The 144,179-nt window shown below is 39.2% G+C and overlaps 1 protein-coding gene and 1 long non-coding RNA gene across 4 annotated transcripts; one reads left to right on the top strand and one right to left on the bottom strand.

The window, feature by feature from the left end:
• Window positions 1-49,222: 49,222 nt before the first annotated feature.
• Window positions 49,223-62,231, bottom strand: LOC124252077 (uncharacterized). Its single transcript, XR_006891908.1, has 3 exons — window positions 62,137-62,231; window positions 58,568-58,615; window positions 49,223-49,266 (listed from the first exon to the last, which is right to left on the bottom strand). It is a non-coding gene; the product is annotated as an uncharacterized LOC124252077 (long non-coding RNA).
• Window positions 62,232-63,156: 925 nt separating this feature from the next.
• SESN3 (sestrin 3) lies at window positions 63,157-130,294 on the top strand. 3 transcript variants are annotated; one of them, XM_046685159.1, is made up of 10 exons: window positions 63,157-63,556; window positions 102,618-102,683; window positions 105,322-105,519; window positions 107,177-107,359; window positions 111,151-111,387; window positions 111,908-112,082; window positions 117,189-117,307; window positions 118,113-118,303; window positions 120,480-120,624; window positions 122,465-130,294. In XM_046685159.1, the coding sequence occupies exons 1-10, from the start codon at window positions 63,479-63,481 to the stop codon at window positions 122,549-122,551; spliced, it is 1,479 nt and encodes a 492-aa protein (XP_046541115.1). In that variant the 5' UTR covers window positions 63,157-63,478; the 3' UTR covers window positions 122,552-130,294. The 3 variants fall into 3 exon arrangements, with proteins under 3 accessions (XP_046541115.1, XP_046541116.1, XP_046541117.1); XM_046685160.1 differs by lacking the exon at window positions 63,157-63,556 and adding an exon at window positions 68,532-68,550; XM_046685161.1 differs by lacking the exons at window positions 63,157-63,556; window positions 102,618-102,683 and adding an exon at window positions 103,203-103,221.
• The last annotated feature ends 13,885 nt before the right edge of the window (window positions 130,295-144,179 follow it).

The following is a 144,179-nucleotide window of genomic DNA, read 5'->3' as shown; positions in this document are numbered from 1 at the left end:
ATGCTGAGTGCTGCCAACATGAAGCTGAATGAGACACAGCCCCTGGCCTCAGTGCTATAATCTAGCTCCTCCTCCTCTAGGAGGATAATGCCACCTCCCCTCCTCCGCAGGGCTATCCTTCATTCATTTACTCACTCAATAGATATATATTAAGCACCTTCCAGTCTGCCAGGCAACTTCTAGGAGCTAAAAATAGGGGCTTTGCTATCCAGAATGTTACAGAGGGAGAGCTTTAGCAGAAGATTATCCCGCAACATAACTGTGGGAGCCAGAGGGAGACTTAACAAGTGCCTCAATGAGTCAAGAAAAGGCTCCACAAGGGAACTTGGCGCTACTTTTTCAAAGACTAAATGGCTAGGTGAGGAATGGAGAAGGGGACGGCATGCAGAGAATGACAAGGCAAAGGTAGAAAGACATAAAAAGTAGACTGTGTTCAAAGAATATGTATTGACTTCTGTGGCTCTAGGTGGGGCATGTGAAGGGGACGACAGGAAATGAAAATAGAGGGCTGGCTGAGGCCAAAAATATGAAGGCCCTCCCTTTCTGCTGGGCCTGAGAGCGCTGCTTCTTGACCTTCCTTCACTAATCTGGGATGCTAATGCTGCCTCTCAAAGGCTTGGGGAGGGGGGCAGTCTGGGGCTTTCTCCCCACTCATCTCTTAACCCTATATATTACTTGCCCATTCCTTTGACTACATCCGTGGCTATCCCTCAAGGATTCTTCTGTTTAGACCGTGACTTTTGCACTACCTTGCCCCAGGACCTCTGTATGAGTCATCAGCCCACCACACAGACAGCGAACCATTACATTAAGGCAGAAAGAAAGCTCAGGGCCCAAATGCAATACAAGTATTTAATTATGGGTGCAGAGTTTAATTACTTAGTCTAGCTTTACATGACTTAATTTATAAATATAATTTACAGTTCCCTTGTTTCCTTTGCAAGCCATTTAGCTCATTAATGGTACTGACTATAAGAGCTCTTCGGTCCTTTCTTCCTGGGCTCCAGGCCAGTGGTATACCAAGATAAGGGGGAGGGGGCAGGGGTGGTGGGAGAAGTCCACCCCTGCAAGAAACATTTTATCACTGGTATTATTAAGAATTTCCAGCGCATGGTGATAATAAAAAGAAGATCGACTTGTAGTTGGTTTTATTATTGTTTTTAAATCCTGTGAAGCCAGTATCACCCTTCCCTTCTGCCCCATTGCCTGCGCCCAGGACAGAGCACATGCACCTCTGCCATCCTCATGCCTCTGCTCCAGGCACAACCTTCTGTTCCACATTGAAATCAGCTCTCTACAACAACCTGCTGGGAGTTTCCCTTAGGCCTCCCCCAGTAGCATTTATTCATTCAACCAGCATTTATTCAGTACCTACTATGTGCAAGACATTGTTGGCAAAGAAGTGAAAAGCCAGGGTAAAATGTAATACAATAATTAACAGTTACTGCACACTCACTCTGTGCCAGGCACTGGGTCAAGCTTTTGAAACATTGCATGTAATTTTCAGAACAACACTAGAAACAGGCTCAGCTGGTTCAAAACAGTGGCTCTGGACCCTGGCTACCTGTTGGAGTCACTCAGGGAGCTTTGATGCTGGATCCCACCCTCTGCAGTCTCTGGTTTCACTGATTTGGAGTATGGCCTGGGCATCAAGATATTAAACAAAACAAAACAAAACACCCTTTCAGGCAATTATAATGTGCAGCCATGTTTAAGAACCATGGATTTAAGTCATTTTCCTAAGATTCTACAAACAGAGCAGGAAAGGCAGGCAGGCTGGCCCGCCGGCCACCTAAGCTGTACTATATAATAGATGGCAAATGCCATAAAAAAAGATAAAATACTACTAAAGTTCAAAGGATAATGAACACAGGGAATTCTTCATGAAAGAGGTAACTTATGGGTTATTCTTTTAAAGAATTTGCAGACTGTGCAGAAGTGGTCAAAAGGGTAGGGCGAGACTTCCAGGCAGAAAGAACCACATTAGCAAAGTTGTGTAGGTTGGAAAACATGGCGAATGTGTAAGGAACAGGGAGCAGACACAGTGTGCATTGGAATGCTTGAGGGAAATTAGGCAGGAAAGGTACGTCAGGGACAGATTGTGAAGGATAATGCTTCCCAAACCATTCCCACACCAGGTTGAGGCACATGTAGAAAAATGATATTTGTAGCCTACACCAGAGAAAAAAGACAAGGCTGCTGTGGTGGGATCACCATCTGTCTTAGTCTGTTCAGGCTGCTATAACTAAATATCATAGACTGGGTAGCTTATAACAACAGAAATTTATTTCTCACAGTTCTGGAGGCTGGGAAGTTCAAGATCATGGCATCAGCAGATTCAGTGTCTGATGAGGACCCACTTCCTCATAAACGACTGTCTTCCCATGGTAACCTCATATGGCTGAAGGGGCCAGGGATCTGTCTAGTGTCTCTTTCATAAGGGCACTAATCCCATTCACAAGGGCTCCACCTTCATGACCTAATCACTTCTTACAGGCCCCACCTCCAAACACCATCACATTGGGGATTAGGTTGCAACATATGAATTTTGGGGCAACACAAACATTCAGTCCCTTGAACCATCTCAGGATATCTGGCACACCTACTGGAAGCTTTGGCATAAGACCTTGAACATGATCCAAGAAGTCTGAACTTTATTCTATGGGTAATAGGAAGACAATGAAGATTTTATATTGGAGTGGGGAGAATGCCATGGGATCAAAGCTGTGTTTTTAATACAAATCTAGGCACTGTCACAACGACTTCCTAAAGACAAAGTCTTTACTTAAGGAATTTTCCACCAAGCACTGCTAATAGAATACTTTCATAGTGTGTATCATCAACAGCTACATGGGTGGTGTCTTTCCTGCTAGACTTCGTTTTTCAACAAGAAGGATTGTGTCACACTCTTTTTTTTCTTTTTCTTTCTTTCTTTTTTTTTTGTAATTCCAGTGTCTAGTACAGGGCTTGGCAAACAGGAGTTACGCAATTAGGAACAGCCTTTGAACCACTCATTAGATTCCATTCAACAGGGTCAGGGAGCAAAGAACCTTATGAATATGTGTACGTTAGAAAGAGAATGGATGTAAGAGCAGAGGGCCATATGTACAGCCATAAAATTTACACAACATGGAGGTCCTGGGCAGACAGACCTGGTTTCCAGGGCTAGTTTTCTTCCCCGAGCCTCTGCTTCTCTTCTGTAACAAGAACAATAAAATCCACCTGCCTGGAGTGTTGTGACATAACACACAAGAAGTACATGGCAAAGGCCTGGTATACAGGGGAAACTCAGAAATGTCCATTGGCCCCAATTCCCTTGACCATCCTGTATTTAATTTTCAAATGCTTCAAATCAAATAATGAAGATCACATTAGTGGTTCTAATTTTTATGAGTTATATTGTCCTTGTAAATATCTGTTCCAGTGGATCTGTGTGTGGCAGGAGAGCTGGCATATATAAACCTGCTATTGCCTTTAGTTAGCCTTCTACACAATCACCAGGTGGGAATCATCATACCTACCATTTATTGAAAATGTACTATGTTTTATTTTCAATGCAATGCATTTTATGGATATTTTCTCATTTAATCTTCACAATAAACCTAAACAGGCATCACCAAATCTGGCCCTGGCCTGTTAATATATAGCCCTCAAGCAAAGAATAGTTTGTGCATTTTTAAAGGTTTGTAAAATACAAACAAAAAAGAACATGCGGCTAAGATGACATGTACTGCAAAGCCGGAAATTTGTGCTATCTGGTCCTTTACAGAAAAAGTTTGCCCATCCCTGGCCTATAATATAGGTACTATCACTGTGCCCACTTTACAGATGAGAACACTGAGTTCAAGCCCGCTCGGATGGCAAGTGGCAAGTCTCAGTTCCAGGTCTGATTCCACACCCGTGGTCTTAAAACCAGCTCTATTGCTTTAAATTCTATTAAAAATGTCCTTTCTCTTTCACTTAAACACAAACTTGACCTATTCATAGCTTGTTCTAAGGGGTTTCTGCCATGCCTCCTCTGTTGCCCACATCCTGTACATGCTCCATCTCCCCTCCCCTTATGTCTAAAAAAAAAAGGGGGCCCAAACTCTGTATCAGATTCCTCTCCCACACTCCCCACAGAGCTTTCAAAGCAGCCAGGGTCAAGGGCTGTGAGGAGAGTTACAATCCACAGGAGAGCCTGCTGCGAAGGAAACACAATTCTTTGTCTTCAGGGAGTCTGGATTCCAGCTGTGGGGGAAGGGAGAGAACTAGTATTTTCCTTCCAGAGGAAAGCAGGGCCAGAGGTTTCCACGTCAGCACAAATCTGAGCAGCCTCGTTTTCACTCCGTCTGGGCTTTGGGGGGAAAGACACCTGAAAACCACACAGCTTCAAGGTCCAGCAGCTTACCAGCTGAGAAGAGCAGCTGCTCCAGTTTCATCTGTTCCATATTCAGCAGGGGGATTAGTTTAAGGTTCTGACCCCAAGAGAATGATGCCTACAGTAAGCGCTCTGTTATCCTGTCCCGCTGGGGAGTGAGGTGCTCTGCTTTGTCAAATACACTGAGTCATGGAGAATTAGTTGCCACATACACCATCCGTGGGTGACCAGTGTTCAAAAACTCAGAATGTGTAAAATACACTTTGTACTAAAACTACCCAGAAATTAATTCCATCTTTCTTGGATGTTTCAGCAGGCGTGGTGCCTCAGGGACATTGTCATGGAAGGAAGAGGGTGCAGGAAGTGAAATTCACATTTATCGAGTTCTATGCTGCTAACCCTGAGCTGGATGCCTCTAATAAATTTGCCTTTTGATGCTGATGATCACCCAATGTCTGTTATCTCCACTTTTGAGGAGAAAAAACAGGCTTGAGAAGGGTTCATTCATTCACATCTATTTATTGAGTGCCTTCTACTGACCTTAGCACTGGGAAAACCTGTCCCCGCCCTCACAGTGCTTCGGTTCTTGTAGGGGAATATCCAGTAAGCAATCACAAGTAATTAATCAATTATGGTAGGGATAAGAGAGCTACCAAGGGCGAGTGAGGATGCTATAAGGACATATAAGAGAGGGAGCTGACCCAGTCTGAGGATCCAAGAACACCTCCCTGAGGAAGCAAAGATGAAGCTGAGATATGAGGAGTTCCTTAGGCGAGGGGCAAGCCAGCATTGAGCCCCATAGTGGAGAGAAGCATGGCCCTTGGAAGAAATGAAAACACACCAGAGTGGTTAGAGCAGAGAACAAGAGGTAGGGACCTGCACAAGGTGAAGCTGGCGAGATTAGTACAGCCTAGAGCCAGCGAGGCTGGCCTCACAGACCAAGCAAGGATGTTGGAATTTATTCCAGGAAGTCACAGAGGTCTGCAAGCCGAGGAGAGACATGGCAGTCCCGCAGCAGGTCAAACTCTTAGAAGTAAGCAGAAAGCAAGAGTTCAAGTGCAGGGTCAACTCTAAAGTCCATGTTTTTTCCACTGTCCCCAGCACATTTAAAAAAAAATTTTTTTTGAAAGCCTGCAGGTATGATCAGGTGATAGGATCTTCCAGCTGTCAGAAAAGGAGCCTGATGTAGAAGGAAAGCCCTGACTAGGAGTCAGAAGTCTTGGGTTCTAGTTCTGCCTCTGCCCGTTCCTAGTCACACAGCTTGGCTGAGTCTTTGAAACCCACGGCCTCAGTTCCCTCACCTCTAAGAGGGAGAGTGAGACTAGGTGCTTGCAGGTATCACGTGTAAAATAGAGCCCTGCAGAACCCATAGTAAATGCGCAAAGTCTTAGCTGTTGCCTTCATCAGCCTCTTTGAGCTTTAATGTTTTGTGACTCATAGTATAAATTTTGTGACTATGAATGCACTTTCTCAGAGCCCTCCCTGCCCAGGCACAATAATTGATCTTGGATATTTCTAGAGTAAGGTAGTAAAATTATTCTTTTGACATAATCCTAGAATTCTCCAATAACACTTAGGAACTCTTGTCTTCCTGAGTTTTATAGCTCACTCAAATGTTCACATAATTGATTCGCCCCTCTTACAGGATTTACCCACATAACCCACAGGCAGAAACTTAATTACAGTTCTGAAGGGACTTACTGTTATAATACTGGTAGAGCTTTCATAGGTTAAGTGATAATTAAGGTTTAAATTCCACTGGGGTCAAGCAACTTCTAAATGGGTCCTCTCCCTCTCCTACCCCGCATTACAACACAGGTAATTTGGTTTTTAAATACAGGATGATCCTAAACAAGAAATTATTTTGTGAACCATGTAAAGTTGCACCAGCTTTTATTTGATTGCTTGATTTAGTGATAATAAATTTTCACATGCATATGGTGTCCCTACAGCATATTTATGGAAATTGGGAGGAGCCAAGAAGGCTACTCTTTATTATTATAGTAAATATTCAGTTGTAGGCCACTTCCCTTACAACGACCCCTACCCCATTGTTCAGCAAGTGTTTGGGTCCTCTCCTTCCTCTGCCCAGCTGGTGTGTGCTTTCTCTGGGAATGCAAACTCATTTTATTATTAGCTTAAGCAAGGAATAATTAGGAACGCAAATCTGCTGCAAGAAAACAGTACAATTCATTCAAAAGCCAGGATTCAATGACTTTTGGATTATCTGTTGTTAGGTTTTTCTTACATCCTCGTTGCTCTCCATTCCAGTAATCGAAAGCTGTCCCATATATTTAAGGGTGCAGCTGTACCTGGCCTGCGAATATACTCTCCCAGGCAAGCTCTGTTGTTTTGCAAGGCAAGAAATAGGATAGCTCATCTCCCTTTTGCAAACTTAGTAGAGGGGGAGGATGAGGTTCTTTCTAGATTCCTCCTGTGACAGATGCAAGAATAGAACTCACTATACGCTGGAGGTGAGTCACACGCCAAGGGTATTTTTTATACTGATACTATTTCTTATTTTCCATAATCATCTTTTCTTGAGTTTTGTCTTCATGCTTAACCATCTGCCCTCTCCTTCAACAGATTTGTTCTGTCTTGAGACCGGTGGCCTTACCCTTTTGTCAACATTTGCAAAGCTAAAACAAAAATAACCACCCATCCCTGAATTGGCAACTTTTTGTCATTGGAAGATTTCATAATCTATGCAAAACTAATCATGTCAAGTGCTCTTTTATATAAGCATGTGTGTATTTGTGTGGGTGTGTGTAAATGGGTCTGTTAGCAAAACCTAAAATCAAAAAAGAATTTATAACATATCACAATCAGAGAGTCACACCAGGATGGGGCATTATTTCAGGCAGAGGACCATTGGCCCCCTCCTCATTATGTAACACCATAGTGGTAAGGTTAACAAAATTCTGCATGATTTAGCTCCTATCCTTTGAGCCTCATCTCACACCACTCCCAGACTGCATTCTCAATGCTCTGGCAATACAAGCAAAATCAATGCCTTAAAATTCATGTTCTTTAGCTCTTCCGGATCTTCACACATGTTTTCACTCAACCTGGAATCTTCTTATTCTGCCCTATCGTTGAACTATTTATTCCTTATCCTTCAGTCCTCAAGTAAATTGTCAATTCCTGTGAAACTTGACTGTGGACCTGGATCCACACACAGTTGCATAGATTTTCAACTACAGCAAACATTTTTAAACTCTTTCTTCAGGAAAACTTGTATACTAGGCACTGGGGGTAGAGGGAGAAAAGGAAGATGGCTTCAGGGGATCATCAAAAGACCTCCAATATCCCCATCTATAGCACTTCCAAGCAAACTGATCCCCAAGACTCTGAACTGCTAATATCCTTGTATTGTGAACAATCTAATTTGCTTACTCTCTATGCCATTTTATACAGGACTCTAATAATTTTAAATTCTAAATTCCTTATAGACAAGGTCTAACTTACTTTCATACTACCTAAACGCCTAGCACTTGAGTGAATACATAAGAAATACCTAACAAATAGCATTGATTAATTGCCTATTGACATGCCCTTGAAGTGACTTCCACATGAGTCATTTAGCAATGTAATGAAATGCCCAGGAGATTATAAACTGTGTAAGGACAGGGACCTTGTCTACCATGTTCAGCATTTTCCCACGTCCTAACACAATGCTCCCCTCACCAGAGGCACTTGATAAATATTTATGGAGTAAATGGATGAATGAATGATGATACAAAGGCAATAGCGAACACAAGTCCTGCCCTAAGGGAACTTCTAGATAATGGAGAGGCTCAGACTTACAGTCTCCTCTCTCCTCCCCAACTCTTGCCTTCATTGAGCATTATTTTCATTTTCTTCCTCATTTCTTCTTAGAGCTCTCTTGAAACGGGGTGTTTATTTTTTTTTTAGTTAGCCCTTGTAAGGAAAAAAGAATAACCTTAGCAGAAACACACACACAGGAAACTTCTTCCGAAGTTTCTTCTAAAGAAAACACCAAGAATGATGATTGCAGTGACTGGTCTATTCCAGAAAACTTCCCAGAAGTAAGATTTAAGACGACCCTTTTAGTTTATGGCCTTCTTTTCATCACATACAGTCAATGACAATCATTACAAATCATAAGAGCAAAATAACAATTCAATATAAGCCAAAAAGTATTCATTCTGTGTTGAGTATTTGAGATAAAACATAAAAAGATGACTAAGACTGGAGTGGAGAGAGAATGTAAACAACTATCATAAAACATGGTAATTACTATGCTAGAGGGATGGACAGAGTGTTCAGGGAATAACGAAGACGGAGCAATTCATTCTGCCTCAGCACATAGAGGAAAACTTCACAGAGAAATTGATCATTAAACTAGTCCCTCAAGATGGTAGGATTTTGCAGGTAGAAGAAGTGACATGAGCATTCCAAGCACAGAGAGCAGCACAAAGTCATTGAGCGTGCCTCATGTTCCAGGTGATTAAGCAGCTTGGCTAAGATAGGTTCCCAAGAATTTTAACATCAGAGAGTTTCACTCACCCCTAATGAAAAGACTTGTAGCTTTAGCATCCACTGATTGAGAAAGCACATCACAGCAAAATCTACTGTGCATTTAGTAAAGCTCTTGAACAAATGTGTGTTTTACCAATCACGACAGCATCTATATTTGGTCAAAAAATAGTGGCGTGTGATTTCAGACTAAAAGCTCACCTCTACCTTCCCTTCCTTTAAAAATCCCCTTGAAACGAAGATGGAGGGATGTGGTCTAAGGAAAATATATAGTCATCCTAAAAAATCCTCCTGATAAGGGTATCAGAGCTTAAGAAAGAAGAAGACTAGGGCCTTAGCTTGTTTTTTAACCCTACACAGACATGCAATAGTGTGTCTGGCAGGTGAGGTGGGGGGAAGGAGGGGAGAAGAGGAAGAAGTTGAGAAGAAATGGCAATTCTGCCCAAGAGTGAAATACTGTCTTCCCAAGCTGTCCATCACCAAAGTAAAGCCATCCTCCTTTGTAAGTGTAGGGGCCCCAAGCTGCCTTCTGGAGGAAATCTTGCTTACAAAGAGCCCACAGGCTCTTTAATCCATGGATCTCTACAGCTGCAGAAAAAACATACCCAACAGCCTAACCCTCACTCACAAAGACGTCTTGGGAACTATCAACAGACATTGGAAGCAAGCCCATTGACCCCAGAGAAAACAGAAATAATCCAGAGAACAGAAAAGAGCTTTAAAACAATTTTTTAATTAGAATTCTCAGAGATTCAAGATTTTGCATCAATTAAACAAGAACAGGGAGCTATATAAAAAGGAACAATCAGCCCAAAACAGAAAACAGTTTTTAGAAAATAAAAATGACAAGAAATTCCCCAAGTGGGCTGAATAATATACTAAATACAGCCAACGACCAAATTGGATACTCAGAAAATGAAGGAAAGCTCCCAAAATTTATATCAATACAGTAAAAAATATGCAAAACATGAGAGAAAAAATAGGAGACAAGGAGAAAATGGAGTATGGGCAGGCGGTGATGTAGTATCGTTTTTTGACCTTCCATAACAAAGAGTTAGTAGTTCTCTCCAGCCAATAATAACAAGAAATAGAGGTTTAATATATTACTTAAGGTCATTGGTTACCAGTAGAATGAAAAACACAGCCTGTTAACAGTGATTGCCTCTAGGACATGAAACTGGGTTGAGCAAACTGCCTCTGGGATAAAAGAGGTCCTCTTGTGGACTCCTGTTCTCTTTGGGGAAAAAAAAAAATTACTACATAAGGATACATTTCTTCTAGCATTGTTCATAAAGGTGTCCTTAAAAATTATAACCCATTGGCAGAATTGAGATATTGTTCCTCTCTACTCCAAATCTATTCTCTGTGAATGTGGGGATCCTTTGTAACAAAAAGAGGCCTCAGAAAGAAGAGCATATTGGAATTATTTATTCCTTCAATCATTCAACAAGCAGGAATTGAATGCCTGCTACGTGTGTCGGGGGCTGTTCTGGAGCTCCAGGTAAGGCAGTTAATAAACAACAAAAATCCTTCCCCTCACAGAGCTTAGATTCTTTCCTCAGCACAATAATACCAGCACTGTTATTTTGCAATTAATAGGTTCAATGTTATTTTAACAGACGAATATGTTTCTTGGATGAGAATAGACCATATTATGTTCAGAAGAGAAAAACTTAAATATTTCACAATGATGTGTGCTTACTGTTAGGTAATTCAGATGGAACCCGATGTCCCCCCAACTGTACCACAAGAAGAGATCTTCCCAAGGGAGAGTGACATGAGCCACCAAGTGTGAAGAATTGAAAGAGAGGAGCTTCAGCAAAAGGACAAGATAAGCAACATTAAGTCAGAGAATGAGGAAGCTGTCATGAGGGACTAGAAAGTGAGGCACCTTTGTATGGGACGTGGGAACAAGTTAGCATAAAAGCCCCAACTCCCTGTCATCAGGCTCTGCTATTGGGGATGTTGAATTGAGCCCTTGAGTAAAAGAAGTGCTTGCCCTTCCCTCAGAGTTTGCAAGGCTTGGTTCTGCAGAAGATCGACATGGGGATACTCAAGAGCAGGCATGCTCCCTGACCACAGGCCACTTTGTAGGTTAACAGAAAGAAAGACCAATACCCCCAGGCTTGAGAGCATGTCAGTGGCAGGACAATTCCCTCCTCTCTCCCTCAGTGGGTCTCCCAAGACCGATCTTCCCCCACAAAAAAACACGACCACAAAACGAAAGGCACCCCCTCCATGAACTAGTATTTATGCCTGCTACCAGCAGATGGGGAAGAGACTGGAGAAATGATCATAAAAGAAACTAGATTAGATCCATACAAAATTAAGAAATTCCATTTTCTCTGCAAATCCAAGGAGAAGTGTGAGTTAAGTTTGTGAACCTACAACATATGTTTAAGTCACATTACTTATTCCGGCTACAGATTTCTTGATGTACATATGGTTTTTCTGATCTTTTGAAATAATTCCATAGGACCCTGGAGTACACAAGTTGGAAACATCAGGACTACATGAAGGGTGTTTGTTTGGAGGAAGTGAGAAATGAGGCCAGAGAGGCAGATTTTTGAAAACTCCCTCTTGTGCCATACCAAAAATTCAGAGGAGAGCCAAGAAATATACAAAAGTATGAAATGTACAAAGAAGAAAGGAGCGAAGGAAGAGAGGTTTTTAAGGAAGGGAGTGATATAATCAGACCTGGGTTTTGGAAAGATGACTCTGGGAGTACCTGAATAGCAAATTTGAAGAGAAAGAGCTTCACAGACAAGGAGCTCAGTTAATTATTCAGGCAAGAAGTGCCCTTAACTAAGGCAGTGACAGTGGAAAAAACTTACCTCTTGGCACAACTTCGAATCTCTCCCAACCTGCTCTTTACTGTGGTCACCATTTCTGCACAGACTTCAACTAGCTCTGGGCAGGTACAAACTGAGAGTGTATTCCCCCAGCCAGAGGCCACACACTCTGTGCTTCTCAACCAGGCTTCTCTGATGGTGCTGGGTGGGATGCCCCAAGAACCTACTCTGCAGTCTCACATGCACAACCCGGAAGTATGAGGGTGTTAATGCACCCAGGGCCCTGCTTGAATGATGGTGGATGGGAGTCTCCTGCGTCGACAGTTCTGAGATACATTTCGTAAGGCTTCTCAGAAGATCCTGCAGGATCAAGGTGTCGCTGCAGTGGCCAACTCGGTATCACAACCTTGATTTGGCTCCTGCTCCTTCCCTATTCACTCTTCTGTCCCTCTCACTGCTCCCTTGGTCCACTGCCAAATAAACCACTGTACACAGGCCTTGTCTCAGGTTTTGTTTTTGGTGGAACCCAGTCTAAGGCCGGTAGCCACAGAACCTGATAACTCACAGGATGTTGGGCCCAAGGAAAGGAGAAGATGCTAAGATGGCTGGAGTTTCCATTGTGGGTGATGGAACTGGCGTGGGTTGGGGCCTTCTGATGTAACTGTGTCCATCCCCCACACACACGCACACGCACACACACTCCTACACACAATTCTCTTTTCATTTTTACCTGGCTAGAATCTGGCTCCTGGTCTGTGACTTCCTTAAGAGTGTTTGCTTTCTTCTTTCGTTTATACGTTGTTCCTACCTCTTTCTTCCTCCTCCTCGCTCTATTCCCTTTTTCCCCCCTCTAGTCTTTCTTTTTCACTCTCATCACACAATCCATTTTCATGTTCTGAGAGAAAATTCTGACTGAGCTAAATTGACATAGAGCGAGAAAGATAACAAATAAGTAAATTATTTTAAAGACAGGAAGGCAAGGGTAAAGGTGATCATCACTCTGCAGGGTGATTTTCTAGCACCTCTGGTTATATTGGGTCTACTAGGGACTGACTGCCCCAGGTTCTTGTGGAACACACTCATGACTCAGCCTGTTTCTCCACCCACTAGGTGTGGAGGAGGTCTCCGCACAGGTGCAGTGTGCAGGCAGCCTGGACCCTCCCTCATCAGAGGCCTTATCCACGTGCAGCGTTGTCCTGGGGTGGGGCAGGAACTGCAGCAGCGTGTGATTTTGTCTGTTAGTGAGTTATGTTACAATGAGACTCTGTTTCACCCTATAAAGTCAGAGTGACAAAAATATGAGTATGAAATCATGACCATTCAATATTCAAATATTTATCGAGCAATACTTTCTTCCTTTGCCTAATTAGACCCATTGGAGTAAAATGTCACGTATTTTTGATTATGGAGAGAACCCACTCTTTTCAACTTATACCCCAAAACTTGGAGTAAGACAAATGAGAGTAAAGGCCAGTGTCCTCCATGTATAAGTCCCCACGCCCTTCCAAATGGCAACAAGATCCTCCCCCACTGCTCCATCCCAGCCCCCTGCCACACACCACCCCTTACTATCTCTTGTCCAGGTTACAGAAATCTGGTTCCTTTCTTATAATCTACAGAGTACATACCAAAAGAAATTGCTATGTTAAGAACCATACTCAAAAAAAAAAAAATTTCCTGTCTTTGTAGCAAGCTCTCATTTTTCATTTCCTTCTAAGTCAGACACCACCCCTGAGGTCTGCCCCTTTGCATTGATGTCAGCAGGAACTGACCTCTTGGCAAGCAGTCCTGAATCCCTACTGTCGTTCGCCTTTGACCAGAAATATCTATATAAGCAGAGAAGGAATGAGAACATTTATCACTTTAAAAAATTGCATGCTCTGTGTTCAAGGTCAGTTTCCCAAAGATCCACTTGGGGAGTGGGGGTGGGGGATTTGGGGGCAACCTGCCAATGCTGGGTAGAAAGCAGCCGGATGAGATGCCATTTCTTCACATTCGAACAGTGGCAGAGAGATTTGTTTATGCCTTGTCATGACTAGACAACCCAAATACCATCAAGCCTGCATCAGCAATTGGGTCTGGGTTTTGTCATTGTCAGTCCTTCTGGTATTCAGAAGAGATGCTGGCTCAGGAGGGCCAGCAGAGTTTAATTTCCAAATGCATCTGAAATCCTTTAAGCCCTTTGTTGGAGCCATTGCAAAATCATAGTGGGTATAAGCCTTTTCTCCCTTCAGTCGTCGCATCAGAGTCACCAAGACAAGCCCTACTGACTCTTTCTCCAGAGAAACATTGGCATTCGTGGTCCAAAGGTTGAGCATGTTGGGGCCTGGCTGGCTGAATTGCATCTCATTTGAGAGCCCCAGCAAGCGTAGGCTGAGCTCAGTGGCCCGGGGACTGGGAAGCAATTGCTGGCTGTTCTTTCTCCAGGGAAGGCGAGCAGCATACAGTGTTCTGCCTGTGACACAAATGGTTAATTTCCACCAGCTTTTCTGTAGTTTCAGCAACTCTGGGATTAGCAAGGATAAGTTCTTTACAATTCCCCCAGTATCTCTCAAAGTTACTTTCCAAGTCTCTGCTTTTGTTCTGCTGATTCTCTTTCAGCGGCTTTGCTTTGCTGGGGAGGTAAACACTTGGCTCGGGATTGAGGGAGATTTAGCTGCTTTGACTGTTTGCTGCCTTTACCCAGGGTCTCTGGAACAGTTATTTCAAATCTTGAAATAGTCTTCAATGTTTCTACTCTACATGCATACACAAACCCTACACTACACACACACACACTCACCCCCTTCCGTGTAATGTTTATTAATGATTGTGGAACTATATTGGTCCATATGGAATAAGGATCAGCCCAAGCAAAGACAAAATATTTGATAGATTTGGTGGTGGTGGTGGTGGCAGTATGTGGGGGGTTGGAGAGAGAAAAAGAGAGGAACTAATAATAACGATGGCTATAATAACGGCTGCCATATTTTGAGAACTTTCTATGCACTGGGCACAGAACTAAGTACTTACAAGCCTTCTTTCATTTAATTCTCTCCAGACCTTACAGATGCAGGGGTTATTACCATCCTCATTTTACAGATGAGAAAATTGAGGTCTTACTTGCTCAAGGCATAATCCCAGATCCAAGCCACATTTTTCTTTTTCTTTTCTTTTTTTCTTGGTGAGGAAGATTGTCCCTGAGCTAACATCTGTGTCAATCTTCCTCTATTTTGTATGTGAGATGCCTCTACAGTATGGCTTGATGTGCAGTGTGTAGGTCTCTGCTCAGGATCCGAACCCACAAACCTTGTGCCACCAAAGAGTATGTGAACTCAGCCGCTAAACCACTGGGCGAGCCCCCAAGCCATATTTTTCTGACACAAAAGCTATGCCTAATCATGATGTTATAATGCCTAGCAATAGCACACTCACGCTTCATTTTCTCAGAATTCTGTTTTGTAAGAAGATAACTGTACCATTGCTTTTGCATGGGAACAAGTCCTGAGAGCAACAATGACAATGATAATAGCTACAATTATTGATACTTTTATGCATCAGACACAACTCTTGGAGCTTTACATACAGTATCTCAGCATTCACACAAACTTGCATGGATGTAAATAATAATACATAATTTTCCCACTTTACCAATGACAGAACAGAAGGTAAGACTTTATAAGTGAGTAACTTGCTCCAGGTCACATAACCAGGAAATGACAAACTGGAATTCAAACCCAAATTGGCTGATTCCAAAGTCCTAAAACTTCCCAGAGCCTGTTCCATTTTTTGCTGTTTTCTTAGGAAAAGAGCCCAAGAAGAACATAGTTGACATTTTTCCAGTTTATCATTTTGTAAATGCCAGTGCCACATTTCTAATATATAGAGATTCATGCATTCAACATATTGTATAAACAAGTTTGGAAAGATAAATGCTTCAGAAAATGAGAGGCATTTACTGAACTTCTACTGTATGCCAGGTATGATGTCGGGCTCAAGGAATACTAACATTCAAAGGAACCCAGAGTATCACAGAGAGAGAGTCTTAGACAAATACTTTCTACAGAATATAGTGAGTATAGTGAGGGGCTATAGCGTACACTCCCAGAAGAGGGGCATTTGTGCAACTGAGGCTCTGGGAAGCCCTGGTGCTATACACGCATTGTTTTCAGATGCTCGAGTTTGCACGGTTAACACAATTTGAGAAGGCCTCAGTGTTGTTAGCAGTTCATGGAACTGAGAAACAAAGAACTCCAGCAAAAAAAAAATACATGAGCTAGAACTTCTGACTCAGAAAGTTTCCCAGGCTCCCCACTGGTTCCTGAAGAAGGGAGCTACTCAGCCAGGCCATCTTAGTACAGGCCGCCAGGCCTGCTGCCCCACCATGGTTCCCTCCCAAGGACAGACAGCACAGAGTTCGCCCAGTAGGCAGAAACCTTGTGATGCCTCCCCTCCAGTCTCAGGTGACTTGACTAGGGTGGACGCATCTCCTAAAGACAGCCAGTAAGAGTCTCTCCCTCAAAACTTTGTGCCATGAGCCCTGGGCATGACTGTCTTTGCTCATCACCAGATTTGAGAGATGAGTGGCTACACTGGGCTGAGCTGTAAGAAAAATAACTAAACAGAGGAAACCAGGAAGAGAAAGAGAAGCGTGAAGCAGACAAATAACAAATAACGAGAAGTGGAGTCGCCACCTCACAGGCCCTGGGAGGTGGAAAGAGAGCCCTTGAAACCTCCTAATTTCCTACAACAAGTTTCGGAGGGGCCCAATTGTACTTTCCTTCTTGAATTCTGTGCAATTTCCCTATTTTATTTTAATAAATCCTTTTACTTGTTTTAGTTGGAATGAGCTGCTGTTTCTTCCTACAGAAAGATTCTTGACTAGAATACCTTCAAAGCCTTCTCTAACGAGTCATAAGCTTATCTTTTTAACCCAGTGTTTTGCCTCAGGAATCAGACCCAACCAGAGCTACTCATTATCCCACAAATGCATTTAGCCCTTTACTGTCTCTATATCTTGGTTGATAGGTTCTCTCTGCTCGGAATGCCCATCACCTACATGTCCAAGTGTCCACATGCCAGCCAGCCTTTGAGCCCCAGCTGGAAACATCTCCATATGGCTTGTTGGAACCCTCCTAGTTACAGCTGATCTCTCACGCCTCCATTGGGCCTTGTATGTAGGTTTCCTGGCTCTGGTGCTTTCTTCCTTATGACAGAGCTGTTAACACACCCAGCTTGTCTTTCCTACTCTAGATTGTAAGCTCCTGGAGGCAGAAATGTTTGCCTTATCCTTTCCAAACTTCATCAGTATTTAGTATGCAGGAGACACTCAAATGCTATTTATAGAATTAGTGAATAAGTGAATGAATTCAAATTACCAGAAAGTATGATTAACTGAAAAGTATCAACGTTCGCATTTTAGAGGGGGAAAAAAAGACAAATAGGGAACTTAGATTATATCAAACATATAGTCAAAATACAAATTATAGTATGTCGGAGATCAGTACAAATTCAAACAAATCTTGATCTTTATCTCTAAAAAAATCCACGCCTATGAGATTCTATACCACACACATATACAATACTCCACAGGGATGCCTGAGGTTAGGAATCGAGTCTTGAGATGCTGGACACTTTTGGTGACTAAAAGACAATCCTGTTAAGAAATATTGGATCCAAACAAAGAATTAAATTTTACTTGACTTAAAAAAAAGACAATCCTGTTTTCCATTCACTGTCATACTTATCACCATTTAACGTGGTATATAATTATTTCTTACATCTATTTGCTTATTATTTCTCTCCCATGCAATATGAGTGCCATGAATGAATGATCTTTATTGCCCTCACTGATGTATCCTGTGTGCCTATAATAGTGCTTGGCATGGAGGTGACACACAATAAATAATTGCTGAATGGATGATTGAATGACTAATGAATAGAAAATATAAAAACAGATAAGATGTGGCCTCTGCCCTGAATAAGCATCCAGTTATCTTTAGTGTAGAAGACACTTTTGGAGCCTTACCCAGATTCCCTTACCAACCAGTACCACCATCTTCCAGCTGTTGTAAGTGGCTGAAAACAGCTGGCAGCTGCCCCCTTCTCCTGAGAATTGCCCTTAGTGGACGGGAGCACCTCCCCCAGAGAGGCCTGGGAGGTTGCACACCAACTCCGAGGTGGCTGGTGCTTTGTGACCAATGACTGACTGATAAAGGGATCCAAAAGGTATCCCCCCTTGCCTCAGTGAGGGAAAGCTCTGTGGTCTCACTATCTAGAGTTCCCTGTGGAACTCTAAAGCTAAAGCTAGCCTTCAGCGGAATATATATCTTTATCTGCCTCTTCCTCATCCTGCTTGTCTCACTTATTCCCTCACAGGCTTTGCCTGAGAGCACTCCCTCAATAAGTCACCACCATAAAAATCCTTGTCTCAGGCTCTGCTTCTCCAGAACTGATGCAGAGCATGAGATGGGGACTATTTATTATCTATGATGTGCCATGCACTATTTTTGAAACCTTACATCCATTGGGAAATTTAATTTAATTTAATCTTACCTTCACAACTGATTTCCAAGACAGTTATTATCATCCCTAAATTACTCAAGCTGATACAGGCTAAAGAATGTGCTTCATAGAGTCTATGCAGTCAAAGGGGAATTTGAACCCTGACCGACCTAACTCCAGAATCTCTGTGTTTCATATTATACATACTACATTAGTGCAGGAGTTCTTTCATATATTTTGAAAACATTTTTAATGACAAAAAGAGAAATAAATGAGATTTTGTGCTGATCCACAGTTAACCAGAATATACGGTTAATCACAACTGCCTGATTCCTAAAATTCAGGGTACTCAAGCAGTCTCTCCTTTCCCAAACTAGGGCTCCCTTCACATTCTGATGAGAGTCTGACTTAGGAATTGTCATATTAAGGAGTCTTCCAGTTGTTTTCACTGCCTCAGACCTTTAAGTAAATTCTCGGCACCATGGGAAAGCAGGTATCTGTTGACCTATTCTATTGATTGATGAGGACAACCCAACATTGAGTGACATCCCCCAAGGCCACATAACACATCTTCATCAGAAGCAAGCATTTCAAATTCCTTACCCACGCCTCAGACTTTCAAACTGTTATCTTGCACAAATCCACGGCTTTCACCATTACTGAGAGAGATGAGTCCCTGATAGAAACCTGTTTTGACTCTTGTCTGATTCCACTGGTCAAGAATGAGGCAAAAATAGCTGTACGTGAAGAGTGATTCTCTCTCCAAGGCAGAGTTTGCAGCCTCATACACCAGATTAAATGGAAGTTGAGGTGGAGAGTACGTAGAATTAACATCTTTAAAGTATTTAAAATTAAGAGAAATGGACAATTCAGGCATTTCTTTTCCACTTGGGATGCATGGACTGCTTTGCTTCCAGGGCCCATCTCTTTTGGAGGTGTATTGTATTTTTAAAGGAGATTTTGAACTTCTAAACATTTTTAAAAATTTTTTTGCTGGTCTGAGAAAGAAGAGAAAAATAGTAGGTAGATGTGTCACAGTCCAAATGGGGGTTAAAACCATCAAACAAAAACATAGTACCTATAGAATAGGAAAGTACATTGAAATTGTGGCTCATAGATGCTTCTGGTCCTTTCAATGGAATTAACAGAAAGAAATCTATATTAGATTATGTATTTCTGTATTCTATCACTGGTATTTTTGTTTCTATCAAAGCAATGTTCTAGATTGTCAGACCCTATCTAGACTTGATTTGCTCTTGGCAACAATATACTTTGTACCAAAGAAGAAAATACAAAGACGAGATTTCAAATAGGTGTCTAGCTTAAAAAAGGAGAGTTGTAATGCGATCCCCAGTATATAAGACAAAATTTGTAACTACATCCCACAAATGGTATGCTTTTTTCTTATTTTGAACAACTCCATTCTCTAAAGCTGAATCTCCCAAAACAAAGATTCTCAAACACATATTTTCATTGTAATAATGAACACTTGGATATCAACATCTCAAATAATGATTATAATGTGAAACTCAAAGATAGTGTCATAGAGTGGAGAGACCGGGGCCCTGAGCCTGGAGGACCTGGATTCCAGCACCACACAAACTAGTTTTGTGATATCGGGCATTTTATTTTTTCTTTCCTGGTTTCAGTTTCCTCAGTTGCATATTGAAAGGATTGAACTAGACAATCCCTAGGGTTTCTTCCAGCTCTATCTTCATGTGAATTTGCATTTATGAAATTAATTTAAGTACTTTGGAGAAAGATCTCAGAACCTCTATAATAATTTTTCCAAATTAAGTAAATTATGTTTCTCAGAGCATTTCTTTTTAGGCTGTGGTGATATGATGAAACATAGCTTTCTCTCCCAGAAAGGTATGTCATGTTGAGACCTGCTCATGTTGAGAAATATATTGGTATTGTTATTGGAAGCATGTTGAGGCCAGATACATGAACAAGGAAAACATGATGGACATAGTGAAAGGAAATTGTACGAGAACACAGATGGAGGTAGTGGCTCTGGAGAAGTACTCAAGACTAAAAAGGCTGGACAGACGACATAAATCTAGATAAGTCAGAAGTCAGTGCCAAACAAATCAGCAAATGCAGGAAGGGTAGAGCAAGAGCTGTAGGTCAAAGCAGACAGATTCCAGAGTCTGGAACCAGAGAATGGATATTAATAGCACTGAAGAACAGAAAACATCAAGGAGAGATCAGATTTGGGGGCATAGGTTGTTTTCTCTCTGTGCTGTCTATATTTAGGCAGCTGTGCCCATAGGTGTTCATTATTATCAGAACATTGTGGGAAGCAATAGTGATGAAGTAAGCTACTGCCCCAAGTAAGATACTGACAAAGATTTTGGACGATCGCTTTTCATCAAAGAGCATCAGAAGAGTCAAATGATTTAGGGCTACTGGAGCCAGGAGAGGAGATGAGATAAGAAAGGAGAAAGCAATATGTCTTTCTTAGACACTCATTTGTTCTGGTCCTGTATGGAGGGAAAATAAGCCACTCCCTACTTCCCTTTCACTCTCCTACCAAGCTGAACCAGTATAGCTAGCACCTGGGAACATGACGTGGGTAATGAAGGCAGGGCCACAATCCCCACTCTTATAGAGGACTCCACATAATAGCTGGCATAACCTTCACCTCCTTCACAGCAACCCCTCTTTGGCTGTCCACAAGAGAACAATGTAGGAGGCCACTCTGTATGAGGACTATCCATCTCCATCTGGCTGTGTGAAAATACTCTGACTCATTCCTCATTCAAAAAGAAAGATTTAAGAGAAGTTGTGGAAATACATGGCAATGTAGAAGGTGCTGTGGACACAATACAAGTTCCTTTCCCAATAGAGAATTCTTCTTCTCCACCAATTGACTAATCGGAAGGGATATTCTGATTTATATTTTAAATAAATATTCTAATTGCCTTATTGAGAGTGTACGTCAGCAGGGCAAGAACGGAAGCAGAGAAACTAGTTAGGATACTTTTTAGGAATCCAAGTGAGAGATGGCAGTGACTTAGAATTTTAACGTTCATCTGTATATGTTTTCCTCACTTTCCTCGCACATGGAAGAATTATACTTCCTTGTCCCCTTTGCAGTGTGCGGTGACATGTAACTAGTTCTAGCCAATGGATTGGGAGCAGAAATGGTGTGTCTCACTTCCAGACTGGAACACTTGATTGCTTCCTGTGCTCTCTTATCCCCTGCAACTGTGGCTGGTAACATTCCAGATTGTGGACCCTTTTCAGTAAGGGGCCCGGAGTAAGGAAGAAGTAGATTGGGTCTCCCTGCTGATATGCAATGAACATGTAGCCTAAGTGAGAAGTAGACATTTGTTGTTTAAACCACCAGAGATTTGGGGTTATTTATTACCATGGTGTAACCTAGCATATCCTAACCAATTGAGATACTAACAGTAGAAATGGTGAAAAGAATCAGATTTGGGATCTGTTCATAGGTTTGACTGATAGGACTTTTTGGCAGATTGGCGATAAATGGAAAAGAAAGAAGGTCATCAAGGATGATCACAGCACTACAACAAGCCCATAGCTTGCATTGCTCATCAATTATAGCTTTTGTTCCCATGGAGCTCACAAGTCTCACAATCCTTGTTAACACAATTCTACAGAAACGTACTAGAGTAAAAGGAAAAGATGAATGATATGACGTGCCATACCTGGGATTGTATGGCCTCTTACATCGTCTACTTCTAACAGTCTTTAGCTCTATGAGGGGCTTAGAGACAGATGGTTAGAAGATTTTTTATCATTGGGTTGGGATGAAGTGAATACAACCAAATTCATTTCAATTTTCCCAAAAGACAAAACTGAGGACATTTCTATATCATCACTAACTATAGAGAAAGTGAGGAACTAACTAAAGCAATAGAAGAAAGCTATAAATATTTTATGATAAGTAGAATTCCGAAAGAACTAACTATTCTTGAATAACAACTGTTGGTAGATTTAGGTGTTCAAAATACTTTCCCCTAAAACTAGTATTTGATTAGACTAGATATAAAAGGGTATTTCAAAAGACATTTGTTGAAACATCTTGCTTTCAAACAGAACTATGGCTCTGATACTAATTGTGTGACTTTGGACAAGTCGCTGTACCTTCTCTGAGTTTTAACTTATTTACAAATCAAGAGTAATCGTGAAAGCTGCTTTGAGAATTAAATAATATTTCTAAAACTCTTTGTAAACTACACAGTGCTAGCCTAATATGCAAAATTATTAATATTTTTGAAGACCAAACTACAGGGGGGGTTCTCTTTCCCTTATTTTTTTTTTTAAGATTGGCACCTGAGCTAGCATCTGCTGTCAATCTTTCTTCTTCTTCTTCTTCTTCATCTTCTTCTCCCCAAAGCCCCCCAGTACGTAGTTGTATATTCTAGTTGCGGTCCCTCTGGTTGTGCTATGTGGGACACCACCTCAGTATGGCCTGATAAGCGGTGCCATGTCTGCGCCCAGGATCCAAACCGGCAAAGCCCTGGGCCACTGAAGCGGAGTACATGAACTTAACCACTTGGCCACAGAGCCAGCCCCTCTTTCCCTTATTTTTGAGCTCATGTATAATCCTGATGAGTCCACGCAAAAGACAGGAGAAGTTTAAATCACTATAAATTTGAATCACGGCACAATGGCATTTTCAACATATCACTGGCCCTCTGATCCTACATATCAACTCGTGTGGGAGAAATTAAATCACTATTCACTGAGCACACTATTAGAACTAATGAAATCAGCAGAGCATGCTCTCCTTAACTCATGTATTTGTTAAGTAGTTTATAGTAATAATCACATAGTTTAATCTTAGCTGCATTCTCCCCACAACCAACAAACCCTGCTTCTAAGAGGCTGGTAGAAGAAATATATCAGAACCTAGCTCCCAACTCACCCCAACATCAATTTCTCATTTCACTAGATTTTAACAATGGAATTAGAATGTGACAGCTGAACACCAAAAAAACAAAGGTATGGAAGGAAGAAGGGAAGCCCACTGAAAAGGATCTCTAAGTGAACTTTCAGTTTAATGCCAGTACACAATAGCAATTTAGTCCTAAGTTTAGACAGACATGCTAGAGCTCAGTTGCAGGGCTGCCATGAAAAGTAGAACAAGCTAGTCTTGGCAACAATTTAGAAATGTGATTAAATCCAACAAAGTGTGATACAATTCTAAAGAGTTTCTTTAGAAAGAACAAATTCCACCACGTCTTGACTTCCTTCCCTTTGGGATATTCCATAACTGAGATAAGATCTATGCTGTCTATTCTCTAAGTCATTAGTTTTAGTTAACAGCTAATTGAGTCCTCAATTTTTATATCATATTTCCTCTCTGCATCTATCACCAGGTCTACACAGCACAAAGCAATTAAAAAGCAGAACAATTATACAGTAAATCTGGGAGAGGTAACGAATAGCGTAGCTCAGACTCTGGATCTGCCTAGAATAGACTGTTTCATTCAAAATTACCTGAGGGCATGTTTGCAGTAGGAATTCACATGATAGTTTCTGGTTCTCCACTGTAACATTTCTAAGAAATATTTATTGAGCACTTATAATGGGCCAGACACGTGTTAGGCACTAGGAGTGCAAAAATGATTTGAACTTCCCTGCCCTTACGGTCTAATGGGAAAGACACGCACACAGGCCACATTGACACAATGTGATCAGTGAGAGCTACATGTGATGCAGAACTCTCAGCACACCATGGCTTCCTCAAAGAGATGCCACCTGAACCAAATTTTAAAGCCATATGAGAGTTAGCCAGGTGAATAAAGCAAGGAAGGGCATTTCAGACACAGGGAACAGCCTGATCAAAAGAAATGTAGGAGCCACAGATTTGGAGGCAATGATGAGTTCAGCTTGGGCTGTGTTGTGGGATAATGAAGTAAACCTAGCAGGCATCTTGATATTAAAAAATCAAAGCTCAGAGGAGAGTTACAGGCTGGGCATGTAAATTTGGGAGTCATCAACTGATAGGGAGGAGAGGAAGTCAGAGAAACTTATCAAGAAGAAAAATCAGAAGGTGAATGAGGACCCTGAGGAATACCCAGGCTTAAGGGGCAGGAGAAAGAGAAAGACTTCATGAAGGGACAACAAAGAAATGATCAAAATGGTAGAAGAAGAAGGAAAAAAATCCAGAATGTTTAAAGTTTCAAGCAGATGGCCAACAATAACAAATAAACGCAAAAATGCAACTAATATCAGCCTAAAATAATATGCATTCCATTAGCAATATGAACAGCATTTGCAATCTCTTCAAAAGCGGTTGCAACGATGTGCGGTTTGGAGGAGTAAGGAAAAGGAACTGGAGTTTAGATTGTGCTTCTTGACTAAGAAGAAAAGCGAATTGAAGGAAAACTAGGTCAAAGGAGGATAGTTTTAAGCTGGAGAAATTAGAGGGCATCAAAAGCGAAAGGGAAAGAATCAATATAAAGTAAGGGATTGAATATATAGAGAAGATAGAAGATAGTAGAAGGAACAGGAATGCTGGGGAAATGTGAAAGGGTGGGGAGAAGGGCCTTGAACAGACTGACGCTCTTAATATTTTTGACCATGACCCACTATAGGAAACACATCTCACTCAAGACTTACTACACACGCTAAGATATACACATAATCATAGATGTAAAACAAAGTTTATGAGACAATATTTGCCCTTTCTACATATCATGTAACCCCAAATTTTCTTTTCTTTTCTGTTTTATTGCATTAAAAAATGCTAAGCAGGGGCCAGCCCGGTGGTGCAGGGGTTAAATTTGTACCTTCCACTTTGGTGGTCCAGGGTCTGCCGGTTCAGATCCCAGGTGCAGACCTACGCAACTCTTGTCAAGCCATGCTGTGGCAGGCATCCCTTATATCAAAAAAAAGTGGAGGAAGGTGGACATGGATGTTAGCTCAGAGCCAGTCTTTCTCAATAAAAAAAATAATGCTAGTCATAACCTGGTAAGTTGATTTTGCGCCCTACTAACTAATCAAAGCCTAAAGTTTTAAAAAAAATACTGCAATTAGAAAGACTCTTCAATCTCTAAATCTTCCAAAATTACAAGAAAATCAAGTTGGGTAGAGATGAGGATAAATATATACTGATACAGAGGAAGTTGAGGCATTTCAGGCCTTAAGGCCACACGTTTCTTCAAGCAGGAGTTGAGGTCACCTGTTGAGTATGAGTAGAATGGAGTCAAAGTAGAGGGTATAATGAGAATGGTGAAGATTTGGAAGAGACACTAAGGAGCATGAAAGAGGATGCTCAGCAAAGAGAAGGAAAAGGCTGCCAGCAGCACTGGGGGCCTATTTCAGCCAGAAACCAGGTGTTTATTATAGCACCAGCTTCGATGGCTCTGAAGATCAGACTCTCAGTTCCACCAGACTTGTCAGTCTTATTTACTACTCTTTCACCAGAGAATCCAATACATTCTCAGCAAACAATTACTGAATGAATGTTGAGTCAAAGATACTCTATCTAGATGAGCTAGTTCACTGCCTGCATTGAAAATGTCACACTGATAGTTCCTCTCTTTTGTGCAGAAAAGACACAGGGCACTTTCCTTAGATTCTCCTCCCTACCACCACCTCCATTAAGGCTTTCTTTGGAAGCTTTGTGCTCAGAGAATTGTTCCACTGTCAAGTTGGAACTTGACACTTCAAACTTGCCACTAAGCATGGCACCTGGCACCCTGTAGGTGCAAGTTGTTTATTGATTGGTGTCTAGTTTGGGATATGTTGTGGAAGTATGCTATATAACCAGCCTTTGTGTTCATACTGTTTGCCCAACAGAACAAGACTATGTCACTGTTTGAAACAATCTTGCTCCATTCATTCTTTCAACAAATATTTACTGAGCATTGACTACACGCCAGGCACCATTCTAGGCATGGAGATAGAGTGTGAACAAGAAGGACATGGTCCCTCCACTCAAGGACCTAACATTCTCTTTCAGGGAGGAAAGGAGATGACTTTGTTTTATTTTGCTTTGTTTTTTGGTGGGGTGGGTGGAGGTGGGGTGGACAGTACCATGCAGGAAGAGAGAAGAGCATGTACAAGCTTAAGTCTGGGTATGACATGGAGCCTGGTGCTGGCATGTTCCAGGAACTAAGATAATGTCAATGTGACTACAGCCCAGTGATGGAGAGGACAGGGTCCAGATTGTGGGCCTTGCAGGCACGTTAAAGATATTCATCTCTCTCCTAAGAGCAAAGGGAAGCCATTTTAGACAGGGGAATGCTGAACAGATTGCTATTCCTGGATGTACCTTGAATTCAGTTGTTTATCCTAGTGAGGTATCTCTCAGCTGGCAGATTAATCGAAGATCTGATTTCCATTTTGCTTTGTTTTGCTCTTGCCCCCAACACAAGTATTGCTGAGCACGGTCTGCATTTTGAGTCACTTCCCTTCCACCCTCACATTTCACTTTAAGTGTCTGGGGCCCCTTCTGCTTCTATGCACTCCAACTTTCAGGCCAATTGGTGACAGGAGACTTTGGGAGAAATTTACATTACTAAGAGGCTGGGGGTTGCAGAGCAGTTACTGCTGAGCACTCAGGAGGAGTTTTAAACAACAGCTTAAATTTCAGTATCACAATATGAAACAGAGTGGATAAATTTCTCTTTGTCGGAGTGGAGGGTTTTGCCTCCACCCGGCAGCGCTGACTTAATTCCAAAGGGGAAATCTTGGAACTGCTAACTCCATTTTGCCTTCTCAGTTTTCTTCTGGATTTCCTGTTGCCTGAGAGCCTCAGAATCCACAGGAGCAGCTCCCTTCCCTTCCCTAAGCTCCAGAGGTTACTGTGGATCTGGGCTGGTGTGCAGAGCTGACTCTGGGAAGTGCACCAGGCCAGGTGTGGCAGAGAAACATAAGCTCCTAGGTCACTCACAGAGTTTATGCCTGGTACCTGCGAATCCCCAACTTAAAGATTAATTAGAATGACAACAGACCCCTGCTCAAGGTGGGTGCCCAGGATTCAAGCACAGCTGCCCCTCAAGGAGGCCTGGCAGCCTTGCCCTGTTGGCCTTGGATATGGGACTGATGCACTGTACGGATTTTATTTTAAATATCTGCCCCTTGCCAGTGGCCAGGGAGACCACAAAGCCAGTCTGAAGCCACGGCCTCCACCTGACTGTCGGAGAAGGAAGCTATTGTCACCTTAGGAGAAAAAGCAGGAGCTGTTAGTTTTGTAATTATCTCCACTCCATGTAATGACCTCAAGTTCTGCCCCTTACACATTCTGAGACTCTCCCTTCCTCTCTGCTAAATTCTAGGAAGTTTTGTATTTTCCCTCAGCTCTTTGTACCTATCAAATAAAATTTCTTTAATTTTTAGAAAATTTTAAAAACTTTTCTAGGATTTCAATAAAATGCAGTTAACTCAACAAACAGACCTGGCTTTGAGTCCAAGCTCTGTGTTTACTTCTTCAGTAATCTAACCTAACAGAATCTTATTTTCTCAATTACATAATAGTGGGGATAACGGAAGTCACCCTGTTGGGTTTTGTAAAGATGAAATTAAATGAGGTGGTGCAGAGCTTGGCCCATAGCATATGCTCAGTCAAGGTCAACTGTTATTATTGTCCTCCACTAATCCAGGCAGGAGGGAATCATCTGGGGGCTGATCTTATGTAGAAATCTTGGACACTTGCAGAAGATCCAGAGTTTGTCCACTGCAGCTCAGTTCTCTGTATTCTTTGGTGGTGCAGAATTTAGCCAGGATTTCTATCAGTTCTAACAGCCAAAGTTAGGATGTATGCATGGGGCTGAATAGATACAGCTCGTGCTAGGCAGATGTCCTTCAGGACTGTGTGTTCTTCCAAACAAATGGATTCAGGTAATGGAAGCACCAATTTTATTTATTTGGAATCAAAATGCAGAGACAGACTCCTTCCAAGCCAATAAACCCAGGGTTCCAAAGTCCTAATTTCCTAGAATTTGGTGAAATCCTCCCAGACACGCTTGTGGGTGGGTTTGGAAACAACACTCTAATCAATCCCATGCTTCATCCCGTCTGTAGCTAATTCCACCGCCGAGTCCTCTCCTTCCTGTGGCTAAGCAATCGTCTCGCTGGGCCTTCTGGATGCTCGTTTCACAGCCCTGGATGACAGTGACTCATAGCTTGTTTATTGAACCTTGAATGGGCTTCTGGGCTCCGAGCAAAGTGTTCCGGAAAGATAGCCCCTGTCCTTAAGTTCCCTTCAAGTCTTCTGTTTATTAGTAAAATTGTACTTCTACTTGTCCTCAAACATACCTGGCTGTTTCCTGCCTCCAGATATGTGCTTGTGACGTTTTCCTTCCAGGAATAACCATCTCCATTCCCTACTCTCCCCCTCATCCCCATTAGCTGTACATGTCACTATTCCTCCTATCGATTTAACCTCAATTCAAATACCACTGCTCCTTGCAGCTTTTCTCTGTCTCCAATATCCCTCTTTCTCCTCTGAATTCTCAGCTTAGAGTCTTTTTTTTTTCAAGGAATTACTTGGAGTATCATTTGCGATGTGTCCATTTCTCTCCCCTAATTCAGTATGGTATCCTAGGGAGAGAAACCTATGCTATCCATCTTTGTGTCTCTCACCACACTTACAGAACTTAACAGTAGATGCTAAAGGTTGAGTGATTGATGAGTGAATTCATTTATTCAGTAAATATTTATTGACTGCCCACTATGGGCCGGGCACTGTTCTAGGTATAGGGGACACTGAGGTGATTAGATAGACAAAGCCCCCGTTCTTGCGGAGCTCTCATTCAATATGAACAAATTCCAGAATTGTTTAAAAGGAAAGACACAAGATATGTATTTTTAAATCTGATGTTATCACAAGAGAATAAAGTATTGCAAACATTTCACTTCTTTATTATTCCTATACTGACTTTCCCATCAATAATTAAATTAAATATTTAGTTAAAATTACTACCATTTAGGGGCTGGCCCGGTGACACAGCAGTTAAGTTCGCACATTCTGCTTCCGGGGCCCGGGGTCACCAGTTTGGATCCCAGGTACGGACATGGCACCACTTGGCAAGCCATGCTGTGGCAGGCATCCCACATATAAAGTGGAGGAAGATGGGCATGGATGTTAGCTCTGGGCCAGTCTTCCTCAGCTAAAAAGAGGAGGATTGGCAGCAGCTGTTAGCTCGGGGCTAATCTTCCTAAAAAAACAATTACTACTATTTATTGTTTACTATTTGCTGGGAACTCTGCTAAGGGCTTAACAGAAAACATCTCACTCTATCCTCACAACAACACTATGAGGTAGGAACTATTATTATATTTGAAGAAACCATGGCTCATGTAGGTTAAATGACCCACACAGGCACAAGAGCATAAGCGAATGAGAAGGCTGAGATTTGAACTCCATTCTGCCTGTCTCCAAAGACGTACTGTCTATCAACCACTGTGTTAGATCGCCGTAAACTTCGGGGCAGGAGTCTCAATGCCAACAGAGTGAGCCACGTGACCCATAGCTTGCATTCGTCTGTCTCCTACTAGGCAGTTTCCCCCAAACCAGACTTCATTGCCAAAAATTTGTACACACCTCTTGATATGCATTATCAACATTTTCTCCATAAATTTAACCAAATTCAATTGCTACATTTAGAAAAATGTGATTCCAGCAGTTCTTTTCTCCAAAGCGCAAGCAGTTGGAGAACAGCATCGCTAACTTGGGGTTCACCCTGTCACGTGCAGTGACAGCTACACTCTTGGCAGGATTGCCACACCCCACACACATAACACAGCAAACTACTCACTATGCTTCCATCTCCACACACTGTCAATGATTAACTTGTAAATTACCTTCTAAAACCTCAATTTCAACATAGAATCCACTACTGAGATTGTATATAATTTTATCCAATGTCATCCCTATGGTAACCACATCCAAAGAGAAGCAGATGACCTTAGAGGTAGATTCAGAGTCCTTAAATAAGGCACTACAGTGACCCCATGAAGAGAAAGACTGTCTTCAACTCTGTCTCCACTGACTACCTTATGTCTGGAACACACCCTTCATTCAATGAATGTTTGTTGAATAACATGAATACATCAATGACATTTTTTTAAATCACTCTGAAAATAACTGAAGATGAGATGTATAGTGTGGCCCAAAGAACACTGATCTTGCAGATTTAAAAAATAGGAAAAGAGTTTGATTCCTGGTTTTACTAGTTAAGATCTGTGCTGTGTGTGGCATCTTGCAAGTAAATAAACTGCCTTATAGTTGCTGTAAGATGGGAGTAATGCTTTTTGGCTTGACTGTTGTGAAGAAAAAATGGGATAACATGATGGAGTACCCAACATAGGGTTGGTACACGGTAGGTCCTCACTAACGTTTCTTTCTTCCGAAAAAGAAACTCAACTTGGGTGGGTTGCACTTTTTTGTAACACATTGATCAAAAAAGTTAGATTAGGTCTGGAGTGCATTCTTATTATCCTCGCTGGAAAATTCCTGTTATTTGGAGGCAGGAGTTGTCTATAATTTTAAAAAGCTATTGATGGGCCAATGGCGAGTGCTGAGTTACTTGACTAGAAGTTGGCTGTGATACACTATCTTGCACAGGCCAGGTTATTGTGCTGTTGAAACATCTCCTGCAGGATTCACAGGAAGACTGTGAGTAAGTCAGTTTAGCCCTGTAGCTCTGAGAGCTTCATAATGGAGGGAGTTTCAAGTAACCAGAAGTTCCAATTATCCCACATAGGTGAATGTTACTCTCATTTCCCAGAGGTTTTCAGTCTGGCAATCGGATCTGCTATCTCTGGATGCCTTGGAGTCCAAATAAAGGGGAACAAAGTGAGGAAGATCTTAAGAAAACACTTAAGAGTGCTTGAAACATGAGAGTGTAATAGCTCATTTCACTTTTTCACCCATTTCCATCGGCTTTATCATCCAGAGTAGCTTCAAAATCTACAGGTAAATCTCAGGGAACAGTTAGTTGCCAGGATATAGGGGGCTTTCAACAAGTGTTACTTCCTCTCCTCACTCTCCTCCTAAAGGAAATTCTCATATCACAGCCATGGTATTTGGGCAAAACCTAAAATGTGATCAGAGAAAGAGAAACGACAGCACAGTGCAATGGTTTTAGCAGCTGCCAAGCTATGCTGTCTTCACCAGTGTTGTTTTCACTTGTGTTAGTGAGTGGCAATCACTTGCAAGTTGTCTTCTCATCCGATCCTATCCTCTTACTAGTTCTGTGAGATAGGTATTGTTATCCTCACGAGTACAGATGAGGACAATGATTATCAGAAAGGTTAGGAATTTCCCCCAAATCACACAGCATGTGAGGGTTAAAGCCTGATTAAAACCTGACTTCTCTTTACTAAGATTATGACTCTTCTCTCCATACCTCCAGATCTCTGGCTCTAAAGTGTCATCCTTAAGATCTTTTCCCAGCTCTAAATATCTACGTGATTTATTATTTAATTCATTCAAAAAATTTGAGGTTCTACTATGCTAGATGTAGGTAGGTGATATCAGGAAACTTAAAACTTAAGATCTATGTTGACACACATACAATAATCACAATACAAGAGAGAAGTAGGAACCATCACCAAGGAGCTCTAGAAAAGAGGCTCTGGGACTTTTAGAAGAGAGAGAAATCCGTCTTGCTGAGCAGGCAAAGAGAGGCTTCCTGGCAGAGAAGGTGATCTAGACCTCAGATGGCCACTGAGTGTTCAGACTGAGAGACCCTTCTATTTCCCAGGGGCCTAAACTCCTGAGCTTTTTCTGCTTCTGCATTAAGAGAGGGGTTGAGAGAACCCCTCCATGAATTGAAACCGTGATGTTATTTTGGACAATTTAAAAGCAAGAGAACTCCAAGTGCCCATAAGAAAGTACATTTCAAAGTGCTTACTTTTAAAAGGTCGTAACGTTTAAGATTCTGTTCATCTAAATTCTTTCAATTTATCATCTTGGTCATTTCTTCTATAAATCATGCACACGTGGATATCCAAGTAACACAGAAGCCTTACTGCCAAGCTTCTCCTCTTGGTTTGTGGAGGGCAGGAGAAGAATTTGGATTTCACACCTTTGACACTAAAGAGAGCTCTTCTTGGTAGAAATCACTCGATGGCAACAGCAAGCACAAGTACCACTCGCCACGTGCCAGGCATGGTTCTAAGTGCTTTACATGTATTATTCTCATTTAACACATGCAATCATCCTATGAGATAGATACTATTAATGTTCCCATTTTACAGATGAAGAAACTAAGACTCCAAGAGGTTAGATAATTTACCAAACATCACCCAGCTAGTAAGTGTCAGAGCCCGGGTGTGAAATGACAAATCCTGGTTCTGGAGAATATGCTCATCACCACTACTCCATATGGGCCTCCCTCTGTGCTTACCCAGATTGACCTGGCTGATTCAAAAGCCACAAAAGGAGAAAAACTAGCATGATCCTAATATTTGGGGAAAACCAAAAGTGGTTTTTCTGCCTGTTTGTCTTACTGTAAACTTTTGGTTCAATACACAATCACAGTTTAGCAGTCTAAATTTTGTAGGCATAGATTTGAAAAATTATTGTTAAAATATTTGCATTGCTATTTTCCTAACTGTAAAGGTAAATCAAGGTAATTGCAGAAAAATTTTTAAATACAGAAAAAGAAGAAAATAACTCACAAGATAACCACTATTTACATTTCAGACAATTTCTTGTCAATTATTTTTTCCTATGTATAGCTTCCATATACTTCAAAATGCCTTCTAGATATGCATTTTGAGGATGACGGTATGTACTCAGCCTAGTATCTGGAGCTCCGTCCATGTTGTATCTTGTTACTAAAAATTCTTCTAAAACCTCTTTTACGGGCAGAAATATATTCCAGCAAATGGATATTCTATAATTTATTTAATCAAACCTCTATTTTAGGCATTCAGGTTGCTTTCATTTCCCTTATTAAAACAAATGCTTTGAGCCAGCCCTGATGGCCTAGTGGCTAAAGTTCGGCATGCTCTTCTTCCTCAGCCAAGATTCAGTTCCTAGGGGAAAACCACACTTGGTCTGTCAGTAGCCATGCTGTGGTGGCAGCTCACATAGAAGAACTAGAAGGACTTACAACTAGAATATACAACTATGTACTGGGGCTTTGGTGGTGGGGGACGGGGTGAAGAGAGGAAGGTTATATCTCAGGGTGAATCTTTCCCAGCAAAAAAAAAACAGGAAAAAACCCACAAATGCTTCAATAAACACCTTTGTACATTTTATAACTGATATCACTTTCTTAGACTTTGTTAGGATTGTATTAGATTTAATTAATTAATTCTCCAAATAATTACTAAATATCTATATAATGCACCAGCTACAGTTGAGGGGTTAAAGATACTGTGGTGTTACTGGGTTAAAGGGAGGAATATGGTTAAGAATCTTGATGTATGTGGCCAACTGCTTCACTTGAAAGATATTCCAGTAATTTATCCCACATGAGCTGTTTGAGACTGCATTTCACTGAATCCTATATGGATTAAGAATCATATTTTCTGATTTGAAAGGTGAAAAACTATATTTCATTGTTGCCTCTGTATTTCTTTGATTTCTAGCAAGGTTATACTTTTTTTTTATATTTACTATTGATAAATGTTTAATTTTTAAACTCTTGTTCAGGCCTGATCTAATTGAAGGAATCTCTCATTTCATATGTCTTTATAGCTTGAGAAAATGCACAAACACTCCCTAAAAGCATTAATGTTGACTTCTGGTAGTCATAAAAGTCAAGATCAGGCTCTCAGTACATCCAGCTCTCAGAAATCTGGGTTATTGGAGAACATCAAAATGGGCTCACTATATGAATTGAGGGCTTGGAATGATCTCGGCAGGGACATTAAACAAAATTGGGCAGAAAGTATAAAATCTGTTGGTGTCCTGGCTCAAGGAAGTTAAACACACGCTAAGGAAGTTAAACACACGCTGTATCAATAGTTAGAGCTCTTCTTTTTACCAAATCTTTTTAAAATCCCAGGTTTCTCTCTAGGGCTAATTGTTTGTTAATGTAAATTAATGGGTAATGTTGCTTAATGTAACATGCATCTCACTGAATTTTGCAAGCATAAAGTATCTCAAAGTACTTTAAAAAGTGTTTTTGTAACCTATTTTTGGAAATGACATCCTTCCACCTTTGCCATATGCTATCAGTTAGAAGATCCAGTACACATTCAGGTGATCACACAAGAGGGTGAACATCAGAAGGTGGAGATTGTTGGAGACCATCTCAGAGGCTGCCAATCACATTGTCTATCCTTTACCATATTTTATTTTCCCCATAGCACTTATCATTGGCTAAAATTATTTGCTTGTTTGTATTGTCTATCTCCCTTCTCCAGACCATAAGATCCAAGAGAACAGGGACTTTATCTGTCTTGTTTGCCACATAACCCCCAGAACCTCAACTGCAACTGGCGTATAGTAGGTTTTAAACAAATATTGTTAAGTTAATTAATTTATTTGTTAATCTGATAGACTACGATGGACTGGGAAAGTAGTATGTTTAGCAGTCAAGAGGAAAGTCTATTAAGTCAAACAAACCTGACTTAAATTCCTGTCCTTGCTACTCACTAACTGTGTAACCTTGGGCACATCACCTCAATGTCTACATCTGGAAAAAAAAGGATAAAAATATCTATCTTGCAGAGTTGTTAGAATTCACTTTAATCATATAGAGAGAGATAGATCTCTTATATCCTATATATTCACTTTATATCACACACACACACACAGAAGTTGGCATATACTAAATGTCCAATACGTGGTCATTAGCACTACAATTATTACAATTCAAAGATGATTCTCCTGACCTGTGGGTAACACTAAGCCCAGCAGCTGATGCCTCTCCACTGGACCCATTTGCCAAGAAGACCTGCCTGGAGAGGAGTGTGTGTATCACTTCCCAGGAGGCTTCAACTTCCTCCCCACCACCCAGGGCCTTGTTTGGCCAAACTTAGCCATGGAGAAGGAGAAGTGGGGGCATACCGCACAAGAGACGCACATTGCTTGGAGCCTGTTGCTAGTTACTCCCCAGCGCCTGTCCACTGCCCTCAGGCCGAGCTGCTGAGCCCACGGTGAGTTTGTGCTGACCCCTCTGCACTCGTTCACTTGGTGCGCCTGGTAACTGAGGGGGAGGTCCTGCCTGCTGAGTTTCCCAGTGCCCTCTGGGGTTTGGGAGCCAGCTGTGGCAGACCCCAAATAAGGGCAGGACTCTATAGGAAGCAAACACTTAGCGTATGTTCTGACCAACTGAACTAAACTGCTACAGTCACAATCTAATGAAACAAGAAAAGTCAATCAAATTGGGGTTAAACTTTTCCACTTACCGCAAATGATTCAGAGAGTTTCACACCAAATAAACAAAAAATGCACACAAATGCTTAGAGTAATAATATGGCCATTATTTATTTGTCCATCTACTCCACAAGCATTTATCAAGTACTTATGTGCTAAGCATCGTGCACGGAGCTAGAGGACTCATAGATGAGAATCAATATAACAAAATTGTGACAGTACAATGGGAGCTGCAAGGAAACACCTAATTCAGGTATTTGTGGAGGGAATAAAACCCCTTTGAAATGGGTCTGGAAGAATAAAAGATTCCTTCCTTCAATTCACATTTATCAACCTCTTACTCTATGCTTAGGAAAGTGCTAGGTAGTGGAGAAAAAACAGTGAACAAGACACAGTTCCTGCCTTCAAATTGCTCATGGTCTTGTCGGGGGGGAAGTCTCCGGGGAGTAGATGGGTACAGGATTTTAGAAAAGGAAGTTCACAACTTGTTTAGGAGACATTTTAGCATGGCTAGAATATACGAAGTGTGAGGTAAGGGGGAACTTGGCAGGGGTTGATGGGAGCCAAGCCTGAAGGGAGAGGTTTAGTTCAGACATGAAGAGCCTCATGCCAAGCTAAGGAGGTTTCCACAGTATTCTGCAGGCAAAGTCAGGCTGTAGAAGGGGTGTGTAGGAGAATAATGTTATCAGATCTGTGTCTGCACAGATCCCTCAGGCACTTGTGTTATATATAGGTTGGAGGGGGGAACAGTTTCGCAATTTTCCAGGCAAGAAATAACTGGGCCCTGAACCTTATGTGCAAGTGCAGATGGAGAAATGGGGAAAGATTCAAGAACTAGATCAGAGGAAGAAAGGCTGTAAAATATTGAAAGATACCTGCATAGTCTCAAAGGATGTTAGAGTCTTTTCGAGTCACCTACTCCACCTGTATTTCACAGATAAGAAAACTTTCTTCCAGAGAGATCAACTAAGCTGCCCAAGATCACACAGCTGCCAGCTTTACCCCATCTGGAGTGACATCAGTAATTTAGATTATTGCCATACACATTAGTTTGTTAGGGCTGCTAGAACAATGTACCACAAATTAGGTGGGTTAAAATAACAGAAAGTTATTGCCTCACAGTTCTGGAGGCTAAAGTCTGAAACCAAGGTGTCAGCAGGACCACGCTCCCTCTGAAATCTCTAGGAGAACTCTTCCTTGCCTCCTCCTAGCTTCTTTGGTAGTTTGCTGGCAATCTTTGGTGTTCCTTGGCTTGTGGATACATCACTCCAATCCTCCATCTTCACATGGCTTCTCCCTCTATGTGTCTGTCTTTATACTGTCATCGTATAAGGATACCCGTTATATTTGATAAGGGACCCATACTTCTCCAGTATGACCTCATCTTAACTAATTTTGTCTGCAATGAACCTATTCCCAAATGAGCTTGCATTCTGAGGTACTGGGGGTTAGGACTTCAACATGCCTTTTTCTTTTTTTTTTTTGATGGTAGGGGTGCCAGGCGAAGGGAGGTGACACAGTTCAACCCAAAACACCGTATCTAGTTGTTCTGACACAAAATGGCACTCTCTCTGGCTTCCCCTTGCCTAAATACAGGTAGAGATCTGTTAGGATCTATATACAGGGGTCCAGTCATTCAAAAATAGGCAGATCTTGACTCTTGGTTAAAGCTGCAGTTACAATTTTACCCATTTCTAACTTCACTTGGTCTTGGAGCGATTGGAATAATGGAAGTACTGTCAGGAAATCTCAAATGTCTGTTTCATTGTTTCCCCATTCAGCATCTCCATCCTGCTGTCCTAATGTGGAGAGATCTTTCTCAAACCCCTGAGCTTGCCCACAAGCTATCTGTTTACCTCTCTATAAAGTGGGAAGAAGGCTGCTTCTCATTCCCTTCTCAGTGGTGCAATAAGCCTTGAATGAACAGAGAATGGAGGACATTATATCTTAGACAGCAAATGCATTTTTCAGGAGAAAGGCCCAGTGGAAACAGCAGAATGTTACCATTTCTGTAGTCTTCTTGACTGCTGACTAAGGAGGAACCAAAGAATCCAAAATAGCTGATTCGGTCTCACCCAGGAAGTGCATCCCCCACTCGACTTCCTCCTGTCTTCTCCTCTGGGCATCACAGCTGCTCTGACCTCTAGCCTGCCCTGGGGTTTTCACATCCCCACACAGTCCTGGTCTGTCCCTGTCTACAGAAAGCTTTTCTAAACTCCTCTGGGCACCAGGAGCATGTCCCCTTGAGGGCTGTTCAGATGAAGAGGGGTTATGGTGATAACAGGATGAGTTCAGATACTTCACAGTTACATCTTTCTTGTAAAGTGTGCCAGGGCTTTATAGAAGTATTAGAAGGTCCCCTGCATTCGTCTCAAGGCTCCCAGAAAAGTGAAACTTAGATCACACTAAAGCCACCTTCCTTAGGAGTTTGGGGTCATTCAAACAGCTTGAACTGAAGTTTAATTTTGCCCTAGCAGTAAGGATTTGCTGAGCAAATTAATACTAGAGTGTAAACAAGTCTTCCCAAGTATGCCTAAGAGCCTGTAAAGGACAACCTGCTTTCAAGGCTTGGAAGCAATCCTTTTACATGCTAATTACAAACCCTTCTATTTGTGAAAGCAGGGCCCTCTGGGATTTCTATTTGCCAACAAGTTGTTTACTTCCAGTTTAATGCGGGTGGAGGGTCTATGAATTATTGAGTAGCTACAACGCATTTTGCTGTGTTCAATGAGAGATTGTTTATCTTTATCTTCACAGCCATCCTTGGAGCTAAGCTTTGCCCCAGTCTGCACCTGTGGAATGGAGGTTTGGCCCCAGTGCAGACCTGGTAAGTGGTGGAGCTGGGATTCAAACCCAGATGAGCCTAAACTCCAGAACCTGTGCCCTCCTCCAGCACTTTATCAACCTTTGAAGGTATTGTTTGCTTTTCTCCAAAGGCTATTCCCAAATTCAGTCTTCTCAATATTTCAGAATGACCTGTCCCTAATTAGCTCAAATGAGCTAGCTTTTGTAAACTCTGTTTTCATTTCTATAATGAGGAAAATGATGCATTCAGCCAAGAAGCAAGCTGTCGAAGGAGAGAGAGGTTGTGGCAGGTCTGGGCTTAATCTATCATAGTCCACGGCGCTTCCTGAGACCTACCACCGGCTCTGAAAGAAAACAAGATGGAAAATCACTCTCTCTTTGTTATTTTTTTTTTCTTTTGGAAAGATGTGTTTTCACCACTCGAAGGAGGGACTGCCTCTGGCCTTGGTGCAGACTGTCCTGTCGGGTTGCAGGCTGGGGAGGTGAGGAAACTGCCCCAGAAGTATAATCGACTGGGATGCTGGTAGGTTTAACCCTTTGCCCCTTTTTCCAGGACTGCTGTCACTGTCTACTAAGGTTAGAAAAACTGACAAGATGTCAGGACATAGCTGCGTGTTCTCAGAAGTACGACAAAGCTCTACCCTCCCCCACTGTGAGGCCATATCTACAAGTCACATCATAACCTTCCCACTTAGACTTATTTTTAAAGCCTGCACAAAACACATTTTAGTGGAATTAGAGAATTGGAGCTTTTAACCCAGAAATGAAACAGCTGTTGGCTTCCAGACTGCTCATCATTAGAGAGAAAACTGGAAACATCAAAAGCAAGTTCAAACTCTATGAGGTACAGTATTGAACTTTATATATAGCTCATGTGCCAAGAGCTGCCCAGCAGCACATAATGCATGAAACAAAACAGATCTCAAACAATTATAAGGCACAACAACATATAAATCAAGCCTTTAAACTAATGATTAATGCTGAAATTTTTATTGAAAAAAATACTTGCAGAAAAGCATAGATATGACTCTTATTACCCATAGGACTGGCTGTTTGGATGCAAATAATCTTAACTGCTTGCACACCCCTTGGTACTCTTTCAGCTAAGGAGCCATTCAGGCTCAGCTTCAAGTGCAGAGGAAGCGCAAATAGCCCCTGCACTTCAGAGCTGAGCTTGCTTTGCTAGGAGACCGTTGAGCAAAATCCCAGCACGCTCTGATTCATTCTGCCTGCTGATTGGTTGTTCTCCCGGCTGCTGACATCACCCTGTTGCTGGGCGGAAAACTTCTGCTGCACAGCCCTCGATACTGACTTCAGACTCTTGTGAAGGGGACATTGTACTCAGCAGCGAAATCAGATTACAGCTCAAACGGAATTAGAAGATCTCCTTTTTTGTGTGACAGTTTCAGTCATGTTATGCCTCTTAAATTATAGGATGCGTCCCTCCACCCCGTAATGTAGCAAATGCTTTTGTGTGACACTCTCTTCTCCAAGCCACCCAACCCCCAACACCCTCTAGAAGCCTGCTTTTCTTCGAGTGTAGAGGAAGATATTTTATACATCTCCCAGATGACGCTGGCTTTCTGATTAGTTTATGTTTGTTTTTATCAAGAGAAGTGAAGTATGTCCTTACTTGCTACTGTGAATTTTAATGCAGTTCTTTGAACTTTCTGTAATAAATACGTTTCTAGCTCTCATGTCTGCCTCCAGTATTCTGCAAAGCGTAGATAAACGGGAGAACTGATGGCAAAGGCCAACTTGCCTGTTGCCCTTTACTGTCTCCAAAGCACTTTTTATGTACCTTGTCTCATTTGTCCCTCACAACAATCCTGTGCACGAGGAATATTACTTGCCCCCTTTTATAGATAAGGAAACAAGTCTCCAAATATTAAATTCTTTGCCAGCCACACAGCTCATAAATGACAAGACTTAGACTCAAATCCAGGCTTTCTGAGCCTGTTTTCTGAAGTCTACCCAGTTCGACACAGCATTTTTCAGGACTGGGACGCTAAGTGGCTTGCAGGGGCCAGTCCAAAGTAAGTAGCTACACCAGTGCCAGGACCCAGTAATCCTACTTCTCCATGCAGGGTCTTTTTTTCTAAACCTCTTGCTGGCTCTCAAGACATCATTCTTCAGGTTTTCTTTAGAGATGTTCTTAGATACACATTTATTTTAGAAATCTCTGGGCTTTCACAAGCTTTCACTTATTAGGTGCAGCTTGGAGGAAAAAAATAGAAACCTAATAATTCAGATGCACATTTGCATGCATTACATAAGGCTTCTATAAGGGGTAAGATTCTCTAGTTGCAGGCTTATTTTAAGTTTTAATGGAATGACTTTCACAGAGCAGAAATAGCAGGCTATACCCAGCTCAGTAACTTAGATGTCAGAGACGTTTCTGTGGTGGAGAGCTGGGCTCCTCATCTCTGAGGAGACACTGGATTTCTCTTGCAGATCTCCAGCTCAGATGATTAACCGCCCTTTGCTTGGCTTTCATCTTGCCTGGCATGGTTTTCTCTTTCATCTCATTCATTACTCTAAATCCTTCCTCTCTTCAACTTTTAATACACATTGGAAATATTTCAGTTCCCCTAAGTTATATTTACATAAGCAGAGCAAAAAACCACGGAGTTACTCCATGAAGCCCACTACATCTGGTTTGCTCAGACAAAAACAACACACTCTCACCCATCCTTATTTTTAAATAAGACAGAGAATCCTTCACCAAAGGCTCAGGAGACTGAAATGCTGGAGGAGGGAATGAGGGAGTGAGGGGCATAGATGACTCAGACATGGAAGTATAAGTTTTTATTTTCTATCTTGATCTTTGTGACTGCAGCCCCAAAACACATAGCACTGTGATTTGTTTCACAATTTACATAGCTGATTTCATGTACTTTGCAAGCTTCTGTCATTTTCACACTAGTTGCCTTTTTTCTCTTTAGGGACATTGTGGGGCTGTGTGTCCCCCTCCATCCTCATGTCTCATGCTTCCTGTGTGTACACAGGTTACTCTCAATTTCAGCAAAATGCTCTCTCTGAAACTGGCTTCGTTTCACACCACTCAGATGTTCATGTTTTCACTCCCTGTGAAAGTAGAAACTTACTGATTTTTGTCTTTCTGTGTTATTTTAACATAACAAATAATTCATCATATTGAAAAATAGACTCTTGGTCTCATAGACTCTCCAGGGTGAACCTGGGCAGTTCCCACATCCAATTCTCCCCCATTCTGTTTGCTGTCTGCACCACATCTTTGCTCCTGCTGTCTCATTGCCTAGAATGCTTGTCTTTAAAAAGGCAGAGCTGGGCTGGCCCCATGGCTGGGTGGTTGAAGTTCCATGCACTCTGGTTCGGCGGCCAGGGTTCGAGGGTTCAGATCCCCGGTGTCAACCTGCTCCATTCGTCGGCCATGCTGTGGAGGCATCCCATGACCAAAGTAGAGGAAGATTGGCATGAATGTTGCTCAGAGCTAATCTTCCTCAAGCAAAAAAAACACAAAAAACAAAAAACAAAACAAGAGGAGGATTGGCAATGGATGTTAGCTCAGGGAGAATCTTCCTCACCAATAAAACAAAACAAACAAAAAGAGACAGAGTTAGCACTCAGTAAATGTTCGAGGAAAAAAAATTCTATGGCCACATAGCTAGTTGGTGGCAGTTAAAACTAAAATTAGATCCCAAGCTCACTTAATTATTAAACAAATATTTTATTGATAAGAAACACATTAATGTAGGTTAAGAAATTTGTGCAATATCCATCCAATTCTGAAGCTCCGGACTTGAAAGCTCTTTCTTGGGATGCTGGGAGTTAGGATCACCCCCTTCTCCCATTCCACCCATGTCCCCTCCCTGCCTTTTGCTCTCCATTGGGAGATTCATTTTGCCCAGAAAGTGAGTGAGCAAATCAGATCCACAAGCACGCGTCATGTTCTGAGCTAGGTGCTCTCGAAGGGCACTCCAGCATGGCATCCTAGGTCTTTGCGCCCTTTGCAAAATTGTGTGTGCTGGTTAAGAGTTGGGGCTCTGTAATCAGGCCTTATTCAAACCTCAGCTCTGCCACACAGAGGAACAGAAATGGTATTAATGCATGGATAATTTAACCTCCCCCGTCTATTTCAATTTTCTATAAATCAAGGATAGTCATATATGTACTTGTTATAGATAAGGATTTAATAAGATAATGCTTGTGAAGTCCCTATCACAGAACTGGGGTGTAGGATGTAGAAAAGTCCCAATAAATGTTACCAAGTATTTTTGCCAAACTGACAGAAATTCAGAAGCAATAAGGAAAAACATCAAGGTAGGAAGGCATTAACGAAAGCAAATTTCAAAAATGAGTATCTGTGGTACACATAGTTTACAGAAATAGCAAGTGAAATATGCAGGGGTGGTATGAAAAATTACAAATATATCTAGATGATTAACATGAAAAAGAGGGACCTTTCTGTTGTTGTTATTAATCAGCTTTGCCAAATTAAAGTGTGGCTTTTATTATATCTGGTGTATCTGTTAACTAGAGTTCTATTGGCAAAATCCAGCCCTTTTAATATACCGTTGATGAAATTGGGGATCAGGGATGTATAGAAGGAGTTATACATCTCTTTTCTCTCAATTTCACTGCATCACTTGCAGAATCTCTAGGATAACCGGAGAGACTAAAAACTTTCACAAAATATCAGGAAATGTTCCAGAGAGCAAAGCATATGTTACTGTGGAGCTAACTCTGGGGGATGAACTGAGCCCTCATTACTAAGTCACGTAGAGCTGAACTCGCCACAGACCTGGGAAACCTCTGAAGGGCTAAACTTTATATTGCAACCTTCGAAGTATATCAAATAGCCTAGCTGTTTTGTACAATTTCTGCAAATCTACAAAAAATTATGCAGGTTAAGTCACTGAACAAATGTGTATTGAGTATCCACCATATGCAGTACACTTGGTGCTGGGTGTTGGGAATACAGTGATGCGGAAAACAGCAGCCCCATACTGACAGTCAGATATGTAGCAAACTTAAAATACAGAGTCACAAGGACTGGGGCATGGGTATTCACAGGTTCTGTGGGCTCCCATCAATAGTGTGCTTATCTCTAGCTTCAAGATAAGGAGATGCTAGCACAACCAGAAGGACCTACAACTAGAATATACAACCATGCATGGGTGTGGGGGGTGGGGGCGCGGGGGGGTGCTTTGGGGAGAAGAAGAAGAAGAAAAATACAGATTGACAACAGATGTTAGCTCAGGTGCCAACCTTTTTAAAAAAATAAAAAGAAAGATAGGGAGATGCTTCCCAGGAAAAAATAATGTATGATTCCAACATGTGTTGATTAATCAATCAATAGTCACCCAGAAGGGAGTCTCTACTACTGCCATGCTAGGGGGCTTAAGGGCCCTGTGAGACTTGCCACCAATTTTTAAAGTAGAACCTTAAATTGATGAAAAGAAGACATGTTCATCAGGTCTGCATGTGGTGTAAAGTTGGGAAAGAGAGCTAGTAAATTGACGACTGAAGCAAGATTCAAAAAGATCCAGCAGGCTGGGAGGATGGCCTGAAACCAAGAAAACTGTAAAAATTTGTATAAAAAAATCAAATAGATAAAAACAGGAGGAGGGAAAACTGGCTCAGAAACAGTCTATGTGAGAAGACACAGGGAAAGATTAACTGGAAGTTCTTGGTTTAACTATAAGCTTCTTTTAATGAAGGAAAATGTCATTATTAAACTGTAATATCCTTAAGGGCAGGGATCACATCTTAAATACTTTAATATCCCTCCTTTGCATAGCGTAGGGCCTAATACAGAGTACAAGCTCAATAGAATTTTCTTAAATGGAACCAAAACTAAAAAAGCCTACAGCAACAGGCTCCACTAATGAACGGGCTGTAGTTAGAACCACCAGGGAAGGCTGTCAGCTCTCCTCTTGTGTACAACCTTCCTGATACTGCTCTGGGCTTTCTCCTCTAGTTTTCTTCTTAAGATCAAAATCCAAATCCCCTGTAGGATTTACAAAGCTGACCCAATGGCCCTCCTTACCTCCAGACCCGCTTGACATGACTCTTGCTCACCCACTGCTCCAGCTCTTTCAGTTCCTCCAAAGGCCCCAGTGTCCCTTCGAGCCTGCACAAGTGCTGGTCTCTCTGCATGGGAGCCTCCTCCCCACCCCCTCATGCACACACGGTTTCCACCTGCTTCTCCTGGTTCACTCGGGCATGTTGCATTAACTTACTCAGGAAACCCTCCCTGGATGCACAGCCCAGGTCAGGTCCCTCTATTGCACGCAATCCCAGTTCCCGATGTGTCCCCTATCTAGTACTTAACACAATAGTCATTTAATGTTAACCATGGAGTTATTGTTTCAAATCTGCCTCCCTTGCTAGAAGGAGAACTCCATGAAGGCAGGGCCCTCGATGTCTTATGTCTTCTCCACTGTATCCCGAGTAACTGGGCCAGTGTTTCTCAAACTTCAATGTGCTGATGAATGGCCTAGGATTCTGATTCAGTAGGTCTGGGGTGGGGCCTGAGATCCTGCAGTTCTTCCAGACTGCTGCTGATGCTACTGGTAGTCTGACCCACTTTGAGTAGCCAAGTCCTGCAGCACAGCCTGCCCATGAGTCTTCACTGCCTTAGACCATCCCCTTCTTTCCATCCTCACAGCTATTGCCCACGTGGAATCCCATTGCATCTCTCACCCAGATGATCTGGTCTCTCAGCTGGTCTCCCTGACTCAGTTTCCTAGAGGTCCAGCCCCCAGGCCACACACCTTCAAAGTGTCTTTCTACAATGTAAACCTAATCGTGTTATCTCCCTTCTCTAGAAACATTAGAGACTCCTTATCACCTTGTAGGAAAAAAATCCAAGCTTCTCAGTTTGGCATTCAAATCTCTACCCTGCCTAATTTTCTGGTCATACCTCTTTTGTACCCCCATCTCACAACCCACATTCCTGCCCTGTCAAAGCCGTTGCAGTTCCTTGAACTCACTAGGCTATTTCATTCCTCGCTGCATTTGCTCAGGCAGCTGACTCTTTCTGGAATACCCTCTCCCAGCTCCATCCACCTGTCAGAAGTCCACACTCTTATCCTGATTCACCTCCCCTGTGTGGGAAGCATTTCCAGATTCCCCTCTCCAAGGAGAATTGGCCATTCCATCATTCGGGTTCTGCTGTCACTTCCTGTGCTGTACTATCTTGTTTACTGGGCAACCTTCTCCTTCTGGGCAGTGAGTCCTCTGAGCACAAAACCGTATCTGATTCATCGCTGTTACCTTCATGCCTGGCACATGGCTGGCACTTAAAGAATGTATAACACTAATGAATGGATGTTATCATGCTCTGCTCCGGAAGCTGTATTTTAAGGGGGACGCCTCAACACAGTGGAGTCCTTCTAAGGAAGGAACACCAGCATTTGTCCAGAATTCCCATGACATGAGAAACAGTTCAAAAAATGGTCTAAACATAAAGCCTGGAAAGAAGATGTGCCTGTATATTGTAGGTGCTCAATAAATATTTATTGAATGAATGAACAGAGTCATAATCACTCCCTTCATATGGAGCTTTTTATTTATTTATTTGTGAGGAAGATTGGCCCTGAGCTAACGTCTGTGCTAATCTTCCTCTCTTTTGTATGTGGGTCACCACCACAGCTTGATAAGTGGTGTGTATGTCCTTACCTAGGATCTGAACCCACAAACCCTGGACTGAGGAGGCAGAGTGCACAAACTTAACTACTATGCCACTGGGCTGGCCCCCTGCATTGACTTTCTTTATTTATCTCTTAAAAAAAATGTTTATTGTATTGATGATACAATGGTGAGGAAAACTGTCCTCATCAAGCATATAATCTCATGGAGAAGGCAGCCAAGTAAAAAAATAATCACAAAGCAGGTGACAAATACCGTAAGAAGATAACCTATCTCCATACTGTTGTATCAAAATATAAAAAGACAAAGCGAAAGTTTAACCAAGCTCCTTTAGGACTAAGTATCAGTTTTCTTTGCTAACTTGACCAGCTGCCTCTCTGAGTTATGATGCAGATTGGCAGAAATGTTATTTTTGCTGAAATAATCTCAGTGTTTCCCTGGGATAGCAGAAGAAGAAAAGGTATCCACTTGCTTGGAGCACTCAGTTTCAAACCCAGTGAAGACTCTCAGATGTAACATCACAGACACTGAAATCAGCACCTTCAGAGCCCAGAAAACAACAGATTACTTCAGCTTCTATCAGTGGTGGGGTCTATCAAGAATAAAAAAGGAGAAAGTGAGGAGATTGGCAATGTCTTCATTCCCACACCATTTAATCCCTTCTGTCACCCATACTTCCAACTTTGGTCCTCAGTTTCACTTGTCTTTTTCAAGTTGATGTTTTGAACTTCTGTCATGATCCCACAAAGTGTATGACCTCGAAGGTGTCACCTTTGCTGTGGATATTCTTTTCTCCGTCTGCAAGGACATGGCATACTACTCATCTGTCAGAATCTTTAGTAAGTGAGAAGGTTTGGGTGATACCCTTCTCAGGCAGAGAATAACAAAGCCATGTTTTACTTGCCTCTCCAGCCTCGATCACATATTTCAGGTTATTTAGGTCCTGAGTGATGAGGGTGGTAGCTGAATTACAAAGCTTACTGGAATTCTGATCTCTGCTTTTCACCTGATTTTGAACATTTTCCTGTTGCGTATTAACATCTTGCTATTGTTAAGTAGCACACTGTATTTACGCAGAGTTAAGGAACATGTAAGACAGGGCTCTGGATTATTTTATTATCTTTGTTGCAGGAAACACAGATGTTCTGCACTAAGGTGATCTAAGAGGCAGTGGGTTCCACTGTAATTGCTGGCCCACAGTGTGGGGCCCAGCTGGGCTGACATTTTAATTTCTGTCTCTTTTGTGGCTTCCATTATCCTGGAGGCCAAGGTAAGAACGTGTCTGGAATCCCAATTTGTGGAAGGTTAGTAAAATTTTGGAACAGGGCCAGGACCATTCAGTGCTTCGGATGGATTTCTTGGAGTCTCTCCAAATGTATGGGTTGTCCATTTGTGCCATGTGGCCAGACTTGAGTCTAGAATAGACAGTTAAGACAAAATTATGCTTACTGCAGCCCAGTTGTATAATGGAAAAAAAACCAAGGTGAGCAGTCTGGCGAGGATTGTTTCTGTGCTTTAGAAGGCTGGTTCCAGGGAGGAACGCTGCTTGGGTGTGTTAAGGCTTGAGGATGCTTAGGAAGCAGTTACTATGTAAATATAAAAGATGACTGAAAGGGAAAATGATGGCTAAGACCGAAAAGGCTCTAGTTTTAGGCAAATATTCTGCCTACTGAAAACAAAGGAGTTCTACAGAATGAATAAAAGTGTGGCATCCTGGTTCAGCCTGGCTTGGTATCCGAGCTCCACCACCCATTCGCTGTAAGACTTTGAAGTTCAAAGTTAACTTACTTTTCAGAAAAGCAGTAGTATTGTGAAGTTAGGGTTAAATGAGGTAACACACATAAAATGTTTAGCATAATGCCTGACGCTGGAAAGTATTCTGTCAAGCCTTATAAGGAGACAGTCTAAAATGTTATAATCTAGTGGCTTATAAGGTTTCTGAGGTCTCAACCTACCTTGGGAATTTGATGTAAACTATGGGTCCTTGTTCCTCAGGAGAAAAGTGCACATGTACAAAATTTCTGCACACAGTTTTAAGAAATTCAAAGGTACAAGGCAGTATAACCATAGACTTTAAGTTAAGATTCTTTTTTTTAGGGTTAGACCCATTCCCAAAAGAGAAAATAAATTCCTCAGTTTTATTTATTTTTTACAATTTTTGATCATTCACAATCATAGTCTGATAACTTTTTAGATTTAGAAGGGATTTGACTCAGTCTAAATCCCCCTTTTTTAGGAATAATAATGTTAAGGTCCTAAGAAAACACTTGGTGTTTCAGACAAACAGGCAACTCTGTCAATTTCACATTTCTATAATTAAAAAAATAAATTTTCTCATTATCAACAACCCTTTGTGTTTGACATATTCCTTAAAATTTACCATATTTCTACTCTGCTCCTAATACTGCTCTCTGAGATACTTTTATAGCCTTCAGAAGCTCATGTTCATTCAAAGCCCCATGATAGACATAATAATCACTTTTTCTCTGAATTTTAATTAGCATATCAAATTCTAGTCTGCTGTACCCATTTGATATGTGCTATTTAACAGAGAAAAGCCTTGTTGAAGTGCAGTGCTAGAGTAACAACTTCATCAGGTAAGAATTCAAATTAACAGACTTGTTGAGCACCCACAATTGGGCATGCTCCATTCTCTGTACCCGGGACACATGAATGAATAGAGCCCAGACAGAGATGTGTACCCTCATGGAGCTTACGGTTGAATGATGAAAATCATCTTTTCTTTTGGAAGAATATGTCTGGGGTTGAGATTCTGTTCACGGACAGGACCAGAGGTAACCTGCAAGTTTTCAGCCATGTGAATGCCACCAACGCCTCCATTACCATTCCTCAAGGACACCTGCCTTCATTTGCTTAAACCATAGCTGACTCAGCATGGGCAGCACTAAACACAGACTAGCCACAGTGTGTCTGGGCAAACTCCCATCCATAACTTCCCCCTGGCAGGAGCAAGAACAACATCAAGCAGCAAATAGGCCAAGTCATCTCTAGGCCTTGCACTGCAAAAATCTTTTTAAGCACTTCTACTTTGCTTCCAGGATACTGTGGGTGACTTTTGAGGAGAATATGAGCAAGAGAGCAAAAGAACTGGGGTTTAGCAGTTTGCTATAGTTAGAAGGGAGTAGGGAGTAGGGCTGATGATGTAGAAAAGAAGCAGATTAATAAAAGAGATGGGAGACTGGAACATGAAAAATTGAAAATAGGTCAGATAAGTGACAGAGCCAAAGGCAAGAGACATTAAAAGGCTTTGAAATCATGTAGTCTTGTTGAATCTGCTTCTGGAGCCCCAGAAGGGTTGTGATACAAAGTCAGTGTAGCTAACATGTCACTGGGATCTGTGGGCTCTGAGGAACTCACCTGATCTCACTCTGGAATCCGGGTAGAATGATGTTGTTGAAGCACTGAAGAGAAAGGGCAAAGAGAACAGAGTTGAGGTGGTGCTGAACTGGCTCAGGAGCTGGCAGATTGGGGCTAGAGCCTCTACTCACTCCAGGCTGTTGTCCCATCTGGAGGATCAGACTGCTGGTCTTCATTCTGAAACTCCTTTGGGCACCACCAGGCCTGCAGAAACTATGGCACCAACACACCCAAGCATCTGCCTTCCCTTCTTTGCTTTTTCTACCTAGAAAAATGTTGCCCCTCCTTGTTCCCCTCCACATCTAGAACCTTATCCTTGTTTGGCAAAATGTACTCCTTAGTTCTTTGAAAGGGCTAAGAACTATAGTGAAAAAGCAAAAGTTATGTTCATGACATCTGAAGAAGGTGAAATCAACCTAAACGAGTTGCATCACTTGCTCAAGAGAACAAATTCATTTCTTATGACCTGGTAACGCAGTGACCTTTTTCATGTGCGCTCATAATTTGCAAGCCACAATAGTTTTGGCAGAAGAATTGCTTATCTCTTCTCCCAATGAATGCTTTGATAGACAACAGTATAAATATCCTGTAGCCTGCGTTTTTGGTTTTGTAAACAACTAGGAAATAAATAAGGCATTTTGCCTGATGACCAAGGCAGACTCATAAATAGGCTTCTATAAACAGAGGGCAATTGTAAAAGGCAAAGATGACAGAAGCTGTGGCTTGGTCCATGCTTTATATATGCTGCTCATTATACCGTCCAGAAGACCCTCTCAGCCCAGACCTATATTTTAAAAAACAGACCTATTTATAGTATAGTTAGGTGCTTGCTTGAGTCATACAGAATACATCAGGTATATTATCTTTCATGATTTTTTCCTATCATGAAAGGTAGTTGCCTCCTGCAGAGTTAAATTGGGAATCATCAGCCATTGACTAGCAGGCAAAGCTCTTGAAATATTCCAAGGGACTCTGTCTCAGAATTCCATCTCTTACATGGGAATAATATTTCCTTTTCATTAACTAGCAAACTGTACCTCTTCAGTTAAGAGCTTAAAGAATGATTACGACTCGCTAACTCTACCTTAGAAAAAAGAATTTGTTAAGAGCAGGACACACAAAGGTATATATACATATATGTGGGTGTGCACACACTCACCTAGAAAACTGTGCAAGTCCTAGTTCTAAAGAAAATCGTCTTTTTTCCTCTACAGAGAGGTTAGAATGAGGGATACATCATTATTTAATTTCTCCAAGCACTTTGGTTCTTCGTTTTTCAGCAGTATCTCTGACACAGGGTTCTCTATCTTAGAATGTGATTGGATAGACTAACTGTCAGAAGACAAAGATGTACTTTGCAGACACAAGTGCAATAAAGATGCGTAATGATAAATGCTGCATGTTGTCAAGTGCTGGAGGCCGTTTTAATTCAAACAAACAGCAGCAAATGGCATCAGGAAACCCAAAACACTAGAATTCAAGTAAACTTTGATTGCTATTGAAAAAACATATCATTGTTGTACGAAACCTTTTAAAAATAATAACAGCTAACATTTACTGAGGGCTCATCATAGGAAGGACACTGTTCTAAGCACTTCACATATATTTTTTCGCTTAGTCCTCAAAAAACCCTAAAAAGTAAGTACTAAACAATGGAATTTGAACAGTTTTTGAACAGTGACCAGAGGATACAATATAGAGATAGAGAAAGAAAAGTTTTCAGTTTCACCCTTAACAGAGCTCTTAGGCAATACATCTCAGGTCACTTGTATAGTCTGTGAATGTTTCCATTTGCTTCCATTCTTCAACATTCTAGTGCCCCGTAGACATGTGAATCTCTAGATGTTCATGTCTTCTCAGAGAAATGAAAATGCTAACTGACAGGTCCTACATGTACAGAAATAACAGTAGAGTTATCTCACCAGCAGCAAGTCCAACCCAACCACAACCCTTCTCGTATTGCCCAGAGTGAGACATCATTTTCTTTCCTTTCCCATCCATAAAGTTTTCAAAGATGTGGCAAGGCACACTTGCAGAGACGATCCTCCTTGGTAAAAGGATACTTCTTTATTTTCTAAAAGCTTAGCAAATCCTGAGAACTATTTTATCTATGAGGTAGAGGACAGGTTCAAGGGGTGCTGAGCTCAGAATGAGCCCAGTATAAACAAAAGAGAGAAAGACAGACTTAGAAAAGGAAAAAGGGACACTGGCTTCTGCAGAGACTAGTCATAGATGCACTGGAATGGAAACCAAGATAAGTCCAGATCTATTACAGTTAGGTGAGATGAGCTCCTCTAAGGCTGGTAATTGGCTCTATAGAAACAGATCAGTTATTTAGGTACATTCCACATTTAACAAGCTGATTCAAATTAGAACAGTTACATGTGTTTATATTTCCACAACAAAATGACCTCCTAGTATATGCCTGGTCCCCTTTATACCCCATAAAGACCACCACGGTGATCTTCACCCTGAAAACTGATAACAAAGGCGTCCTCATTCACTTTATTTTTTTCCCACTACTTAGTTCTTAGAAACTTATAAGGAAATTTAACTTTGATTTCTGTTTGTTTTTACTTTAAAAAAAATCTTTTTGGTTCAAAAACCCTAGAAAATCATTAAACTGAGCTAGCAGGTATTAAGTCTGAATGAAAGCTAAAGAGTGGAAAGGAGGAATGTCTTTTTTTTTTTTTTCCTGAGGAAGCCTGGCCCTGAGCTAACATCCATGCCCATCTTCCTCTACTTTCTATGTGGGACACCTACCACAGCATGGCTTTTGCCAAGCGGTGCCATGTCCACACCCAGGATCCGAACCGGCAAACCCCTCGCCACCGAGAAGCAGAACGTGTACACTTAACTGCTGCGCCACCGGGCTGGCCCCAGGAGGAACGCCTTTTGTCTCTCAAGGTTTTCTTCACGGGCAGTTGCTAGCGTAGACATGTTAGAACCACTTTGACATTAAACTTGGAGAGGAGAAGAGGTTAGAGTAATAGATTACTGATCTCTATTCTCCAACTAGGAACACAAAAAATTTCTAAAAAGTTTGAGGTTTTTGCAAAGCAGACTTTCTTAATAAAACGTAGGCTGTAAGAATTTTTTATGTGCAGAAACTAAAATGGGGTTTTCTGGCCCAGTGAGTTCTAGTTCTTTCTTTTGGAATGTCTGTTTCACATCCATTTACTAATGAGAACTAAGAGTAATATTTCATATTTGTAAGTGCCTGACATGGAAATGAAGGAAGATTGTTTCAGGCAGTCTCTCTTGGTTGAAAGAAACAGAGGCGTACTCAAGTTACTTCACAAAATTAGTGGTGGGAGGGAATTAGACAGGGGAAGGGAATTGTTACAAGGATGCACAGCAGGGACTAGAACTGGAAACACACCAGGATTGAAGGCAACTCGAAATTCCGGTGTCTTAGTGTTTTTCTTTCTGTTACTGCTCCCATCTTCCTTTCTAACCAGCTTTCTCGGCCTTTAATCTCTCTCTGTTCTGTTTCTTCATAGTTTTAGCTTGCATATGGTTTATGGTATCCTCTCACAATCGGACTTTGCTGCCAATTGGCTTAGTATCTTAGTTTCCCATTGCCAAATTTCCAAGAAAGGCATCTTATTGGCCCAGATTGTGATTTTAAACTAGTCCATATAGATGGCTAGCCAGGTCAGAGAATGGCTGTCTTTGAGTCAAGTATCTACCCCTTGGTCCACTCATCTAAGACAAGGAGCAAATATGTAGTATAGAGCATGACTATTTAGAATGAGGCCACAAGTAGAAAGATTTCCTTAGAGGAGGATATGGATGTGACAGGTTGAGATAAATATCTCTAGTTTGTTGGCAGATTATGTGGAAATCAATTTGTTCATCTTCTTTCTTAAAGGAGTTAATCTCAACTAATCACAGTAGACCTGGACTATCCTTGATACAGCATGGAGAATAGCAACAGCACTTTCTTTCCCCTTCTCTTTCCCTCACCTTTACCAACTTTAGTGCTATTACATCCATCACTTTAGCTTCATGACTAGCCAAGTGCCTAGGAATCTTCAGACTTATATATCAAAACATTTGGAATTTCAATTTAAGAGTGCCAACAAAAATGTTTTTTGAATCCCAGGATCCCTCAATTGTTTTATTTTAGAGTAACATCCTAGTGGGCAATAAAATATTAGAATAGGGAATAATTGATACTTCCTTGCTGGCTCCCATAGCATTTATTTCAATAGGAATCCAAAGTACAATAAGTACCCAAACTACAGTTGATGAATGCTTGGGAGATCTAAGTCAGTGAATCTCACAGTTTGGTAACCTAATACAGAGAATTAGTTCAAAGAATAGTTATAATAATGACTGATTGTATAAGGCCAACGCAGGATTGCATAACACTATAAATACTGGCATCAAGCAAATCTGGGTTCAAATCATAGCTCTGTCTTATAATAACTGTGACTTCAACCAAACCTTTAATCCCTATAACTAATTTGTAAAATGGAGATAATTGTAACTACTTCATGGGGGTTTTGTACATAGTAGGCAAGACAACATATGTAGATTATTGCAAAACGACTGGCACATAGAAGGCACTCAGTAAATGGTAGTGATTGCTTCTATTACTATATCTATTATGATTATAAGATCATTACCATGGGTGTTATGAGGATTAGAGAATATAGATTAGAGATATGAGGGTTATCTTCAAATACTTTACAGTATTAAGAGAAATAATATAGATGTACATATTAGAAATGGTACTACATACATATATATAACTTACACATACACAAGTGGAACGCAGCACAATGGTGCATTAAATGTGAGATGTTAAGTGTGAAATAAAGATGTTAAGTGATATTCTTTAATCAGGAAAAGGAGGTTAAATTCTGGTGAATTTTTAATAGGGATAGTGCCTCTTAGAAAAGAAAGGAGGAATTGCTCCCAGCATGAAAGTTTGTCTATTGTAATATAAAAAGCCAGGATTCATAGAAGTTTCATAACTAGAGCATGAGCTGTATTAAAAGGGGGAATTGAAACATTAAGATGAGAGTTGGAAATGGAAAGGACTTACTGGATGGAATACATGGGAGTCACTGTTGGAAACCAAGGGACAGCCCACTACTTGGCTTTACATTTTACTTCCTCACAGAGGCCTAGAGCAGATTCCCCTACTGTGTGTTCTCTTCCTGTGTTTTCCTCCCATAACACTCATTATATATTGGCAGTATTTGTTTAAAGTCCATCTTCTCTGCTAGGTTATAAGTTCTGTAAGACCCTGATACTCACGTTCATCACTTTATCTCCGTGATTAGCCAAGTGCCTGGCACACAGTAAGCACTCCACAAACATATGCTGAGTGAATGAATGCAAGAATGACTTAAGTAATGAATATGGAATTAGTAGGTGATTTCATCATGTGCTGTTCTGTTTTGTTCTCTAATATTTATGAGAGTTAACCCCATTTTCCTGTTGACAGTGTAAATTGCATTAAGACAGAGGAACAATACTGTTCCATGCCTCCATCACTACCACTAAGAGGCATCCGGTTGCAGACATAAATGCTCAAAAGATCTTTCTGAGCTCTTTGCTAATACTCTTTTTCACTCTCTATTCTCCATTTTCTATTTATCTTCTATTACGATGCAGAGATCATACCCCAGTCTCAGCATTAGATTATAAACTTGTCTTTGCTATTTTTGTCACCAGGACTTCCTGCTTGGTAAGGGACCAATAAATAAATGGGTGAATAAAGGAATATGTGGACAGCATATATTTCAAAGCATACTCTTCCAAACTTGCAGCCTTCCAGAATCTCCCAACTGGCTCTTGTGATTCCAAACTTGCAGTTCATGTAGGAATGCATTATCTCAAGCCAACATTTTATCTTTGAGATTGCTGTCTTTGTTGTTCTCATTCAAGTAAATTCTGAAAGTTTTGTCTTGCTAACAAGGCAAATTTTGCTTTTGCACGAAAATCTTTTTACAATTTTAAGACAATTTGGGAACTTTTGTTGGTAAAAGTAACATGTTCAGTTGCTTTCTAGTTAACAAACTCTAATACATCCAATCATTTTTCCCAACAAGCTTCTTGAGCACCTCTTAGGTTACAAATACTTGAAATACTCAGATGATGAAGACTCACCCCTGAATATGCTAAATTCTGTATATACCATAGTGACATTCAGGGGGTCTGAAAGTTGAAGTGTAGATTGTTCCTGCCTAAGGGCTCCTTCAATCTCACCTCAGTCCTACTGACAGATTTTGTGAGAGATTTCCTGTAAACCTCTCACAAAAGAATATAATTGCATCTAAGACTTCTGAATCTACATGTTATAACTCCTCTGTACTCCCATTAACTACATCCTACTCCCAAACCTCTGACTCTTGTGTGAATGTTCTATTTTATTCATCTGCTTTCCTTTTCAACATCCAGACAGCCAGTAGATTTCACAATGATCTTTCTTTGAAATATACAAAATATTTCTCCATCTCAGTTCCCTCATCTCTGAAAGTAGGATATTGAGAATTTGGGACAGTGAATTTGGATTATCAAAGAGACAAACAGACTAACAGGAGAAATAATCTCTGAGGAAACAAAGGAAAACCAACACAACTCTGGGGATTTTTGAGAATAGAGCTGCTTTTACTTTGTCTGCCCACTTGAAGAAATTCTACTTCTCCTATATCCTGCTTACACTAGATTCTCATGGAAATACTAAGACAAAACAAATTCACAGAATTTTAGAGCCTGAAAGTTCTTTGTAATTCTTTATTCAGACATGGATTAACCACAAACTTAACGAAGTTTTAATTTTAGTGTCCATCACTAGCATTGGCCCCTTCCAAGGCCCTGGGAGAGTTCTGAGCCATATGTTCACATGGTCATATTTTTAATTAAATTTCAAAAGTAAGCTATTTTAACCATTATTGTTAACAACCACAGTCTCTTTGCACTCCAGTTTACCTCTTTCAAATTCTCTCTCATGCTGGAGGAACTGGGGAAACTATAGGTATTTTTGTTGATCTGGCTAAGGGGAAGTTGAGAGGGAGATATCTTTAGCTTGGGTTTAGTGGGTTATATATATCTGTAGATCACAATCATTTCAGTGTGTGGTTGTTGTTTCGAGTTATCCCAAAGTAAGAAGGGGTTCTAGGAATATTTCCACACTTGCCAAGCCAATTCACCAGTATCATGTCACAAAGATGTATGCATATATGTCTTAGGGCACTTAGCACTGGAAATGTATGCTACGGGGAAGATCAAACTATCTTTTCACTCTCTCCATAGAAGATAATATCGCAAAAAGCATTGCCATATGAAGAGGAAATCAGAGGATACAGCCCAAAAAATGAGATGAATAAAAGTAAGATAGGGTTGTATCAGATAATTTTAAAAAATTTATTTATTTGGATTTTGTGATGTCTATGGTATTTTCAATCTTTTTAAAATTTATTGTGATTTTTTGCTGATTTTAAATAAGTATTTGCTTTCATAACTAATTTTGCATCCATAATTTTATATTTTTTTCTTAAAGGTCCCCACAATATATAAGCTTCACTCCCCCTAAAACCTGGATCTGGCCCTGAGCTTACTTAATCACCCTTCCACATTTAACAAATGAGGAAACTGAGGCCCAACATCTCATAGATCACAGCAGTACAGAACTAAACCCTAGGTCTCTTGACTTTCGGTCCGTTGCTATTTCGACTGTCCCACATTATCTGACTTTTGAGAAGTACCTCAAAAATCAAAGATCCTCACTGAAAAATAAAAAGAAGCAAATTTTAAAAAATCTCCTGACTGCAGTATATAATAATAGAAAACACTTATATGGCATTTTGAAGTGCTTTACATGTAATTCTTTTAATCCTCCAAACAGTTCTCTGACTAAGCTAATATTATTTTAATATTCTCATTTTTCAGATGACAACCATTGAGACATAGAAAGTTTAAGTAACTAGACTAAGGTCACACAGAATGTGAAGAATATAACATCCTTTGTATCGTGGGAGCTAGCAGCAAACATTTTTTGAAGGTTTACAGTGGTCTCGTCACTTTGTTGAGCACTATAGTGCACTATCTCATTCGATCTTACAATCATCCTTTCGGATGGGTAGCATTATTACTCCATCTTACAGACGAGGAGACTGAAGTGTAGAGATATTGGATAACTTGGTCATATATCTAGTGAGGGGCAAAGTCAGTACTCGAATCCATGTCTGACTCCAGAGCCAGAGCTCCTAGCCTCCAAAGTGATAATGCCCAACAAAGAAAACACCCTCGATGCTCTTTCACTGTTGCCACATTCTTTGTGGTCCTTTTCTCCTGAAGCCACAATAAGAATGGGGATGTGGGCAGAGTTAGAATAAGGAGTCGGTTAGCAGCATCAAGGACATAGTAGTCCCTTTTCAGACAACTGTCCTCTCTATTGTGGGATACACATATATGTTCCATTGTGTACACACATACACACACATATAGGTGTCAGGGTACTAGCTACACATCATGATATTTCTTGCACCTGACCTCTCTCTTCAACTTTTGTTGTAGCCAAGAGATGGCAAGTTTATTTTTAATTCATATTCTATGATAAAGAGTGATAGTCAGCAGATCACTAATTTAGATGCTGTAGAGAATTTACAGAGGTGGCAAATCCCTACAAATGTCAAGAAGATATATAAATAAAGTGGCAAAATGTAATGCTCAGGGAGTGACAGAGATTTTGGTAAATTTGGGTTGCCATGTCCAAAACCAAATAGCAAGTACTGGGCTCCCATAGATGGTTGCCAGGTGACAGCTTGAACCCAGTGTGACCAGATCTGATATGTTTCTCCATGAGAAACTAGAAATCTAGACTTTTGGTGAAAAATCTCCTAAATTGTAAATATTTTAAAATAATTCAATTTTTTTTAAAGCACTGTGCTGGTTAACATTGTGCAGGGCAAACAAACAAAAACAAACGCCACATTCGTAGGCCTCTCATTTGTAGTCTGCTTTATATGGGGTTAAACTGCAGGAAACTCTGAAATGGGAAGTTAGAAGAGAAGGCTGACAGAAATTTGGATCTTGTTGGAATACGTGTTCTTTGAAAAATGAGCTTTGGTAAGAATAACTTTCCCTGTGGAGGTGGGGGATTGAGGGGATGGGATGGAAATGGGCACTAAAGCCGTGGCCTTTTGGGATCAGATCCTCCTAATTTCTCCTTTGGAGTAGGTTGGTCTTGAGGCTTAGGAAAAAATAGCAGGAATCTAATTAACAGCTCAAAGGGAGCAATCAATTTACAATTGTGTGAAGTGCAAATTCCTTTGTGCCCGAAACAAATTACAGAATTTGCAAATTTGTAAATAATGTGGCACTTACCCTGCAATCCAAAGGCTTTGGGTGGCCCCCAGAGAAAGAAAAAGAAGTCTGTGGAGGCAAAATGTTAGAAAATGACCTATTGTCTCAAGAAATGGAATTTTAAAAATATCTTTAGTAATTGATTTTTTCAATTGAATCCTTATTTAGGAACCATAAAGAGGCCCAGTTCTTAGGCCAGTAGAATGAGAATATCTAGAGAAGTAAACAATTTCAAGTCCAAAAGTCACAGAATGTTATTAACAGGGCACCTTCTTTCAAAACGCTAAACATAAACATTTGTCCCCAACCCTCCCCACACCCTTGGTTTTCGGCAAGAAGCCTCATTTTAGAAAAGAGACAGCAAGCCCCAGCCATAATAATTCTTATGTCCAATGTCAGAGAAGGAATAGTGACAGATAGGGACATGAACCCTAGTTCCCTTTTCCACAGCAGCAGTTTTTTTGAACCATTCAATTCACAAATATTTATTGAGGCCCTTTTATAAGCTCTTGCAGCTATTATTAGAGATTCAAAAGAAATACCCTACATGCTGAGTGAAATAAGTCAGAGGGAGAAAGTCAAATACCATATGATCTCACTCATAAGTAGAAGATAAAAACGACAAAAAAAAAAAACACATAGCATTGGAGATTGGACTGGTGGTTACCATTGGGGAAGGGGGGAGGGGGGAGGGCAAAAGGGGTGATTAGGGTCACATGTGAGGGGATGCACTATAATTAGTGTTCGGGTGGTGAACATGATGTAATGTATCCAGAATTTGAAATATGATGTACATCCGAAAAAAATAAAAATTAAAACAAACAAAAAAACAAAAGAAATACCCTAGAAGAATATATGCTGTGTTTAAGAAAGTAAGAGTTATTTTCTCCAAGATTTTTTTAAGCACTTCTCTCTGGGTTGAGTTGAGACTACAAAGTAAATGTAACTCCATCCTTGCCCTCAAGGGGTTTACAGTGTAATGAGAAAATAAAATTTAACCCAATCATTTCAATACTGAGCCTGATGCTAAAGAAGAGGTATGAGAGAGGCACCACAGACACTTTGACAACTGCTTGACTCTACCAGGAGACCTTTCAACAAGAGAAGAAAATCACCAGGCAGACGGAAGTGGAGGGCCTTGGAGGTAGAGGTGAGGGGACTATTGATAGGACTTATGTAGGAGAATGACAGATCAGATTTGTGCTTTCAAATGATTCTCTCCCCGTGTTCTTATTCACTATGAGATGAGTGCAAATTGGGTACACCTTTCCACAAAATATTTTAGCAAATTGCATCGAGAACCTAAAAACATACTCATATCCTTTCAGCTGGAAATTCCACATCTAGGAATCAGAGAAACTGCCAGAAACTTACGTATGAGGAAGCTTATCACAGCATTATTTATAACTATGAAAAACTGGAAACAACCTACACGTTCAATAGTGGAGTAATGTAATGGTTAACTAAATTATGGTGCATCCAAGCCATGTGATTTTTATGCGCTACTTATTTTAAAAAATCACATTTTAAAAGAATATTTCAAAGCGAGCAAAAATGATTTTAAAAAATGATGTAAATGTTTAATGAAGTAGCATCCTAATTATGTAATAAAAAAATGAAAAAGTAGTTCTCAACATGGGTTGTGATTTTCACCCATACCCTTCTTTTCTAAAGTTCTCTCTTGTTTTAGACATAGCACCAGACAACAAAAGGGATGGAGTTTCTCCTTGTTCTGTGTGAAATCAAAAGAATTGGCTTTTGTTTCCTTCTCTCTTAACTAACAGCGTGATCCAGGATTTGCAAGTCACTTATTCTCTAAATGACATTCTCTTTATGATGTCCAGGCTGGCTAGGAGAGGAAGAGAGGCCAGGTGGGGAATGGAAAGAAAGGAGGGATCCAGAAGCTGAACATTACCATGACAGCAGAAAACAAGTATGATGGGACTGAGGGTAGCAAGGACTAGAAGCAAGGATGGTTGTTGTGTATTGAGAATGAGTTACTAGATTGAAGATTTCAGGGGTGGAACATAAACACATATAGTATAACAGTCCAATATGTATAAGAAATGTCACAATGCAGTACATGGTTAACTGCCAAATAAACGGCACTATAGACAATGAATGTTATAAAAATTTGGAGGAGTTTGGTGGAGAGAGCCTTCATTTGGTCACACACATGTATCTGACCATGTATCAATGAAGATATTCCTCTAAAACCTTGTAGCAATCCTTGTTAGAGAGTATGGTTGTGTAGGGTTGGACTTTCTTGGCCATCTTTTCTTTTAGTTATTGAAGAACTTAAAGGACTTCATTGTGAAAGGATTTTAGCTATTAAGTAAAAGGAAATGTTACAAGAAGAATATGATAGAAAACAACTTGAAGCTAAAATATTATTTGAGAAAATTCAATCTCTGTACAAAAATTCACTTCATTCTTCAATTTCTCCTTTCCTTTAAAATGTATTCACATAAAATCTGCTTTACAAGACAGAATCAGCCAGGAAGACAGCCCAAGAAATTTACCACTAAATGGGGACACATATGTGTTTCAGTTCTTAGGAAAACTGCCTTGCTAACTTTCTCCCTGCTTCTTAGTATTGAAGGGCATGTGGTAATTTCTCCCTTGCTGAATTTTCTTGCCTTTGCAGTTTCTTCTAACTGAATGTTAAGCATCTTCCCCTTATCATTGTTACCCTAGGCTATATATGTCTATACAGCATCAAGCAACCTTTAAGTATCACTCGTTAGATGGATCAACACGCTTACCCAGTCACATAACTTAGACCTTTTTAGTGTTTTCCAGTCTATTTTAATCTATTTAAACCTGACACTGCCAGATTTCCATTTCCTTTGTTCCTTGTGTAGACTTCGTTTAAGCGTGTTGGTCTCTAAAAAGGACAGAGAGGAGGCAGCTGTTGAAAAATGAGGAGATTGGCAGTTTTAACCACACAATTTGGTCTAATGGCTTTGATATGCTAAACTTGCTAGCTCCTCCAAGTGTACCTTTCTGATTTTGCATCACAACACCACACTGAATCCCTAAGGAAACCAGGGTAGTCTTTTAAATTAAAAAGAAAAGACAGAAATGCAAACTAGTGCAACCGTTCTTTTAAATCATCTCCATAGATTCATTCTGTGAACGGCAGGCCTTCGCAAATCCTTGTGCACTAGAGACCTTTAAAAAAGGAGAAGCCGAGAATACTGATCGTGTTCTAAAGAGCGAAAACAGGTGATGTCATAACGCACAGTCCTGTGTGGTCACAGCCAAGGCCGGGTGGGGAGCTGGGGCTCCAGTGAGACGGAGCTCCGCGCCAGTGGGTGAAGCAAGTTATCTCCGGGGCCCGGAGGACACCGGTGAGGACCGGGCACCAATCAGGTTCTCGCTCCGCGCCTGCCTTTGTTCTCACTGGGGAGCAGGTTTTGGGGTGTCTCGCGTCGGGAGCCCGCAATCGACTAGCACGCGCATTGCTGGCCCCCTTGGGAGACCTAGCTCCCCAACTCGCCTGTACCCCAACACCCTGCCAGCCAGAGCTTTCCCCAATTACATCTGCCTTCTCTCCCCAGAGCATGGACGCCTAAATCCTGACTCACCATTTTTAGCTTTGGAAGAGGCAGGTCCAGCCCAACAGTTTTAAAAGGCAATTTGTTCTCTGAACCTTCCTTCCCAAGCAGGGCTCTGTGCTCTGTGTGTGTCTGGCCAGCCGTCTCAGAAAGGGCTTTTGGGTGAGAGGATAAACCTGTTTCTTTGGCCCTCTCGTGCTGGACAAATAAAGGAAGTTTCATTGCTGAGATGACTGCGAGAAGGGGCTTCAGATCGAGTAGGAAACCGCTAAACCAGAGGTTTTGTCTTTTTTCCCCCTCACTCGATTAATGGTGTAAATATACCTCAAACATCTATCCCCTAACCCCCGCCCAAACCTCAGGTAACTGGTCTTTTGTAAAACAAGGGTCACGATAAATGATGCATAAAGTTCTTTGAGATCCCTGGAAGCAAAGTGCTACGTGACTGCAGTCTTCCTTACAGCTAAGCTAAGATTGTGGCTGAGAGAAAGCCTAACCGCTGCCCTGATGGTATGAACGTTTCAGTTCCCCCTCCCTTCCCAACCTTTCTCAAGAAATCAGGAAATTTTTAGCTCAGTCTTAGACCCGCTAGCGAGCTCTAGCTCCCAGTTATTTTTCTCACCCTCCTCACCATTTCTGCAGGGACCTAGGGAAGGGGGCGTGGCCTGCCTTAGATAAGGGGCTGGGCTCCGCGGGATAATTTGCATACAACACACCCTCTTTCTCCTATTGGCGGAGCAGCACAAACTATATTCCCTCCCACTTCACTACCTAACTAACCCGCCAGCTCCCTTCAGTTCGGAGCCTCGGAGACAAACTTAACTTGCCCGGAGATTCAAGGCGTCCTCGGCCTCTGTGATTGGCCGGCGCAGCTCCCAGCCGGGCTCTAGTTGCTCATTGGCTGCGGGCTAGCGCCCCGGGGGCGTGGCCGGAGCTGTCCGATTGGCGGGAGGGGGCGGTACCGGAGCGCGGTGGTGGTGAAGGCGGTGGGGAGGCGGGGGCGGGGCCGCACTGAGGCGCTGCGGCGGCGGCGGCGGCTGCAGCGGTGGCGGCTGCTCATCCTAGCCTGGCGGGGGCGGGGGTCTGAAGGATGGGGGCGGGTGGAACAACGGGCCGGTGAGGAGCAGCCGCCGCCGTCTCCGCCGTCGCTTTGGCAGCCGTCGCTTTGGCAGCCGCCGCAGTGGTCGCCTCGGGCAGCGCCGCTCGCTCTCGGGCCGTCGCTTCCCATCCCGACATCCCGCCCGGAGGAGGCTGAGGCTGAAGCGCGGCCGGCGGCGGGGGGACAGTCAGGCCCCTCAGCGGCGCGGGCGGCCGCAGTGACAGCCCGGCCGCGGCCCGCAGCCTGCCCTCACCCTCGGCGCCCGCAGCCACAATGAACCGGGGCAGCAGCAGCCCGTCGGCCGCCGCCAACTACCTGCTCTGTACAAACTGCCGGAAAGTGCTGCGGAAGGTACGGGCTCGGCCTGGGGTCCGGCCCGAGAGGGGCCTTCCTCCCGCCGGGTCTCGGGCTGCTCGGCCCCGGGGCGCACTCTTGGGGCGAGGCTCAGAGGGATCCCGGGGCACCTTTGCTGCGCCGAGACCGAAGAAGGGGGCGTGGGTTAGGGTGGAGGGTTGGCACTGCTGCTGTTTTTTATCTCCACCGGGACAGACGGTAGTCCAGAGGGGTTGGGGATCTTTTTCCTTTTTTTTTTTTTTGGTCCCTGTGGTCTGTTTTTCGGCTCACCTCCCTGCCTTTCCATCCCGGGCCTGCTCTTCGGGCGGAGAGAAGGAGGGACCGGTACGATCCTTCTCCCGCTGCTGGGGATGGAGGTCGCTGTGAAACCAGAGCAGCCTGGGCTGATCTTGAGGAACCGGCCCCCTCTTTGCTGCTGCTAACTCTGGCGGGCGTTGTTTTTGCTTATTCGGTTGCTTTTGCCTTCCTTGCGCGCTCTTTCCGAACACCCCCTTTTTTACATTCTTCTGATAATCGTCTTGGGTCTATAGTTCAGTCCCGAAAGGAACTGGTAAAGCAGCTTAAACTTTATGCCCATGGGAAATGCTATTCGACCTCACAGTTCCTCAGGCTGGGGTTGGGGGAGGAGGAGACTGAGGCGGACGTGGGTTATCCCCCCTTAGCACCTCCTTGCCCCCTTGTGATGGTCCAGAAAAATCAGACTCACAATCATGTTATTACTTCCCAGAGTGACTGATAGAAAGTTTTCTCCAGTATTGTTTAGCTTACTTGGCTTAATCGCTCCGTTAAGGGCGGGGGGGAGGGGGAGTGCCGTGAAAAGATGTCGTTTTAGACCGAGAAAAGCTTTTAATCAGACTTTCACAGCCGCCTTTGCATAGTATTATAATCAGCTTATTCTTCTCCAAAGTCTATTTTTGCATTTCATTAAGTGGAAACATTAGTTGAGGTGCTTCTGTGTGTCCAGTACAAATGAATTAAAATTGCTGAGCTGTGCAAATGCGTCGGGACTGAAAGACCAAGATGAATACGGCGCCGTTTTTAGTCAGTTTCGCTAAATACAGTTCAATTGGGATTGTTCTTTATATATCAGAAAAAGAAAGAAAGCGTGTAAGTAAGCAAGCTCAAATATTTGCGCTCTTTGTCCAAAAACTGTTTTTCTTCCTCTGTGGGTCAGGCCAAGTGCCAATCAAAGTTGTTTTTCAAGCCTCTTTTCCCTGCAGCAGGGCTGCTGCTGGTTTTTTTTTTTTTTTTTCCTATTTCATTTGAGAGCATAAAAAAAGCAAAGGGATTGCAGATTTGAAGTTAATCGAACAGTTGAATATGCCTTCAACTGTGGTTATTGGATATGTTTCTCTTGAAACAGATTTTTATTAAATGTGCATGTTGAGTATGTGCAGTTATTTTTTTCCATAAACTCTGGGATCAAATTACAGTTGATACTTGCTCAGCTCATTGTAGAGCGGCTTGTGAGAAATGTAATGGATCAGAAGTGCAGATCAGCTTAGTTGAATGTTAACTCTTTCACTTCAGGACCAGATGTCGTGTGAACTTAGCTTCTTTTAAAAAATGATGATGATGGTTATTTCCTAACTTTAAAAGTCATCAGGTTATGTCTTTAACATGAGGAAAGTGTTGTTTGAGAAACATTTGATTAAACTTAAGTCTGGTTAAAAATAACAGCTATTTATTTATTTATTTATTTATTTACTGAATAAGGAAAAAGCTATCTTGACTTGGATTTTTTTTTAATGGCTCTGGCAGTGGTATGCTAATGAAATGTTTGGAGGTGATGTTAGGCTTCAAAATCTGTTTGATTTTTCTTTTGAGAGAACCATGGCTATGGATCCCTTACACTGTGCTAGCATTTGAAACATCTTTATATCTTTCTCTTAGCTTTTAAGAAGCTCTTTCTATTTACCTGGAAAGAATAATCCTCATTTCTAGCCATTATTAAAAGAAAGAGGTATATAGAAAATGGATATTCACCATTTTCATATTTTATAATGGCTGTGCATACTTCTGCTAATGTTCCAGTTTTTAGTAACTCCAAGGTATTTAGTATTGATTCATGCAGTAGCATGAAATAACTTTAGATGGAAATAGGATTGTTAGAGCCAGTTATAACATGACTTGGCAACATTTGTAGCTTTTTAAGGGTGCCATTGTCAGTGCTCTTAAAAGATATCAGGTGTTTAGCATTTTAAATTCTTCATTCTAAAAATAGCATGTAAGTTTATTTCTAATAAGGAGATGGTTTTCTTTTTGGTAGAAAGCATATAACTCTAAGCAAAATTCATCTCTAACTCTCAAAATGTGATTCTCTGAATTTATCTTGTGTTTTCACTTAGTAAAGTGTTCAGTAATAACCAAGTGAGTCATAGCATTTTGAATTTTAGTTTGGTGTAGTTCATAATGGAAGGATGAAACTCATGCACACCCAGTGTGAATTACTCTTTGCTGTTAGAATCTTCATTAATGATGGAGGAAGAGTCACCTTTATATTTGGCATGAAGCCTTTTTCTCTAAGTGGCTTAATTTGTTGCACTGTGTTGAATTTGGGGGGGAACTTCAAAAGGAACTGGGTTCACCTTCAAATGAAATAATTTGGTTTAACCCAATATCTGAAAATTGGATTGTATGTTGTATGAGAGTCACATTTATTCTTAGAAGTGCCTTTACAATTTTGATTCAGTGCCTTCCAGAAGAAAGAGACTTCTTAAAATATTGAATATACCTAATTTGGTAACCTTAGGCCAGTAAAAAGAATTGAGAGGTAAGCCATATAGGGAGACAAGTGAACAAACAAAAGTATCCTCAAATCTGTAACTCCTAACTTGCTCTGTTATTAATGAAATAATTCAATAAAATTTTTAAGAAAAAAGGAAATGCTTCTATTTACTTTGGAAAAGTTAATGAGTTTTGAAGTGTAATACACTTGATTTGAAGAAGTTCCAGTGATGAAACTAGGTAAATTTCAAAGTGGAGTGCCAAACTGCATTAAGAAAGGTAAGTGACTGTCAGTCTGCTCATCTTCTGATAAATAAAAGGTGGCATATTACAATGTACTTTGAGTATTGAGCAGTTAGTGCTACTGAAGTGAATAAACTTCACTATGAGTTACAGGACTTAACATTCAAAAATCTTGATATGTTTAGGTAGATCCAGTGATATATCCTTGTTGGTTATTGCACTTTTCCACTCTGCTTATATAATCATTTACTTTGAAAACTTTTTGATGGTTTTATAACTGAAGTGGGGAAAATAAAATTGGAAATATTAGCTTAAACTATATGAACCCTTTATTATAGTCAAAATTCTCAGTTCATAGCAGTTTTATGTGGTTCAACCAACAGAATGGAATTGCTTTGACTGGGAGTTAGTACTTATATTCTGCTTTGGTTAATCAGGTTTCTTATGTATATATTTTTGATTGTCAAAAGCAGTTTTTTACTTAATTTTATCTTAAATGACGTAAGCATGGATTAAGCAGTGGATTTATGACAGCAAACAGTTATGTGGTGGCTTTCTAGCTGCTTTTTATGGAGTCCTAAGATGCTTCAGTGTTCAGAAATGCTTGAGTTGGATTAAATTTTTATGTACATTTTAAATTATTTTAAAATTATAATTTAAAAATATGGCTACCCAAAAATCTCTTATTAGATTATTCTTATGTAGCCCTTGAATTAAACTTCTTCTGCTACTGTTGTACGTATATTTGAACTTTTTTGTTCATATGACATTGATGAGAAAGATTGCCATTGATTAAGAAGGCTCTGGCCTTAAAAAAAAATTCCTTCCTGTATATATCTGTTCATGTTAAATTTTTACTTGTGAGAACACAAACTTATTGTTATCAGTAATTGTTACTTGATAACTAAAACACTTATAAAAATCGTTGTTTTGTATATTTATATGTTTCATAGTTCAGGTTCAATGTAAGATTTCTTTTGTAAAGGATTTTCTTGTTTCCCCAACCCTCCCACCACCAAATAAATAAACTGCTAAAACGTAACTGCTAATGTAGAGAGATTGGAAGCCACAAGATACGCTCCCAGTTAGGTCTTCTACAGATCTTTTAATTTGAGGCAAGTTAGTTAAATTCCTTGAAGCCTAGTTTTCTCTGTAAAATGTAGGTCATTGCTACTTGTTTTACAGGTTGCTGCATAACTCGAGAGAGGTAATGTGTGTTAAAGTACTTTGTAAACCATAAAGTACAACTATAAATATAAGAAAGAAAAAGAATGGCCTATTTATTTTCCCTCTTCCCAGAATACCTTAGTTCTTTGTGTGTTGTGGCGCTGTATTTCAATATATACTGAGTAATTTGGTTAGCTTTCACTTTGTCCTGTTTACTTATTGCCTGTAAACGAAAGGTAAAGGTATTATGCTTTTAGTTAGAAGGATCAATGTACTGGTTTTTGATTTGCATATGTCTAATTGTATTCTATCCCTCTCCCCCCTTAAACAGTAATCCAATGTGCCACTTTTGGCTTTCCAAACAATTAAAAAAATAAAATTGCCTTTTGGACACTTCAGTAGATGAGGGAAATTGGTATTTGGTTTGAAAAGACTGAGAGTTAAGGATATTGTGCTTAATAGAAGTTGGGGCAAATCTAGGGTAAACCAAAGAATTTTTAATTATTTTAATTTAGGAGAAGAGTTATGGAAGTCAACGTCTCTTAGTCTCTTCTCCCCATCTCTTCATTCCTTTTTTCCCTTTTGAAGGGATTGGGTTATAACTTGTGTTTGTCCAGACCTTCACAATTTTTAAAGTGCTTTCACATTATCAATTGGTTCTTACAAACTGAGAAAAGTTGAGAGGCATAGCCTCTGTCATACAACTAGTAAGAAGTCCATTTAATTCTTAATACTGCCTCTATAATAAACAAGACTGTTCGAATTGTCCCTTGCAGTATTGAGACCGTCAGGGAATGTCCCCACTCCCAGCTTCAGCATCTGTGGAATGCCTGTAGGGACCTGAAACTCTCCAGGTAATATGAGTTGGAAATTTGAATTTTAACCACTCTGACATATTATTGCACATCAACTGGAGGGGAAGGAGAAGAGTTAGCTGGCTATTTTTATTATCTCTGTTAACAGTTGTTTGGTTAATTCCCTAATGAGATAAAACAGCAGCTCTCAAATATGCTCTTTGGACCCTGAGGGTGTCCAAGACCCCTTCAAGGGCTCTGGGAGGTCAGAACTATTTTCATCATCATGCTAAGACTTTATTGCCCTTTTCACTTTGTACAAAAGGAGAGGAGGCAGAACTGTGCTGGCCCCTAGTATATAGTGAGGGTAGGGGCACCAAACAGTAATCGTCATATTCTTCACCGCCATACACTCATAGTGGGAAAAATGCCTGTTTCACTTAAGAATGTCCTTGAAGAAGCAGTAAAAATGTAAATTTTGTTAAATTTTGGCCCTTGAGTGTCCATCTTTTTAATATCCTGTGTGATGAAACAAGAAGAGTACAAAGTGCCTTCATCTGCACAGCCAACTAGTTGGCTCTAGGGAGAGAATTTGGGCACTTGTAGTTGCAGGCTAAACTAGCACTTTTTAAATGTAACCCCATTTTTACTTAAAAGGACATCTGTCAGACAAACTTTGGTTATTCAGGCTTGGGTATTTGATAAAAATTTTCTAAAAAATGAGTAATGTGACTCTGGAAATTCAAAGAGAAAAACCTGACAGTATTCATTGCCAGTGATAAAATTGAAGCTTTCAAGGAAAAATTAGAGAGTATCTGCCACCATTAGCATGAAAGTTTCCCAGTTCGTAAAGGCTCTCCTCTTGAGTTCAAGGGTGATACTAATGGCTGTGATTTTTTTGATGTTGTATAGCAAAATGTGTTAACATTTGGAAGATCTTCCTAACTCAGTGAACCAATGTCTTTCCAATGACCAGTGCAGAAAGACTTTGCTACTCAGGGCCTTTCTTTCCTTTTCAGCTAAGACCCAACCAGTTAGAGCACAATGGACATAATCTTTGCCATCTGACCATTCTTTTCATCATGGTAATAAATACTGTCAGCTGTTTTCCTTGAATTTTCAAGATTACTTCATTCAGTTTTGAGAAAATGTTTGTCAAAATCATACAGAAGTAAAAGGTCCATTCAAAGTACAAGATAGACAAATGGATTTTAATATAATGCAGAAGGTTAAGTTTCCCTGTCAGGCTTTAGAGTCCACATTGCAGCTTACCTTTGAGAAGCTGTACTTGTCGAGTTTTGGTGTGATATCAAAGAAGAATATTCACAGTTACTCTTTCATTTTCCAACTACATATCTCTGTGAGGCCAGATTTCCCTCACATCCTTCAGTTGAAACATCACAACAGATTGCATGCTGAAGCAGATGTGAACTTTGGCTGTCATATTAAACAGACAGTAAAGAGATTTGCAAAAACATAAATGTCACTCTTCTCACTACTTTTTTGTTTTGAAAAATAGTTATTTTCATAAAAATGTGACTTTTGTTAACGTGAGGGATTTATTATTCTTATTTTAAATGAATTAGTAGACATTTAAGTTTTCTCAATTTTAGTTTCTAATACAGTAAATATTGACAGTTATAAGCCACACATAAACAAAAAGCTCTTTGGGGTCCTCAGTAATTTTTAAGAGTGTGAAGGTGTTCCAAGACCAAAACATTTGAGAACTATTGAGCCAGAGTTCCTGACAGCAGTGTGTGGTACATATAAATGTACAGTCATATCTCATATATTGCGAGTTCAGTTCCAGACCACTGCAATAAAGCGAATATCACAATAAAGCTAGTCACATGAGTTTTTTGGTTTCCCAGTGCATATAAAAGTTATGTTTACACTATACTGTAGTCTATTAAGTGTGCAATAGCATTATGTCTTAAAAATATACCTTAATTAAAAAATACTTTATTGCTAAAAAATGCTAACCATCATCTGAGCCTTCAGCGAGTCTTAATCTTTTTTGCTGATGGAGAGTCTTGTGTCCATGCTGATGGCTGATGACTAATAGCATTTTACCCACAGTAGAACTTCTTTCAAAATTAGAGTGAGTCTTCTCAAACTCTGCTGCTGTTTTGTCAACTAAGTTGATGTAATATTCTAAACCCTTTGTTGTCATTTCAATAGTCTTCATAGCATCTTCACCAGGAGTAGATTCCATCTCAAGAAACCATTTTCTTTGCTCATCCATAAGAAGCAACTCCTCATCCATTAAAGTTTTTTCATCAGAGTCCAGCAATTCAGTCACATCTTTAGGCTTCACTTCTGATTCTAGTTCTCTTTGCTGTTTCCCACATCTGCGGTTACTTCCTACACTGGTCTTGAACCCCTCAGTGTCGTCCATGAGGGTTGAAATCAACTTCTTCCAAATTCCTGTTCATGTTGATATTTTGACCTTTGTCCGTGGACTTACAAAAATGTTCTTAATGGCATGTAAAATGGTGAATCTTTATCAGAAGGTTTTCAATTTACTTTGCCCAGATCCATCAGAGGAATCACTATCTATGGCAGCTATTGCCTTACAAAATGTATCTCTTAAATAATAAGAAAATTGAAATTACTCCTTGATCCATGGGCTGCAGAATGGATGTTGTGTTAGCAGACATGAAAGCCACATTAATTTTGTTGTACACCTCCGTCAGAGGTCTTGGGTGACCAGGTGCATTGTCAGTGAACAGTAATATTTTGAAAGGAATCTGTTTTTTGGAGCAATAGGTCTCAACAGTGAGTTTAAAATATTCAGTCAACCATGTTGTAAACAGATGGGCTGTCATCCAGGCTTTGTTGTTCCATTTATAGAGCACAGGCATTGTAGATTTAGCATAATTCCTAAGGGCCCTAGGATTTTTGGAATGGTCAGTGAGCATTGGCTTTAACTTAAAGTCACCAGCTGCGTTAGCCCCTAACAAGAAAGTCAGTCTGTCCTTTGAAGCTTTGAAGCCTGGTGTTGACCTCTTCTCTCTAGCTATGAAAGTCCTCAATGGCATCTTCTTGTAATATAAGGCTCTTCCAGCTACTTTGAAAATCTATTGTTTAGTGTAGCCACCTTGATTAATGATCTTAGCTGGATCTTCTGGAGAGCTTGCTGCAGCTTCTACCTCAGCACTGGCCACTTCACCTTGTACTTCTATGTTAGGGAGATGACGTCTTTCCTTAAACCTCATGAACCAACTTCTACTAGCTTCAAACTTTTCTGCAGCTTCCTCACCTCTCTTGGCCTTCATTGAATTGGAGAGAGTTAGGGCCTTACTCTGGATTGGGCTTTGACTTAATGGAATGTTGTGGCTGGTTTGATCTTCTATCCAGACGACTAAAACTTTCTCCATATCAGCAATAAGGCTGTTTCACTTTCTTATCATTCGTGTGTTCACTGGAGTAGCACTTTTGATTTCCTTCAAGAAGTTTTGGTTTGCATTCACGACTTGGCTAACTGTTAGACACAAGAGGCCTAACTTTCCACCTATGTCGTCTTTCGACATGCGTTCCTCATAAAGCTTAATCATTTCTAGCTTTTGATTTAAAGTGAGAGACGTACGACTCTTCCGTTCAGTTGAATGCTTAGAGGCCATTGTAGGGTTATTAATGGCCTTAATTGCAACATTAGTGTGTTTCGGAATAAGGACGCCAGAAAAGAGAGAGAGAGATGGGGGAACAGCCAGTCACTGGGGCAGTCAGCACACATGCAACATTTATCGATTAAGTCACAGTCTTATATGGGCACCCCAAAACACTTAGAATAGTAACATCAAAGATCACTGATCACAGATCACCATAGCAACTATAATAATAGTGAAAAAGTTTGAAATACTGAAAGAATTATCAAAATGTGACACAGACACAAAGTGAGCAAATGCTATTGGAAAAATGATGCCGATAAACTTGCCTGATGCAGGGTTGCCGCAAACTTTTGATTTGTAAAAAACGCAATATCTGTGAAGCACACTAAAGTGAGGTATGCTTGTAATTCTCAGGAGGGTCAGTGAGGGGAAAAAGGGCTGATAGTACTGACAGAAAATATGGATAAGGCCAGCCCAGTCACCTCTTTTCTGTATGGGGATTACTTGCTGCCTAGCACTTTTTCAGTGACATCCTAGAAGCTTCTCTACTACCAAAGTACGACTTAAGCTATCTAGGGATGATCTTTCCCTAATTTTGTAAGCATCTCTTTACCTGGTGGAAATGAGGGAGGGAAAAAACCAAAGCTCTTTGGCTCTGAAGGAATGTTCTCCTTAGTACTATGCAACAACTGAAGAATGGTCAGATCCAAAGATTATGTCCATTGTGCTCTAGTTGGTTGGTTGTTAGCTGAAAAAGAAAGAAAGGCCCTGAGCAGCAAGGCTAGCCTTTTTTTTTTTCATGAAAGCTGAGAAGTGTGGGAGAAGCAACAGAAGGGACAAGAATCAGAAGAAAGAAGTATCAATGTAGGCTACTGATAGCAAGCATTGTTACAATAAAGGAAAAGAAACCCACTGCTGTAGACAGGAGATAGGACAGCTCTGAATGTGGGAGTCCCTAAATAGTGCACTCTTCAAAGGTTTAGGGCCTTTTCCACTATGTGTGTGTGTGTGGTGGCGGGGGTGGGAGGGGGAGTTACACTGTACACAAAAGCCATGGAGGCCAGCAACTACCTGTAATTCAGTGTGTTCTTGAAGGCATGGGCATAAGGATCTACTTAGTCTATCTGATTCGATCTGGTGAGACCTACAATGACTACCAGTATCTAAACTGTCCCTTAGACATCACTGTGATAGGAGTGGGGATGGAGAGGAGGTGGAATTCACTATACGGTAAATACACTGCCAAGCCAAAACATTTAGTTATGTGTCACATGACAGTTACCTTAAACCTGTAAGTAGATGCAGTATAAACTATTTAAAAATATATACCTATACCATCTAAATTTATAGTTAACATGTAGAATTCCTATTTGTCTTTCAAAAACTTTCTTCAGAACTCTTGTGACATCTCCAAAAAGCCTTTCCTAATCTTCATACTCTTTTCCTCCTCACTCTGCCCTTAGGACTGCCATACTATCCAAGTATACTGCATCTATTGCACTTAGCACATTGAATTACAATTAGCAATTTCTCCCCTACCAGGTTGGCTCTTATTTGGGATCTAGTTACTGGAAAGTTTATTTTTAGCAAAACAGGATTTTGACTTAAAGATATATTGCTCTTATAAATACTGGCGGTATATTTATATTGGATACAATATAATCTAACTAATAAAATGAAAACTTTTCTCATTTTCCAAACCATGTCTGATATTTTTGTTCTTTGCAGCCATATTCTGTTCTTTTTACCTATAAGGAACACTTCTAGAAGTTTAATAGCAATTATCGTCTTTGTGACCATGGGAATGTTTCAGTTAATATCATACCACTTTTGGAGGGAGTTCTGATAGGGAGCAAGAATGCTAGTCTCCTAAGAAGGTCAGGACACTGGCCTTAGCTGCTGGTCCTTCTCAGAAATGTAAAATGGCCATTGCTTTGATACGGACACATGCTTCGCCTCCTGGAATCTGCTAGTGTTCTATACAGAATGGCTATTTTAGAGTGGTAATCTTCAGGCTTCCACCATTCTCTGTAGGCCTCTTCCTGAGGTTCCAGTTTCACCATCGAATTCTGGCTAAGCCTTCCTCTCTTCCACCTCCCCGCAAGCCCCTTACTTTGGAAGTCTCCCAAGCGAGCTGTGATCTCCTGGGCCAGTAGACCCTCCGTTGGTAACTAAACCAGAGAATTGTTCGCAGGCCTGGACTACCCCTTAGCTAGGCTTTACTTTTTACATCTACCCAGAAGTGAGTCATTTATTGGTCTATGGGCCATGATATTGACTGCCCCCTGAGGGACACATGAATATTATGGGATATTCAATGGGGGATTGAAATACCTTGCATTTTACTGCTCAAAGCTTCTAATAAGGAATGACAGACATTTTACCTTATGTTTCACAAAGAATGTGTTGAACACAATATATATGAATAAGTATGACCACATATAAAAATGGCTGATTTAGGGTCATATTATTTCTTGCACCAGAGATTTCTTGAAGTATAAAATATATATTTGAGTAAGACACATTTTCTCTACTGGTTAATAGCTACTTGTAATGGAGGTATATTTTCTCATTTCTAGATATATATTTTTACATCTTCCTCTAGTACAGAGATGGAACTCGTCAATTGAAGAAATGAAATCTCTCTTTTCAGTTATAGATATATGCTGAATATTTAGAAAGGTCAAATTTACCTCATGGGTAACTGAAGCTGGATTTTGTGGAAGATTATTGTAATAATTGGAGACTGTCACTCTTGGTTTTGAAATGCATTTTATAATATCAATAACAATTTCAGCTTCTACTGAATACCACCTGTGTGCTGTAGATTGTATGAAGTATTTAACCCCTACATATGTATCACCTTTAATCATCACAACGAACCTATAATGAATTATTATTTATATTTTATGGATGAAGAAACTAGGGCTCAGAGAGCTTTAGTTACTTAAGATTGTAGTACCAATAAGTGACAGACTTAGCATCTGAAACCAGGTGTAATTCCAAAGCCTGCCTCATTTTACAGGTATAAACGCTGCATTTCCATACATTCCACATGTTTTCTTTATGCAAAAGATTCACAAAATGTAAAATTAATGAAACTGAATAGGACCTAATTATTCAAGAGATTAATAAGGGTGATTTCAAATTCAGATATTTTCTACTACTTTATTTTTACATTAGAAATGGAAAGTTTTCTCTTTATAAAGTTAAATCAATTGAGCAACAAACTGAAGTTCTCACTGAACTGTTTTGATGTATCTAGTTAACGCTTTTATCTGTGTAAACCTCTTGTTAATTGTGTGATTGTTCTTTCCTAATTCTAGTATATATTTTCACTAATTTCCCAGCAAACTTTGACCTGCTCCTTTTGCCAACCAGTCATTCATTAGTTCAATAACATTGATTCATTCAATACTGCTATAATATCTGTGACAAAAAACACTGTCTAAAAACATTTTGAGTTTAAATATTGTGTCTCTTGACCTCTAAGAAATGTTCTCACTTTTTGGTAAATTTTTTGCAGTAAAAAAAAGAGTTGTTTATGAAGATAAGAAGTAGCACAACTGCTCATTTCCACCATTCATTTTGGCTTTCTGTGTTGAGGCAGAAATGAGGATAAAAGGAAGCAAAGAAACCCTGAGACTGGTATCCTTACACTCATCTTCCTCTACCTACATCTCCTACAATACTGCGTCTACAGAAGAGTTTCTGGTTTTACAAAGGGTTTATGTTGGGGAGGGGTTTGTGGGAAGATGTGGTTCTGCTCTTTGTAAATTAGAAACTTGAGAGTTTTCCATAGAAACACAGTAAGATACCTAGTCAAGTTCCAGAGTACCGTTAGTATTAAAGTTGTGTTCAGTAGGCATTTACTGATTAGCCTGGAAACCTAACCACTTTGTTTCCAGGGAAAATATATCCTGAAATCTAAGTAACTGTTTCACTGGGGGCTATCTTTCCTAACTTGTATACTTAACACTAGAAAGGGTAATGATTTTGACAAAAAATATCTTTTAATATGTTCACTGCGAGAATATGTTTGGTTATTATGTCTAATAGGAAAACTGTGTTAATGCGGTTCCATCCAGTATTCAAGTAGGAGTTGAAATGAAGAAGGGGATAAAAATTGGGTGATAATCAGGGTGTTGGGATAACCAAAGGCCATTATCAAGCTGGCTTTTCCTTGTTCACTTTGTGCTGACTAAGACTCTGGACCAGCGTGGTGCATTTTAAGCTGGCTGGCATATTTTTTACTACTCGTTGTTGTCTTTAAGGTAATATAAATTTTAAAAAATCAGTTTTAAGTCTCCAGAAAGTTTCCTTTTTATATAAAATTAAGAATTTAACTTGCGTATCTTAATTTTTTTTTGGTATAAATTAGTAAAGGAAAATAAGTCCAGCAAATTTAATCCACTAAAAAAGAGTTAAAACAAAAGTCACCTAAGCTAAAGGTACCTTAGCACTAAACCCTAAGTAAAGTTCAAATTCTTTTATTTAATCAAAACTTTTTTGTATAATTTATTATTTGAAATTAGTGAATTCTCAGTTGGAGTGCAGAATACCTATTTGTTTTGTAGTTTTATTTTTTAGTAGAGTATGTCTTATGTAGTTAATAATCTTGTGAGATATTGTTTCATAGTGTGTAGCTATTAAAATAACTCTAAAGTTTAGGTTCTAATCTTCTTTGGGCAAAGTGAATTGTTGAACACCCAAGGTTTGTTTGAATTCTAGTAAGTATTCTGTTTATTATGCAAGAGACCTATTTAGTATTTAATGCCCTTAAAAATGAGGGAAAATGTATGCTTAGGTAAACAGGAATGTAGAAACAGTTCTCTGTTTTTTGGTAAAAATATATACATTGTCATTTTATGCTTATTCTATGTCTCAATGCTATTACCCTTTCAGGGCCTTCATATTTTTAAGCAGGCAAGAAGTATAAGGGCTGTTAACATTTATAAACCACTCACGTACTATATGAATATCTTTCATTCATTTATTTAGTCGTTCAACAAACATTAAGTGTGCCTACTTGTTAGGCACTAAAAGAACACAGAGTTAAGACATCAGAGTTCTTGTCTAAGCAGTGTGATGAGTTGCAACATACATCTGGATCTCACAAAGAGATCTTCAAGATTATGCCCCTCACTTGACAGTTAGTATGGGACAGGGTTTGGCAATTTTTTTCTGAAAATGGCTAAATACTAAGTATTTGAGGCTTACAGGCCTAAAGTAAGGCCTAAATAGTTGTCTCTGTGACAACCACTCAACTCTGCCCTTGTAACATGAAACTAGCCATAGACAATTCAAAGAATGGATATGGTTTTGTTCTCATAAAACTTCATTTATGGACATTAAAATTTTAATTTTATATAATTTTCACATGTCTTAAACATTCTCTTGATTTTTTTCAATCATTTAAAAATAGGAAACCCATTCTTGGCTCCCAGCAGTACAAAAAGAGGCGCCTGGTTGTATTTGGTGACCTCCTGCTGACCTGGTATAGAAGAAAGGGCAAGGAATTTGGCATCAAAGGCCTAGGTTAGAGGACCTTTCTAAATTGTGCTGTGCTCATTATTCAAATACAGATAGTAATGGTACCTATTTAAAAAAACATTTTCTATATCATTCTAACTGTACTTTCATTGGCGTGCAAAATTAATCAAAAGCTGACTATGTAATAAACACCATCATTTGTAAAAACATCTAATTAGAATTACCTGTCTATTTGGTACCTGGATACACATAATTTGGATGCATCCAAAGTAAAACTTTTAAAAAATCTGTAGACACTAAATATACTTGAAAGCATATTTGTCAGGTCACTTGGCACTTATAAATAGAGTGGTTTTTTTTTTACCCCTTATGAAGTTATCACACCTTGTTTGATTTCAGTAGAAGTGCCATTATGTATTACAGAGCTCTACATTTTAATTAAAGTTACGTTTTGAGAGTTTCCCAAAACCTAATTTATATGAATGGTTGGATTGATATGTCATAGTGCAAAACCAGTCACTTCAGAGTCTGAATGTGTTTCTTGCTGGTCAGAATCCCCATGTTAGGATTTCAGAGCTCTGTCATTCATATTGTCTTTGAGGTCTCAACAGAGGAGAATATATGGTAGTTCCATAGATATTCTTTATGGCTATAGATAGGCAGTACAACAAGCATAGTAGTTTTTCTACAGTAAGTAATTTTCAAGTGTTGAACTCACTGCCTTACTCCATTAAAGTCCTAATTCCTTAACTGTCTTCCTCAACCAACATTAATGTAGTGGCACTCAAGAAGTGTGTCATATAATAAGTGAAACAAATACATACTACAGAGCTGATAAGACTAGTACTTAAAGGGCTGCCCCATGGCCAAGTGGTTAAGTTTGCCTGCCCCACTTTGCAGGCCCAGGGTTTCACTGGTTCAGATCCTGGGCGCAGACCTAGCACCTCTCATCAAGCCATGGTGAGGTGGCGTCCCACATAGCAGAAACAGAAGGACCTACAACTAGAATATACAGCTATGTACTGGAGGCCTTTGGGGAGAAGAAGAAGATGATGAAAAACAAAAGATTGACAACAGATGTTAGTTCTGGTGCCAATCTCAAAAAGAAAAAAAGAGTAGTACTTGAATGCAGATATGTAAATGTTGGTGTTCGGGAGTGTGTGTGAGGGGAGGGTAATTCAAAAACCCAGAAACCCCTCCTCTGGTGAGCAGTGATGGCTGTCAATAATTTAAAAATGGAAAATTATTAGTTATTCAGGATACTTTTTATGGAGATGAGCTTTAAAAGTTTAACACTGAGCATTGAATCAGTGAATATAACAAGGCACCATTCATCCAGGTTGCACGTTTGTGAAAGCAGCTGAATGTTTTCCATGGTTGAGAAATGATACCCAGAGCAATGACGCAGCCCATGCAAAGAACAAGATTAAAACTGTATGCAGGCAATCAGAATTTTCATTGAAATGAAGGTGGACAACTATGCATTTTAATAATGTGTGCTTCAAACTGGATCTGGTAGGGAGTTCATTTTACCAAATCTTGTTATGATTGCATGTTGTTATGATTACATATGAGAGAATGAAGTGAATTAAAGACATAACCCATGAATTGATTTGGATGATCATTCTCATCTTGTTCTCTTTTATCTTATGAAGTAATCATTAATCTGATGCACTTGGTTTTAAAAAACAAATTCCCATGATGTATAGGCAGCCATTAATAGGAAACATTTTACTTTTAATTGATATTAAACTTTTAAACTAAGTACACGACATCTATGTGTTTTTCTCTTGCCTCCTTTACTAATGGTCTTTATTAAAGCTATTGCAGAGAACATATTTGTCACAATGGCAAATGGAAAGAATTGATAATTGAGTACCTTGATGATAACTCCATTTGTCTTCAGATATTTATAGAAACAATTAGATTTTTTAAAATACTGAATATGAAACTAACTCAGAATCCTGCCATCAATATGCTGCTGGGTGTGCATGCTTTGTTTTAGAGTCCCACTAAAAATTGAACCAGTTGTGGCAGTATGCATTTAGCGGTTTCAGCTTTTAATAAATCACTGTTACCATTCATGAAAGGTACTCTGATGTCATAAAAGTAAAGCAATTTGTTTTCTAGAACTTCTAACCTGTCCATCACTTTTTCAGTGAAAGGTATGCATTTCATGACCATAAAAGAGGAGAGGAGTGCATTGTTTTTATATAAGACCACCTCCTTTTATTCTATCTTTATAGTCATTTTCATGCATTTTAGTGTTTATGGATGAGTAACTATTTGACACAGCTGTAGAGCACTTTAAAACTAAAATGTAATGTGCTGTCAGTTGTAGATCAATCAATTCAGGATAAAGGATTTCTAAAATGAAGATGTCAGTCGGTGAGAAAGCTAGATTGGACTCACAGAAACTTGATACATACCTTTTCTGGAACATGTGTAATGCATAATTGGTTTACAATTATTCCTAAGAAAAATTTATGTTCAGAATCTGAGTTCTTCTTCACAATTTTATAGTAGACACTTGCTTTTTAAGGCCAGCTGAATTAACATGGGACATATGCCATTTACTGCTGGTCAGGGGTTTATTTTCCTGAATGTCATTGTAATTCACAGCAGTTATCCAACCACTGGATAGCAATTTTTAGGAATTAACTTGGTTTTGGTTGAATTAATATCCTTGCCAAATTGCTGTGATTGGCTGTTCCCCTCCAGAGACTGAAGCTATTGTTTTATTTAAAATGATTCATTTTGGGAAAGATTGAAGTAATTTATTAACAGGGAATAACATTTCTATAGGCTAATGAGCTTGTTTAATGTCTAGGACAATGGTTCTTGAAGGGTGGTCCTGGTCCCAGCAGCCTCAGCATTACCTGGGAGTTTGTTAGAAATGCAGATTTTGGGGCCCTGCCCCAGACGTGCTGAATCAGAAATTCTGGAGGTGGGACCCATCAATCTGTGTTTTAGCGAGGCCACCAGGTGATCCTGATACTCTAAGGATTGAGAACCACTGGTCTAGGATTATTAACCAAATACTTCTACAAATCAAAATTATATACATCCATTTTATTTTCAGTGTGCATTTTCAGTTGTTTGAGAAATATGGTAAAAAGAGGAAATAGTTTCAAATTACATCAATACCAAATCCCTATTCTATAGATAATAATGATAGTACCAGTGCTAGATTCGGGTAAATTCCTTTTGCCTGTTTTAAAAATATAAATTTGAGACCTGCAGGTACAATATGCTCTCACCTTGAGAAAAATGTAATGTCCTATTTTATTGTTGCTAGATTCTGAACTTTTAAGGAAAAAAAAAGAGATTGGGTTTTGGAAGCTTGTTTATGACTGAAATCAAGTGAAAATGTCCTTTGGTATTGCTTGTTTACATAAAAATAAGTGTTTAAGTGCTAACATTGGTAGACTCTGTTGGGTCTTACCATTTTAGATTATTTTTATTTCAAGGAAGATTGATATTTTAAGCTTTCTTGGAGAAGAAGATTATCTTGTACTTTTTTTTTCCTTGAACAGAGCAAGAAATGATGTTTGTCCTAAAGACAGGTATAGGATTGATACGTTATTTTTGTTGTTGTTTTGAGTCTCTTAGACAAGATTAAATATGCATGTAAATTATGAGTATTCTTTTTCACCTGTAAACTGGTAGCTTACTCTTCAATTACAAATGGGGTGTTAGAAAGTCACATCAGGAAACCTGAAAATTAAAACAAAACAGATGTAAGCAATGTATATTATAGATGGGCCTTAGATAAATCAAAAAGATAAAAGATTGCTCTTTGAAAAGAAAAGACTATACATTTAGTTGCGGTTCTATCTAGGGTAGTGAATTAAAGTAATTTTATTTTGCTATTTGGTTGCATCTAATTTTGAGATAATGGGAGTTTTCCTCGTATTGTCTCTAGCTTAAACTAAAATTCAACCTGTGTTGATCGTACTCAGGAAAAATAATGGACCGTATTAAATTGCCCTCCCCACCCGCCGCCCCAAATTCTCTTATGTCCTGGCTGCCCCAGAAGCGTATGTAATTAATGAATTCTAAACCATGGAGAGTGATGCTTTTCTATTGACCACTTTTCTATCTTCTGTGAGGAAAGGACTAATATAGTACCTTAAATAGAACTGTCTCCATGGCAATGGGCAGTCAGCTTTTGACTCTGAGACTCATAAAAAAGGAAATTTAAAAAAGCATTTTCATGGTCTAAAATAGCAGTACAGCAAAAAGTAAGGTATGAGAATATTTCCTGTCACTTATTACAGGACTGATTAAGCTAGCATATCATATCTTTTTTTACATAGCCCTTCTTATCTGAGAATTTCAGTGTTATACAGCAATTTCTTCTCTCAATTAATGAGTGGTAATTATTATCTTCAGATTAATAGAAAACTTGAGAAACTCGGATATAAGTTTAGGATTGGGGCCAATGCCTGAGAAAAAAGGGCTGCCTAGCCCTGGTTGTAATTTTATTCTCATAAAGAATAAAAATACTGACTAAATTATGGGTCATTCTTGATTATATTTAAACAGAATTATCTCTGGAACACTGGAAGCAATAACAAGATTAAAAATAAAAGCTTCACAATTTATGCCAGTTTTTTCTGACTGGTTCCTACAATTTTGTGTCTACGGATCACTTCTGTTTAAAAGACTCAGCTGGCAACCTGCCTCCCTTGTTCCCTCTTGCATCCACACCCACTTAAGGGGCAGAGCCCTTTGGTTCTCACTGCTGGGCCACCTAGCCTTCAGTAAAGGTCAGTGAGAGTGCTGTATATTAGGGGTTAAAGCATAAGACCATATTATCCTTTGTAATCTTTAGTCCTTTTCTTTGTTTATTTCCCCCTTGACCAAACATTTTCTCAGTATAGAGTTCATTTCCAGTTGAATCATTACACACCTTTAAGGTATCCTCAGTAAATGCTTAATATCCTGAGGTTACTGTTAAGGAGGGAATTGGTTAAACAAATTGTGTGACATAAATACAATGGGGTGCTGGACAACTCTTAGGATGAAGATCCATGTATTGAAGTGAACAGATGTCCATAATAGGTTATTGAGTGGAAAAGGCTGGATTTTTTTTTAAGGTTATGCAGGGTTTTTTTTCATTTTTAAAAAGGTGAAAAGATATAGAAGGATGAACTCCAAAATTAATAGTATTAATTTCTGGGTGGTGGGATTACTGGAAATTATTTTTACCATCTACTTCTCTTCATTGTCTTTTGTTTGTTTTAACAAGAAACATGTATTTCGTAAAAACTTTAAGAGCTATTACTGTGTTGAAATGATCAAAAAGAAGAAATAATTTAAGTGAAAGATAGTGCAGAGAGGAAATCCAAATGAGGTGGTAAATTAAAGACACATTTAGATAAAAACAAGAAAGCTCTTAGATTTAATAGAGACCCATAGAAGCTGTGGATAAATTGCCAAGTGAATAATAATGTGTGTGTAGGTGGCTAATGAGGACTCCGATGTGTAGATGTAGATACATACAATCTGGAAATGAAGGAAGGTATTAAAGCTGTCTCTATAGCATGTTCCTTCATGTTATCATATCAATCCTTCCAGCATTTCTCTTTAGGAACCTGATGTACTTACTAACATTTAATCAGAAAATTAGTTTTTTTCTCTTGAATTTTGAATTCAAAAGATAGCTACAATTGTATTGCTCTACTTTTATGCTATATGGTAGCTAAGACTTACTGTATAAATTTCAGGAATTTATCAAATATGTAATATGAACATTGTATATTAATCTAGAGATGTTATCTATTAGAACCTGAAGATAGCAAAAGATAGTTACTTTATGAAATAATTTAATTTTACAGCTACTTAATTAATATTTACATTCTAGGGTTTTTGAAGAATAGAAAGGTAACAGAATATGACCTAGCTTTTAGAGAGCTTACTCTGTGGTTGGAGAGTAAGATATTTTCTAAATAATTATGAAGGGAGGTAAAAATGGAAAACATATATCCTTTTGGCTTTTTATAGATATTCATTGATTATTATTTATCTTTAACAATTGTGAAGGCATGAATAAAGTTTTAATCATCCAAATATGCTATTGTGTGGAAAATAAGGGTAGTTAAATATTAAATAGTTGTTCTTATTTTCAAGGCAGTCATATGATTTTGATGACTTTCTGCATTTTTAATAATTTTTTAAAATCTAATTTTAATTCTTTAAAATGATCATCTGCTCATTATAGAGTATCTATAAGCGACTATTTTGTAAATGAATGTTTCTCACTGAAGTGGCTTTATTTTCCAATTTTATTCTTCATTTTTAATTGTCTAGGTCATTTGTTGTGCAAAACATTGAATTAAAGGACTACTGTGAGCCAATTAATAGTTTTCTAAATTATCTAATCTATATATCTTTTCTTTAACTTGTTAGATAACGTGTAAACATTTTGACTAGTTAGGTGTACTTTATGAACTCAGTGTTGCATAATTCTAATAATAGCAAATACTTATGTAATAGATACTATGGCACTGTTTTAAGAGCTTTTCAAGTATTAACTCATATAATATTCTCACTACCTGTTTTAATAACATCCTCTTTATCCCATTAGTGAGGGAAGGATTCCCAACTTTGGGTCACAGGGATGGCCAAACACAATGCCCAACACTGGACAGATGGGAGTAACAGTTTATTAGTTACATATACTCACAGCCCAGGAGAAGAGAACACTGCATGCCACCCAGGGCCTCATGGAGGTTGCACTCAGGAGTGAACAATCAGGAGCTGTGGGAGGAAGGCTTTGTAGTGTCAAGAGGGTGAGGTACCCCTGGTTCCTGTGGAAATCTGTGACTGGCTTGTTTGACTAATTCCATAGGCAGGTAAGGAACTGAAACCTGCACCTCAGGGATAAGCAGGAATTGTACCTGGTCCATTTGATAAGGAGTTGTTTGGCCAGGGGACCTTATCCACATGAACAGAGTGGGGAAGGGAACTTTCAGTCAGGCCATTTGAGGTCCTTTCAATTTTATCAGATGTCAAGGCAGCACATAATGAGTGTTAATTGTTAGGCTTTACTCTGTACTATCCTATGAGATGGGTACCATTATTATCCCCATTTCATAAATGAGGATATCAGGTACACAAGATAACTTGCTTAAAACTATGATGACCATGCCCCTAACTATTTTCTTGCATGTTTGCTTGCCCTCAATCTAGATAGCAATTCTCAATATCCAGAAATAAAAGGAAAGCAGTTAGAAATTGAGTGTTTTACTCCCATTTCTATCTTATAAATAGAAATGAACTCCTTTAGTGTTTTTGTTACTAATTGCCAAGGAGTTTTCATACAAGTGCCCTGATAATTTTATTTCATTTTCTTTTATAAGTCTATAAACTCCAATAAAAGTAAATATATTTGCATTTCTTGATTGAGAGTTGCTAAACGTGGTCATTATCAAGAGAGGTGATAGATTAGGTTTTCCTCTTCTGAGAGCTTTTAACTTAAACAGAATAAATATTAAGATAATTTAGATTTTATTCTATGTAGTATGGGAGGGAATGGTCTATTGGTCTTCATTTCTGAAAGCTAGTGTTCCTATGAGTAACTTAGCTGTATTTCTTATAAATATGAATATAAAACACCTTTTGGCTGGTAGCAGTTTTGCTGGTTTACTTGATTTCAACTTTGGAATTTGCAAACTTGGTTTATCATTATGTTTAAAATTACTTTATCTATACACCAGGAAATAATTGATAATTATCTGAGATATATATCCTATTTTTTCACTCTAATAATATCAGACCATCTCATTTTTCTTGATAAAATTGGATATCTTTTCTGTGAATTTGGTTTTCAAATAATGCATATCGAGTTATAAACTGCTTAAATTAACTGTATTTGTTTTTACTTTTTAAAAATATGGCCAAATCCTTGATATAAGGAAGAAACATATTTATAGAGTATTATTTATAATGAACTATATGACAATTAAAAACAGATTTGCCATATTTGAGTTTTTCTCATTCCCTTCACCTTGCCTGTGAACTTTGTCAAATTAACTGTTTTTTAAATAAAAACAGTTTAACATCTGTTTATTAAATAGTCTGGAGTCTGGTGTACATATATAATAAATTTCTTTAGTCTTTCTTTCTGTCTTAATAAGAGCTATGCTTAAGTAATGTAGTGTTAGAATGCAACATGCTGTCAGTTCTGCTGTAACACTTAGACAAATTTGTTCCAGTTGATGTATTAGGGAATAATTTGAGCATAATGGTGAATTTTGCATTTGCTTAGGAGCAATTTTATCCATGAAAAATATTAAGTGAGTTCAGAAAAGTGCACCCACCTGATCTGAGCTGCCTGGGAATACCCTACATGCATGTATCTTAAATATTTACCCTCCACCACAGTTCCCGCAGTGTGTGTGATCTCCGTCCGTCCACATCTGTTGTTACAACTTCCCATCCAATTTCAGATCATCCTCTTCATCACTCACAAGCTGCAGGCCTTCCAAATCCCACTTTCACAAACAACTTTCAGGTATTTTTCCAGGTAATGTGCCATATTTATTGTAATAACTAATGTTTTTTAAACAACGTGTGAAACTACGGTACCATTTTTTATGTTTCCTTTTTTTAAATGTAAAACTGATGCAGTTTTTTTAGTGTTGTGCCCTTAACCTCATTTTCCCCATAAATCGTTTGCATTTTATTGCATGATTTTACATATTATGCAGTGATTTTTTTTTTTTTAGGGGCACATATGGTGTGTTGTAGCAGAATGATTTTAATTGAAAAAGTTACCCTTTTTTTCCCCCAAAGTAGCCTTGGGTTTTAGTTAATTCATTTTAGTAGTGTGATTAATTTAGTAAATTTACAAATTATAAATGTGGTAAATCATATATGGAAATTCAGTGGCTTTTTTTAATAATTAGGTCATTACAGATCACATATGTCTTTGAAGTATGTCACCTATGAGGGCATTAGAGGGAACAGTCATGAACTCATCATCTAAATTCATAATTGCACAATTTATTATTATGAAGTTATTAAAATTTATATTTTGGGGGAATTACGGGGAAAGGAAATTACAAAATTGTATAAAATTATGATCTCTGGTAAATTTGTATTTATGCATATACATATATATGCTTAGAAAAACAAATTGGAAGGATAGAAACCACCATGTTAACAGTGGTTATTTTTGTATGATGAAATTATAAAGAATTTTTGCTTGCTTATTTGTACTTTACTTTCTACCTTGAGTAAGTGTTATTTTTATAATCAAAAGAAAAGAAAAAATAGAGGGACAGAGGGAAAGCACACAAGTGGGTGGGGGGGGGGGATGTAGTACTAACCATAATTTAGTTCATTTCTTAGTGAAGGTCTTAGGAAAACATAATCCAGAATGAAGCAAAATCAGGAAATCCTGCCAGGATTTCTATTTAACATTTTAATGTAGCACTACTTTTCGTTTTGTGCCCACTGTTTTCTTGACACAGTACTAGGTTTTTTTCTTCATACCTTATCTCATTTAATCCTCATAATAATCTTATGAAGTTGAGTTACCATCTGTACTTTATGAAAGAATAAATTGAGGTTTGAGGAGATTAAATATTTACCTGCTGCTTGAATACTACACTATTACCATTATGATGTATTAGTTTTCTTTTTCTCTGGGGAAATGTGTGTTTTTGAAACACTTTCATTTATTTTTTGTTTTTAACAAGAAAAACACTGTCATCTTGTTCTCTAAATTAGAAAAAACAAATATTTCCTGGGGAAAAAAGATTGTCAACTTTTGTGGAGGAGGACCCCATGGCTTTGTAATGTTGTAGAATATTGCCATTCAAGACTTATGGATCTATATTTAGATTCCATTATAGGAATAAATGTTAATTCAGTGCCTATCAGTGAAATTAAGCTACGGCTTCTGTTCCCTATAGCATTCTTATTTGATACTTTCATATTTTTCTCTAAAAAACCAAATAATAGCATTAACAAAATGCAAAATAAATTGTTGGCTATCTGAAATACAGAAGTCTGTTGGTATGTTAAAATATTTAAAAATATTTGCCAACTAAATTCTGCTGATTAAATAATCACATATGTCTATTCAAACTGTTATTGAAAATAATTTTATTCACATTATGGGTAAGAGTGACTTAACTTTGATAAGTTCACTTCTGCTCTTGATCATAACGTAAAATCACCATTTGATTAGTCTAAATCCTTTAAAAATTATCACTGGACTAGTTTTATTGATTTGGAAATGTACTTCATCATGTTAACTTAATCCATAGGTCTTGCTACCACTCATATAATTGTGCTGAAAGAACCCAGAGTTGTTCCCACTGTAATAACACTCATCTTAAAGAAAAGATAGTTTGGGATGAATTAGGGAACCTAAAATTCTTGCTTTTAGAAAGTAAAATTTGGCTGTGAAGGGCTCTCAACAAAAACTCAGGGGAAGGATCTGCAGTTTCGGCCTTTGCCATTTGGATGCTTCCTTTTGGAACCCAGCTGCCATACTTGGAGGAAGCAAAAGCAGCCCATGTGAGGAGAAGCAAGGCATCCCAGCCAACAGCCAGCTCTTGTTCCCATTAGATGTCCTTTTATTGCTTAAAGATTAGTAATGCTTCTATCATATGAGTGATCTTATTTATTTAGAGTTAACTAGAAAATTATGGATTTAGTATACTAACATTGAAGCCTTAAGTACAGGTAACTAAGTATCCTTAGTTAAATAAGTTAGTTAAAATAGAATGATAAAGAACAGAAAGGTCCATGAGTAGCATCTGTATGCAAGCTAATCGGGAAAATGGGAGGCGCTATCAGAAGAATGACAAATTAAAGAAAGTCTTTTTGATTATTAGAAGATAATTAATTTCACGGATCTTAATTATAGCATAATTACAGCTCTTTCTTTCTACCAAAAACTACACTCTGAGAATTTTGTTGTCCAAACAAAAATTCCAAACCTTTGGATGTTGTGAAATAATTCTATTCAGCTATGATTGTGCGTGCGTGTGTGTGTGTATTTTTAGGACTAACGTTAGTCCAGGATACCAAGAAACAATTTTTATTGTGGTTTTTGTTCAAAAATTATTACTTAATATCATTAAATGTAATAGGCTCAGTAATATATAGAGATATTACATGAACAGTCAATATTTATTGAGCACCTAATTTAGAGTAATTATTAAGTACGCTGGAACACTTCTTTTATAATCAAATTAGTGAAAGAGAAGACAAAGACATATGACAGGTGTCCTGTAAGTGATAACCCAGGAGTAGGGTCAACTCACTGCGTTTGAATGACTCCATATAGAGAATGTGGGAACTGAGTTGGGCCTTATGAGATGAGTTAGCAACATTGTAATAGATATGAAGTAGGGATGTGGAATTCTACATGAAAGTTCAAGGACAAACAAAGGCCCAGAAATGTGCAAATGAGTGTTTGAGAGTCAGCAGATCCGTGTAGCCAAAGTGAAGTGTTCACGTCCAAAACACTTGAAAAAGAAACATTGGAAAGCTAGGTAAGGGCCAGAATGTTGAAAACCTTACCTTCTGTTTCTACTGTCCTTTTTTCCCCCCAGAGCTGGGGATAAAATGATACACTTGATGGAGTAGTGGTGGTGGAAATAGCATATTAGAGTCACTGAAAGAAACTTTGTAAACAGGTGGTGAGGTAACCTAGTATGAAGTCGTTTTTAAATGTGAGTGTTATGTGTAATAGGATGTTTGGGTTGTTAAATGCATGTTAAAATAATGAAACTCTTAACTCTAGCCAACACTTTTCATCTCCCCGGAACCCGTACCTTCCATATACCTGCCTTATAAACATATGCCCCTGGATTATCGTAACCTGAATCCAGGCTGCCTCACTCTCTTGATTTCTTTCATATCAGCTGGTGTCACCATTATTCATCTATCCAGTCATCCAATTCAAAATTCTCTGAGGCATTCTGGTCTTGTCTCACTGCTTTACCATCATATCCAGTCAATCACTCAATTCCGTTTATTTTGTCTCCTAAATAGCTCTCAACGTAATTCCTATTCTTTTTTTTTTTTTTAAAGATTTTATTTTTTCCTTTTTCTCCCCAAAGCCCCCCGGTACATAGTTGTGTATTCTTCGTTGTGAGTTCTTCCAGTTGTGGCATGTGGGACGCTGCCTCAGCGTGGTCTGATGAGCAGTGCCATGTCCGCGCCCAGGATTCGAACCAACGAAACACTGGGCCGCCTGCAGCGGAGCGCGCAAACTTAACCACTCGGCCACGGGGCCAGGCCCCGTAATTCCTATTCTTAATCCATAGTTAACCCAAATCTTCTCTTTCCTAGAAATTATAGTGGCCTTCTAATAGGTTTTATTTCCCCCAGCCTACCCCACCCCACTTCTTTTTCTAACTGATGTCAGAAATATTTTTTAAAAAGATAAATATAATCCTTTTAATACTGTTTATTGTTTGTATGAAGTCCAAGGTCTTTAACATGGCATTCATGATGTGGCCCTTGCCCATGTCTCTAGTCTTATTCCCCAAGAGAAGTTCAGGGATCATAGAGGACACCATATAGTTCCCCAAATGTGTCATGCCTTTGCATCTTCTATTCCTTTTGCCTGGGATGTTGTACCCACATAGACCCATCTATTCTTTTCTAAGTAGCTTGACACATTCCTATTCCTTCCTAAATATTTATCCCATCTGAAAGGCTTTTTTGATCCATCCCCTTGCAGGCAGACTTAGGCATTCCTATTTTGGTCATCTCCATGATAGCTCTGAACACATACTGTGGTTGTGCATCTATATTTATTTACCTGATGTGTCCTTGAAGTCAGCACCTAGGCTTTATCTTTATACTCCCAGGACTTAGCCCAAGACCTTCCAGATAATGACCCTTAAAAAAGTAAAAAATCTGTTGAATGAATTAATAATTCTTCTTTATAAAGTTATAATGTTTAATTTTAATCTTAGAAAGCTTTAAATATACATAACAATTTTTCTTGTTTAACTTGTAAGTTACCAATTTTTGTTTTAGTAATTGTCATTTATTAAATATTTGTTACATGCAGGCGGTTTGCAGGTACCTTTAAAAAAATGATCATGAAAAGTGTCAAGCTATACAAAAGCAGAAAGAATCATTTCATGAACCTCCAAAACCCTTCACCAAATTCACTATTGGCAAGATTTTGCCACTCTTACTTCATCTGTGTTGTTATTTTTGCTGGAGTAATTTAAATTAACTCTCATTTCCTTTTATCCCTGCATAAGTTAGTATGCATTTCTGAAATATATGAACTCATTTTTATATAACTACAATGCCAGTATCACACCTAACAACATTAGTAATAAGTGCTTGATGTCATCTGGTATCTCATCTTAATCACTTTCCTCCTGGTTGTTTACTGTCACTTTAGAGTTGACTTCTTCTGAATTAGGTCTACCATTGCATTTGGTAGTTATGTCTTTTAAGTCTCCCTTAAGAGTAGTACCTCCTCTTTTTTGTTATTGCTGTTGTTTTTGTTTGTCATGCCTTTAACTGGCTGGGTCAGTTGTCCTGTAGAATATTTCATAATCTGGATATTTTTCTATGCTTCTTCATGTTGTCATTTAACTTATTCCTCTAACCCTCTATTTCCTGTTAATTTGAAGTTTGGGCTAAAGCCTTGATGAGATTCAGTAAGTTATTTTTGGTATAGAGAAATTTTCCTCATCCTTTTTTATTCCTGTATTGATGGGTTAGATTCCTAGAAGTGGGATTGCTGGGTCAAAGGGTAAATGCATATCTAATTTTTCTAGACATTGTCAAATTCCTGTTCATAAGGGTTTTTTTATTTTGCATTCCCACAATTTTGAGAGTGCCCGTTCACCTGTAGTCTTGTCAATAAATATGTTGCCTATTGGGATGTTTGCCAGTCTGATAGATGAAATATAATATTTGCTTTTCTCTTTTTATGAGTAATTTCTTCTGTTAATTGCCCATTCTTCATTTTTTGATTTGGTTGTTGATTTTTTTCTTCTTGATTTTCAGGAGCTCCTTATATAATTGGGGTATTAGCCGTTGTCTGTTAAATTGCAAATATTTGTCATCTGATTTTGCTTATGCTGTTTTTGTACCATGCAAAACTTTTTTTTTAATTTTGTGTGTGTGTATAGTTGAATTACCAGTTGTTTTATTACTTCTGGATTTGAGTCACAATTAGGCAAGTTCCATTGGTCTGTGAGTCTATTCATGTGTACCACAACTCTTAATTATAGAAATATTATGTTTCTATATAACATAGCTAGCACCCCTTCTACATTGCTCTTCTTTTACAGAGTTTTCTTGGTCATTCCTGCTTGCTTAATTGATTGAAAGTTTATTTCACAAATAAGGAAATGAACACTTGCATAGAAATTCTATGACCATCTCGCAATGAGAAAAATAAAAAATAATAATTGTTCTTAAGGATTTCTTAATACTTTGTTTTAATGTGAAGGTTAAATGTAGCAATCTTTTTGCAGATGACTGAAGCCATTTATAAGGATAGATAATTAAAAGGAAGAGAGACAAGAGTGTATTGGAAACATTTATTTCAATCAGTGGTTCCCAAAGTGTGATCTGTGGACCTCCAGCACCTTAGCAGAAATCAAATTCATGCCATCACACTATAATAGTAATCACTGTTTTCCTCACCACCCGAAATTCACCGTAAAAAATGTCACTTTTCACTCAATAATATCTTTGATAAAACCTAAAAATTGCACATTTTATTAAATTTCAACCATTGAATACTTATCTTTTAATAATCTCTGTTTCAAAATGGAGAATAGGCACAGAGCTCTTGTGCATGCCGCAGTATGATGCTGTCTCAAGGAAAAGCAGCCATGTGACTGAGTTGTGAGCCAAACTAGTCGCTTTTTATGGAACACCATTTTTACATGAAAGAATGACTGACTGATAACTATGGTTATACACATTTGGGTATTTGGCAGACATTTTCACAAAAATGAACAAAGTCAGCCTGTGACTTTAAGCAAAACAACTCACAGGATTTATTGCCAGTGGTAAAATTTGAGCTTTCAGGGGAAAAGGATTTTGGAAAGTTGGTATCTTCTTCCATGAGCTTGACCATTCCCAATACTTATAGATTTTTCTGAAGTGATCAGTGGTAGTACTAACAAATTTTATTTTTAATACTATATTAAATGTATCAACATTTGGAAAACCTGCAAAGCTCAGTGAACCAATACTTTCTAAATGATCGATGGTTAATATTACAAAACCGCACATGGGTAAATGATTCATTCAAAGTACAAGATACGCCAATGGATTTTAATGTAACAGAGTAAGAAGTTTATTGATATGATTTCAGATTCCACATTGCAACAAACTTTTAAAAGCTTCCCATGTCAACTTTTAGGGTGGTATGAAAGAATGTCTAAAATTATCTGAACAGGCTATTAAAATACTCCTTCCTTTTCCAACTACATATCTTTGTAAGGCCAGATTTTCCACATGTTGTGCAATCACCACAACATATAGCGACAGATTGAACACAGAGGCAGATACAAGACTCCAGTTCTCTTTAACCCAGATATTTTCACACATGTGAAACAGTGCTAACTCTTCTCAGTAATTTTGTTTGTTTGTTTTGGAAATTACAGTTTCCAAAAAATTCATATGTGTTAACATGTAATGGGTTTATTACTTCTATTTTTGAATATTTTAAAATAAAAATAAACGTTTTAAAATTTTCTTTGATTACTAATATGGTAATTATTGATAGCGATTACTCACATAAAAGCTTTTGGGGGTCAGTATTTTTTTAACAATATAAAAGGGTCCTACTATCAAAAACTTTGTGATCTATTTAAATAAGCATAACAACTCATGGCTTTAATTCTGATTATGATAGGTTTTAAGTTTACCTGTATACGTTAAAGCACAATTTTGTAGCCCTCTGTTTATAGACTTAGGGCTTGGCAAAATAGAACAGAGATGAAGTTAATGAGAATTTACTGTACAGATCAGATCTATTTTCTGTTCTAGGCAAAAATTAAAACATAACCGTTCTTTTCAAAATTAGAAACAAAAACTTCTGTTTTTCTTTCAAATTTTGTTAAAACTGAAGTTTAATATAATTCCGTGTAAAATCAAATGTACTTTAATTTGCTCACTTGTTTTGTTCTTGGGAGGCTGTGTAAAAGGTACTTTCTCAATTTAAATAAGAGCACGAGTTCTTGTTATTTTTGACTACTCAACCTGTATAGAAGTATTGGTTTCAGATGGCTAAAATGCTTGTGTTTTGTACATCTCTAGAAATCAACTATATTTAATGTTTTTTCCCTGATTCTTCTAATCTGAGCTAGTGACCTGTATTTTATTAATCGTTGTATTTTGAAAGACCTAGAAACTATCCTGTCATTCTGTGTTCCATTAGAATCACCTAAAGGCCTTTTGAGTTTGTTACAACATGTGGTAGATGCTGAGTATAGAGATTTGATTTAAAACTACTTTTTTCTCATATACCAAGGTTTATGTTCACAGCATATTTTTTTGTTTCTCCAAAAGACTAGTAGCTATCAACCATATACTGAGAAATATTAGAATGTTATGAAACTGTAATTGTCTCTAGTGGGAGTCTTACTTTCTAAAACTCCCAATTTTACTTTCTTTTCATCTAACTGGGACAGAATTTTAACAGGCAAAGCTTTATAAAATTCAAAACGAATTTTTATTATTACACAATACAGAACTTTAAAAATTAAGTCCTTCCTAATACTTTTGTGGGACCTGGGGAGAGATCTTAAAATTAGTGGTTAGAAAAGTATATTGTCTATATGTTAACAAGGAAGCATTGAGTTAGGTAGTTGTAGTGGACTTGCGTTATCTCAGGTATGAAGACTTATAGTTCTTTCCTCGTTTTCTTGGGCTTTAGCCAAAATTTTAATAGCATATTCATCAAGTGTTTTTTGTGGTTCTGCATCTCTAAAGAAAGTGCTCAACACTTAAAAGCTTATATAGAAAGCCTTTGTTGCTCAAGAGTAGTGTCGCAGCATGCAATATTATTACTGATTTCCAAGAAAATAGTGCAAATTTTAGAAAATTGCAGATATTACTTGTTTTAACAGCATAAAGAAATAAACAAATGGGGAAAAGTGAATATTTGTCACATAGGGAACCCAGAGGGTATAAAGAAGCTGTGGATTGATGTCCAGGACTGTGTTTATTAGTTTAATTTATTGGTGTTGCTCAATAAGAATACAGAGAACTGCCTCAAGCCCACAGGATGCTCTTGCTCTGTTGAAGGAAAGAAGAGAAAAGGGATGGAAGGACCTGTAGTGGACTCCTGTCTCCATAATTCAATTCAACAAATACATGAGTATATGTTATTTTCATGTTGCTGTGCTATCATGCTACAGATATCATGTTAGAAATTAATCCTGCTCTTTAAGGAGCTTATTTATGGCCTGAAAGGAGTGATAAGATAATGATATATGTTAATGGCTGTAAGAGGGAGAAACAGAATATGATTGTGAGTCTTAAGAAGAGTAGGTTTAAATTCGTAGAAGGGCTTGTGAGTTGGTGGAAGTGGAGGGAGACCAAAGGAGTTGGCGTTTGAGCTGGGTCTTAAAGGAAGAATGGGCACAATTTCACTAGACATAAAAAGGGAAGGCAGAGCCTCGGGAAATGCTGGTTCAAATATGTCTAAATTCCATAGAACAACGAAAAGACCTGCCATATTAGAACTGCAAGTTTTTAACTTAGAGGTGAATCTAACTTGATTGATTTATGCGACTTTGTTGCATTACACGGAAATTGGAAAAGGAGTTATATTCTTTGCTACATGCCTCTGGATGGCACTGGACATGAACATGATCTTAGATTTCCTTTCAGTTTAAGGGATTAGCTGTAGTATGATGCTAGTAGTGTAATTTAAAGACTATCCTAGTCCCTTATTTGTTCTTAATATTTCTACCTTTGTAGGTTTGCGTCACTTTGTGGTTGTACAGGGTACTAGTGGTCCTTTTGTTTTTAGAAGTTTGCTATTATGTAGTCAGTGTATAAATATAAAAACTTGCCAGCACTTTGAACAGATTCACCATGTGCTCTAATGAGTAAAATTTAAAGGATTTTGTTACTAGCCAAGGGAAAGCTCATTTTAGAAACTCAGTTATACTGCATTGCAAATTTAACTTGTTAGCTAGCCTTTGCTAGATGGATATACATTTTTGATTCTTCTAGTGCTGGATGAGGTCCATTCATCTTTGCAGACTTAACTGCACCTACTACAGCAACTACTACTACTGATTTCTGCTATTAATAGTGGTACTCATGGCTACCATTTCTAGAGTACCCAGTAGGCGAGTTTGTCTATCTTTAGGCCCGCATTGGTAGAACAAAATTTACCTAACGGTTCCTGCCAAATGGCAACCAAGGGTTTTTGTTTTTTTGAGTTACTTAATCATGATAGCTCATTATTTCTTGGAACTCATTTTTTGAGAAGTGAAATAGAAAAAAAAAAAAATGCTGTTATTCAAATGACCGTTACGTAAAACTTTCAAAAATGGACCAGAAGTTTACCTCACATCATACATCATACTAAAGTTGGAATACTCGAAGATGCACGAGGCCCACCTGGAGCTGACAGTTTAGTATGGGAAAGAGGAAGTAAAGAAATTGCTAAAATACAGTTGATAAATGGAATGCTTTTAGTGGAAATGTGTTTGAGATTTCAAGTTAAAAATTTTAGTCACCATGTGTTGTTGAAGAAGGCTGGAATTCACACTGTTCATAACAAGATCTTTGCAATGTTCCTCAAGTGACTACCCAGAGCTGAAGCTGTTGCAGGAAGGCTGTGATAGCCTTGGTTTTAATAGCTCAGTTAAAAGGAGTCCATTCCTGAAGTCTCAGGCCCATAGCATGAGACAGGATTCCCCACTTATGGAGGGAAATTTTGAGTGCCCTTTGGAATGTCGGTGAATTTCTGCCACACCCTGTAATGCCTGGCTGGGCTCCTGATGCTCAGTGGTTCCTTGCACCACTCCAGTACCAAGTCATAGAGAGATGTTGGTGTGATCTGAAAGATTCTTATCCTTGGTGCTATTGCCATTTTCTGCTTCCACGTCTTTTCTCACTAAGTGACCTTAGATCTCAGTTATATCATGAAGGTCAATACATAGTTTAGTGTAGGAGAAGTCACAATTTTGTTAGTCTTTGGGCTGTTTTGGGATGGGGGGACCATAATGTAAATTCCAAGTAATAACAGACATTTAAATTTGAGTTTACTGTAAAATTACCAATCTATTACAATTAATCTAATTTAAAATCCGTTCTTTACTCATTTAGGGCTAGAGGGTTTTTTTCTCTGTATTCCTTTCTATTTGCCCTTTCCCTCTGAAATATGTAATGCCATCAATTTCTGTAAACCCAGCTATTATTCCTGAAGTTGTCTGCCAAGGAATAAAAAGATGGCATCAGCATTATTTCATAGAATAGAGCCACCTGTCCATCTCTGCCCTTTTTGCGGTGGTTTCTGCCAAAATGGAACATCTATAAAGAACAGAAGGAGAGTCAACCACTGAAATTTACTATTTGTATTCATAATTGCAGTTGGCTTTCTCATAGTCATACTTAAAAATTTTGTTTGGGGCATGTCTTTCATATTTAAGGTATTTTTTCATTGTAGTGTGTTAAAAAAGAATGTTAAAGCTATTAAACTACTTTCTAAGGATATCTTTAAAAATTTGGGATTAGTATGCTCAGTGGAGTCAAATTTCTGCTTTGCCAGAATTTTTTATATGTTAGATTTTTTTATATTTCTTTAAGTGTCTCTGTAAAATTAGTTATTCATATTACTCTCAATATTCTTCTCTCCTATAGAGAGAAACTCATAAGCAGCTTTTACACTTTAATGGATAGAATATGTATTTTTTTATTTTTCCACTTTTAATGAAATAAACTGAAGAGATAGGTAAAAATTAAATTTAATAATTGTTTTTAAAAGTGTTTAGTAGCTTAAAATGCAGCAATTAATTCTCTTTGGCAGTCAGTTTTTTAGGGCCAAGTAATTTGCTGATTACCTCTAAAGACTCATAATTTTAAGAGTTTCTAACATCCAAGTGTCTTAATTTTCTATTGGGATTAATTTCTATAAAGTGATCTAGTAAATTGCTTAACTGTTAAGAATCAAAATAAGCAGTTTTCTAAATGTAATTTGTCTTTATCCTTTCACTGTTTTGTTTTCCAGCAGATAATTACTTAATAGGCATAATCTCAACTGATGAATTTCAAGCATAACTTCATTCAGCTATAATAACATATCTGAGAAAAGAAACTTTCCATGTGGTAGTGTTCTTGAGATCACAACCCTTATAAAATAATCTCTTAGAACACATAGAACTGATATGTAGAAAGTATCAGTTCCTATTTTCTAACTAGTTTTTTAATTGAAATTATAGGATTTCATAGACAAAATTTAAGCAAATTCTGTGACTTGTCTAAGGTATTTGAAAACAAATCACAATTAAATTTACTATGGTTTACAATTTCTTAAACCCTTTTAAATTTTTTAACACTAAAGTCAACATTTCTAGAGAGTTTCTTCTTTTTAGTGATTTGAATATTGTCATGAAATTAAGAATCTGAAGAATGGTTTCTTCCAACTTTTCTGCCATTCTAGTTATTTTGTTGATTTTATTGGTTTTCCTGTTTTAACATCCAAGTCAATTTTTATTTCTATGAAGTTACCTTAATACATGTTTGTTATGTTTATGTTCATTCCTGAATTTTTAACCATTTTGTATCTTTGCATCATCCCAGTAGCTGAAATCAGGACTAATCAATGCTATGGAGCAAAGCCGTACCATAGAAACTTTGGCAATGATAGAAAAATCCTAGATTTGCATTGTCCGGCGTGTTACCCACTTGCCACATATAGCTATTTTACACTTGAAATACGACTAGTGCAATTGGGGCACTAAATTTTTAACTTTATTAAGGTTAATCCACTTAAATTTAAATAACCGCGTGTGACTATGGTTACCATAATGGACAGTGCAGCTAAAAAACCTCAAGGGCTTGTTTTTTGGCTTTAGATTTTCATAGAAACAAAACAAGGCTTATGACTTAAAGGCGCCATTATACAAGATTCACTAGTATGACCAAAGTCATTTGTTCCCCGGAATAAGATATTAGCTTTATACTTAAAGAGAGGAAAATACGGCAATATTATGCTTCAAGATTAGTGCAGCTGCAGGTTATTTTCACTTAAAGACCAACCCTTGAATTCTTCTATAAGACTAGCATCTGTTGAGAAAATATAGCCATTCTAGTTGGGGTGTTTTGTTTTGTTTTACATTAGGGAAAATTGGCAGGAGAAGAATAAAAATAAGGCCTTATTTTGTATTATGCTTTGCAGTTTTTACATTTTTATGTGTCACCTTCTCAAAGCCTCCCAGTAAGAGGGAAAGCTAAGACCTAGAATTGCCCTTATTCTGAGTTGTTAGGGGAAAATATTTCTCAACTCTTCTGGTTGAGAAGGGTCTGTGGAGAGGATGATTTAAAGGGTTAGTTGCCAAAAGGTAATTAGAGGATTGGGCAGCTGTTTGAATGCCGACTTCTAGAATGAAGAGTCAAAGATAACTGTAAAATTGGCGCCAGGGTTACTGATGTGTGTGGTGATTTTATATCTCGCAAAGGAACGTGAGGAGCAACAGCTGGTTTGAGGTAGAAGCTTAGTTTTAAACATGTTGATTTTAAGGTGCTAATATTACGAACAGATGATGTCACAGGCAGGTCAAAATGCCACAAAGCCACACTGAAGGGCAGAGAAGAGCTAGCTCCTAGCTAGACATAAAAGATTCAGGAGTCAGTTGCATGGGTTGCTCATTTTCATATCAGATGCCCTTTTTTCCTCATTTACCTGCTCCACCCTCCTCCCCAGTATAGTGACTGTCACACAATTCAGTAGAATTTTGTTTGCATAAAAAAGATGTAAGCCACAGATGAGAACACTCGAGAGAAGGAATATTGATGAAAGAAATGCAGGGAACATCTAGGAAAAGTGTAAAAGTGGTCAAAGAAGTAAATAGATTGGATGGTTGAGTGTTATGAAAGCTGAGCAAGGGGAGGGTTGCACAGAAAGAGGCAGATCTGAACTGTGCAACGAGGCGAGAAGGCTGATGATTGCATAGGGAGCGTCTCAGCTGGGATCTGAAGAGTGTGCTTACATACAAAGCAGAAAGTAGTGGTTGCCAAGGGCTGGGGAGTTGTTCAGTGGGTGTAAAGTTGTTCAGTGGGTGTAAAGTTTCAGTTATGCAAGATGAAAAAGTCCTAGACATCTGTTGTACAACATTGTGCTTACAGTTAACAATACTACCCTGTCCACTTAATTTGTTAAGAGCGTAGATCTCATGCTATGGGGTTTTTTTTCTCCCCATAATTTTAAAAATAGGGAGAAGAAGAAAAAAAAAGTCCTCGATATTTTTCTGAGACTATAGTGTGAGCAGAAATTGAGACAAGGGTTCTTGAAGCTGGCTGATTTTTTTTTTCTTTTCCTGAATTGCCACTCTCTGGGTTTACTCTTAATTTGATTGAAAGCATTTCTGCAATTACATACATTAAAATGTTGGTTAAGGGATTGAGCAGGTGTGACCATCCAACCAATAACTCTGCAGAGCAGTCATTTAGCATTTCAAAAAGGTATTAATATGCCTGAAGATGTGATGAAGAGTCTAGAGCAGCACTATCTGGTAGAACTTTCCATGACAGCCTGTGGAAACGTCTGCCCTGTCCAATAGCCAGTAGCAGTAGCCACATGTGGCTGTTGAGCACTTGAAATGTGACTGGCGTGATTGAGGAACTATATTTTTAACTTGGTTTAATTTTAATTAATTTAAATTTAGTCACATGTGGCTAATGGCTACCATACAAGGCAACACAGGTGTAGCAACTTGAGAAAAGTTAATCAGGGTATGAGTGAAGTAGGAACTCGCTCCTGGGCATTTTGGATTTGAAATAAAAGCTGAGGAAAGATATTACAGGAGACCAGAACTCCACCTTATGTTTTAAAATGAATCTTGTGGATATGGTGCCGTCCTGTTTCTTTTGTATTTGATCTTACCAGCTTAAAAACATACAGAGATAGAAAATAGGTGAGGGAAAAAAAAACTTTGAGTAAATGAATTTACAGTAGAATTTATGAGCTGCCTTGATCATTCTTTAAATTTTGTTTTTCACCTTCATATAATACAAGGCAGCCAACTGAGACAATAGTAGAGTCCTCACGAGAAAAGATGCTTCTTATACAGAATTAGGAACGAGGCTGATCATTTTTCAATAGCGATGCCGTTTTAAAAATACAACAAAGGAAGGCTATGTGATGCTAAACTGAAAAATCATGTTAGCTTTCCCTTCTCTTTCGTGTATAAACAGTTCTCTTAGGGGAGGCCCCCTTCTCTCTCCCCTGGGTTATTGCAGACACCTCTCAGCTGGCTTTTCTTTCTTTTTTTTTCTCTTTTTGTGTCTCAGGCCCAGGGCTGCATCACCCCCAGAATCGTATTATTAAAAGCACAGATTTGATCCACATCTCTGCTTAAGAAATTAAGGAAGAAGAGAGAGAAAGAAGGAGAAGAGAGCCCAAGATTAGGCTCTGCTTTCTCTGGTGAAGCCATAGAAACTCGTGGCTTTCCCCTTGGAAGCAAGTATCTGTTGAGGCCTACTCTGGTGCCTCCTCATTGTTTTCTCTGCCTCTGCTTATGAGTGCTGTGTTGTTTCTCTTCTTTCTGTCAAAGTACATTACTTTCTTAGAACTCTAGTAGAACTCTGGAGTTACTTCTAGTACTCTACAATCTTACTGGTCCAGCTAATTACCCTCAACTCTGTTTGGGCGGAACTTTTTCATCAAGGCACCCATGGGCTGCAGATCAGCTTCTGTGTTGATTGGTCTAGTCAGCTGTGACCGGGAGACAAGGTTATGTGAAATAGATATTGCCATCTTCAGATAAGGAACCACCTAGAGTTACTTCCTCAGCTTAGAAGTTTCCTGAGGAGAGCTTGGTGGCACCTATTAATACACTCTTTTCTGGTAGACATCTGTTCCCATGTTCTTCAATTTCCCACTCAGTCTTTATAATCTTTATAAACCGTGGCATGTCTCTATTTATTAAGTTATGGTTTTACAGGGCTTCTTTTTCAGAACTTTAGAATATTACTTTTTTATAGAAAATTAAGTGGCCATTTCTCCTCTCTCTTCTCCTGGCTGAGAAGGACTTCAAAGCCTGGGTGCTCCCTCTGACTATTCCTGCTCCTCAACATACCTGCAGAGAAGGAAGTTATTCCCCAATTGGAATTTTCACAGCTTATAGATAATCACAGTTAAATGGGGACACTAAAATGTTTTTCACTTGAAAAAAATTTAACAGAAAGGTCAAATACTAAAATAATCTAGCACTGGGACATACCATCGGCAATTTGCTAGTTGTTAATACTAAATAGAATAGCAAGGAGAAGAATAGCATTGTTGTATTATTCATTTCTTAGATTAAATTAACCTCTACTTCTCCAAGCTTTACATTTTTTTAAAGCTTCAAAACTTTATATTAGATATGCTCATTCCTATTTTATTCAGAAAAAAGGTCAGGTCATTGGTTTGGGGAGTTGCATAAAATCCTCTTTGAATTTAACCTTTCCTTTAGCTTTCAAATTGAGGTCTAACAGTATATACTAATATACTGTTCGATATGATTTTATTATGGAGGTTGATCGTTTTCAGTCATATCAAATATTGGCTAAAAACCTATCGTGCTGTAGAATATGACTAAGGGAAATGACATTTTGGGAGCCTGCGGTGCACCCAACACTGTGGTAGAAACTTGCCCCATTATCTTATTCACACAATGGCCCTTTGGGTTTTCTTTGATCAGAGACCTAAGACTTACTCTGATTTTATGTAATTCTGTTTATCTCTGCTTATTTTAGTACCTCAGCAATAAATTTGCATCAATTTCATTTTTCTTAGAAAATCATCATTAATACACAAAACTTTTCTTTTAAAAACAGGATAAAAGAATCAGAGTGTCTCAACCCTTGACAAGAGGACCAAGTGCCTTTATTCCAGAGAAGGAAGTAAGTTTATCTGTCTTAAAATACATAAAGTGGGATACAAAGTAACTTCTCCATTTTTAATATGGAAGTAAACGTGTGTTTTGCTCTTGTTTCTTATTTGTATGTTAGAAGACCGCAGAGATATTTTCTTTTCAACTTCAGTTAAAAGTTTGTGTGTATAATAATCTGCCTTCTTATTTCAGAGTTAGGTAGTAGTCAAAGGTTAGAAAAATATAAATTTTACCGTATTTGACTTTAAACATAACTTTTCTGAACAAAGCTAACAGTAATAAAATTTAATATTAACCTGAAGGTTTTAGGTTTTAAAATGGCCACTGTTTCATGGTGATTATAGGTTACATAAATGTTTAGAACGAATATCTTCAAATGAAAAAAATGAGTTTCCCAACTAAACTTATTAAACAAAATATGATATCACCTCACTAGTAGTTACTCTTTTCCTTTCTGTCTCTGCTTGGACAGAATGTCACAGAATCTCCAGTATAACCTGCACCTTTGGTGAAGAGGGGAGTCAAGATGGTGAAGGCAAGAAAGAGAGGTTGTAAAATGACACAAAGGAGATTACAATCAATACAAGATTTGTGCCTGTTTTGTATATATCTCTGTGAAAGATCACAGCAATGTGTGGGACATTCTAGATTCCTAGATGCCTCTCAGATATACTTGGGCTAAGAAAAGTTTAAGAACCACTAATTGAGGAGTTTTTCTCTGCTTTGTGGAGTTATTAACTCACATTGAATACGGTTGTATATACTGATTCACTATTTACTGCAAAGATATCGTTTATCTTAGAGTATCAGCTTTATTCCTGTATTGTTCTGAAATTAGCCAGCAAATATTCGTGGAGCAGTTTTGTAAATTGTTTTGTGCTAGGCCTTGTCTTAAAGCAAGGGATAAGTAGAATTCAAATAGTACGTGCCAGGTGGTTGCTAGAGTCAGCAGTTCCTTCATCTTCATTTTGCTTTTTTGTGTGTGACCTTACCATTTAAAGGAAAATCTTAATGAAAGTTGAGAGTAATGTTTGGGGAAGTCAGTGCCTGCAGCTGGCCTAGGTGGTGACCGCGCATCAGAGAAACTGCTGAACTTGTGCCTGTTTCCCTCACACGGCGCAGGGGCTGCTCTTAGTAGAATGATTGACTCACAGATACAAAGACTTCCTAAACACAGTCATTTTCACAGTCTATGTTGGAAGATAATCTGGTTTGGGGAAGCCACCACTGTTTTCAGGATCTTTGCATCATAGGAATCTGTTAATGTGTCTTAGGCATCAGTTAAACACACAAACTTCTGCTGGGGAAATCAAAACAAGAACAGCAAATATTCTGTCCCTAATTGTATGTGATTTACCTGGATCCTGTTATGTTTTTAACTATCATCTTGGTCCCTGTAGTTGACAAAATGGAAGAAATGGGCAAATGAAAGTATATCTGGCTTTATAATTAGCTGAAGTGAAATTGCCTCTGTTTTACACCACTGTAATTAACATTTCCTCACAATTTACACTTCTCAAACATTATATTTACTTCAGGATTAAATTTTCCTCAGTCAATAGTGCCTTTGTGTAATTTGTGCTTATTTTTCAGAAAAAGCTATGAAGCCAGCCCTGAAGGGTAAACAGAGTCTCTTAATAGCTCTGTGGATCTTTGCAAAGACCATTAGTCTGTACTTATAAGGAGATCTGGATTCTTGACCAGGCTCTGCTATTCATTGGGTGCATGAGCTTGAATTTAATCTCGAATCTATTTCCTTATCTAAAATAAGGAATACATTCTTCTTAAGTCCAGAACTCTCATTCTAAAATATCAATAAATAACGAACCAATCCTAGAAATATGCCTTTCATTTCCATTAATTCCCACAGAGCTGAGTCCTTCTACAAGGTGCTAATAAGCTCTTAACACCTTCAGAGCCAGTTCTGGGTGTGATGCCCAAGCTGTCATGGTGCATAAAGCTATATATAAATAATCTATTTTTGAGAAAACTCTTTTGATTCCCTAGGATGGAGGATGTCCATTTTAATAATTTACCTTGTTTTTAGTAATTAATACAATAGGCTCAAAATAGGAATGACAGTATTCTAGTGTCCTTATTAATTTTTCAATTAACACTTTTCTACAAATTATGGTATTTTCCTTTGTCCCTAAAAATAATTCAGAAAGCTTATTTTTATGTTGAATGACAAAAACAAGCAAAAGATCAGACTGAAAATATTTGTCTTAAGATAACATGATTAAGTATCTTGATAGGCTGTCGAGATAAAATTATAAATATATGGAATCAAACACCACTGCCTTTGCCTTACCACAAATTGGTGTGACAATGGCCGGGCAAGTGGGCCCTGAAAAATTTGCCGTCTGTGCCTGGAAAAGCAGATGGAAGCTTCTTTTCTCCAATTTCATAGCTGTGTGCACAATGTTTGATAATTTGACATTTGTTGTTTAATAAATTGTGGTCCCGGAGCCAAAAATAAATGTTGCTTTCTTTTTTATTTTTGTTTCTAGTATGAGCAACCGCATAATTTCAGTGTCTGTTAATATCAAAAGAACATTCATTTGCTTCAATAGTGGCATAATTTATGTAAACCAAAGATGTGTTTACTTCTCAATAATTAATTTTGTTTTGTGTTTCTTGGTTGTAAGGTTGCCCAAGCAAACACAGTAGATGAACGTACTAACTTTCTTGTGGAAGAATACTCTACATCCGGTCGTCTGGACAACATCACTCAGGTCATGAGTCTGCACACTCAGTACCTGGAGTCCTTCCTGCGAAGCCAGTTCTACATGCTGCGCATGGACGGCCCCCTTCCTCTACCACACAGGCACTACATTGCAATAATGGTGCGCGTTTCCCTGTTTCCTGTGTTCATGTGACATTGTCCTCCCTATTCCTTCTCCATCCTAATGTATGTATGTGTGTGCGTAGAGCTAAATATAATTTCATAGAAATAAGAATTGAAGAAGCCTGTGGCCTTTTGGATACCAAACCCCTTGGATACATTTTGCTTTGTGTTTTGTGAGGAAGATTGTCCCAGAGCTAACATCTGTGTCAGTCTTCCTCTATTTTGTATGGGGGATGCCACCACAGCATGGCTGGGTGAGTGGTGTGTAGGTCCATGCCCAGGATCCAAACCTGTGAACCCCAGGCCACCAAAGCAAAGTGCACGAACTTAATCACTACACCACTGGGCCGGCCCCCCTTAGATACATTTTGAATGCTTTAAACCACTTAATGTACTGAATGTTTCTCCTTTAATTATCATTGTAATCTCTTATGATTAAAGATGCTGGTAGGATTCAAAGTAATACCCCTGATATCCCACAAGTTTTGTTTTTGCTCTTGATAACCTTGTTTTTATTGTTAGTATAGAACAGATGCTTTGTGACATTTTATTTAGTCACTTTATACTTGAACAATATTACTAATTTGGCCAAGTAAGAGGAAAGTATAGCACTAATGGAGACTCTGGATAAGAGAATTCTTAAATGAGTTATGATACTTCTAAGTATAGTACTTGGTTCTAACTAGTTGTTTTGGGGGGCAAAGAGTTATAAGTTGGGATGATAGGGAGCAGGAATGAGAAGGATAGAAGGAAAACAGTGTTACAGTTGGACTATTACTGGAGAAAAAGAGGAAGGAGAACATGATGCATGTCCTGTAGGAGAACAGCTGGGCCAGCAGAGCTAGCCAGGAGTTAGCAGATTCGTTTTTACCGAGTTTAATTTGGTTATCTTGTTTGTACTCGCACTAAAGTTTTAACCAAAAAGGAAGCATTCTGTGTGTTCTTGAATCATAAACTTGACTTCATTTCAGCTTGAAGTTTTGATGACAGTAAGGCTGAAAGCAGACTTTGAATGGTCACAGACTAAGACATAAACAAGATATATAAAATAGAATAGAACAATGCTGTTTTACTGAGAAGCAGTCCTGAGGACAGGCGTGGTGGAAAGTCTGCTTTGTGTGGTTTACCAGATTGTCAGTATTGAGGCTGATTTTGACTACCTAGGAAGGAAAGTGTCTGTGAGCTTCCTTCCACCGGAGGGTGATATGCAGAGATAAGACTGAAATCGCAGTTGTCTTAAAGGGGATAAGAGAAGTATCCAAATTAACATGCATCTTGAATGGGTAGAATACAAGTTAATGAGATTTTATTATGTTTTAAACAGACTGCAGTTGATAACACTTACCGTAATGAAATGGACATATATTTTCTTTACTTAGCTAGAAAGTGGGTTCTTGGTTGACCTGTACCAAGTTCTGGATGAGGAAGAAATTCCCTCATGTGACGATTGTTTTCTTATACGTGTATCAGCTTCATGATTTGATTCAAGAATCTGTGGCAGCATTGTGATGAAAGTTTTAGAAGGAGGAGGAATCTGTAAGAAAAGAATTATTGGCTTTAAAAATTATTAAACTCCATCTAAATTATTTGTTTAGAAATAGAATAAGACTCTACTATGATTGTTTTATCAACTAACTCTTTTCTTTGTGTTTTAGGCTGCAGCTAGACATCAGTGTTCTTACTTAATAAACATGCATGTGGATGAATTTTTAAAGACAGGAGGCATTGCTGAGTGGTTGAATGGTTTGGAATATGTACCACAAAGACTGAAAAATCTTAATGAAATAAATAAGCTGCTAGCACACCGACCCTGGCTGATCACGAAAGAGCACATTCAGGTACTGAGTGTTTCTTTGAAATAAAAAAGTTTACTAATGATTCTAACTGAGAGTTAATTTTTTTGCTTAAGACTTAATTTTAAATATTTGCATGTTAGGAACTTGAAAAATAAAAAAAAGTAGTGTATTAAAATGTGTAGAAGACATGAATTTAGAAAGTCAGTGGGCTTAATTTAGGTACAAATGAATACTTCTCTTTAAGGAATCAGTAATTAGCTGTACAAGTTTAGTGAGTGGCTGTGAGAAAAGTTGGTTTCTATTTTCAAGCAGTAGGTAGAACAAAGAAAATGCACTAGCACGATAGGATACTTGGATTCTGGTCTCTACCCAGTTACTCACAAGTTTGTGACCTTTAGTAAGTTAACTTCTATGGGTCCCAGTAGTTCCCCTTCTACAAAATGAGAGACCTAGATTAAAGGAGCTCTAAACTCTTTTCTAGTTCTAACATTTCATAATTTAAAGATTTTCAACAAATTATTTTGGAAACAAAAAGTGAGTTACCAACTGGTGTGTGAATGCTTAAATGCCTCTAGAAGCTAGAGCTTAGATGAGAAATATAGTGGTGATTGACTAGAGCACTTGCTCTTCAAAAGGAGCATCCATGGAGGGTGTACAGGGTGAGGTGGTTACACAATATCCTTAGCACTATGCTTGGCACTTGGTAACTATTCAGTAATCAGGAGCTATCATCTAAATTATTATCAGTAGAAACTTTAGGTATTTAAAATCCCTGCTCTAATGTATAGAAATCTCCTTGTCTTTTTGATCCTCTTATTAGACTACATTTTTGTTAGTTATTTGCTTGGTTAAACCAAACTTAGCTTTTGTCAATCTGTGTACTCTCAGATTTTGATGATCTGTCTGGGAATCTGTGAAACACAGTGTTGTCCTGAGGTTTATGTTCCGATTTGATAATGTGTTAAGTTAGATAAAGGAATTAATCATTATTTTTATGTCACATGTTAATTACTTGGTGCCAGATGCTTTGGTGAGTCTGAAAAGATAGACCCTGCCCTTGACATGCGTGGAGTCTAGGGGAGGAGAGACAGGGAGGTGATAACAATAATTGCAGCACAATAGTGTATTAAGGTATGAATAAAGAGAGTGCATGAGGTTTCTAGAAAGAAGTAACATTTGAGGTAGGTCTTGAAGAATAAGTGGGAATTTTCAAGTAGAGGAGGGTGTTCCAGACGGAGATTAGGGTATGAAGTATGATATGTTGGAAAAGAAGCTAACAGCTTTGGGATACTAAAGTGTAGGAAAGGTCAGGGTAAGAGGCGGGAAGAATTGGAATGGTATTGTATGACCCAATGACTACTGTATTCAAAAATTTGTGTTTTATGCTCAGAAAGCTATGGTCTCCAGAGTTATGTTATAATACCTCAGGGGGTACACAAGACAATCCTTCTAAATGTCAGAAAACTGTGTGTGTATATTCTTATCTCATCCTTTTAAATTTCTGTATTTGTGTATTTTACAATATTAGTATTATAGTACATGGATATAACTAACCTACAGAAAATGTTACGTATATATTGATTTAAAAATAAATGTATGTACTATCAGGGGTTGGGCCCCCCAGTTGTTACTGTCAGAAGTATATATGATCAAAAGAGCTTGGCAATAACTATGATAATGAATCAAGCATCATTAAAGGTTTTTGAGCTGAGTTGTCATATGAGTATATTTGGTGGTGCAGAAGATAAATTACAGGTGGGACTGGCTAGAAGCAGGGAGGCCAGTCATAAAACAGTTGTGGCAATCCACTTGAGAGATGATTTTTTTTTTTAAGTCATAGGGAGAAATAGGGAGATAAAGAGGAGGGATCAGACTATGTGTAACTATTCTGCAAAAGAATAAGCAAGACTTGATAACAGGCGGAATGTGACGATGGAGAAAGGGGGTGGGACAGCAGAATACCTCTAAGGTTTCTACCTTCCTGCCTGGGCACAGGGTGATGCTGTGAGCAGTGTAGCATAGACAGGCTTGGGAACAGAAGATGATGACATCCATATAGTGAAGTCTAGTTGCTGAAGGAAGTACAGGTCTGTAGCTCAAGATAAAGGATAGATTAGGAAAAAAAAAATGAGACAGTTATTTACGGATAAGCAAAGATCAGGTTGAAGGAATGAATGATCCATCCAGGAGATACTGTACAAGGAAAGAAGATCATGAGTAGAATAGAGCAAGCCAACATTTTGGAGGCAGGCAGGAAAAGAAGAGGGCTGTGAGAGAGATGGAGAAAGATGCATCTCAGGGTAGAAAGGGTGCAAAAAAAAAAAAATAGTGGAATTGCTGAAGTCAAGGGAGATTAACTTCAAGAATTTCATGAAGGGAGGAAATAAGGAAAATGTAAATTCTGCAGAGATCAACAGGGTAAGAACTGAAAAATATCGGATTTGGCCTTTTGGAGGTCATATGTGACCTTAGAGAAAGTAGCTTCAGGAGTTTGTCTGAGAAAGAAACCAGATTACAATCAAGTACAAAAGTAGAATGAATGTGAGGTGAGAAATTCAAGGTGATGAGTGTTGGCTGTTCTTTCAGCTGTAATGATAATCCTGCAAAGACTGGCAAAGGCATTGTAAATTCTACCAGTCCTTTTTGGAAAGCTCTTTCCCAGTATTATCAAAAGGCATAAAAATATCAATACCATGTGCCCTAAAAATCCTATTAGGAATTGTTTTTAAAATATGAATGAAGCCATAGCATGAAGATGCCATTTAAGTAATAGCAAAAAAAAAAAAAAGAAATTTGAATATCGCCCATGCTTAAAATTAATGACAGTATAGCCTCATAAAAAATGAATATGTCAAAATGTCAAGTTTGAAAAATAGAAAAAAATAGATATATTCTGATTATATAATTATTTTTATAAAAATAAAAGAAGATATGTAAAAGTTATATTAGGGTGATAGAATATGATTGATTTTTTCGTGTGTATGTGTGTGTGTGTGTGGTTAAATATAGAGAGTAAAGCAAAAGCTATTTTGGGTTTTAGCTGTGAAGTGAGCTAAATGAAAGTTTTAGATTTGCAGGGAGCAGCAGGGGACACACACACACACACACACAAAAAGGAGAGAGAGAACACTGATGAGAAAGAATCCCTGGTGTCTTAATAGATGGAATGGGCTCTTGGAGAAAGTGGGGGTGGAGGAATGACTGTTTTTAATGGCTTCACTTGTGATTCCATCAGTCAGCTGCAGGATCAAGTACAATAGCATGTGAAAACGTGCTTTGAAATTTTTTAAGTTGTTATTCAAATGTGAGGTAATATTCTACAGTTTCTATCATCTGCTGTAGGGTCTTTCTCCATCAGAGAAGATAATTCCAAGGTAACTAGAAGTTGACTTACTAAATTGGATTTTTATGTGATTTTTTTAAGATAAAGTCTCTACCTTACAACCTTAAAATGAATAGTTTTGCTAGACAGTCTTTAAAGTCTCTCCTAGCTTTAATGTTCTTTGATTCTCTGAAATATCTTAGTAAAGTAACATAATATGTAAAAGTGCTTTGGAAGCAGAACTTCCATTGTATATATAAGGAATTTAGAAGAAGCTGCAAAATAATTGTATTGTTAGGTCTGATAATTTTAATGTATCATTGTTTGTTGGAATGTAACATTGTTTGACGAGAGCTATATCTTTAATATGTGAAATATTTTTTAAAGGGAGTTTTAAGTTTTACTACTATAAATGGACATATGAAGTTTGGTAGATTTCCCATGCTTCCTAAAGTTGCTTTGTAGCATTCTATGATTTTCATTTTTACTCTGATTTGCTTTCTCATTTCAGAAACTTGTCAAAACTGGAGAAAATAATTGGTCTCTGCCCGAACTGGTACATGCTGTGGTCCTACTGGCACATTATCATGCTTTGGCAAGCTTTGTTTTTGGTAGTGGCATCAATCCAGAGAGAGATCCAGAAATCTCCAATGGATTCAGGCTAATATCTGTCAACAATTTCTGTGTTTGTGATCTCGCTAATGACAACAACATAGAGAATGCATCCCTCACAGGCGGCAACTTTGGGGTTAGTTTTCTTAACTGTTTTTCTTCACTGTTTTGCCTTTAAACTTCCTAACGTTAAAAACATCTAGAGAGAGTTTATTCTCTGATTAAACAGGATATTATATACTTGAAACATTATTGCATAATTTTTGTTGCTGTAAAAATGTAACCTGTACCTGAAGTTCGGAATTGTCTTAAAGAGGCTTTTAAAGCAAATAGATATTATGACAAATCATAGGGCTGCCTCATTTTTAAAAATATACTATAATATAATTTAATATGTACCAAAGGCTAGAATTCTAGATTAAATATATTTATACTTATAAACTTTCTATATTTATAACTGAAGCAAAAGCATCATACTTCTGAAAATGTTTGAATATGTCATATGATTTCCTTTGGAGTTAATGGAATACCTACCTGGAAACTTAATAACTGTGCCCATGCCACTGTACGTAATAAGGTGACATTGGGAGAGAGAGACATTTACTGGAACAATTTTTAATATTAATAACACCCAACATTATCTTTTCTGGCTCCAGATTGTAGATTCTCTAAGTGAACTAGAGGCCTTAATGGAAAGAATGAAAAGGCTTCAAGAAGAAAGGGAAGATGAAGAGGCATCTCAGGAAGAAATGACCACTCGTTTTGAGAAGGAGAAGAAAGAAAGTCTTTTTGTGGTCTCTGGAGATACTCTTCATTCATTTCCTCATTCAGGTGCTTTATTTTTTTTTTTTTCACTCTCTTTGCCTTTTAGTTGTTGTTAGAACCCTGACAGACCACCTTCAGTATTTTCCCTGTGGATGTGGGAAAGAGATTCTACTGCCCTGGTCCTTTTGTTCAGTTCTCCTCCTCCTCACCCCAACGCTATGCTTCCCCTCTTATGTTGGTGCATCTTTGAGTACATTTCAGATCCAGGTGAGAGGGACTTCCAGCTTTGTGCTCCATACTCTGTCCTGGCTAAAGCGTCATTCAAAGCAGGCCACTCGCTTATAAAGTTAGATAGGAATATTTAATAAATCATCCTACTTTTGTGATTTTTTTAATGATAAGTGAAATCTTGCTTCAATTGATATAATTTTTTAAAAATATCTTCATCTTTTTTGGGTGGGGATTGTGTGGGAGGATTGTTCTCATGCTGCTGCTTTTCCAGATTAGTTCTAAAATTACATTGCACTTGCATTTGCATTTCTTTGAGGAAATCTTTGGAATTTTATAAAAATGTATTATTTAGGTCGTTTTCTTAGATAGAATTTGGAAGAATTCATTCTGTATTGAAAGCTAGACATTTTTGCTCTAGTCTTAAAAATGCGTTTTTTCTAACACTTTAAGAGATGAAATAGGAGGGTAACTTTTTGATTATGACTAAAAAGGATATTGAACACCACATAATAAATGTTATTAAAATAGCTTATAATCAATAGAAAGCTTAAACCCATCAAAGACATCAATCTACATAACACTGATTTTTAAAATAGTGTTCCATTGGTTTAAAAGAGGGCTTCAAAATTAAGAGTCTTACAGCTAATCAGTCTCATAAATTCAGAGGGTATTTGATTTGGCCATAACTTCTTTGTTAACGTTAAACATAGCATTGACCAATAGCTCTCAGAAGTTTTACCAGGACGAACAAGAGCGCCTTTTATCATTTTCCCTGATGATCTTTTTTATCTACCAGATTGAGTATATTAAGTAAGGGTTTCTCAGAGCTTCTAACCAACAGGAAATCCCAAATTAAAAAACTTGGTGTTTTTTGTTAGTGGTTATACATTCTGCAAACATTTACTTAGTACCCCATTTAGTCTCAGCACTGTGGTAGGTACTAAGGTTTTCAGGTTAGATAAGACATGATTCCTGCCTTCTGAGAGGTCTCTTCGCTAATGGGAGTAAATAAATAATTACAATTCATAGCAGAATGTGAAAGGTACATGAGCCTAGAAGAGGACTCTGAACCCATTCTTGGGGGAGGAGGAATGTAGACAGGAGTTCTAGAGGAAGCCTTCTCCAGCCATTTGTCCTTTGGCTCTAAGCTAGGTCTTAGAGACTTGAGTGCAAGGGAGTCAGGCAATGGCTGGGGGATAGGGGAGTTTGTGGTAACCAGCATCCAAGCCTGAGCCAAGGCACAGTGGTAAGGAAAGAGGATTCTGAGTGCAGGAACAAGTGCTTCTGTGTTGTTAGGACATAAATCATAACGGAGATAATGTGGCGAGGACGCCAGTTAGGTAGACAGGGGCCTTATCATGATGACCTTTCTAACCTAAAGGAACATGTAACCTGCCATATTGTAGACATTTGAATGGAGATGTCTGGAGATATCCAGCACAGTGCTTCTCAAACTTTAATGTGCATATGAGTCACTGGGGAATCTTGTTGAAATGCAGCTTCTGAGAGACCACATTTCTATCACGCCTTGAAGTGATGTGAATGCCGCCAGTCTGCAAACCACACTTGGAGGAGCAAGGGTTTAGCAGATAGTCTGAAGATCAGGGGAGGATTTAAGCTCAAGATAAAGTTCTGGAAGTTATCAGCATATAATTGGGAGTTAAAATCAGAAGAGTTAATTATAAAAAAATCATCCAGGGAGAACAAATGGGACAAAGGGAAGTAATGAGCCTAAGTGAACCAATATTTAAAAATCTAACATTTTTATTAAGGTTAGTAATATCTGTTTGCTTTTTTAGGCATTAATTTTTAAGAGCTTTGCTAAGATCACTAGAGCTTAAAGGATATAAATGTTTTATTATACTTTTCAGTTTTTTTATATTGAAAATACGTTTTGGATCCCCATATCTACCTTCTTGGACCCTTAAGCAGGGACTACTGCTTTCTAAAGTGAATTTTGACTAGCAAGTCTTAAACCCTAGCCAAAAATTATGTTCTAATGTTAACAGAAGAGGCTGTATCATTTGCAAATTATTCAAGGAAATAAATCAGTTCACTGTTTACTCTTAACCATTCCCAGTACTAAGTTCGTTGATCACACAAAGATAACGTAGGAAAATGACTTAGTACAGTGGGTGATTGAGTCATTTTGATAAACTTAGCATGTTTGAAAATGGAATTAGAAATTTATTTTTTCCTGTAAAAAATTTCTTGGTTTGAACAATGTGATAGAGCATTCCAGATTCCATGTAGAGATTCTAAGCATAGTTTTTCAAGCCTTTCGAAGAAAATAAATGTTTAAAGTGTTCTGCAGGGGTTGTATTCTATAGCTTGATAACAGAGTTAGCTAGCTTGAATTGTTTTATGTTTTTCAAGTTTAGAAAGTATTCCAGTACTGTAACATAGCTGCTTCTGTGTTTATGTTAGTAGCCCCCTCTTAGGGGCAGAAGAATGCAGACAATGTGCAAAATATTATTTCCTTTAAGTCCAGACTTTGAAATATTCATTCAGATAGAATTAAAATTGAGTTTTAGATTTGTTGATTGGATTTGATAATTTGAACTTCTTTTCTTAAAAAATTTTTTCTTAAGATAAGTTTAGGAAAAACATATTTGTGGTTTGAGAGACCTCTGTACATTTCTTTCTGTGGACAAAATTGTCTAGAAAAGAGGTCTTGATTGACTTCTAATTTTAAAATAAATGAATGGATATTATTCGTTGGATATTATTCATAGGATAAATTGGTTAGTTAGTCTTTATTGTTTATTTTAAAATGTTTAAAAGTCACATGACAACTTGAAAATGTATACGAACAAAACAAAAACTAACATCGAAGTCAAAGGAACCAGCTGTGTAATAGTCGCCTCCAGTATCGATATTTGCCAAACGAAACCACCTGGCTGTGCAGTGTGGGGGGAAGGATCACTTCAAGAGAGAAACTGTTTTACAGAGTTTAGTTATCACTCATTGTTCTTGGTTTAATTTTACTTTGCAACCCACGAAAAGCTCCTAGTTTTCATAGCAGCCTCAGCGATCGCTACTACATTTTACATTTTTTGTTTCATTTCTGTCGATTCTTATATGATGGACTGAAGTAAGGAAGGCATAACCTCATTCACAAATGTTAAGAGATAAAGCATTGAAAATGCCATTTTTAAAGTGTTTCTATTTACCTGCATAAGGAGACAACACAGTGTTGTGGGGTTGGGTTAGGGATAAGTCTGAGATTTCTCTTCAGAGAACTGAGAGTCACTTAAAAGCTTCAGATCAGTTTAAGTAGTATAATGTTTACAAGTTTTCCACATCATCGTAAACTAACCCACAGTGTATTTCTTACTGACAGTACAGACGATATTAGTAACTTACAGTTAGTTTACTTATTTCTTTTATACATACGTCTTTTCTCATTAATGAATCAAAGTAAAAATAGATATTAAGCACATGGCATAGTACCTGTTATGTAGTAAGCACTCAGCAAAGGCCAGCCTATTCTTTTTATGTGTAATAAAGAAGTTAGGGAAGAATATTAATAAGATATTACCAAAGTTGGGTGGCCTGGGCACGTGACCTTTTCTGCCATTGTCAAGCACCCCAGTTAGTCCATGGTAGCAACCCAACGAAAGGTGAAAACTTGTGAGAAAAGAATACTATAGTATTCTTTTCAGGAAATAGCAAAAATTAAAGATAACGAAAGTACTATTGATGTACCAGGTCTTTTGGTTGAATTATTATAATTGTACTTGTTTTTTAAGCCTGTCAAGACTGTCCAATTAAGAATTACAGTTTTTTATTATGCCATAAAATTGTTTTATTAAGTATTTACTTAATATTTATTTATTAAATATTGAATTTATTTAATATTAATTAAAATACTTAAGAAAATATTGTTCTTTGCGTGGAAGGAGCTAATTTTTTCTTTTACTTTGAAAACTTTATGTTCATTTTCTAGAGTTGAAGATAAATAAAGATTGTTCATTCATTTTTAGTGGTTGAAATCAGAAAAAAGTAATTGTAAAGACATACTAACCTAAAAAAGCTGAGTTAGAAGAAAATTATCTTTAAACCAAATTAACATGCATTGGGCATTTAAAAGTTTTCAGTGGCGAATTTTAATATTATCAAGGATACAGAAGTCAGCTGTCTTAAAATAGTATAGTCTTCCTATTTTCCTGAATGCCACTTTGGTCGTGCTCTAATCACAATCTGCAATCACAGTCTCATTAGCACACATTGACATTGACTTCATGTGTTATACACCTTTTTGTTTTGATATGCACAGAAAAGGGCACATATCTTAGGTATAAAACTCAAGGAATTTTTACAAACTGAAGCTTCCTGTTTAGCACCCACGTCAGCTAAGAATAATAGTGACACCAAAAGTCCACTTCCCCCCCTGTTGTGTTCCCTTCCCAGTCCGTCTCCCTCTTTATGAGCAAAAAATGAACTATAGTGACCTCATTTTCACTGTGAATACATCCAGAGGAAACACCATCTAATTTTAACAAAATCTGTCTTAATGTTAAACTCCATTAAAGTGGTCTTTTGCCTGCATCTCTTCTCTTTCCCCACATCCCACTTCATCCCCCAGAGAGATCAAAAGAATTTTTAAGCTCAATGCTTACAGGCCTTTGCTCTCTTCGTTTTCTAAAGAAGTAAAACTACAGTAATGTTGATCCTTTGCCACTGCTGTTTACATATTTCAGTTTAGTCAGTTTTTTGCCGGAATGACTACAGTTAAATATTAAAGTTGCCCATATTTGGTAATGAAATTGTATTCAAAACTTAAGCAATAGATATTTTATATGAATTTAAGCCATGTAGACAATATTGTCACTTTGGAAACCCGTGGAAAAGCTAAAAAAGTAGAGGAAGAAGGAGCTGTTTCATTGTTCTGCCTGTGTACAGTTTCCTTAACATTGGATTATTCATCATTGTCCTTAGATTTTGAGGATGACATGATTATAACATCTGATGTCTCCCGCTATATCGAAGACCCTGGTTTTGGGTATGAAGACTTTGCCAGACGAGGAGAAGAGCATTTGCCAACATTCCGAGCTCAGGTATAAGATTCCTTTAATTCAGAGAAACTGTGAAATGTTGAAACATAAATAAATCGACTTCTAAAGAAGTTAAAGGTCATTCAATAGAGTCTGTAAATCTTTTTATTTAGCCTAGTTTTCGGCCTAGTCTAATTTGATGTCCCAGTAGATGGATTATCATTTCAACATTTTCCCCCTAAGAAAGCAAAAGGAAAACTATCTGCTTTGTTGGTTACCTGCGTAGTTTCATGGTAGCTGTATAATGTTCATAGCATTTTTTGGAGAGAAGCAGGGAGGAAATCAAGCAATATGGTCACATTTATAATAAAAAAGCATTTTGTAATAAGATCATATACCAGTAGTTATGGGCTTAAGGGCTGCCTCCCCTCCCCACCCCTAGAAAACATAGCCACAATAGTGATGTGCCTCCTAGAGAGAGTGTAAGTTTGAATTAAGACAGGCTCTTTTGTGCTTGTTTTAGATGATCTACTAACTGTCCACATCACTGAGTAGGTTTGGTCACATGGAAATATTCCAAGCTCTTCTGGGGTCCTTCCAGATAAGGGCATAGATTACATAGTACCTGACCCCGGGACCCCGGGAGGTGGACAGAGTTCATCACCAACATGCCAAACCCTGGACCCCATTGAGGAAACTACATGGTACTCCAGTCTACAAACTGATGTGAAAGGTTCTTAGTCACGCTATAAACTTAGAATTAAATTTGAAATATCTTCATCTACTTGCTTCAGTAGTTATATTGAGTGAAAACATAGAGTTTAAATGGAATGTCCGTTTTGTAATTGGATTCATTTTATTCTTTTAGGACTATACCTGGGAAAATCATGGGTTCTCCCTGGTGAACAGACTTTATTCTGACATTGGACATCTTCTTGATGAAAAGTTTCGCATGGTCTACAATCTCACCTATAACACTATGGCCACCCATGAGGATGTTGACACAACCATGCTGCGCAGAGCTTTATTTAACTATGTTCACTGTATGTTTGGAATCAGGTATGTTCATTGTGGAGACAGCTTTACACATTTCTAGATGAAACTCCCGACATTAGTCTTACTTCTGTCCTATTTAGGAGTATACAGTTCTGGTGAGAAAATATTACATGTGGACTTCTGATTTTAAAAAATTGATTCCATTTTATAGAGAAGCATTTTCTTTTGTTTAACGGTAGTGAATCTTAACATGCATATATAAATACAGAGTAAGAATTTACTAAGGAGGGGAAAAAAGCATCAGTAATCATTGGGGATAGAATCATTGAGGATTCTATATCAGACTCAATTTGAGAATCCTTCCTGGAAGAATTGGACGGTTAAAAAACATAAATTGTGTCCCTTTGGATCAGTGTAATAAATGCTGGTTTAACTATTTATTTATTTATTTATTTACGAAGAAAATGGTAATTAGGGTATTGATAAAGCTCGGATAGATTCTGCCCTCATAAAGCTATTTACATAAGCTCGCATAAGAACACTGAAATGATACTATCAGTCAGTGTAAATTCATGGCCTCTAAATTTAGAAAATTAGCATTGAGAGGATAGTGAGTAAATGAGTGAATGAGATTGAATGGTGTAATCAGGAAAGCTTTTTTGGGAGAATGTGCCTTGTCGAGCTGAGTTTTGAAGGTTTTTATTGAGATAGATTTGCAGAAAGAGAAAATTTCCAGTTATGAATACATTCAATTTGACTCTATACTACATGTTTCTCATATACTGTATTAGAAAGCCTTTATGGAATGGAATTAGAATTCAATTTGTTAAGCAAAGTAGTTTCTATAATTTTAACTAAAAAACCCCAAAATTTCCTGAAAAATCAACTAACAATGAAACATTCTACTTAAAAGACACTATTAATGATGGTAATTAATAACTATGCTATTTCCCCTTTACCATCCTACATTGTAAGTTATCACAGAATCATCACATTTTAAAACACAGATATTATACCTACCTAATTAAGAAAAATAAACAGTAACAATTTAATTCAATTATGATAAATATTTATTATATTCAAAACAACAAATAAATGTTATGGTGATTATATTTATCTGTTGGATGTTACTAAATAAAGCTTATGTAAAATCCTCGAGATACAATTTTTTTAACTAAGCATTGCGTTTAGGTTAAAAATTAACGGAAAATATAGAAGAGAAATCCCCCCAGCTCCCGCCACTGCATTTACCTTCCTGTCTGCCTTTGTGCCCATTTACTCTGCTGTCTCTTCTCTCTTATTTTGGGTGAACTTGTCTATGCTCTCATGCTCTTGGGCCCCAAATCCCATCTCTCCTCATCTTCTAAAGATCCCTATTCCAGCAATTCTCCCTTCTCTCTCTTGAATAATCAACTTTTGTCTCTTTATTGGGTCTTTCCTATCAGTATATAAACATGTTCTTATTTCTCTCATCTTTAAAAAAAAAATCCTTTCTTCATCCCTATTTTCCCCCGGCTATTGCCTCATTTTTCTGCTCCCATGCACAGCAAATCTCTTTGAAAAGATTTTATATATTTACTGTCACCATTTTCTCATCTCCCATTCTCTCTTGAACCCACCACAGTATCAGGATTTTACTCCTGCCATGCCAAGAAAACTGCTCTTTTGGGGGTTGCCAGTGACCTCTGTATAGCTCCTTGCAGTGGTCAGTTTTCAGTTATCATCTTATTGGGCTAGTCAGCAGCACTGGATGCAGTCGATTACTTCCTCCCGCTCCCTTGAAACACTGGACTCCTCCCTTCGGGTTTTACACTTGCTCTTCTTCTCTTGGTGTTTGCTTCGATGTCAGCCTCTCAGAGAAGCTTTCTGCCTACCCTCTCGAAAATCACAGCTCCTCTCCCCCAGCCTCCACTTTCATTTTACCTCCACAGCAATTATCACCATCTGACGTATTATATAGTTATGTTTTTAATTTTTTTCTTTTTTCTCCACTACAATTTAAATTCCATGAGACCAGGGATGTTTGTATATGTTGTTCATTAGGATATCACCAGTGTCTAGAAGAGTCCATAGAAAGGATGTGGCTTATAATCAGCATTCAGTAAATATTTGTTTGATGAGTTAATTAATGAGCTTTTGGTGTTTAATTACTAGATAATAAATAATTATCTCCTTTACAGCTTTAGAAATCGGAAATTCTCACTTTGTCCTTATGAAGCTGTTGTCCTGTTGCTCCTAGGTATGATGACTATGATTATGGAGAAGTTAATCAATTACTTGAACGAAGCCTGAAGGTTTACATTAAGACAGTGACCTGCTATCCTGAGAGAACTACCAAGCGCATGTATGATAGTTACTGGCGTCAGTTCAAACACTCAGAAAAGGTGTGTTTCATGACCAAACATTATACCATAGACAAATGTTCAATATAAGAAGTAATGATTATGAAAAATTATATATGGAAACATTAATAAATTAATGCCATTAAAGAAATGGAAGTGTCACCATCTAGCCATCTGTTTTTTTTTTTTTAATGTTTTTAAATTCTGGTTTAATTGAATATTAACTAAATTTTGATTATGTGTTTTGTCCACTGTGGTGTATGAGGTGAAAGTTTATCATCGGCCTTTGAAAAATGGTATCTTAATATTGATATTTTAAAAGTACATTTGGAAAACTGACTACCATTCTAACTATTAATAAAAATCAAACCTACTGAGAGTATTATGTGTAATTCTATCTTGGCCCAGAAAGCATATCCATTTAGAGATTGTTTAACTCTAGCCATTAGAGTTAACTTATTAGAACAATAGTTTCTCATTCCAATTTGGTCATTTAGTATTTTGACAATATAATGCAGGACCTTTGAGCCAAATGTATTATTATATAAGAATATTTCTCTGGGTGAAATATATAGGATTCATTATTTAAGACTTAATAAATGCTAAGGATTTTTACCAACGTTATAGTATAAGAATTGACCTTAAATCCTAGGTCTTTGGACCTTTAAGTCCAAGAATCTTCCATTTATACCAGTTTCCAAGCTTGAGGGTAAGAAAATCTTGTTAGGGTTGTAAAATTCACTAATTAACTGTGTGAGTTTCACAGAGACTGTCATGGCTTCAGTACCCAACAGATCTTTTGGAGTCTTTGAGCCAATCGTACATCAAATAAATACCCATTTTATCTCCAGCATCTCTCCTTAATGGATCTTTATGCCCTATTTATATGTTTGCATTAAATTTTCTTCCTTTACCAAGTTATATCTAGAAATTCTCTTTACCCACGAAGAGAGTATATCCAACAGTGTATCCAACCCATAGAAAGATACCAAAGTAACTTAAATATAACATACTTCTTTGTAATAAATTTTGAAAATATGTGGGTGTTTATTTTAACCTATCACCTGAGACATATCCCCCAAAAGTCAGGCACTTGTTCACAGCTGTATCTAAAAGGCTTTTGGGAGGCTATGTGTATCTAACGAGTGCCAGGTGCTAATTACAAACTGCTGTAAGCTTCAGAGTTTCCCTTTAGTGTGTTTCAAGGAAATAGTAACAAGTGTTTTCTAAGGAATAAACATAGGCTATAAGAAATGTAGGGCTGATTTTTAGCCATATAAAATTTTACACCTGGAGGGCCGGCCCCGTGGCCGAGTGGTTAAGTTCACACCGTCCGCTTCGGCGGCCCAGGGTTTCACCTGTTTGGATCCTGGGCGCGGACATGGCACCACTCATCAGGCCATGCTGAGGTGGCATCCCACATAGCACAACCAGAAGGACCCACAACTAAAAATATATAGCTATGTACCAGGGGGCTTTGGGAAGAAAAAGGAAAAATTTAAAAAAATTAATTAAAAAAATAAAATCTTTAAAATTTTACAACTGGAAGAAATATAATTCATAGGACAAGCATAATTTATAAAAATTAGTTTTATTTTATAACTCAAAAGATTGATTGGCTTTACATGACATATATTATAACAAAATTATTGGAATTTTTAAGACTTCAGGGGTCATTTTATTGCTCACAAGAGCTGTCCTTTATAAACATGGTTTTCTCGAGTGTTATGTCATATACTTGCATAAATATGCCCAGGCGTGTGTGTGTGCAGGTATCTGTAGACACGTGAAAACCTTTGTGAATATCTGATATATGAAAATAATTGAAAGGCTTTTCAGTTGTTTATAATGGTCTCTAAACTGATAACGTTTTCATTTCTAGGTTCACGTAAATTTACTCTTAATGGAAGCACGGATGCAAGCTGAACTCCTTTATGCTCTTCGTGCCATAACTCGGCATTTGACCTGAAGCATCACCCCGGGAAAATGTCATATGTGTGTAAAGACCTTTTCACATAAGATATACATCAGAAGCTGTTTGTGATGTAGCATCAAAAGTTATTCAATTCTCTAGTGTCAAAAGTTTAGCCGTTTTTTTTTTTGGCGGCTGTAATGTGCAATGATGTGTTTTATTTTTCTTGATGCTTAACATTACTAACAATTGCAAAAATAATACTGAGGAGCACTACTTTGCATTGTTTATAGTTGGATTTTTGGATACTGATCATAAATCACGAACCTGGTTTGTTAATGCTTAACTTCAGCGCTTTTGGGTTTGTACGTATGTGTATTTTTTTCTTCCTTTTTTTTTTTTTTTTTTTAAATAAGGAAAAGCGCTTACAATCTGCTCAAGCAATTGTTTTTCAGATATTGGAATTCAGCAAAGAATGACTTCCTCTGGCCATTCTAAACCTTTCATGTTGTGTCCTAAATCTGGTGGAGGAAAAGCATGCGCTGTTGAACTAAGCTGCTCACAGGACACACATCTGTGTCCCCAGGAGATTATTTGTCAGGCACTGTTTGTTTTTTTTTTTGTTTATTTGTTTTTGTTTTTTTACTGCTATTGGCGATAACGTGAAATGTGATACAGCCATTGTCCATAATTTAATGTGAAATTAATCATGATGAATTCTATAGCATGCTACTGAAATGCCAAATTCAGCTATTTTCTTTCTCTTCTGAAACAGAAGTTTCAGTTTTCCATATCAGATGTATATATTAAAAGTGGAATTATGCACACTCCTTTCTATCACTGACAGTAATCCTCAGTCATCTTAAATAATCAGTCCTCACAGTGCCGCTCACAGTTCGTTTAGTTGGCACATACAAACCTGTACCCACACAAGACTGACCAAAAATTTTCTTTGCACATTTTTCTTTTCTCATAGTGTTTTCTATATCACAGTAAGCAGAGGAAGGTTACTATACCTATATTTTTCCTGTTAGGCTTTTAGAACTTATTTTCCATGATTTTTCTTATAATAGGTTAAACAGTTTATTATTCAAAAGTAAAAGTTGTGTTTCTATGCATTAATGTGATTGAACAACAACAAGAAGAAAAAGAGTGCAATATGTTAAAAAAATACTCAACTAAACTTTCCCCTATTATGTCACTGCAGAAGTGTCCTTTTTAAACAGAGCCATAAAGAAATTTTGTTCAAATTTCTTTATTGCACAAGGCTTTTTTGCCTTACTGGGGTTGAACAATGTTCCTTTCATAATGCCAAAGCATCTCCTTCCCCAGAAAAATCTCTTTGGACAACTGGTTAAAAAAAGATACCTAGTCTTAGGGGAGGAATAAGCATCAAAAAGTCACATTTTTGCATTGGTTTCTGTTGCTTGATCAGACTGTCTTCACAGAGCACAACGGGATGTGTTTATAGCTTTAATTTGTGTTACGCTCATGAACCAGTGAAGTGCCTAAAGAGATGCTTACAACTATCCAGTAGGACACGGATGCACTGCGTAAACACTTTTTGGTTAATTAAGGGTGACTTGAATTTTACACAAACATGCTAATTTTTTTAAAACAGATCCATTTTTTCATAGTAAATAATGGTGTTAAAATTTTCCGTTAGACTTCCCACAAAGATTTCCTTTTAGACTTACTTACTTTTATATAGGACTTACTTTTTTTCTCTCTTGAAAGAATCGTGAACTAGTGTTTTCTTAATCATTTACCCCTTCCATTTATCGTCCTTTTCTGGTACAATACATTAGACTGCTTTCTTTTAGATTTTGTTCCAGGTAAGAAAATAGATGACTGTAAACCTGTTAACATAAGGTAGTTCTGCATTTTTGGATTCCAGGACCTTGTTTGAAATCTTCCATGTGAGGAAAAGATTACTAATATTTTTTAAGACAGGGTGGTTTATTTAAAGAGATTGCTCAAAGAACTCATGCCAGATCCCTTTTGTTTTGTTTATTGCATATACCATATGTTGATTTTATTCAATAGCTCATTATATAGATACATATTAACTACAAAGAAAGTATTTAGGAAAATGACAAAACAGATGACAACATAAATGTCCATTTGACTTCCCTAACGTTAGAACTTTCAAGTTGAAGATATTGTTTATTCTTGACATTTGTCTTTTAGATAGAATTCTTTCAGTTAAAGCCCTGTATTTTTGTGCAGGTGACCTGTATTACAGGATGAAAAATGATTTTTATATATTGAAAAGGAGGAGAAATTCTCACAGAACACCACATGAGCTTTAGACCAAAAGGGAAACAAGATTTAAGTAACTAAAGTGGCCACTTAGTTTTTGGGTTTTTTTTTTTCTTCCCCAGAAATATAAGTAGTTGGAGTTTGGGTTATGGAAATATTAGTGCCTTTACTAGTTCTCTTTCCTAGCAAAATTTTTTTTTTTTTAGCTCAACATTGATCTATCTCATCAATAATCAGGAAAAGAAGTTGACTTGGAACTATAAACAAAAACAAAACAATATATTTATGAACCTCAGTGAACCAGCCTAGAAAAATTGACTTCTGAAGGTGCTTGGGCACCTGCTAAGACACAGCATGCACAGCATTCCAGGTTGTGAATACCATTTTACAGCGAGTTTGCTGTGAACTTTATCTAATGCAAACTTGAAATTCTGATGCGGTTTTCCAGGGTGGTATTTTTTCAGAGTATTGAATTTACTATGTAGTAATTTATAGTATAGCTTTTTATATTAAAATGTGATATTTTTCAAAGAGATATCTGGTTCAATGGGTGTAACGACGTGATCCTGCGATACGCTCACCTACACCTTGGGCTCACATTGTGCCAAACCGAAATGTGCACGTGTCCATGAAGAAAGCACATGTGAATGTGAATTCTCTAACTTCGTTGCTTATTATGTTAAAATTAGCCTAATAATCCACTGATGTATATGCTTGATTGATAGCTATTTACTTCTGAATATCAAATTTTCCAGCTTCAGTTGTAATTCTTAATTTCTCGGATCACCTTAAAAAAAAATCTAAGTATTCTCCCCTCTGAAAGGGAATCTGCCCTTGAACCCAATCCCTTGACCGTGGGAGTGGCCAGGCAGCTGCCTCCCAGATCCTTCAGATTAGGCTTCCTCCGATGGACCCGGGATAATTAGAGGAAAAGAGGCATTTGAGACGGGACCACTTATTACCTTCTTCAGCTTTTCAAACTGATTGTCTCAGTCTCAGGAAGAATCTTTGTCCCCTTTGGGGTACATTTTAAATAAAAGGTGGCTAATTTGAAATCTGGGACATGGCCTTGCCCTTTCATTATGGCTTTTAAACCCAAAAAATGGCAGAGCAACCCAGGGCTGTTTTAGAACAGAAAACTCCATGTAAGCTTCTCATCAAAATCATATTTGAACCAGAGCCCCTATTTTAATCGTTATAAAGTCTCCTAAAAATTTTAATTGCTCCTAAAAACCAATTAACAGTATTCCAGAGCAACTTTTTCCTTTTCCATCTTAGAGTTTTTTCAAATCCAAAACCTTAGATTTTTATGCCACAGCAAAATAAAATTAGCAGCAAACAATTAAAGACCTGTACTTAAAAATAGTTCACCAAATTCATGCAGAGTGCATGCATATATCATGGGAAAATTCTTTTAAACTCTTAAGGACAGTTCATCAGGGAAAAAAGTAAATTTCAGTGCATGTTAAAAAAGTGATTTGCACTGTGCTAGTAAAATGAGGTTTTTGTTTTGTTTTATGTTGTGTTTTAAAGACAAGTCTAAATCATTCCTCGGGAAAGCAGGACCTTAAACTCTTCTCTTTATCTAATAGGACTTTTTCCTTTTTTATGCAAATAGGTGGTCTTGCATGGAGTAAAATTTATGCAACAGTAATGTTATATAAATAGTATATGAAATTTTCTTAGAAGTCTGATTCAGCAGCAAACTGAGAGACATGTGGCTCCACCATTTAGATGAGTTTTGAGTTACCTAATTTATCTAATCAGAACCTCTTCTAGGCGGCCGTCATCGTAAACTATGTTTCCCTATTATATCCCTCTGGAGACTGAGAATCAAATTCAGTAGTCTTTCCTCAAAGCAGTACTGTAACATGAATGTATCTGTCTCAGTCACCAGAACTGAAGAGTCCCCTGCATGTGGAGTGTATTTCCATGCTAATTTGGCTTAGTTAGCAGTCTCTGCTCAGGTGAGACCTAGAACAAAAATAGCTGGGGTGACATAGATCGTAGAGGTAGAGGTACATGATAAAGCAGAGCCCTGTGAGGAAGGAAGAGTTTCTCAAAGAACACATGGAACATAATTCCGAGAGTGTGGCTGTCCTCAGCATCGTGCACCTAGAGTGAGGGAACATTTCCCGCTGTGGGAGCTCCTGCCTGCATTCAGTCCACCCTTTCCTGCCTGCTTTCTCCTCCTCCAAGTGCCTCAACCTCTGCACGCTTCCTCCCCGCCCCTTCCCTCAGCCCATCTTGGTCTGAATGCCTTTTCACAATCCAAACCAAACATCACCAGCCACCTGCTGATAGTCACCAGCATTTACTTTTCTGAATCACCTTTTCTCCGTTCATTAATATGACTTTGTCCCAACTCCCTCTGAATTCCTCAACCATCCAGCTGTATTTTGGCTGACCTTTGCCCTGGACACCCTACCAGATATTATGCAGCACCAAGTGTAATCTTGTCCATCCCATCCTGTTCTCCCCTTTCCCAGCTGCCAAAATCTCTTGCTCTCCTCTACCTCATCCCCAAAGAGCCTATAAATTCAGAGTATCCAACCTTTTCATGGATTCACTCTCTATGGTTCAGTAATACTACTTCCATATTTTAAATAAATCATAGAGGATTTTTGCCTTCTATCAAAGTAAGAATCTTTATATTTATACATGATACAGAAATTGAACTATTTCTACCATGCAGAATTTAGCATTTAGCAGGATTTTAAAGTGATCAAATTGCCGTCCTAACCTGGATCTATATTAGGTAATAAATACTGCTGTTAGTCTAGGTTATTTGAATGTAAAGTTTATTCTCCAGCAATCTAGATTGATCTTAACCGTTCAGTAGAACAGGAAATTTCTGGCATACACATGGGTGGTGTTTCAGACATTTGTTTTATTGGTGGTGTTTGGGCCTTGAAATGCATTTCTAATAGAAGAACATATGATAAGCGGCATTTAGGTGGTCCCATTGGGTCACAGAAGCCCACTTGAAAGTACCACAAAATTTGGTACATTAGGGTTTTGATCAAGCTTTCCTGGGTTAGACTAGGCTTCTAACCCCATTCCTACCCTGTTCTCATGGGGGAAAAGTGTGTTACAGAATGAAAAGGGAACGCATTGACTGTAGTCTTTATTCCCCTGGCTGCACTTCAGATATAATCAGACAGTATATTAAGGAACAGGAACTGCACAGAGGAGGAAGAAGTGACAGTTTTTCCTCTCCAGCCAGTGTGCATTTGGTGTAGTTTGTAGATGAAAACTCTGTCAGGTTTCTAACATGGGCGTGTTTATAGTTTGTTGTCTGACCTGATGATGAGCCACCCTACTTGAAAGTGTAGGTTATTATGATCTATAGTGGTATTTGCATGCTTTCCATTCCCATTCATGAACAACCGAACCTGACAGCAGAGTCTAGTAAATGCCTATAAGGGCCTAGGAATGAGTTGATACCTAGTTAAGAAACAAGACTTGGAGACTGAAGAGATGGTTTTTATTAAATCGTTTATCTTGAAGTGTTCATTCTAGCTTTAAATTAATTAAGACTACACCACCGTGAAGTACAGAAATGAAAAAGAAAAAATATAGAGGGGAAAAAGAATGAATATCTGATTCTTTTCAATGCTTGTAGAAATCTTTGAAATAATGAAATGCATACTATAAAATAGCCTTTAGAACAAACACCCCATTTTACAGCTCATAGGACAACATCAAACATTAGTAAGTCTAAGTATGATAAGTATAATTTTTGGTGTATACATTTTGCTAAAACAGTATTTTCTTGCACCCCTCAATTTAATCTCTTAAAAATGAATGTGTAATTTTTACAGAAAGAATATCCAAGGGAGAGAGAATCTCTGGTCTTTGATGCTAAAATATTGTTCATGAATCCTGGCTAGCTAAGTGTACAAATTATGACACTTACCGAATGAAACTCCTTATACATCTCTTTCTTAAATTAATCAGTCTTTACAAATTTTCAACTGACTCCCAAATCTGATAAGGAAGGATCCAAAGGTAAGACAAAGGAAACTTATCAGTTGGGTTGCCAAAAAGTTTCCTTTGTAGTGTTGAGACTATTTTCTCTTTTCTGAATTTCACTGGTTCTCTAAAATAAAAGCTAAGAGTTAAATGGTACCCTTGTTCATCAAGGAAAGTAATGCAAACTCTGTCTAGTGCAAATAATTCCTTTGCATTCGTGTATCTTCTCTGAAAAGAAAATACAATTTTTCCCTTCCTCTTTCTCTTCACATTTACTCTTTTCAACCCAAAATAAGATAGACACAGAAAGCAAACCACAAGCCAGTTTGGCATCTTCTCCATGCTAATAGAATAGTCACATCCACATGCACAGTCTGAGCAAGGTAAAAAAGAACCCTGTCAGGTCAACTTGGAACATGGCCTTGCTACTTGGATTAGCTCCTTCAAACCTGAAAATAACTTTCCTGGTCATGGAAGAACTGGATGTATCCTTTAGCTTATGAAATAGGATTTGAACTTGAAATCTCTTTTTTTAAATCCTGATTTTGCAGGGCAGCTACATAATGAATGTATATATTAAGACTTTGTAGCTGAATTGCACATGAAATCAGATTGCCAACTTCTTGACTTTGAATTTTAGACATCATTTTATCCTTAAGTTGTGAGTGATATATGTAGCATGCTGTGAAACGTCTATTATAGTTCTTTAATTCATCAGTATTAATACAGAATTATCTTTTGCGTTCCTTGGTACTTTTTATTCAGTGTAATCAGAAGCTGTGATGTTTTGCCTTTGTAGTCCTGTGCTTTGTTACTGTAATTTTTTTTTTTTTACGAAGCACGTGACTTTGGACTAATGTGAGGCGGATGACGTGATCTTAAAGACTGCTCTATATATCAGTCTCTTACTATATAAGGTTTTCAATTAGAATAAGCTTTTATCAAATAGCTCATTGATGCAATTTAGGATGCACACAGTTTTCAGTGTCAAATGGCGGTCTTACATTTATAGGTTCAATTCTGAAAATAGCAAACTTGATAAACAGCCACTTTAAACTTCTGGTGAACCAGACCCTGCTGTAGATGTAGTCTAAGGTAGTGAACCATATAGGCCTTTTCAACTATTACGCCCTCCCCGTGAGTCAGCAGTAAGGAGAGTATAGAACTTATGAAAGCTTTTTGTATGTATAACTAGGTTTTATTTTTCTTATGTTGCTGATTTTACAATTCTGACTAAAGCTGACCTGAACAGATCAGTTTATGTGTAATATTCCAGTGCTTTAATGCCTCCTTTTTTTTTTTTTTTTGGAGGGATGGGTAATATTATTTGAACAGATGCAGAAGGAACTGTTAGTGAGTCAAGACAAACGCATTTGAAATAAAGGAACTGTATTAACATGTTAACAACAATTCATAACTGCACTTTTTATGACATTTTGAAAATCTATTTATAGGTACAGAACAATGGGTTTTGTTAAACTGTATCACATTTATACTTGCAGAAATTTATTTCATTGTTATTAGTAGGAATTTTATTGGTTCAATAAAATTGGCAAAACTGAACCCTGATTATTTGCTTTTGTATATATATGTATTTATATTTGTATTGGAGTAACATTCTTGCCTATGTTTGTTTCTCCTTAATTACTGCAACGTGCATTCTGAAAGACATCAGAATTGTAAGAGTCATTTTTCCCCTTTTTTATTCCTGACCCATGGTTTTCCTGTGACATTTCTTATAATCACTCAATGTTGCATTAATGGAATATTGCAATAGTGTAAGTTTTGCAAAACGTATAGTTATTGTTAACCTTTTAAAATATCAATTGTGAACTCAGCAAGAGGCAAATTAGTGGCACTGTTTTCTCTCGTTAACCAAAATAGTAATGTGGAATCGGGGAAAGGGCATTGAACATGGCGGCAGAGCCCAGATTCAAAACCTATTTTTTTTCACATTCTACTTGCTTTGTGACCTTGGAGGTAATTTAATCTCTATGAATTTTGATTTCCATACCACAGTCTGAGGGGAGTAATACCTTCTTGATATGGTTGGTTGAAAATTGGGTGAAGTGGAATAATGTATTTGAAATATACAGTACAGTGATGAATTTAAATGGATAGATGAGAAAGTCAGGAGATAAAAAGGAAGGAAGAAGAATTGAGGAGGAGGGGGAGATTATACATGTGTAATGTGAAGTGATGGTAAGATTCCCAAGTAGAAATGTAAGATAGGGGGCCGGCCCCGTGGCCAAGTGGTTAAGTTCACACGCTCCGCTTCGGTGGCCCAGGGTTTCACCAGTTCAGATCCTGGGCGCAGACATGGCACCGCTCATCAGGCCATGCTGAGGTGGCGTCCCACATACCACAACCAGAGGCACTCACAACTAGAATATACAACTATGTACAGGGGGGGCTTTGAGGAGAAGAAGAAGGAAAAAAAAGACTGGCAACAGATGTCAGCTCAGGTGCCAATCTAAAAACAAAAAGGAATGTAAGATAGGCTTTTGGAAAGCTATAGGAGATGTGTAAAGTCTTTTGAGCCAGGTTTTCCAAGGAAAGCACTAACGTTGCATTTCTCTTGACTCGCTGATGACATAACAGTTCGTATCAAAGGCAGGAGCTCTCCCTGGTGTTGTATGTCTAGCTGTAATGGGGGTTCAGCAGAAATCGGCTCCTTGCTGGTTAGAGTCTGTCTTTTCCAATAATATGCCACCTCTGGCCCAGATAAAGGACAGGGCACATGAGACGGACTCAGCCAACAGCCCAGCCCTTCCATGAGTTCTCCCCCTATCAAAATCCAGCTTTTTGACAGCAGTTACCTAGGAATTTATTAATATCTGAGCCATTTTTAAAGTAAAACTCCATGTTTCTGTGTGTGTTTGGTCCTTTCACATTTGTGATCTCATTTAATCCTCACAATAACTCTGTAAAGAACTGCTAACATTTTACAGATGAGGAGATTGACTCTTAGAGAGCTTTGTCCAAGAGTTGGGACCTAGAATCAGCACAGTGGGGATTTGAACTCTGGTCTTTCTTTTTTTTTGGAGGAAGATTAGCCCTGAGCTAACTACTGCCAGTCCTCTTTTTTGCTGAGGAAGGCTGGCCCTGAGCTAACATCCATGCCCATCTTCCTCTACTTTATATGTGGGACGCCTACCACAGCATGGCGTGCCAAGCGGTGCCATATCCCCACCTGGGATCCAAACCGGCGAACCCCGGACCACCAAGAATCGGAACGTGCGAACTTAACTGCTGCGCCACTAGGCCAGCCCCTGAACTTGGTCTTTCTCATGTCACTTTTTATATTGAACTTCACTACCTTAACTCAGCTTAAATTTCTTGCTTAGTGATATAAATGATCCTGCTATCAACACAACATTTTACTAAAAAGTAGGAGGATAGTCCATGCCCTAAACAAGAGGTTAGATAACTTTTCTCTCTAGCTAACTTGCAACTTTTTTAATTTTAAAGAACAGATTTTTTTCCTCCAGTCCTAAATGAGCCTTTTGATTTAAAAGATGATCCCTGAGGGGGAGGTTCACAGACCAATATATAAAATCAGTACCTGTCAATTTAAACGCTAAGAGTTTCTCTCAAGAGACTAGGCCTGATTATAAAGAAGACTCAGGATAACTCAAAAGTGTGTTGCATTTTTATTTTTAGGACCATTCTATATGGTGGAAGTTACTAATTCAAAGTCATAGTCTCTAATGCATGTAACTTTCTAACTGAATTGAGAAGAAAGTCTCAGAAAATGTCTCTTCTCCCATACTTTCTCATACTGGACATGTTTCCAAACACAGATGAGCCCAAACATTTCTATAGAACTCTTTAAAAGGAATTTGAGGCAAGAATTCTTCGTACTCCCTCTTGCACTGGCTGCTCCTAAAATAAATGTAAACAAACCCTTCATCTTCACATCAAGATGAAATTCGGGAACACTCTCCTGGTTATAATACTTTTTGCCACCGACTCTCTCCTTTGCCCAGAGGCATTAGTGCACGCCTCTTGTCCACCGCTTCAACTCACTTGGCCCCCCTCCAGCTCCCTCCTGCCTGCTGCTGTGGCCACCAGTTCCAGGCAGGCTCTGGCTGGTTTTCACAGGTTCAGTGGGAAGGTACCTCTGGGGGCCCTGGCCTGCTCACTTCTCGCTTCCTGGCCTGGGGCTGTTCTGAGTGCTTGTGGCAGGATGCCAGAGGGAGCTGCCTTTGTACTAAGCGTGCACAACCTGAAATGCAGGGAGTTAACAGTTAACCCAGGAGCAGAGACTAACTGGGGACAGTGCTTGAGTGCTTCCTTCTTTCCTTCCCCCAGGCCACCATTTGGAGACTCAGAATGAGTTCCAGCCCAAATCTCTGGGCTTTCCCTGCTTTCCTGTTTTGCTCCCCGTGTCCTCCCTCCATCTCAAATAACCCTTGGTCTCGGGTCTGCTTCCCCAGAGCCCAGGCCACGATAAGGCAGTATAGGGTAGGGCCTTAGAAAGCAGACCCTAGAATAAACTCAAATTGCAACTCCACCATTGCTAACTTATCTGACCTTGAACAAGTTACCTAATCTTGTGGTTCTTCCATTGCCTCATCTGTAAAACACAGACAGCAGTAGTGGGAAAGAAGACATAGCCCTTGCCCTTATGAAAGGGGAAGTGTTGGTAAGAAAACGGTCAGATGAGCAACGTCAGACAACATAGAAAAGAATAAGGTAAAAGCTTGTAACATAGGGTCATAAAAATAGCCACCATTTATCCAGAACCTTCTATATGTTAGGAACTTTAAATACATGATTTTATTACAATCACTCTGCAGGTGGGGATTATCCCCAATTTAGAGAGTTAAAATCATAGCCTTAGCAAATTTAAGTGACTTGTCTAAGGTCAAACAAGCAGATGGCCGAACTATTCTCAGATTTATACCACTATTCTTTTTCCTCTATGCCAAATAAAGAGGAAAGTAGTGCACTTTTGTTTGCCATTATCAGTGATGGTTTTTAAACCAGGTAAGATTTAAACAGGCACTTGTAGAATTGCTAAGATTTGGATTTGCAGAAGTTGAGGAACAACCCATTTAGGTAGAGAGGACAGAGGGAGCAAAAACCCACTGCAATATGTGTGTAGGACTAACATTAGAAGATGAATTTGGAAAGGATGGTTTGGTCAGACTGTGCAGGGTCTCAAAGGTTACGCTAAAATACCGGTATTTATTCATTTGGAGGAGTGGAAAGCCATTTCAATGGGTCTTTAGCTCAGGGATGGATGTGTCCCACTTTGAAACAACAGCATCTCCTTGACAACCGGAGCCTCACTAGAATTTCAGGGCAGCATAGAAACAGGATCTGCAAGGTTACTAATCCTTCTTTGGGAAGTTTTCTGAATATCTTGAATAATTTCCTGGATACTTTTGCAAGTCCCCTTGATGATGCACACCAGGCTATCATTGGTAAAGCATAAGATACTCGAAGCAAACTGTTGACATACAAGGCTTTACCTTCCCATATTTGGGCACACAGACCTTTCTGATGCCCAGGACCAATATGAGAGCCTTCACAACTTTGTGCCTCCTAACTACAGCATTGGCTAAACAGATAACATTTAGGTAATGGATGTGGAAGATTGTTTGCATAAATGGCACTGATTAATGTCCTCCTGCATCCACACCCTTTGGAATGTGACTTTACAACTTCTCTCATCGAAGAGAGAGTCTGTTTCTCTACCTTGCTTGAATATGGGTTCACCCTGTGACTCGAGATGGCAAACAGAGTGTGGCAGAAGTGGCATTGCACAAGTTGCAGACCTAGGCTTTAAGAGACCTTGCATGCTTCTGCTCTCTCTCAGAATCCTGCCATGCCTGGGCTTAGCCTGCTGGAGGATGACCTACTTGGAACAAGCTGAATTGCCCCAGATGTTCTGGCCAAGGCCTCAAACATGTGGGAAAGCTCACCCAAGATCATTTAAGTCATTTAGCCTACCTACAACTGACTGCCAACTCACATGGGTGCCTCACCAAGCCCAGTTTAGATGAGCAGAATCACCCGCCCTACCTACAGGCTCATGAGCAAAACTCAGTATTTACTGTGTACCATTGAGGTTTCATGGTTGTGTGTTACACAGCATTGTTGTGGCAATAGATGACTGGTACAATCTAAATGCCAGAACTGCATCCATTGAGAATCTGGAGTGGGAAATTTCTTCCTTATAGCACAGTCTATTAAGGATAGCCTTGAGAATAGTCTCAGAGATTTTCATCTATGTCTCTTAACTAGAAAGAGTGTAGTTGGTAACCTAATAATCAGCCCTTTGCTCATCCCTGTCCTCAGAAGTTCCAACCTCATGGGGTTGAAATGTATCACATTCCTGTTAAGCTTGTTCTTAGGTCTTCATCCTCAATGTTTTGGGCCCTAAGCATGACCGTACCCACAGCTCAACTAGTGGGTTTAGGGCAGAAATACCCAAACTTTAGAGTATAAAAATCACTGAGGAACTTGTTAAAAATCCAGATTCATGGAACCACCCCCAGAGATTCCGACTTAGTGAGTATGGGGCAGACACCAGGAACCTCCATTTTTAAAAAACATCCTGGGTAACTGGGGGCCATATGGTCAGACTTTGAAAGAAGATTGGTTTGGGTTTAAGAAAGTTGGGTTGCAATGAGAGCTTTCCAGTTCTGAATGCAGTAAAACTACAATACAGTTAGGCACCACAGGGTAATACTTGCAGGCTGTGAAAAGGAAAAAAGCAAAGCAAACCAAACCACAGAAGGACAAGTGGACACCGAAAGTAATCATGGAATCATGAGTGGGGATAAGGTACAAGGAAAAGAAATATTCTTCTCCTGGCTGTTCAATGAAGGTTCCTGCTGTACTTGCATTCCTACCTCAGTGGAGTTTAGGCCAATTAATAGTTCTCAACTGTGCTGCACGTAGAATCATGTGAGGGCTTTAAAAATACTGATATCTGAGAACCAGCCCCCACCTAAGATTCTGATGGAGTTAGTTTGAAGTTCATCCAGGACATTTGGTTTGGAAAAGCTCGCCTGGTGATTCCAATGTCCAGCACATTTTGAGAAGAAATGGGCAAAATTAATAACATGTCCCACCAAATAGGTATCTTCCTAACAGTGAAAAGAATTGCAGCCCTGATTTACCAAACTGACCTGTAGACAGAATGGAGAGAAGACAGTTGGATCAGGCAGACAGGAAAAGGAATTCCCAGCTGCTTCCAAGATCACTGCTTATGGGAGAGCCTGAGAAGTGCTGGGAAAGTGAACATGGAAACATGCACCCATTTCACATGACCCCTAGGAAAAAAAGTCAAGTGCTCAAGCTTGCTCGTGAACAGAACACTTTTGCATACTTAAGTCATTCCAGATTCCTCTGTATCTATATGCGGTGTGTGCACTTAAAAGTTTGGTACACTGGTGGGGCTGGCCCTGTGGCCAAGTGGTTAAGTTCGTGCGCTCTGCTTTGGTGGCCCAGGGTTTCACCAGTTCGAATCCTGGGCGCAGACAAGGCACCGCTCATCAAGCCATGCTGAGGCGGCATCCCACATGCCACAACTAGAAGGACCCACAACTAAAAATACACAACTATGTACCGGGGGGCTTTGGGAGAAAAAGGAAAAATAAAATCTTTAAAAAAAAGTGAGGTACATGGGTTACATAGTATCTTTTGTAATTGCTCTACTTCCTATAGCTTTGTGGTAAGAATGCTTGTCTGGTATTTCAGATATTTCTTGAATGCCTGGATCCTGCGTGACATACAATATTCCCATAAAAATAAGACCTAGGAGAATTCTTTAAAAACTAAATGGACCATGGTAGATTACAGTCTAAGCCATGTTTCTCAAATGTTCTCTCTGCAAATCAAAATCTTTAGGGAACTTCTTACAAATAGACATTCCTGGAAACCACCCAGGCTTACTGAATCAGAACGGGAGGTAAGGCGTTCATACAATTTCCCTTTTTACAAGCTCCCCACACAAATTGTTATGCGCTCCGCACCATTTGAGTCTCCTTTTGAGAACCCTGTCTTTTGGGAGGAAGCCCCTGTAGACAACATTATCCACAAAGTTACATCGCCTTAAGTCAGCCTTGACTGCCTACTCTATGTTCAGTCTATGACTGGAAAGCCAAAGAAGGTTCACATGTTATTAAGGCAGCAAACCAATGGGATCCAGAAGAAGGTGCATCAAAGCCCAATTTCCCATGGTGAAAATGAACTCCCGATTACAAACCTCTGTTACAAACTTTTCCTTAAATGGAAACCACGAAAATGGAATTTCTCAACCAAAAGGAAGAGACCTCTTAATGCTGTTGACACACGTCTGAATTGTTTCCAGAAAGGTTGTGCCAATTTACACTTTGCCAATGGGCATGAGACGCCCCTCCTTATGGTCAAAAGCACTTCAGACAAAGTACAGTCTTTCATGGTTTTGCCTAGCGCTGGCCATGGTGAGATGAGATAGAAATACTCTGTGCCTGGACCAAGGACTCAGTGAGAGGCAAGGCTCAGATGGCCATGGGACTTCAGAGCAAGAGAGAAGGACTCTCACCACTTGATTGAAGCAAAAAGGTTCTGTGTGGTTTTCAAGAGAAGTGTGGCTACCCAGCCTGGGGGTGTGTGGCACCACTGAGGTCTCCAGCTCCTTGGCATAGGGTTGGGGATGCTTCTTACAGAGCCATTCCCTACAGAAGCAACCCCTCTGGACTGAGGCTGGGGCTGATGTCCACAGAGAAGGCTCCTAGTTGGGGTCAGGGACTGACTGAGAGGGTAGGAGGTCAACAGGGGTGAGGACACTCTAACTTTAGGCAGCAGGCTTGGTGGTGACAGAACCAAGTTAGCCCATATGCCCTCTCATTCGGCTTCCCAGCACTGTTATGGGGCTTCTAGCTGCTCAAGACTGTGCCCACCCAACTTCTCCAAAAGGAACATGCACCTTCTTGTCTCATTGAGCACCTCCGATGTAAAACAGGATTAACTTGTGGCTTGAGCTGCCCTTGTTGGCCGGCCAGCCCAGGACTACGAATTGGAGTAAATGTTGTAAAGGGAAAAACAGGGAATAAGGGTGAATTGTGGGATGGGAAATGTCTAAGGAGGTGACATTTCTGCAGATCAGCTCACCTGCATTGGGATGCTAATAAGGGGCAGCTGCCCCAGGGTAAATGCCAGGGGATCTGGGGTGATTTCTTAAACCTCTGGCATTGAAGACACCAGAGCACAGGGAACAGGGACGTGTTTGGAGAAGGGGAGCTCCCCAGTGCCTGCCGTCTGCTTCCCCACTGGAGCCTGTTCCTCCCTCCCCAGCTACTTCCCGGGAGGTGCTAGGGGCCCACTGACTACGTGTCTTCCACCAGTGAGTGTCTTCTAAAAGAAAGAGGGAGGACCTGCAGAACTGATCCAGGACACAAATGCCCAGCTGGCTGTGAAGGGGTGGGAGAGAAGGTATCACAGGCCCCGGCCCAACCAGAAGATGTGTGGGCTCTCGTCCAAGGCTTGGTGACCTGCACAATGGGCCTGTATTGATGCCTAAGGGAGCCAAGCCCTTGCTCAGAGCAAAGTGACCCAGAGGGTGCCAGGTACATTCAGCCCTGCCAAGCAGTCTGCAAAGAAACGCTAACTGGGATTGCCATCGTGATTTTTGTGCTAGGGGCCCAAGGGGGTCAGAAGGCCACGCCCCTGGGGCCTGAGCCTTGTGGATACAGCCCAGGAGCTCCCTGCCCAGGCTGCCTGAAATACACCCCAGCCTAAGGGTGCATTTATTCACCCAAGGCCCCTGTCAGACTGCCTTACTGGATTCCTTTATTTCTTTCAAAGTAAACCAAATAGTATCATCGCATACAATCCCATTTAACTAGGCAATAGGAAGCACTTAAGGCAGCAGCCTTAAGCACTGTGAGAAAGCACAAAGTCACTGTTAAGAGCTTAGGCTCTGGGGTCAGAGATCCAAGTTCAAACTGCAGCTCTGCAGCCTACTGGCTCTGCCCCTTCTTGGTTCAGTGACATTGGGCAACTTATGTAACTTCCTTGGGCCTTCCTTCTTCATCTCATAGAATGGGGATAAAAGAACCCACTGCCCAGGGATGTGGGGAGAATTCAATGAGAGGATGCCTGTAAAGGACTTGATAATAGTAATAACAACGATGCTAATACTTATTGAGCACTTACAGTACGCCAGATACAGTTGAAGCGCTAGATGTGAATGAATGACCTATTACATGGAACTCGAGGCTTTTGCCAGCCTAGCCTGACCCGCCTCTTCAGACTCCTGTGCTTTCACTCCCTCCCCAGACCAGCACCATTCCCCACTGGCCTCTGCTTCTCCGGACAGCCCCACCTTCTCTCCCCCTCCCACCATGCTCCCCCTGCCTGGGTTCCTTCACACCATTTTTGTCCACAAACTCCTACTCATGTTTCAGGATGCAAATCAAATGTCACCTGCTCTTTGAAGCTTCCCCTGCCACATCCAGGCAGTCAGCTGCACCCTCCTCTGTGCTCCCACACACTTCCTCCACACCTCCCGAACGATCACAATAAACACAAGTGCCAAGCGCTGTGCGTAAGTATTTTGACTATTTAACTCATTGAATCCTCACAGGAACCCTATCATGTAGGTTTCATAATTAACTCCATTTTAGGATGCAAAACATAAGGCACAGAGAAGCTAAGTAACTTGCCCAGTGCCACACAGCCCATAAGTGGCAGAGCCAGCGTACAAACCAGGCTGGCTGAATCCAGCACTAGTGCTCTTAACCACTGCACCACAGTGCTTCTCCCTGGGCACTGGGTGCCTACGTCTACCTCCTCCATCAGGCAGGGAGAGCCGGGCATGGTGTTCCATTCATTTCTGCGTTCCCAGCTTCCCGCACAGTACCCGGCCCACAAGCCCATGCAAACCCCCTCCCCCCACCGCCCAGACACGAAACTAGACTATTTATGGAAAAACCACTAATCCAGTACAGTTCACCCCTGTGTCCTTGTCTCCTTTTCTTTCTGTCCTGATTTCTGATTAGGAAATTCTGCGCTGAGTCCTGTCCAAGGGACCTAGTACAGTCTCTTTGAAGGTGAATAATAAAGAGCTTCTTCATGTTAGTTCAATTAAAAAGGAAGCCACTTTTTTTTCCCCATGGACAAGTTTGGAGCCTAATGATAAAATAGGGACGTATTATTTGTCATGACACCCTTTCCCATCATAAGGAAGGGGCTCCATTTACAAAGAAAAGAGTAATAGCAGAATTCAAAAGGCAATAGGGCTTCTAGAAGGTCCCTCCCTGGCCAGGCAGCCCCTGGAGGCAGCTGTGGGGTCAGAGGAAATCATGAAGAGGGAGCTCCCTGAAGGTATAGCTGGCTCCAGAGCCGTCCCAGAGGGCAGCGCGGCCCAGCCGAGCTCAGCACATCTCAGCCGGATCGCAGCTGGGGAGGCCAGCAATCATGAGAGGGGGAGGGTATTTGAAAAATCTTTGGAGTTAGCAAAACTGAAGGGTTGCCCTGCTGGTGCTTGTCCCTTTTTTTTCCCCCAGCTTAGTGTCTAATTCGGGTATTTCCAAGATTCTTGCCCTTTCCCCATCAGAAGTGGATCAGGTCTGGGGCCACTGTCCTTTGCCCTGAGTCATCCGTGTCCCTGGGGCTTTTTCTCCCTTAGAAACAAAAGGTGGAGCTTTGCCAAGATTAAATGGCATTCCTTTCAAAGCCTCAAGGCTGGCTCAGCTCAACACGCACAAGAGGAGGCCTTTGAAGGTGCTACAGCTAATTTTCCAATAAAGCAGAACTCTTTTGGACTGAGGTCAAAAGAGAACCAACATCTTCCAAATTCAGGTCCTAATCAGCTCTGTAAAAAACGGATTTTTAAGCCAAGGCTTAAACTTGTGCTAAAGCCTCAGATTTTAAAAATGCTTGAAACTAGAGTTGGGAGGTGACGAGGTGTGGTAAGGAACTGTGCGGGTGGGGGAAGCACTGGTGTGTGGTTTTGCTTCCAGTCTGAAGTTACTGAGTTCAGGAGTTTGTATACTCTTGGCCCCGTTGGCAAGTATGCACTGAGTGCATCTTTACAGCGAAGCTCAAAGTGGCATTTAGAGGGGTGTGACACGGGGTTGCTACCCTTGAGTGAGTCACCATCTCACCAAGAAGAGGAGACCAAAAATAAGCAAAGATCTGCATATAAAGGGCTTGGCACATGGTAGGGGCCTCTCAAAGTGGTTTCCTGTCTTCTCTTTGGGTTATTGGAGAGGAAAGTGATGTGACCACTAGAGATGCTCTTGGGCAGAAAGGAGCACGTTGACCATGCAAAGGGCAAGGTCACTGAGTGGCCAGCAGGACTGGCACGGTGGAAGGTGGCCGGGGGGCAGGGGGGGGAGGTGGGCCACGATGAGTGAGAACTAGCTGGTGAAGGAGAGGGGGGCAGGAGGGGAGAACTCAGCCTTAGAGTGGTGAGAGTGAAGGCAGAACACTCAACCAGGGGCCTCCAGCACCAGGCCGAGGGCTTGGCCTAGCCCAGGTTCCAGATGGGAAGCTGGACTGACAGCCATGGATGTGTGTGTGTGTGTATTTGCTTGCTTTTTGCTTCAATAGGGATTTATCATATAGTTCAAAAATCTAAATTTGAATATTTGTGTTGGGGGAACATTTGCTCTGCAATTTTGAATTTCGCTTTAGGCCCCACCCCTACTGATCACCCGATTCATACACTCATGTTACCTTCCCAGGCCCCGCAGGAATTTGAGTTTGTGGCCCCAGCCCTATAGGTAACAGGGAAATTGGACATTTTCAGAACGGTGGAAATGTTGTTTCAGAACTATCACTCATATATAGGGTTGCCAGATAAAATACAGGTGCCTGTTAAATTTGAACTTGAGATAAAAAAATTTTAGTATGTTACGTCTCATAAGATAAAAATTATTCAATGTTTTTCTAAATTTCAAATTTAACTGAGCATCTTGGTTTTTTGTTTTGTTTTGTTTTGTTTGCTAAATCTGGCAACTCATATCAAATTAATGGGAGGAAAGAGAGGATGGGGTCAAACGTGGAGGTTGTGCAGTAGCCCCAGAAAGAGATGGATGATCCGCTCCTATAACGGGGCGATGGCTGGACTGGAGGTGAGCAAGGTTCCAAAGCTTGTTTCAAAGCCTGCTTAGAGATGTGGGGTGAAAGCAGAGAAGCAGCCCAAGAGTTACAGAGACGCAATTCATACTATAGCTCCACCACTTAGACAGGATCCTTCCAGCCTCAGTTTCCCCATTACTGCCTCATAGTGTGTCCTGAGGGATAAAGAGATAATGAAAATGCCTTCTAAGCACTGCACAACCGTGAGTTGTTATCATAAAGGCCCCAGCCGAAAGCCATGGCTCTTCCACGCTGTCCTTGCCCCACTATTTTGAACACAAGGGTAAATGTCACCTTGTTCTGTGTCCCCATTGGCCCATGCTGCTTGGACTTACACAGTTCCCCACTCTTCCGCGTGGGCGCTTGCAAGTACTCAGTTTCCTGTCCTTGGCAAATCTGATGACCTTTCCTCTGCTTTTTTAGCGAGCCATTGGAAAAATGCTTATTAGGGCAGAGCTGGGCACAAAACCCAACAGCCAACTAGAAGCTCTGCCCCCCAGGTGGCCTTCAGTCTATGACCAAACACCCTCTGGGTCCTGTCTAATGTACCTGTACCACACCTGGCTTCTCTGTGCTCAACCATCAGGCAGAAACTTGCTCTGCAGGTGACATGAGGCAGTGGGCCCTGGGATTGACCCTCCCCTCTGCCCCTTTCTTTCTTTCTTTTTTTTTTGAGGAAGATTAGCCCTGAGCTAACTGCTGCCAATCCTCCTCTTTTTGCTGAGGAAGACTGGCCCTGACCTAACATCCGTGCCCATCTTCCTCTACTTTATACGTGGGATGCCTACCACAGCATGGCGTGCCAAGCAGTGCCATGTCCACACCTGGGATCCCAACCAGTGAACCCCAGGCTACCGAAGTGGAACATGCACACTTAATCGCTGCACCACCAGGCCAGCCCTCCCCTCTGCCCCTTTCTAACTCTGTGACTTGGGACAGATCATGTGGCTTTTCCATCCAAATATAAAGTTTCATTTTATTATTTGATATCCTTTTATTTTAATTGCTTTTCCTTTCTTCATGTCAATTTTATGACTAGTGCTTACTCTAAAAGTGTCTAAACAATTTCTGAGCTACAAATGATGGGGCATATGATGCTCTCCCTCTCCTGGATGTCTTCAAATCAGCTTGCCCCTGCCCTCAGGGAGCTCTGCTTCCTTCTACTCACTCCCAGACATGGGCTCCGGCCAGGACGCTGCGCCTTTCTTTGGCCTCTGTTGCCACCTGCAGGATCGTTCTGGGGAGAGTTCAAGGACCCAGGATGGCAGTGGGAAAAGAAGGCAACAGTAGCACGAAGTCTTTGGGCTTCACCAGTTGTCTGGAGACTTCACAAGGCACAACCTCATCACCTTTCTGGAGCTCAGGCTCCAATATTTAATGAGCTGACTGACTTGGGGCAAGCCACTTCTTTGAGCCTATTTGCTCGTCTCTAAAACAGTATTTGATATCCTTAAAATTGCTTTGAGAGTGATTATTGATGGATCAGTCATTCATTTATGCATTCATGAAGCAAACACCACATCAGATACAAAGACATGAAAGAAATAAGAAGCTTTCCTGGAGAAAATCGCAGTCTTACAGAGGTATCCATAGGAATACCATAGTATTCCAATCCATCGGAAGCTGTCATTACATTTTGACACATGCTACAACAGAGGTATGAACAAAGTGTCATAGGAACTAAGTAGTGACTAAGTCTGTCTGGTGCAAGCAGGGAAGGCTTCACAGCAGAAGTGACACATGAGCTGGATTTGGAAAAACACCAGAATTTGGATAAACACACAGAAGTTGTTCACCACATAGAGAAGAGGGGAAAGTACATTCCAGAGAGAGGGAGCAATGAACCAAAATGCTTTGACCTAGTTTGTTCTAGAAAGTTCCAGAGGAGTAACTGAACTTTCAGATCCTGCAGCAGGCTTGGTAGGAGAAAAGTGGGAGGAGAAAGAACTTTTCTAACTTCAAAGCGAGGAGGCAGCCACTCACTTTGCCTATGGTGAGGCCCAGCCCTGGCAGGAGTCTAGGACAGGAATGAGGAAGAGGAGCTAGAAGGTTGGGGAAAGAAGATTCAAGTCAGGATCAGGAGATCCGCTTCATGGCCCAGGCTCTGCCACTCGGCCGCCATGTGACTTGGCTGAGTTAATCATCCTTTCTATGCTTCAGTTTCCTCATTTGCAAATGAGGATAATAACACCCACCTTGGAGAGCTGTTTCGAGATACAAGCAAAATCGTTAACGCAGTGCCTGACACAGACATGCTCAGATATGTTAGCCACCGGCGTTACTATGAGATGTGTGCCTCAAGGAAGTTATTCCACCTCACCAAGCCCACTTTTCTCATCTATAAACAAGAATAATAGTGTTT

This window comes from Equus quagga, chromosome 14 (assembly GCF_021613505.1).
Source record: "Equus quagga isolate Etosha38 chromosome 14, UCLA_HA_Equagga_1.0, whole genome shotgun sequence".
NCBI classification, from domain to species: Eukaryota; Metazoa; Chordata; class Mammalia; order Perissodactyla; family Equidae; genus Equus; species Equus quagga.
The sequence above is the reverse complement of the archived record's forward strand: the minus strand, read 5'-3'. Positions and strand labels throughout refer to the sequence as shown.

Coding starts and splice junctions, on each gene's coding strand:
- SESN3 (XM_046685159.1), top strand. CDS start 63,479: ATGAACCGGGGCAGCAGCAGCCCGTCGGCCGCCGCCAACTACCTGCTC. Junction 102,684..105,321: donor CCTTTATTCCAGAGAAGGAA/GTAAGTTTATCT, acceptor CTTGGTTGTAAG/GTTGCCCAAGCAAACACAGT. Junction 107,360..111,150: donor TCACGAAAGAGCACATTCAG/GTACTGAGTGTT, acceptor TTCTCATTTCAG/AAACTTGTCAAAACTGGAGA.